Raw genomic sequence first — 144,179 nt, forward strand, 5'->3', positions numbered from 1 at the left:
TGATCTCGTATGAAACAACTATCAAGCTATGACGGTAAACACGACACCGATCAGCAGCTTAATTAATTATGCAAATCATATGCGAATGTTAAGTACTGGAATTACGAGTGTAATTAAGAAGTCGCTTACAATATTAGCGATTTAAATCGATAGTTCGAAATGGAGGATCAAGGATGTTCTGGTTGTCAGACCACCCTTTCGTCTGAAAAACTCTATATTACGTGCAAAGTCGGGCAAAATGAACAAAATGTAACCTGGAACCCACATGTTTCAAACTCTGTAGATCCATCAGCACCATAAAAACTGATTTATTCAACGGTGCATCTGGTCCGAGTTGCTCATTTACTTTTGTTACTTTGTATGTATGAGTTTAGTTACTTTATGTTCTTTGTTGTGTATGTCTGTTTTCCATGTCTGGTCTTTGTCCCTGGATTACATTCTTTTGATTACCGCTGTAACATTGGTTCCCTTGATTACTCTTCCAAATAACTTATACGAAGTAATGAAATAAGATAGTTCTCATTCCTCTTGCTTTATTTAATTATGCAATTGAAATACACGATTCAATTCACACGATTTATAAAAATGAAACAATGTAAGAGACTTGAGGAAAAATCGGACACAACACTATTTTTATTTAAAGTCTTTCAAAGTTATAGGTTCAAATTTACTATAACTAAAATCCAACAGAAGCAAGCTTGTTAATTCCTTAACGTAGGAATTATTCAGTTTATAGACAGGGTATATTATAATATTGCCATGTTGGACGGCATGTAATATGCATAAATAAATATGTATTAAATGTTGCACAGTTGATTTATAACGGTTAGCCATAGACAAACCTTGAATTTTAATTTTAATGAAATCTATATCATTCAAAAACGAAGAAGCTACGTGCTTCGGGGTAACATTTTAACAATACACGGACCCAAAAAGAGGGTTGGAGGCACCCCATCATACTCAAAGAGTTTACTTAATTAAATAGTAAAAATTAAAAATCAGTGTAGTACCCCCTCCCCTCTCCTTATCGGAATTTCTAGATCCGCCAATGACAACATTAAAGGAGTTAATCAAACAAAACTCGAGAGAAAAATTTTAATTTCTTTCCAATATTATATACTGTATTTAAAATGACAGAAGGAGCGTCCCCTCCGCCAACCCATCTGAATCTGCCATTGTACACCTAGTTTTAAAAGCATTTTTGATGCCATAAAATACATATACAAACTACAATTTTCTCTGTGTTGCTTTTTTAAAGAGGTGGTTCAGCGTGATTGCTTCGAGTGCAGTTTTCGTGAGTTCGGTCCTACACAGGATCGCACAAAACTTAAGTTGGTAGTAACTGATTCCAATTGTTAAGTGTCAGTCCTTGTAAGAATCAAGCAGTGGGTGAAACATAGTATGAAAAAAAAACATCATTTTGATAGTGCAATTTGACTACTTGCACGATCAGAATCTAAGGAAAAAACAAGCTTTTCCATATCATGTTGGTGCATTGGGATATAATTTCATTGAAATGCGCTGTAAATGAACATTTAAAGGGCAGATAACTCTGTCAAAACCTTATTTTTCTAATATTCTATTGAAAAATATACGAGCAAATCCAATGATGCAGAAATCAGATAATGGTCTTTTCAAATAGTGAAAGCATCCTTGCGTGAAATTATATTGTCTCATCGGTGGAGTTTTGACATGCATATTTCTGATTTTTCCCATTTAGTTGATTCTTACAAATACTTATACTTACACGTACAATTAATAGGTGTAATTGAGATACGTGTATTGTGTTTCTACTTTTGTACACTTACAAATATATATCATAAGTTTATTTTAAAAAGAAAAAAAAAGACGAAAAATAAAAGACAGAACCACACAACTCTCATACAAGAGCTTCTTATTATACATGCACATAGTCACAAGCATATCCAGACACCGCAATGTCACGCACGGTCTTATTACAGCGGCACAACGGGACATATGGAACGATACGAGAAAAATATATATATTACGACAGTGGAGGATATCGGAAAATATAGTTAATTTCGTGTAAAATATGGCAAATTGAACAAGTCATAGTCTGGAACTCTCTTTTACCTCGGACCTCCCTTAATCAAATTCTGTATATTGACTACTTTCAAGAAGAAGAACAAATATGTACTAATTAATGACATAAGATAAATATCGCTATTCATTCCACTTGCTATATTTAATTATGCAATTTAAAAATACACGATTAATTCACTCGTTGTGCTGTTTGCAATGCTACCAACGACTCATGTTTACGTTAAATGAATGCTGTCAATTTCCTTTTGTTTTGTTTTCTAAAATAAGAATTAGACCTGTTTGTTTTAAATTTCTTTTTAGATCCACCATTGTTCAAGAAGAATAACTATATAGAAAGTAATGAAGTAATACAGTTGTTATCATTCATTCCACCTGCAATATTTAATTGTGCAATTGAATTACACGATTAAATTCATTCGTTGTATGATTTTCAATGCTATCAATGACTCGCGTTTACTTTAAATGAATCTTTTAAAGTTCTTTTTAAAAATAGGGAAAAAATTGTTGTCCATACAGGCAGATAATGTCATTACTAACAGTTTTAGCCATAAATTTGATTTTAGGCTCATACGGTAAGTTATGTGTTGTATTTTTGGCACTACAACTGTTGCGTGGCACTTTTGGTAGCTGTACTGAGGAACAAGCTCAACGAGCCCTAATGTACAAGTGCATGACTATTGCACGGCAAAACACGCAGGCAAACCATTGGGCCAAAATGCTGACATAGTCATAAAATTCGTGGATCGTTATGGTGTACACATCTACACCACCAGAAGCGATTTCTCAACATGTCAGTTTTCCCTTCTATCGTACAAACTGACGTGACATTTTACAAGCAATATGGAGATTGTTTACTGATGCATCTGGTCCATAACCCCGATTTTGTTGGAGTCCGGGTTGCTCATATTCTTACGATTCTTTATTAGTACTATTTGGCTATATTTCATTTTATTTTGTGTGTGTACTGTTTTCATGTCTATCAGCTGATGTCTATAATCTTCATCCTCGTAGTATAATATTTTGATTATCGCTTGAATCTTAATTCCCTTGATTACTCTTAGCTAAAACAAGCTAGGATTGGATAGATAAATACGTGAGGTGTCAAGCCTTTCACTAATTTCAATTACTGTTCCGAAATGACTGCTAGTGAAATGTATGATTTATCTATCTAACTTGACATATGATGCTAATTTTACATGAAATAATTGATTGTTACAACAACCATTCGAAAGTAAAAAGTATGACTTATCTGTATAACTTGACATATGATGTTAATTTTATATGAAATAATTGATTGCTACAACAGTCATTCGAAAGTATTTTTATTAAGACCTATTTCTCTCCATTTAAAGAGTAATCAAGGGAACCAAGATTTTAAATCACATTAGGGGCCAAGTTGAAAATGTGCTACAATAGCGTTTAATAGTATGTACTTTCTTTCTGCTTTTTCTTGGGTGGAACGTTTTGCATACCAAAATCAACTACAAGAAGGCTGAAGAATGACGATGGAAGACGTTCATGTAAAAAGGAAAGATTTTTGTAAAAAAAAATTAAACATTACCCATCTCCTCACTTCGGCAGTTCCAAATATATTGTAATAGTTTTTTATTATTGTGTGTTAGGTCATGCAATCTTCATTAAATATATAACAGTGCACTTACACAGCCAAATGTGCCACACATTAGAATCATAAGGTTTGCCACATATTATAATTATTAGTTTCATTATCTATATGGTTATTGCATGATCATCATATGATAATGATTTGTTTTTCGCAAACACGTGATTATCATAAGTTTCCAAGCCAAAATTAATATAAGAGAACAATATGATGATCATAATGTATGACAATCATTATTTTAGTCCATGTACCATGGGCAGTGTCTGACAGGCGCGTAGCTGAGGCCAAATTGAAGTGTAGGCAAAATTACGGCAGGGGGTCCAGGGGGGCAAAGCCCCCCACCTCCGAAGCTCCGCGGAGATAGCATTTTAGAGCATCATGTATGCCTCTCCTGGATGTATTAAAAAAAAGGCAAAATTAAATGCAGGCAAAAGCCTTTTTGCCTAACGGCAGCTACGCGCCTGTCTGTATTTTATATGAACTGGATCTAATTTATTAAGTCTCGTTCTGACTTAAATCCATACAGAAGCTTATGATCCCGCCAGAATGTTTACTCTATAACCAGTCAATTGTTTTAACGCTATATTTCAGATCAAAAGAAATAAACACAGGAAACGTTGTTTTAAGGATGTATAAAATGTTTCTGAACAGTTTTATTGATTATTTCGAGATATTATGAATCACCACTGCCCGATTTTTAGACAGTCCCATACGTAATTGATATTAACCATCATTAAAAATGTTACTTTTTGAGAAATTTTAGGTTGCTAAGAATGTTTGACAATAATGTTCCCGTATCACCTTTGTAATTATAGGCAGAAAATATACGTAAATATTCGACAGTTTAAAAATATTTTCATTTGTAATACACGTACAGTAGGCCGTGTTCTAAAGAAACCGGACAGCCCTGACGCCACGAGTAAAGATTTCCTTTTAACAAATACACTTGACACTGATACAATGCCTTAACTCGACATGTTTGCATCTGATCAAAATATTGTGCAACACTGTACGGTAATTAATCGAACTCATTTGTTTTTGTTTCAGTTACACACTGTTGTACAGGTAATATAAATTTAATGTTGACTAACATTGGAAAGATGCAGGAGGCAGGTGTTACCTGCAGAAGAACTAAGTTTACTATATTTAAATTTTGACGCCTTTTACCGCAATACACTGACAAAGATATATGTTTCTTCACTAAAAGATATAAATCTAGTAAAGATCCTTACTCGGTATAGCAAATTAACTTCATGTCATCTCGAAATTGGCCTCTCAGTGCTTCTAAGGTTATAGATCAAATTCGTATTGATTACAGTTACATGTACATTAGGATGCTTTTATAAGAATTACTCTTGACATTACCGCTACACTGAAAAAATAGCCGTATAACGAGAAAGGCAGAGAAGTTCCGATTGCCTAAAATAATTCAGCTTACCAGTCAATTACACATACGACCATAGTATACTATCATGTTGCCGGGGTTTTCCAGAGCTAACTGAAGATGTGTTTGCACTTACGGAAAACCTTTTTGTAATCCCTGAAAGTTTTTCTACATAACATACGGACAGAAATCATGAGAACTGTCACTAGTACCATGACCTAAACTAGATATTTCGACAGCTTTTAATCTGAACATAGCGCATAAATTAAATTACGTTTGTGTATATTCTCGATATATTATACATGTACACGTTCTTTATCAAAGATATCAATTATGACTGCATACCGTAAATCGCAAGCACGTAAATGTTCTCTCCCCTAATGTATTGAATTTTGTATTTACTTTTTAGCGCACCTTGCCATAGGCCAGGTGAGCTACTGCCATCACTTGGCGTTCACCGTCGTTGTCGTAAACAATTGTTCAAAACTTTTCTCCTCTGAAACTGCATAATCAATCAGAACCAAACTTAGTATGAATGTTTCTTCTGGTATTCTGCAGAGAACTGATGTGGGGATTTATGATCCGTCGAAAACATATGCCCACCGTTACTACAAATAAAACATAGGATTCACACAGATGTTTTTCGCATATATCTCCAAAACTGTTAGGTTTGGCCAAATTCTGACATAGGGGTAAAAGTGTTCAGCATGATGATATCTGTCTCAGGTCAAATTTTCGTTTTAATCTGTTAAGCTATGTCGGAATTATTTCCCTTTATCGACGTTTTTTGTCTCTATTTTCAAATATTATTTCGTTGAAAAATCTTTTCCTCTGAACGTCTTGACTAATCAGAACAAAACTTGTTTAAATGTTCCTTAGGGTGTTGTACAAAGAAGAAATGTGGGGGGTTTTGATCTGTTGAATAACATGGTCGCTGTAACTAAAATAGAACATAGGCGTCACAAAGAAGTTTTTCACATATATCACCACAACTGTTAAGTTAAGCCAAATTCTCACAGGGTGTAAGTGGTCAACATGATGAGATCTATCTCAGGTCAAATTTTCGTTTTGATCTGTTAAGCTATGTTGGAGTTATTTACCTTAATCGAGGTTTTTTTTCTCTATTTTTAATATAATTTCTTTCAAATTTATTTTCCTCTGAAACTTCTTGACTAATCAGAACAAAATTTACTATGAATTATCCTTCAGGTGTTCTTCATAGAATTGACGTAAATATTTTTGATCCGTCGATAAACATGGTCACCGTTTCTAAAATAGAACATAGGGGTCAGACAGAAGTTTTTCGCATATATCTAAAAAAACCGTTAGGTTTAGATGAATTCTATCAATTGCCGAAATGATCCTCATTATAAGACGTACAGAAGTCTGCTCTGGGTCAAAGTTGCCTTACAACTCTTTGTTAGAGTTATCGCCCTTAAAAGGCGAAAAATGATGTTTTTAGCAGTTTTCAGCCAATATCATTAAATCTATGATAGATAAAAAGAAACTTTCAGTAGATGAAATTATCCTTTTCAGAGTTATTGCCCTTGAAAGGCAAAAAAAAAGAAATAAGCAGATGAGCGATTCAGGCTCCTGTGAGCCTCTTGTTTATTTCTAGTTTCAGTGATTGGGGGTTGGGGAACGTGGGAAGAATGGTACGCATGCGCAGTGACCTGCGGAACAGGAAGTCAGAATAGATATAGATACTGTAACGATCCACTAGTTTTCTGCGGTGGAAACGCCTGCCCAAATTGCATAGGTTCTTCATGTGCAAACAATCTTCAAAAGTCAACCGAAACAAGGTCCTGCAATCTGCAGGATTGTCACGGCAAGTGCTAATTAAGATCCTTCTTACCCGCTATTAAAAGTATACAACAAATAACGAACCTGCAAATATTACGGATTTTTTAATGTTCCATTTCCGTATTTCCAGTATTTTGTGAGATATATTAAGTTATTTAATCAAGGTCGGGACAAACTCGCAAAACATTCTTTTATTTCTAATTCAAAAACTGTTAAAGACACTTTTTTAGATACAAATTATATTGTGTATTAAATTGGCACTTTACAAGAGTTATTGCTCTTGATTATGTTGGTTTGTGTTGAAGATGAATTCGTTTTTTTTAAATATACAGGAAGAACTATCGTTACTAAAACTATAGCATATGTTTGTTCGGTTGCTTTTCTGCACCATGAATCATTCTCTTCCATAGACATTGTCACTTCATATAACGTCATTCTTTTATGATCATGAACAGGACACAATGTTCCAAAACTATCTCCAGAAACAAGCGAATTTCCGATGAAGAACGTATTGAAATCCAGAGACCATCTGAATTTTATTGTTTACTTCCGGAATCTCAAAATGCTAATATAACATTTATTGGATTTCTTAACATCTATATCATGTAGATTTCTACTAGAAATAGATATTTGTCATATTTTATCGGTATTTTACATAGAAAAGTGTTTTGCATTTGATAATGAACTAAACACTCTATAAATGACTAATTTCATGTGCATTTGAATAGTAGAATGGGAGCAATTCACGCGAAACCACGGAGTCACGTGACGAGACTTACATACACTACAACAATGACTATTTTTGTAACAATAACAGTTGTAAGAAATCCCTGACTATTGGCAGATCGCCTGACAATATACTTGGTTGCTCTGATCGCTTCACTTGCTTGAATAAACCCAATCAGGAAATCAAATACCGTCGGCGATGAATTATCTACGGATGTGAAAAACAGATTTTGAAAATTTATTACCTGTTGACATTATTACACATGCCACATCCTTGGAGAGCGTACAATTGAGTGTTGGTTTTTTTTTCAGTGTGTGGAAACAGGGTCATTGGGTACGACACACCATCGTCCTTAACTTCCACGATAGGTTCAAACTCAGGTTAAGTATTGATTATGACATTTTCTTGATGTTTTTCTTTAAAAAAAAATACCCCAGGTACTAGCAAAAACATGATATAGAATTACAGTACGTATGGCTTATTTGACCTATCAACCTTCTCATATCTTCAAAAAATTCCTCAAAAATTGAAAATTAAAAATTAGTGTTTTTTGGCAGGCTAACTTACATCTTCTTTCGGTGTACATGCCGTTCTAATACCTGAATACCAACAATACAAGGCAGCCGATATGCATTGTATGCCATTCTCTTTGAAAATAAAGAACTTGTTAAGTAAGTGTCTATTTCAAACACCAGAACATGTAGTGACATGTTTAGTATCATTGATATTGTCACAGAGCTCAAGTTGTCTCCCTTTTCTTTTTTTCCGTTTTCAATATTCGAATACAAAATGCCAGATTATCATAGGGACATCTCAAAGGTGCTTTCAAATATGAGATATTTTAAGTTCTAACAAATTCTGAATCATCTTTTGAGAAAACATTGTTAGCGGGTGTTCGAGAGCAGTGTTCACGAGGGACCAATGTCTCATTTTAAAAATTCATTTCCTTATTCGCCATCTTAAGTCGCACAGAGTTGGGAATGGTCGAAATCTACCCGGGAGGGATGTTGTCATCTACTTTAGTGTTAACAAAATGACCAGTCCTTCACATCTTTCACAAAATTTAGTTTAATAAGAGGTACAATATTCGATCAAAATTTGATAAAAACGTCGAGGCAAAAAAAGGTCAGTACTAAAGTTGACCTCGTTATGTAAGTCACATATATCAAAAGAGTTTTGCAAATGAAGTCCTCATAACGGTATTTAATGCGAAATAAAGTCATAGCTTGGAAGCACTGAGAGTCTGATCCAGTATGAGACGAAGTCACGTGTTTCAGAGCTTTCTATACAAAATTCTGTATTTTCGTATCTTCTTCACTAAAAAGCTGTTATTGTATGATCTTCAATAATTGTTACCATTCAGATACCCGTTTTTCGTCTCCTATATGCCATTTGGCTATAGCCAGAAACATTAAGTTATAATTAGCGACAAAAAGTGCCAAGAAGCATCAAGAAGTGAAAAACCACCTAGATGTCTAGATAAAGCGACAAGAAGGGAGAAATAATGACAAAAAGATTTTCACATTTATCTATATATATACAACTTCGCCCTCTTGCAGGTGACACTTCATATTATATGTTAAGAGTGAACAAAAATACATTCATGATAGCATAGCTTACACAACCAACGGTTGTGTTGAGTGGTGAGTACTTTTGTTATTCAAGGATCTGTGGTTTAAAGTTATTGTAAGAGGGTGTCCATGCAAGAGCCAGGCAACAGTCGGCACATAACACATTTAGTTAAAAAAATCCATCCATTTCATATCACAAATGCACACATTCTCCCAGTGGAATGTTGGTTTTTGATTGACTGCACAGATTAAAGACAAAAAAATTACATGGAAAGCATTGAAATTCATTTAAAAAGTGATATAAGTCTTTATTTTGTTCGAAAATTGGTTGCTTTGTTGTAGGGCTTTAAGATAATTTTCTAAGCCATCCATTGTCAATTTTAAAAAAATCTTCATACTATTTGACACACGTGCGATATAAAATTTATATCGGAACAAAATATTCAGTGGAGGAATGTGTTGTGCTACCCATGTTATAGGAATTTCCCGATTTTTACATGGACAGTCTCTTAAAAGTTGTATCATTTGTATCGTACATTTATTCAGGTTATGGCGCTTTAGCAGAAAGTGGATTTTACGAGGCTACATGTTGCGGTGTGATATCTTCATGGGAGTTTTATGCCTCGAGATCTGGAGAACTCCATCTGATGGTGTGGCGAAAGTCTGGAAATACTTATACATTGGTCGGAAAGAATATTTATAATGTGGCCAGTTGGTAGTTGATGATGCCTTTACTAATGTGTACACACAGTTTGTAATGCATGGCTACACTCCTTGAAACGTTCACGTTTCCCAATTCGTTATCGTGCGTTTACACATCGTTTTGCGTTCCTTTAAACGCACGATGAACTCACGATAGAAGCGTTCGTTTAAACGCACGATTACAAGCGTACGTTTAAACGCACGCTGGGAGCTTTCATTAAAATGCACGATAGGAACGTTCGTTTAAACTCACGATAGAAGCGTTCGTTTAAACGCACGATGGAAGCGTTCGTTTAACGCACGATAGAAGCGTTCGTTTAAACGCACGATAGAAGCGTTCGTTTATTTTTGTACTTTGATTATTTCCTTGATTCAACTGTTACTTTTATATTATTTGCTATTATTTATTTATATTTATTCATTAATTCAATTTTCTATTTTCTTTTTCATAATTATTTGTTAATATTATTATTTTTCATCTTTCGTCTATCGTGCAAAAAAAAAAAAAAAACAAAACAAACCCAACACCCCCCCCCCAAAAAAAAAAAAAAAAAAAAAAAAATAGTGGTAAAGTCAACCAACTCTGCTGTTCTCAATTGACAGTCCTATAAATTATGTGGATTCTCTCCATTATTTATTGGTATTTTCAACATGAATTTTATAAATTTATGTCATCGGCGTAATGATAGCCTTGTTATGACGTTTTGGCGGGAGAAATTCCGAGAGTAAAATTACTGAATTTATTATCGAATTTATTTTACGGGGAACATGAGATTAATCACTCCTATCTATGTAATAAGTGCATTTACGCTTTTAGGCAATCTGGTTAACCATGCTATAACATACTCAGTAGCAGAACAAGACAGACTTACAATCATGAATAAGACATGTTGGGATGGTAAGATTGATCATTTTTAAGTCGCGCCAAAATATCATCAAGATATCTAATAGTAGTATCAACATATCAAGTAGGAAGGACCATAAACTGAATCTTTGTCTTCCAAGACTGTGTACGAGTTTCCAATTTTATTTTAGGTTGTGCACGTGTTTTTTTTATGAATTGTGTATGCCTGTTTATTTTAAAGTTAATTATCGATGACTTCAATTTACGGTGCTTATATATGTTTGATATAAACCATATCATACTAATTGTTTTATTGACCAATTCGCACGATTTATATGATTAGGTCAGAAGTAAAAATTCTGATTTATTTGGTATTTTATTCATCATTTACTGAAAACAACAAAGAACAGTCTTAAATATCAGCTTTGGTGGCTCAATGACCTTAAATACACTGTTGTTCCATGAATCATCTTTGTTTTTTCAATGGTGTAATTTATGTATTCTCAGTAGTTTTTACCAATTAAGTTATTATTTGCTAATGTTAATCAAAGTCGTAAATGATAAAAAATAATGATAATAAATCGAAATCAGATCATTATCTGTATATTTTTTTTTCTAATTAAATGATCTGTATATGTACATGTATGTGATTTTGCTGCTATTAAAGTTAATTATGATTATAATCGTTGAATTTACCGCAGTCACCCATCTATTTTCTACTGAAATGGGTATATATATATATATATATATATATATATATATATATATATATATATATATATATATATATATATATAACGTCTCAGGATGTGACGACTCTATTTGCTACACTGCTCCATCGGATATATAAACGTATAGAAAAGTCTGAAAAATTCCCAACGATGTTAGAACTGTCAAATTTGCGATGCAAATGTTTGGTCGTTCCCTCCGCGGGACTCGAACTCGTACTGCTGTGACATCTATAGCAACACCGCCAGATATAGCCTAGTTACGAGGAGGAACCTCTGGTTAGTTAAGAGGGTAGGGACGTAGATCCAATGTTGGTAGAGATGGTAGATTAGATTTCAAGTTAGTACACGGGAATGACATGATCCATGATGGTAATTCTAGAATTAAATTTGTAAGTACCACACTACCGTTAGTGTCTAAAAACACTGATAAAGTCGATCAAATCAGACCGAAGCGTGTCAGGTTAAATTCAATTAACTTTTCACTACATTGTAAAACCCATTAAATGATATGTATATGTCATATATATTGTTTTTTTTTTCTGAAAGCTTTGTACAAAGTCAAATAACAATCGAGGGTCGGAACATTTTCAATGGATAAGCTTTATAAAAGTATTCGACATCTTCAGGAAAAATACGGTTGTGAATCAATGAATACCTTGAAAAAATAATAAGCGTACACAGCTATTGTAGTGGAAATGTACATTATGATATTATGATATTGTAATATGCAGCCTTTTGAGCAAATAATAGGTTGTAACAAATTAGCGGATTGATAAAACCTTAGGCAACAGTTCAAAGGAAAAGGAAATATCGATTAAACATGGTAATATCAAAGCAATAACCGGTAAGTTGGAAACAATCGTATTGATTCTCGTTCGATGCAACCATTCCTGATTGAAATGTTGGGTTTACTACGTTTAAAAGCGCCAAACCTGCGGTAACGTGTTTCCGGTATATTGCAATATGAATAAGCAACATAAAAATACCGGTAAAACGGTAAAAATTGGTAAAATCAGTAATCAAAATAATTCAGAAGATACGTATTCAATACATGTATATAGCCGGAAAATATTAAATTTATTTAAGAAGCTTTTAGAACAGTTAAATCGAATGTTTTGAAACGAGTACAAACACATAGATAAAATAAATTGATAATTTCGGCCATGTTAGTGTATTAATGTCATTTTACATCAATCTCAAGTAAGCACAAAAGTAACTTTCAAATGAAACCTTAAAAGGCTGTGAGGAAATTGAATATTATACAAACACATCGCTGATTTCAAGAGTTAAATGGACTGTAAAAAAGTGTCTGGTTTAGATAGGGTTTCGGTTTATTCAAGGTTCAGTTAAAACAGTTTTTACTGTATTTGATTTGTAAAAATTAAGAACAATAAACGAGAAATATCTTAAGTAAAAAATCTACAGAGCGTTAATTTAAGCTTAAAAGTGCGAATGACATTGCACATTTAAATGTCATGCCATATCTAACATCAATATATTGTGTACTCACACCACTATCATTTCTTTTGTTTGTTTTGTTTTTATTCATGTCATATTGTCATTTGGGCTAATGATTTCATTTGCTTTTTAAATGGGTTTTTGTTTAAGAAACCGTACTTTTAATGGAAGAGGTTTTGTGAACATTTGATGTCTTTGATATGAGGACCGAGTATCTTTAAGTTTACATACAAAAATGACATCATGGACGGTTAGATTGACGATTATAATTCTCAGTTTTACAGGCTAGTTTATTCGTTTGAAAATACGTTTGAATAATGTATCAATTGCGTCTTTAATTTGTTTTTTTTGTATACTCAAATATTATAAAGTGATAAATTGTTTGTCTCATTAATGTTTTCTTCCAAGGTTACTTTTGTATTTCATTGAATAAAAGATTTTCTTTTTTTGTATTTTCTACACGAACTTTCGTTCTTTGTTTGTGCTTTTTTAAATGATATTACACGGTAGTTGAAATATGGGTACAAAGTATTAATGTATATTAACATGTTTTTGTTATCATATATACATTGTAGAAGATAACAAAAAGGGGGGGTTCAGGTATTTGCCTGTAAGAAAACCTCTATTTTGCAACAACAAAAAACATGAACTCAATTTTCGTACAAAAATGATATTTTACAAACCATTTATAAATAAAACAATTAACAACGTTTCAGAAAAGTTCTCCGTGTAGATTTTTTAAAGCTTGAATTATCTTAGCGTTGAAAAAAATATTAGTCAAATTTTGAATAATGCTTTATTATGAAGTGCATTAACCCCGCCGCTTATTTAGCGACTGCCCCTAGTCAAGAATTTTTGGCCTCTGTTTTTATTGTTTCATTTCATTTTTCAGTTTACATTTATGTAGCTGGACTATATATGGACTACTATTTCGCTTTACCTGTCTAAACCAGACACGTTATTAAAATCTATTATATTAAACTATATGTATTTGTCTAAAATGAAGCAATTTTATAGCCCAAAACGGTCAAAGTTTTGGCTTTGTTTGCTAGTATTCTTTATGACAAGTAGGTAAGTTGTCAATTTTTTTTATTTCAGTGGTGGAGTCATTCATTGATTTTTTTGACTGTGACAACTGGAGCAGTTGGAGCACATGTCCGGTAACCTGCGGAGGCTCGACATATACACGAACGAGAAGATGTTGTATAATTGAAGCGTTTTCTATTTGTATTGGGCGCAGTGATTTCACAGATACCGGACATTGCAATACGCAATGTTGCCCAGGTAACCTTTTATCAGCCTCAATATAGACTGGTAAAAAACTTGCTTATTTACTATTTCGTATTAAGGTTATACGCTGGTGTATTTATTTTGTTCTAAATCTCCCATTATTTTTATTCAAAACCAATTTAAATATTACAGACATTATTTTGAACTCATCTCCGAGAAATCAACGTGCATCAACGTGCATTTTCGTCATCCATTTTATTAACATTAGTCTAAAACACAAGAATGGCATGTCTTTAAAACCTCGCATATGGCCTAAACCTTCCAAAATGGACACCGGTATATTTTGCTTTGTGTGACAGTCCTGTTCATTATATGCCATTACGAGACAAATCGAGTAATTCAAAAGAATATTATTTCAGTTTTCTAAAAATTAACATGTTGTCAAGTTACTCGTATATTTTTTTTATATTTTATTTGTTTTTGCAAGTCAGGACTTAACATAAGAACCATACAGCATCACCTAACCAGGAATTTATATAATTTAGTAAATTTGTGTAAGAATGGAAATCGAAACAAATTGATCTGTAAAATATAAACACGCGATGCAAAAGGAAGCGGTCGTCGATTTAATGGAGCGGATTAACGGATCAATGACTGACCGGAATCTGATCGGTGATCGATGAACGATCGCGATTATAATTGCAGAGATCGGTTCAGGTACTCTACTTGATAGATTAATCACTGATTCGTACATTTACCTGACACGGATTTTTTTTTTCAAATCAAATATCATGTACAGTAAATTTTAAATTATCGAAATAAAAAGTGCTGACGTACACTCCCATACTCCTACACCACATTTATTTCGTAATGTATGTGATATGGAAGATGTATTTTACTTCTTGTCACATACCATTTGGTTATGGGTCATGAAAAATAAAATCTAAATGGGGGTCCATCTAAATTCAAATTTTGAGACGTTGTCTTGTCTTTTAAAAATATATTCTTCTATTGATCGTAACTCGTAGCTCATTGACCCCTTTCCCATCTTATAGGTGTGCGTATAAGGCCAAGAACATACACTACACTAATACTACAACTATCTGCGCAGAGTGTGGACCATACATATCTATGCTTAAAATGGTTATGCATTTCTCTGTAAAGACCTATTCCTTTGAGACCTGGGTTGCTGAAAGTGACTTTCAGCCTTTTCTTAAGACAGGATTTTAGGTCAAAGGATGATAAAAATTTTAAACCAAACAACTCTTTTTTGAACACGAATAATCACAATGGTCACAAATTTTAAAGCATCTAGTTTGTACAGATCATTTGCATTACAATAGGTCGCCTAGACACAGTCATACTGTAAAATGAAATTTCTGAATTCTATCAATTAGTTCAAGTTCATTTGAATTTTTGCACAAATTTCTGCTTATCGGGCAGAATAGAACCATAGGAAAACCCTAAGCTTGGTAGATTTATTATTTTTGGTCTTGTCTTGTTGCCCTGTAACGTATATTTTCCATCCTTTTCATTTGTTGCATTATTGGTATTGTCCTTTGCAACATTATACCTGCTCATCATGTCTCAATAAACTGTGAAATGTTTTGTCGCAACAAGGAAATTGTGTGAGGTTCTTGAGTCACATATGAAAGATTTCAGTACTGTTCTTTCGAGTTACTAATAGTAGGCAACGTTATTTTTATTAAAGGTAAAAATTAAACGAAACAAAGAGTTGTAAATATTTCTGTTACAATTATTCTATTATCGTAAGCAAAATATACGAAACATTTAGGGAAGGATCAAAATACTCATGTGGAATAGGCGGCCTATTTTATGACGTGATCCACGTCGACCTCTAATTTCTGAGTATTTGAAACAAACCAAAAATGTTTGACATATCTGCAACAACAAGGAATGATGTTTTATTTTTTTAAATTTGTCTTAAATTCCATTTCAGTTATATGAAATTGACCTCAAATTCTATAAACAATTTATTGACTTTTACCATCATTTTGTCAGAGAAGTGACAACGAATTTCAATAGAGCTTAAAATAAGCGTATCATTTTTGCAAAAGGTTTAGTAGAAAAAATGACACGTTTAAAAGAAAATGTAAAATTTAAGATTCGGACTGGTAATTTTGATCAAATTTTGCATAAACTGCTTCATATCAATTGGTTCAGTAAATATACAATGTAATATTTTCTTTGGTTGATTATCTTGAGAGCGATTAATATCAAAGTAAGTAATTGTAAAATGTTTAGTTGGTTGCATTTGATTTCCTAATTTAACTGTTAGCAAACAAGCATTACAAACATCAAGCAACTGAACATTCGTAGACATTCGAAAAGAAAATTTAGTGAATGTTGAAAATACATGTATGCAATGCAAATACGATTCTTAATTTCAGTGCATGGCGGCTGGGGAGATTGGGAAGAGTGGTACGCATGCACAGTGACTTGCGGAACAGGAAGTCAATATAGATTTAGATATTGTAACAATCCATTGGTTTATTGCAATGGGAATGACTGCCCCAGTTGTTCTGGTTCATACTGTGGATATAACCCTAAAAAATCAACTGAAACTCGGTCATGTAACGAATTAGATTGTAATGGTAAGTATTATGTCCAGGCATAGGACAATTCTAAATTGCTCGTTGTTAAAAATGATGTTTCGAGAGGAGTGTTATTTCATGCTAAACACAAACGAAAATAATGTATTTGCTGATGTAGGTTTCTACACGAATTCAATGTACTCAGAAATGTCGAAAATGGACTGTCGATGATGCAGTACGTGTAAGCGAAAAAGGGAAAAAAAATGCATTCTTCAGTCTATATGATATAGAAATGGGAAATGGGGAAATTGAAATGGTATTAGGATTTTTCATGCGTGAGAATTGGGAAATCGATATAAATAAGAAATGGGTTATTTCAAAATGATATTCTGTTTATCAAACAAGTAGTAGTTTAATGTTTAAAATATAGAATTTAAGCATTTGAATATTTAAACGTACAATGGGGATTCTATCGGAACGTTATCTGGTAAAAGGGGATTTATTTCGTTTGGCATTTGGTATAAATAGGAAGTTCATAAAACCGTAAAGTATGTTGTGAGATATAATGTTCATGTCTTCATTTATTCAAATGAAATGTGACTTTAGTACACTACAGACAAAGAGCTCTGGCCAGTCGTATTTTTCCTGTTTCGTTACGCGGGTGTGTTAAGGAGGAATGTCATAAATTGTCGTATTTTCAACAACGAAAACAAGCTACTTTTAATCTCGTCTTAATACGTGAAATTTCTTCAATGTTTATATCTTAAATACACTAGTGTGTAAAATAAAACTTCCCAAACACAGAAAGATGAACAAAATGTCACAATGTTCAATACCAAGAGGCTCCCATGCGCCTGAATCGCTCACCTTCTTGAATTTTGCCTTTCAAAAAGGCAATATATTAAACAAAAAGTTGTCCAACAATTTTGACTAAAGAAGTCTTTGGTATAACTATCACAAGATCTTTTCAACAACTGAAAGTTTCTTTTAATCTATCATAGATTTCAAGATATTGACTATTAAAAAAATCATTTCCCCTTTCAAGGGCAATAACTCTTACAAGAAGTCTGAAGACTTTTGTAGTCCTAATAATATGGATCATTTCAGCTATTGAAAGAATTTGGATAAACCTAACGGTTTAGGAGATATATGTGAAAAACTACGTTCTATTTTTAATAATGGCGGCAATGTTTTTCGACGAATCAGAAATCCCCACATCAGTTCTATGCAGGATACCCCAAGGAACATTCATACCAAGTTTCGTTTAAATTGGTCAAGTAGTGTCAGAGGAGAAGATTTTGGAAAGAAATAACATTAAAAATAGCAAAAATCGTTGAAAAAGGGCAATATCTCCAACATGGCTTAACAGATTAAAACCAAAATTTGACCAAAGATAGATCTCATCATGCTGAACACTTCTACCGTATGTCAGAATTCAGCTAAACCTAACTGTTTAGGAGATATGAGCGTAAAGCTATTGTCTGGCCTCTATGTTCTACTTTTAGTAACGGCGGCCATGTTTTTTTTTTGACGAATCAAAAATTCTCACATCAGTTCTATGCAGGATACCCATGGAATATTCATACCAAGTTTGGTTCTAATTAGTCAAGTGGTTTTAGAGGAGAAGAGTTTTGTATAATTGTTAACGACGACGACGACGACGACGGACGTCAAGTGATGGCAATAGCTCATATGGCGTTTGAACAGGTGAGCTAAAAATGAGTCACGTGATCGGATTATCAAGCCGTAGTCCTAAATGTCAAAAGTGCGGTGTGAAGATGACAAAACTATACATTCACATTTTAATGGTAGGTCAAGGAATATGTATATTTTTCAAAAAGTGCTGCGGGAAGTCTGCAAAATCTACATGCAAGTTAAAAATTGCTCGTAACTTGCTTGAAATGAGATGTTTTTGCGTTTCCTTGTATTTCAACGAATACTTAAACAAAACGCTACCGATAGATAACTTCCCGCAGCAGTTTTCATATAAAATGAAAAAATGCTCTTTAAAATGAAGGATAAATCAACTTAATCGACATAGCGCATGCCACTGCACTTTTGCATTTTCTAAACTATAAAATTTTCCACATAGCGGCGACATTAAAACAAGCGCACTGGTGCCCTCAGATACGTTGACATGTGACGGATACGTGTGAAGAACCGATTTAGTTACGATAACAGACTACGAGTTTCTTTTTTATTTTTTTGAAAAATAAAAACATTTTTCATTGAATATTATAGTTATCTATAATATGATTTGCAGAAAAGTTAGTAACTTGTGTTAAAGATGTCATCTTTTTTTTTTGCTGAATAAAGCATGGTTAGCCCCCCTTTTTACAAGTACATATAGTATATGTTATCTTAGAAAATGTTTCATTAAAAATTTGTTATACGTGTCATTCTCCGAAATCTGCATAAATGAATACAGAAAGTTTTTTAAGATAACTTAGTATGTAACGGCTTTGTATTTGATGTAAATGTGATATGTTTAAGACATTGCATAAGTGTACATGTACAATTTGAACTCTCTGAAGCATTTGCTTTATAAGGATCATGAGTAATTCAAGTTAATGAACAATTTGCCAACAAAGAAGGGACAACATTGTATGGAGTTTTTGCTCCATATAAAAAAATGTTAATTCAAAATGCAATTTGATAGTGAATTTGACATGCATACTGCCCACCACACACACACAAATTCACTTCACCATAGTACCCAATGAAGTATCATCATTCAAGGAATACATGTAAATAACAGTTAATCTAAGGGGAAGGGGCATGATTAGCTTTATTATCTACATGAATATTTGTTTAAAGATGCTAGTGGTAAGAGTTTGTAAATGTACATGTATATTCATGCAATAATTCAATGATTTTCTCTTATATAATATGGCTATGAACATACTTCAAGGTCTGTTTTATAGTTCATAATTAACATAAATATGATTAACAGCAAGTATTATGCTTCTTCACATTTTTTGAGTTTGCAACTTTTGTTCAGATTAAGGATGCAAAAGGAAAGGTATGGTCTAATTTTATGATTGAACACATTTTGAACATGTACTGTAAACAAAATTCCCTGCGAAATATTTATGAAATGAATAATGTTTTTTAACATTTTATTTTCAAAATGATTATGTATACACAAAAATGTTAAGTATTAGCACAATTATAGAGAGTTATGTTAATCATATTGATCACAGTACCTGTCCCATAGGATATGATTCCATTAACACCTCCATCCAGTCATTGGAATGCAGTTAAAACACAATTTAGCACAATACTTTTTTTTCCAATGCACTTTCCATTGAACACATAACTACTTGTATTTCACTAATACATCCAATTTCAATGTACATGTATAATGTACACATGAATTTTAGCAAGTAAATGCTTCCTTCTGTTAACCTTGTAAACAGTTCTTGAATCAAAATTGAATCCAATTGCAGGGAATATTTGTTCACAAATAAAAAGTCAAGTTTCTTGTTACTCTCAGTTGAAAACTGTTGAAGTTCGGTAATATTCTATACTCGAGATTCCATACTGTCACCAAAGTGATAGAAACATCAACCATAAGTAAGGTTACGTTGCTGTCCATGGTTTTGAAGCTTGGAGTTGGGAAATATCTCTGTTAAGACAGTAAAGTTCAAATTGGCATATATTTCATGCAATCAAATTACTGGTCAGTCATTTAAAAGGTCACGTACGGCCACATGGGTTGAAATGGATAAAGATAAAATTACACATATTACAAGAATTTGACATGTTATTGAAAATTAGATCTATTGAAAGGAAAACATTTAAACAATGATTTGCATTCCTTGTTAGATAGTGTTTGTTTAAAATAAGTACTTTACAATTTTGATAAAAAAAAACTTTAAAAGAAGATTATATAAACAGACATTTACTAGTATCAATTTACATATTTGCGATCGGGTTGTAATATATTTATCATTTCAATACACATTTCGGCAGATGAAGATTTTTGAAACTCTGATGATAGTTGTTCGATGTATGTTACTAGGTCAGTGATGAATGAACCCCGGCCAAGCCGGTCCCACAGAAAGTTACAACCGTCTTATACACAAACAAAGAGAATTTAAGATACAACTTACCCAAACTTGGTGTTGTTTTACTAGTAACATAGTATGACTTCAGAATTCGTCGGTGATTGAAGTGTAAAGTCTCGGTATATGCCAACATGACGTCTTATTTGTTTACTACAACTGCTCTGACTTTTCAAGCTTCTCTGTGACGTCAAAATCGATACAAAAAATGCTCTCAGTTTTGTTATGTTGTGTTTCTTTATAAAGGTGAGAGTCTATAAAAGAACTAAGGACTACATTTAATACTAAAAATATTCTTATATGTTATTTGCAAAGATTTTGGTAACTTCCGCTATAAATTCTCCCAACTTAAAACGCCACGTATTGTGTGCGTGATCAGACGTCAACCAGACGTACAAGAAAACTCCTTAACATACCCGAGTACATACTTTTGATAACATTTCCCTAACTTTTACTTTCTTACTTCCTTTTCTTCAAATGCCAACTTAATTGTATTTTCAGTGTGCGGAAACCGAGTCATTGGGTATGGTACAACATCTTCTCTCATATCCTCAATCGGATCAAATTCAGGTACAAATATTTTACATTAAAGTTGTTAACTCCATACTCCATCTTTTGTTCTATTTTTTTCATTGTATTATATCAATGAAATATGTCGCTGCTTGGGTATCTCTGTTTCTTAATATTTTAAAATGTCATTATTACTTGTCGGAAGGCGGACTCCTTGTTTCCATGTGACTTTACGTTAACAGCAACCAGGGAAAATAAAATGATAGGTAAATCATACATATTAAATGGACCATATATATATATAGAGAGAGAGAGAGATAGAGAGAGAGAGAGAGAGAGGCCTGAAAAAATTCCAACGATGTTAAAACTGTCAAAATTACGATGCAAATTTTTGGTCGTTCCCTCCGCGGGACTCGAACTCGTACCGCTGTGACATCTATGGCAACACCGCCTGCACAAAGTCCAGCTCCCTAGACCACTCGGCCAGCTAGGCTATATATACATATAGCTTTTGCTGGCCGGGTCATTCCTCCTCGCAGGATTAATCTAGGGCTGTAACTTAGTACACGATGTAGGGTAGTTCGGAACAGTTCATTTAGATGTTATTATGTATGATAGAGGATCAAATTAATGATGCATGTCACAACAAATCAATATTATACAAACGTCTCAGAATGTGACGACTCTCTTCACTACACTGCTCCATCGGCTCAAATTGATACAGGGAAGATATGTAAACGTATAGAAAGACCTGAAAAATTTCCTCCGCGGGACTCGAACGCGTACCACTGTGACATCTGTGGCAACACCGCCTGCACTAAGTCCAGCGCCCTAGACTGTGGCGGCCTACATTTTCTATTAATTCATAGAGTAAGGGGAGATAATTGGCGGGAAATGTTCTATTGAAATGTTCAGGGAATTTAAGTTTTTTCATATTGCAACAAAATGAGTTCGGTGACCCCAAATTTTCGTATTGAAATATGGAAGAATGTCAGTAAAGAGTCCTTTAAATAAAGATATAAGAAATTCTATCTACAATCCATAAAAAATTTAGTAAAATATTGGATTTAATAAAGGTAAATTATCTCAAAATCAAGTTCTATTACCTATAATTTTTACATTAAAATTCTAAAGATTGTTCATTCAGGGTCATCATCGAGAAAAAACTAGGACAATTTATTTACTAGAAATAATAAGTATGGTCTACTTTAAGCAGTAAAGATATTTTAAAAAATATAGTCTTCCAACTAAAATAAGAAAAATCCAAACGCGATTTCTGATAAATTCTGTTATTTTTGGGTGTATTTTTTGTTGTTTGTTTTAGCTAGTTCTTAATCAAAACAAGATTTTGGAAAGTAGTATGCATTTTGTTAGGTACTTTCTTACTCACTTAATGAATTTATAATCATTATATTTTTCAGGTTATGGTATTCTAGCAGAGAGTGGATTTTATGAAGCGACATGTTGTGGTATCATATCGTCTTGGGAATTCTATGTTTCCAGGTCCGGAGAACTTCATCTGATGGTATGGAGAAAGTCCGGAACTACCTATACATTGGTTGGAAAAAATATTTATACTGTGGCTAGTGAGTATATTAGAGTTTACAAATAAACAGAAAAATCACCAATGAACAATTCTGACTTGCTGTACGATGCTTAATTAATTCTAAACTTTAGATGAACAAGCACTATGGATATGTATGATTCCTTTCAAAGCTCCCTTTTTTCATCGAAAAACTGTTGTTTCTGTGTATTCAACTCGGTTATGCCAGTTTTGAATTAAAAACATCACAATAAAGCACGTTACTCAAAATATGATAAACTCAAGTACTATAGTTCAACAGAAAAAGAGGAATAAAGTCACTGAAAAATACAGAAAAAAACAATGGTAATTGTATATGGACTTTGCTACCTATAGCATTATTTACGGAACAGTGGTCTTGGATATTTTGTAACCTTGTAGGCAATCTAGTTGGTCGTACAATAACATACTCAGTAGCAGAACGGGACAGACTTACAATCATGAATAACGACATGTTGGGATGGTAAGATAAATTATTTTTGTAGGTGGAAAGTACAATTTAAAAAAATGACGTAACACAAAACATATATAATGTAACACCAAGTATATAAGTAGTCGGTATTTTTTATGAACGTATTTTTTCGACTTAGTGCAACAAATGTACATTTCATTTTCGCTGAATCCCAATTTCTGCTGTCTTCAACGGTACTTGATATACTTGTTTTTAACCCGAAGCAATTAAAGGTAAAAACCATAGTTTACATTGTTTATTTTGCGTTCCTGAGATTATGCGAAAAAATGAAATAAGCAGAAAAATTCAGTCATACAGTACTTTAGACCCTTTATGTCTAAAGAAGCTCTATCGGGTTATTTTTGACTTGAATTGGACTTTTATATCTTATCTTTATAGATGGACTGTGAATCTTCGCTTGGGGTATTTTGCATGATTAAGTAGATTGAAACTGCTATAATTGGAAACAAAGTAAATGTCCAAAACAAACTTGCATATGAAAATAATTACTTATTCTTTTGTTAGCCGACAATTTAGATCATTATAGAATGCAGTGTTGTCATTGATACAAGAGTCACGGTATCATAGTCGACAGAACAGTTTGTTTTAAAAACTACTCATATATATATGTATATGTTACATTCAGGTATACGCCGTCATCGGAGATCATTCCTTATTCTGGATCGATTCCAGATAACTTTCGGAAGACGTCAATGGCCGTCACAGAAGAAGGCAACACATTTGATTGGTCAACTGTAACAAAAACCCATGACGTCGCATATGCAATAAGAGCTAACACTGGGGATAGTTAGTATGGTTATTGTTTGATACATTCTTGTTCGTCAGGCAACTCAAGATATGTACATCATTATGATTGAAAATATCTAAAGTATCAATTTGTAAGTAGTCAAAAAATATCAAAGTCTCAGATGGTTCAGGATAAATTCAATAACTTTCTAGATGTATTGAATATGTTTTAGGCAAAACAGACCAAATTGAGAAATATGATGTGCAACTCATTGTCTGATTTTTACCCTGAATATTAGTTAACTCTTTAAGAACCAATTATTTTGAAATTCAGGCACCACCATGGTGCAGATAAAAATCCAACCACTGAATAAATATTTTTTTATTTATTTCATGCTAACTATGTACGTAACTATAGTCCTATTTGTATATGAATCAATTATCATTTTAAAAACTTTCATAATTCATCAAATTATTTGCTTAATTGGATTTGTAATGCATATATAAAATTAGGTAGATTACAACGGAAGCCTTGACGTGCCATTTGATAAATGAAAAATAATAATTTGCATCTTGTTAGTTCGTATCTCGTGCGCACAAGATGCAATTATTTTTTTTATTCATTAAATGACATGTCAGGGCTTCTGTTTATGACATCTTTCAACCATACAGATAAATTTCTATTATAACGGTTTGGTTATGTATTTTCAAGACTAAAAATAGAAAAGATTTAATAACTAAAATATTATTTTAAAAAAGTGCCGAAGATCGCTTAGATTTAACGAGAGTGCGGAACGAGTTAAATCCACAAGCATTCTTGGCACGAGATATAATATTTTGTTATTCATGATAACCAATTGATTACCCTATTATCATACAGATTTCCACCATGAGTTATCGGTATTTTCAACATGAATTATGAATTCTGTAACTGGCGGATTGATATCAAAGTTGTGACGCTTTGGCAGGAGAAGTCTAAAAGTGAAATTACAAGATTTACTTTACTGTGTTAAATATTGATATTTATTACACTGGTAACATTCGATAAAACACTGCCATCTATATGATAAAGTTAGTTTCTTTCCTTGTATATGTGAATAATGAAATGTTATGAAATATTGTAGAAGTAATGAGATCTTTAGTAAAACTAATCTTTGAGCCATTTTCCTTATGATACTGGAATGAAACAGTACTTTTTTGCTTTTGTCTTTTTCTTTGTCAATAAGTATTTAAAGATTCAGCATTGCTGAATTGCATTTCACTGCTTCGAGTATCATCGGGTGTTTCTAGAAAAGCAGAGGACACTTACCCTACCGGTGCACCTGATCCATGCTCCCAGTTTTTAGTGGAGTCCGAGTTGCTCATTTACTTTTGCCACTTTGTATGTATGATTTTAGTTACTTTATGTTTTTGTTGTGTGTGTCTGTTGTCCGTGTCTGGTCTTTGTCCCTGAATTACATTCTTTTGATTACCGCTATAGCCTTGGTTCCCTTGATTACTCTTCCAATACACCAAATTATTTTTCTTTTTATGAGCCATAGATATGAAAGTCATTATATTACAGATGAAACGCCATTTTTCACCAACTTGAACAGAGAGGTTGTTATTTATGATGACCAACCTATTGGTTCTAACATCTATAGATTGGAATATTATAACGGCGATACCAGAGACACTATTACACTCACCTACACCTCAACCACGACTTCTCTATCATTCAATACTGTAACAAGTATGTTGATAAATCATTACAGTAGGATGAGGCTACAATTACGTATTTTTACGAAAAATCCTATTTCTTTTTTTTTATTTTTAAGTAAACATGGCAACATTTTGATAAGGTAATTCAGTTTTTTTCTCAATTTTATGCAACTTTTCTTTCCAAACATAGATTACTTAGATTAACATAAAATACATTTAATCGTAAGTAAATAAAAGTTACAGGAATACTATGTCTGCATTCTCCTCTATGTAACGTGTTTTGTAACGTACAGTAGATATAATTAAAATGGTCATTGTAGAATCTTGAACATAATTGATGTAGGATATTTCTCAAAGCTGCAGAAAATTTAATTGCATTTTCGTCTAAAATAACACAAATTCTGAATTTACGCTATTGAAATTCCAAAATTAAAAAGTCAAAACTTCTACATATAAACACCGAAATCATGCAGTCTCTTAGGGCATTTAGAGATTGATATTGCTGTCAATACTTAATCCACAGAACAAATATATCTTGCAAGCAGTCTAGCTATAGGAGTTTACAACATAATATTCTATATGGAGGATTCTTGTGGGAATATTGCGACATCAGCAAGTCTTACCGTCACAGTTATGAATACAGTAGGTCTAACAATAAAAGCCGTCATATTTTTTGTATCTGGCATTATATGGATTTTAATAATCGAATTGAAATAATTGTTTAATTGAATCCTGCTTAAACCAAACTGTGAAACATTCTAAAACCTGTATTAAACAGACGAAGTCCCTTTCTATCAGATAAAGTATAGTTTGAGCCTCGGGAAACCGAATAACTGTCTCAACCGAGACTATTTTTTAGGCGGCAGACTCAAGGTAAGGGACACAACTCAACAAATCTTTGGAACATTTGTATTCCATACCTTAAATCAATCTCATGTAAGCATCAAAATAACTTGAATTGATTTCATTCTGTTTCAAATGAAAGCTTTATATATTTTGGTGAAATTGAATGTGAGACAAACATATCACTGATTTTAAGAGTTATGTCCCTTATCCTAGGTTTACCTTCCTTTAAATGTAAAAGAAGTGTTGTTGTGAATAATGATATGTGTCTTCTTTTTTGTCTACATTAACAATCGAATGTGTTTTATTCGTGTTAAACAAACGGATAGTGCTGTGATGTGAATTGAAAAAATAAAGAAAGATCCAGCAAATAAATGAAACCAATATAAGATAAATAAAAAAAAATGTTCTACTTCTAACAAATAGGCTTCTGGAGCAGGGTTATGTTGCTACAAGATTGAAGTCATCACTACGAAAGTTTTATGGCAGTCATCATGAACTTGTGGATCGTTACGGTGTATCCATCTGCGCCATGAAAACTGATTTGTTCAACGTGTCATAGTTTCTCTTTCCTCTTTCGTCTACCCCAGACTTGACTTGTTATGAGCAATTCGGCGGGTGTTTCTATAAAAGCAGAGGACGCTTACCCGACCAGTGCACCTGGTCCATGCTCCCTGTTTTCAGTCCGAGTTGCTCATTTGCTTTTGTTACTTTGTATGTCTGATTTTATTTACTCTATGTTCTGTGTTGTGTATGTCTGTTTTCCATGTCTGGTCTTTGTCCTTGGATTACATGTACATTGTTTTGATTAACGCTGTAACCTTGGTTCCCTTGATTACTCTTACAAACAAATATGCCACGAGCTTTAATGATCTAATGATAAATTCTCATTTTATTTTTCAACAAGGTTTTATAACAATATTATAGTAACAGACTACTAAAATGTAAGAAAAAAGTAATATATTCTTTTCTTCCAACAGTTGAGTTTCATTTAGATCGCGGACATCGGGGAAGATGAATGACAAGCATTGCAAAAATAAATAAAACATTTTTGTTACATTTAAATAATTCTTACGAAAATACAGCGTATAAAAACGACTTTATAAACTTAATTTGCGCATGTCTCCTGTATATTTCTACTTTAGAAATTTGTCCTTGACATTTTGAAAGTTATACAGGTCGTAATATTATCATGATAGTCATAATGATCGTTGTTGTGGCAAGAAATTTAAATTTTATGCTTCTATTACAACACATTAGCCCCCTCGGATAACTAACCTTCCCAGTTCCATTACTCTCCATGAAGATGTTGTTGAAGGTAGTCTATTGTATGAGATTGATGTCATCGACAGGCAGACAGATACAATCACGTGCTCTTTGTCAGCAGAAACGCCATTTAGTGACAACTTCCGCGTGGAACTTGTTGATGGAACCACGGGTGAGATTTCCTTAACAGTCTTTCTAACAATGAAATGAATAGTAAAGTAATATATCGTTGTAATTCTATAGTTTACGATTGTGTTGACTTGTTGGCGTGATAACCTCTAAAATGGACAACATGAGTTTGTACACAGTATTTGGAAGCAATTGTACTAACTGTTGATATAAAAAAAAAACAAATTGTGATTAAACAAGAAAAGAGATTATATATTTAGAACTTACGGAGAAAAATGTTTGACAAATTTTGCATGAAAAGCCACTTTCATGCATCACTTTCTACCTCATTGTTCTTTTAAACCAATTTACATTTTAGATAAAATCAAATGAGTTCTATTTTTTTAAACATTTTTAGAATACGGAATTTATCTGAAATCCAGTCCAACATTTGATTTTACCAGTACCAAGAAGTACACTCTTACGATATCTTGTGAAGATGGTAAAAATTCTGCTGTCACTGGGGACTACTTTGTCCACATTCAAAAGAACCACCCACCACGATTTGTCAATCTTCCAGGTAATTGCCTATTTTGAAGGCTTCCACCTTCACGATGTTATCATGATATATTACTGGTCACTTATTTGTTTCCATTTTTAAGAATCACCTGTTACTTTCTAATATCAAACGTTTCGTCTACATATATATAACTTTTAAAGCGTTTGTAGTTTTATGATTTCATTGTTATATACAACATTAAATTTATTTTTAATTTTTTGTAGCTTCCATCGATCTTAATGCAAGCAGCACTTTAATTGGTGACCTTGTTTACAGCGCTGCTATGACAGACGACGAAAGCGACACCCTAACCTTTACCATGACAACAGACCCTAACAACGCACCATTTCAGTTACTGGACTGTACGATTTTAGCGCTTATCTTTGTTTTTGTTCTTGTTTTTTTTTTGTTCACACAGTAACTTGTCGCAATTAGTGACAATGTGGTTAACAGTATTCCAAGACATGCTTCACGTCATAGTGTTTTGTATGATAATGACAAATTAAATTTAATTCCAATTTGTATGTCTATTCTGTTTTGAATTAACCAGGTGATGTATTCAACACGAAAAACTTGCCTTTGCTTTATTTATCAGAGTATACTGTTCTTGGTTCAGTACGTATTGTTTTAAACAAAATCATGGTAGGTTTAAAAAAAACTTTAAATTCTATGTAACCGCTATAATAAAGTTAATTTTTAGTGATTAAGATTTGAAACAGTAGAGAGGGGGAGATACGTATTAAGTAGCTGTCTTTGTAAGAATCATGCAAAATCTGAAAAAAGTGATATACCCCAAAAAAGGCTACATATTTTTATTTTTATTATGAAGTTGTTCTATTGGTCTATACTATGAAATGTGTAATTATTCATTCAAATCTGCCTGCTCTTAGGAGATAATCCACATTGAAAATCCAGTAGATTCTATTGTATTTGAGCGCGATTTACAGAGTTATCTCCCTTAATTTTGAAATCTACAGTGCATTCTGTATAATGTTTATCTCCTAAGAGCACGGGTTATATGAAAAACCACATGTTAATTTCGGTTTACTATGACATTTCAAACAAAATATCAAAAATAAAAATATGTAGGCTTTTTACCCATGAATCACATTTTGCATGATCCATAGCTGGAGTGTTACTTAAAAATATTTGTCACAATTTTATTTAGATGGAGACGTTGTTACAACTGCAGATTTATCAACTATATTCACACCTGCGTATAACCTAGAAATTTCAGTAGATGATGGCCGAACAACTGTAGGGCCCCGAACGCTGTCTGTTCATATCATCAGTAAGTACAAATCTAAGTAAAATCAAAATCAAAATGGAACCAAAGATATGATTTCCATATCCAGGACGCTAACCCTACAGAGTTAGGCGTGATTTTAGTTACTTTATGTTCTTTGTTGTGTGTGTCTGTTTTCCATGTCTGGTTTTTGTCCCTGGATTACATTCTTTTGATTACCGCTATAACCTTGGTTCCCTTGATTACTCTTCCATCACACTAATGGTATTTTCATACTAAGTGGAGTTTTGATTGGGCATTTCCAAAAAATGGGGGTGTAGTTTGAGCTTCGAAATATCTGTGGAAAAAAAGCCATCGGGCAAAATGTTCATGTTAAATCACGAATTGTAGAATGCGAAATGTTGACTCATTTTTTTCGTCTTTAAGGTTGACTTAAATTCAAATTTTTACAAACCCTACAACTTGTATCAGATGAGGAAGCATATGTATTACCTGAAAAAGTCACTACCTTCAGAATGCAAAATAAAAGATGGTAACACAGCCAAAATGTGCCACATATGATAATCATATGATGCTCGATTCATATAATAGTCATATGGTTCTTATATGTTAGTGTTTATGTGGAACATATGACTCTCGTTTGTTCGTGGAAAACATCTGATTATCATGAGATAATCATATAATAGTTGAAACATATGATTGACATATAACGCATATTTCATATGTTTACCATATGTTGCAAACCATGTGATTTTCATGTGTAGCACATGTGGCTGTGAAGGCCGTTTAATGGTAGCATTTGCTGGTGACATCACGTGACAACCATGATGTTTAACCATGGCAACCTAACCGATGTTGCTTACTACCTCGTATTTCATTGGACAAATGTGATAGCAACCTTGAAATTTAATGCTCCTTTGGGTGAATCGGTGTCCGTTATATTTCAATCACGTTATATATTGAACTTTATATATACTGAATAATTGGAAATATTTTATGTTGAACCAATAGATAATTGAAATACGAAGCAAAGCACAGTGACCATATTTGGATATTAACAAAGCGAGAATATGCGTCGGCTATCTTTTTTTTTTAAATATAATACTTGTTTTTTTCCATCCACTCATATTCTTTTTTTTATTTTGTTTAGTTATTCCAGACAATGTCAACATTTTTATAAGTGAAAATGACCGAACCATAGTCAAAATGTTTTTTTTTTTTAATTGTTTAAAGTGATTCCGATCCGTTGTTTGTAAATTAACTGGGAAAGTCTGGAACTGTTGAATAAATGTTTGCTACAAAATTTTACAGCAACAAAATAAAACATGTGAAATGAACTTACATAGATGGTTTGAATATAGATAAAATTACAGGTGATTTTTATTAATGACTTTGAATGGACAAATGAGCAACCTAAACTCCACGAAAATGGGAGATTGGACCAGGTGCACCGGTCAGGTAAGCGTCCCCTGTTTGTAAAAAATACATTATAATCATATAATAATTATGTGATAACCATATGATAATTGAAACATATGTTAGACATATGATGCTAATTTCATATGATCATCGCATGCTGCAAACCATATGATTTTTATGTGTGGCACATTTGTCTGTGTAGGCCGCTACAGGTAGCATTTTCTGATGAACCATTCACAGTACTGATTCATTTTTTTTCTTTTTCCATCCACTCTCATATTTGTTCCGTTATTCCAGACAGTGTGAACATTTCCTATGAAGGGAAAATGATAGAACCATAATCATATTTGAATCCTATTGGGATGTTTACTGCTTACGAAATGAAACTTTTTTTATTTATAGATATGAATGATAGACCAATCATCGCTAACCTACCATTGACTCAACCATTCAGAATTGAAGAAAATGAGGAGGTTGGAAAGACCCTTTATCATGTGTTAGTTCGAGATTTGGATACAACGGACACTCATCTGATTCAAGGAATATATTCCCCCGAATCAGGGTCAACTTATTTCAGCTTAAGTGCAGGTAAATGGTTTCAGTTGAAACGAGTATTTATTACATTGGAATAGCCTATGGTAAACATCAATTTTGCTGAGTGAACTGACATCTATTGAATTCAAACAATTTGATTAGGCACCTTCATTTGTGCAGTTAAACAGCTTATGGTACAAGATAGGAGCTTCTTAATGACAGGGAAGACTTGATTGTTGTAAGCCTCACAGGAAAAAGGCTCCTCATAGTTCTGGGGATGGAAGTTGAATGACCCTGAATTTAATAACGAATAATTATAGATACATCATGTTTGTATACCTTTTGTTTTCTTCATACTGAAACTTTTATGGAACTATATTCAAGTACAACATGTAACTTTATATACTATATGGGTTCTACCTTTAAGTAACGCATACATGGTAAACGCATGGCCAACTCCCTTCGAACGTTTAGTTTTACCAAAAATATTTCTGCACTTTTTTTTTATCAAAATGCAACGTTCACAAAAGGTTTTGTGTTTGTGTTTGTTTTTTATTTGATAATTATAGATTTTATGGAAGTATCTTACAGTTCACATGTCTTCAATAGTAAAAAAGTATATTAATCTGAAAGAGTAATCAAGGGAACAAGGTTTTAGCGGTAATCAAAAGAATCCATGGACAAAGACCAGACATGGAAAACAGACACACACAAAAGGGAACATAAAGCAACCAAAATCATACACCCAAAGTAACAAAAGCAAACGAGTAAACTCGGGCTCCACTAAAAGCTGGGAGCATGGACCAAATACACCGGAAGGGTAAGTGTCCTCTGCTTTTCTAAAAACATCCACCGAGTTGCTCATAAAAACGCAATAATGTTGTAATTGACTATAAATTTGCAACAGGATGGTCACCCCTTGTAAATTTTCCCCTATGAAATTATTACATGTAACATAATACATGGATAAAAAGCATTTTGTTATTTGAACATTGATTTAACCAGTACATAATTTTTCTTTTTTCTTCATTCACACTCCAGTAGTTACGAAACGGTATTTTTTTCCATTTGAAGAACAAATTTTCATACAGCAGTTTAAATGCATCAGTAAAAGTATCTATTTTAACGATCACTTAATTTAAGCTTCATGTTACAAATTCGATAGATGAGTCCACTTAGCAAAACTGGTATTTACATTTCCAGTTTAGCAAAGGTCAGAGATTACGTTCAACTCGTTTTAAATTACTTTGATAAATAAAGAAAATTTAGCTTATTTCAAAATTTTGACTTGTTTTTCCTTTGTCATTTTTTTTCTTTTTTTGAGTCGCATTTGAGTCGAATGTTATGGTTTTGAAATTTTGTGAATTATAAATATTTATAAGACCACGGGTCTAGGTAAAATGCAAAAATTTAGGAATACACAAATCTTCATTTTCTTTAGATGGGTACCTTAACATTGCTTCAAGTCTTGATTTTGAGGCAATGCCAGCCACGACCTTTGAGGTGGTTATTGAGGCAACAGACAGTAAGGACACTGCTACCTCAACAGTTACACTCATTATTACAGATGAAAATGAACCTCCTGTGTTCCACCAGGCCGGTTATTCAGTCGAGGCCTTTGAGGGAAATGTACGTCTGAACGCAATAAAAAGTATACATGTGGTTAAGGCAATACATTTTGTGTTTGAAACATTCGTGTTTAAAAGAGTCGAAATATTTGTTTTAGAGGAAAAAACACGTAATGATGATGAGCATGGTACAAAGTTCAAAGTTTACGTCACAAGCATGACTTTCATGACATGCTACTTGCTCATTAATTGTATCACAGATAGTTCTATCAAAGTATATTTTTTTATTTATAGCAAAACGACCCATTCCCATCAGCAGATCTGGTCATAAATGACCCTGATTCTGGAGAATCATTCATCTATTGGTTAGATTGTGGTAATGACACGTGGCGTTTTACAATGGCGGCAAATACAGGGTCGATAACATATGCATACAACTATGACGTAGACAAATTGCTTACTACGCGCTATGACTGTGTAGTTAGAGCAAAAGATACGGGTTTTAATACATGCACAGCAAGCTTAGTGATAACTATTAAAGACGCTAATGACAACCATCCTTATTTCAACCAAACACAATACGCATTTTACGTTTCACCATATGAATCAATTGGAACAGAAATAGGAAACGTCACTGCGTATGACGTAGACATTTCTGCGTTTGGAACTTTGACCTATAACCTTGATATGTCAGCTTACACAGAATTGTATATCCAGATAAATGATGATGGAACTCTGTATGTGAATAAACTCCTCAGTAGCAGATTCCAAAGTGGTAACGTCATGGACCTCACACTCACGGCAATAGATTACGGTGGTCTTTCCACTTCAGTGCAGATTTTAATAATATTTCCAGAAGTAAGTACATGTCATATCTTGAATAAAAATATGACTGTTTCAAGACCACAAATAAAGTACTAAGTTATCTGGCGTCTAAGCTATTCATAGGGACTCAATAATAATCAGCTTTGTTTATTTATTTTTAGCTACGTCCATTTTAAAATTATTAAGGAGTGCATAGGTGCTAAATGCAAGTTACTAAGAATATATTATGAAATATTAAAATAACTTCAAGTTTGTTCCGTCTTTCAATCTCAAATTACCTTAGCCCTTAAATCATTTTAAAGTTGTGCTAGTAAGATAGATTTGGATAGACCACGATGATTTGAAAATCAGCTTCTAAAAATATTGGTGTATTATCACAAGACAGTGATGATGATCCAGCAGTTTGATTCTGATAAAATATAACAATTTGTCTATCATGCAATCGAATAATTTCGTATTGTGTACAACTTGTGCTGCTGAAAAAAAATCTTGTCTTAAGCCTGATAAGACGAAGGACTAGTTGTCTCGTTGAACACGTGACAATGTAAAAATGTTTTCGCATTGCAAGATTATTTAAATTTTGTGGCTTAAATTGTGTCAATTTCTTAACGACGGTCGTTTCTGGCAATCTGAATGAAATGGATTTTCACTATATATACTGCATTTTGTATCGAAATATTGCATATCTATCCAGTCTTAAACGGTATTTCTACACTATATTTTTTTAACTATCGAATGTGCCAGAATGTGTAGACGTATGAGGTTATGTTTCTTTGTTTTATATTTACGTAGACAGCTCATGTTTGGCATTTTTAGCTCGCCTGGCTAAAGGCCATGTGAGCTATTGCCATCACTTGGCGTCCGTCGTCGTCGTTAACAATTATATAAACTCTTCTCCTCTGAAACTACTTGACTAATTAGAACCAAACTTTGTATGAGTGTTTCTTAGGGTACCTTGCATAGACCTAACGTGGAGATTTTTGATTCGTCAAAAAAGATGGCCGCCATTACTAAAAATAGAACATAGTGGTCAGACAGTAGTTTTTCGCACATATCTCCTAAACCGTTAAGTTTAGCTGAATTCTGATCGAATAAAAGTGTTCAGCATGATGAGATCTATTCCTGGGTTTTAATCTGTTAAGCCATGTTGGAGTTATTGCCCTTTTTCAATAATGTGGGGATTTTTTATTCCTCGAAATACGTTGCCGCCGTCACAAAAAATAGAACATAGGGGTCAGACAGTTGTTTACCACTTATATCTCTAAAACCGTTAGGTTTATCCAAATTCATTCAGTAGCTGAAATGATCCATATTATTAGGACTACAAAAGTCTTCAGACTCCTTGTAAGAGTTATTGCCCTTGAAAGGGGAAAATGACTTTTCTTTTAATAGTATTCAGCCAATATCTTGAAAGCTATGATAAATTAAAAGAAATTTTCAATTGTGCAAAAGATCTTGTGATAAGCCCTACCAAAGACTTCTTGTCAAAATTGTTGGACAACTTCTTGTTTAATTTATTGCCTTTGAAAGGCAAAGTTCAAGTAGGTGAGCGATTCAAAAATATAAAAAAAGATATTAAAAAAAATACCCTGAAAGATATTGGTATTCTACACATATCCTTAGCCGGCAGCATTTCAGTATGAATTTTAAACATAATTTACTTATGACTGAGACAACATATGACCAACCTATCATTAATATTACGTTTTAGGAAAATACCACAACGTCATCAACAACACCAGCCCTTGTCTCCTTCACGTCTAGTTCTGAAAACACTCTCTGGTTTACGGCCCTTGCTATACTGCTTGCCATGACAGCAATCGGAACTTTGTATTTTAGCGCAAAGTATTGCATGACTATCAACTTCTTCCAGACGACAAGGTTAGTTGTTATTCAATATGTTGGGCGCTTACAGTGAGTTATATAATTGACTTCAGGGGAAAAAGTTGGTCATGAGACTTGAATTGATGCATCTTTATATGTATTTAACACATCTTTATATGTATTTAACACACAAGCACATGTAAAATTTGTGAAAAAAGTGTTAAATGACTTCTTTATTAAACAAGAAAACGTGAAAACAACATCTTAGAACAAATCTACTTACAGCTAACAAAAACCAGATTTTAAGTCATATATATTTCTTCTTTTCAATGTGTTATGCAGTGCAAACTAGCATGAGTTTTCTTGAAAAAAAAAAACTAACAAACTCCTTAAATTTAAATGAAATGGGATAGTTTATGCCACGGTCCAGCATGAAATATTAAATTTTCAATCAAATCCGACTACTTGTTTCAAATTGGTTGTAGCTTGCACTGCACAATATAATTAGGCTTTAGCATATTTGAATTCCTGAATAAAATTGTGTTCTGGTAAAGCTGTATATTTGTTTTAAAGTTTGTTGTTTACACTTGTTTTTTTGCAGAATATAGTTTTAGAAGCATGTTTTATTTAGGAAGGAAACATGTAAATATGTAAATTACTATATAAAGAAGCATTTACCAAAGTGTCAGGAATATAATAATTGCATTATTTTTATTATGACTAAAATCATCTTGACAAGTAATGTCTTTGATTTTCGGAACCTTAAAACCCCCAGTTACATGCCAGTTAACTTCCTAAGATTTGTAAATGTTTTAATCAAAGATAGACCAGCTCTATTCCCTAAAGTTGAATATGTTACTCCCTGGGATATGCTTTATGGTTGATACAAAACTCATTCATTTAAACATTTCTTGTAATAACCAAATACAATGTAATCTCATGGGTTAACATTTCATTGATAGACTCGTGTGAATTTTACATGTTTAAATCTATGCAGTTATTATATATTGATCAACATTTTTAACTTGTGTAAAAACACTTCTATTCCCATTCTTATTAATTATTTGCATAATGCAATATGATAAATATGAAAATTTATCAATTAATGTCACTTTTTACAGTGTGAACAAGAAACTAACCAATAGTAATAAATCTGATAGCACAGGTAATCTTATTGCTATACTAGAATTTACATAAAAAAGCAAAAAAAAACAAATAAACGCCCGAAGTACTAAATTAAAACGGGAAATACAAAAATTTAATTACACAGAGACGAGTAACTAAAGCCATACCACCCCCCCCCCCCCCAAAAAAAAAAACAAAAAAACAAAAAACAAAAAAATGTGAACCCACGGTGGGCTCAATCAACACTTGCTTCTTGCAAGACATCGGTAGCCTGATGGTCATGTCCTGTAAAGATGCAGCAAATATATGACTAATAAAGTTAATTGGTCATTCTAGGACCATTTTGTTATGAAGACAAAATAAACGTTCAGGAAGAACAAGAAAGAGATATCTCTGACATCCCTGGTTATCTGAGATTTCTGTCTTGCATTTTTATCATTTTAACCATTGGTGAGATAAAACACGTAACACTTGTCACGTCGCAATAAAATATTTGGCACATAACATGATTTACAATGCTGATTGCCATTGAAAAAAAAATGCATGAACTGACGCCATGGGGTAAGATTTCGATATGCCCTTACTCAATATAGACTAGATAATTTGATACTTGGTTGTCAGAGATTTCCCTGTCTTTAGTACGTACATGTTCAAGGTTGCATCCACTTTATATGTACTGGATGACATTTGAATTTTAGCGTACAAGTGTTGTATAAGTTTTCTTCAACTTATTTTCGGAACCCTTAATTTGAAGTTATAACTTTAGTACGATATAGGATAGATTCCCCTACGACGAGCGTCTTCTTTCTTTTAGCCATCCGGCATCCTTGTCCTTGGAACTCAATTGTATTTGTAGTTAAGTTGTACCCCAGCTAATAATCACGCAGTATGTGATTCGTGGTTGTCATATACCCCTGTTCATTAGCGATATAAATAATAAAGAATGTACTGTAGAATTCAAAATAAAGGGAGATATCTCTGTAAATGGTACTAAAATACATTAGAAACCATTGGATTTTTCAATGTAAACTATCTCCTAAGAGCAGACAGATTGGAATGAATGATTATAGATTTTATCGTATAGACCTATAAAGCAACTTAATAACAAAAATAAAAATGTGTAGCCTTTTTGGAGTATATCACATGATACAAAATATGCATGATTCTTAGCTGGAGTACTACTTAAATAAAGTTCTGTTTTAGAGCGCAGTTCATCTAAAAAACTTAAAAGTATAGATATGAATAAGCCAAACGACTATCACAATCCTACAAGACCACAACCCTACAGTAAAATAATAAATGTACCAAAACAAGAAAGGCCATCGGATGTTGTGTCAACTGTCACCAATAGTTCTGTTATGTCAAGTCATAGTAAACATCTGTACAAAGATAAAGACGAAAGGTCTTCAACCGGTCAAAGTTTATTGTAAGTATATCTTATCAAATTCAAATAGAAGCATTCGGACTTTTACATTTGTAAGCTCAATTTTAAATTTGAAGTAGGCAGTTGCGAAAAATGTCGAATTTATACTTGAAATAAGTGGTCCCGATAATGTACCATAAAATCGAAGACCTATTTAATGAATATGTTTTCCTGGCTTGCGCTACTTTTACTAGATGCACAGTACCTCAGGAAAATGTACAGATCTCGGGGACAATATAATTGACTTTTGTAAATGTAGCCATTTAATATGTATGTACTACCAATTATCATGATTACTTGCTGTGTTTTTAGACCTTGTGTGCACAAGTAAGCAAAGACAAGTTTTATAGAGGCGTATCGGAGAGACTCTATATTAGAATACTATCATTTTGGTGAAAAATATCAAAGAAATACATGATAAAACAAGATTACGTGTATAAAGAAAAATGATAAATAATTGTTCAGTTAATTAAACCGTATTTAGGCAACCCCAAATATCTTTCACCCAATAGTAATCTTTTGGTTGAGCTTACATTTTCTGGTTAAACTACTTGGATAACGAAATTAGCTGTAAGAAAGTAATCAAGGGAACCAAAATTATAGTGGAAATCAAACGAATGTCATCTAGGGACAAAACCAGACATGGAAACACACACAAATACAACAAAGTACATAAAGTAACTAAAATAATGCATACAAAGTAACAAAAGTAAATGAGCTACACGGACTCCACTAAAAACTGGGAGCGTGGACCAGGTGCACCGGTAAGGGTTAACATATACAATGACAAAATTGATTAAAAAGTATTATTTGATGTTATGTACTTACAAATGATAATTGATAAGAAACATTTATGAATATTATGTGTCAGTAATTAATTTCTTTTTTTCTTTTCTGTTTCAGGTCTAGTGTCGATTTTTGAAATGTTGCTTGTACGTCTCATAAGAGATTACCATGGTATTGTGTAGCTAGTAGACACATGTTTTAGACTTTCTAATCGTTGATTCCAGAACTTATGCGCATTGATGAAAAATGAACAATGTATTAATGAATTATGTGATGGTGGATATTGTCTTTACTCAAACTTATTAATGGAGTTCTTTAATAGTACTAATACAAGAAGCCGTAAAAAATAATAGCAGTAGTAAGACCTTTACTGCCACCGCACTCTCCAAAGTGATGGTGGAAAACAATAAATCTGTCCTATCCACTTTTGGTAGAAGAGTAATCAATGGAACCAAGGTTATAGCGGTAATCAAAAGAATGTAATCAAGGGACAAAGACCAGACATGGAAAACAGACACACACAACAAAGAACATAAAGTAACTAAAATCATACATACAAAGTAACAAAAGTAAATGAGAAACTCGGACTCCATTAAAAACTGGGAGCATGGACCAGGTGCACCAGTAGGATAAGCGTCCTCTCTTTCTAGAAACACCCGCCGAGTTGCTCATGGAAAACAATAAATCTGTGCTATTCTTTTTTTGGTATCTCAACCAAAAACTTCGGTTGTGATATATCGTCTATGTTCTGGACATAAACTCCATAAGAATCCATACAAACAACGCGACATAGCCAGATCTTCATATGTACCATCAAACTTCTTTCAGATATGTTTTACTTCTATACTCACAGCTGCAAAAGAGGGTCTCCAGTTCTACCATGACACTTGTTACTCCCATAGTGGTATTAATTCAATGTGGACCCTGAAAAATCTTCTGGAGACCCTCAATTCAAGATTATTTTAAGAATACAGTAGCATTAAAACTTATAATTTTTTAAACTCTTTATAATTCTATTCCCCAAACTCAGTTAAAATCCAGATAAAAAAAAACATTATACACCATTGTTACTCCAAATTAGACGGTACACTTAGATACAGATGTGTAGTACTTGGTAGAAATTCTTCATACTTTGTAAAAACGACTCCAAATCATTTTACAAATATACCGAAGACAATTGCTGGAATTGTTTATCGACAATATATTTGTCCAGTGTGGTGGACGCGTTTTCAACGAATGGTTGGCATTCCAATGGGAACAAAGTGTGCTCCATTTCTCGTTGACCTATTCCTCCACTCTTAGCTGATCTGCTAAAAAGGAAGCCAGATCCTTTGATCTCAGTTTCCGCTTTTTACATGACGAGTTATCGTTAAACAATACTAGTGTCGGGGATTTTATACATCACATTTACCTAAAAGAACTTGAAATAAAGGACTAAGTCAGCCTGGTATCTTGGTCTACACTTATAGATCAATAACGTCTTTCAATTAAGCTTCTGGAACAGGGTTATGTTGTTGCAAGATTGAAGTCATCATTAAAGAAGTTTTATGGTCGTCATTATGAAGTCTCTGATCGTTACGGTGTATTCATATGCACCATGAAAACCAATTTGTTCAACATATAGTAGTTTTCCTTTCCTCTTTCGTCTATCATGGACTTTACTATTTATGTGCAACTTGGCGGGTATTTCGAGAAAAGCAAAGGACGCTTACCCTACCGGTGCACCTGGTCCATGCTCTTAGTTTCTAGTGGAGTCAGAGTTGCTCATTTACTTTACTTACTTTGTACATATTATTTTACTTATTGTATGTTCTTCATTGTGAGTGTCTAGTCTTTGTCCCTGGAATACATTCTTTTGATTTCCGCTAGAATCTTGGTTCCCTTGATTACTCTCTCCACCAATTTCAGTTACCATCACAAAATAACATATATTTCGTTGGCTATGACCTTTTAGTTTAAACATATTTTATTCAGAAATAGTTTGATTACAATAAATTACAAAACATAATAGTAATAAGACAAGGATTCGGAAACAAGCATGGCATATACTTAGTCCGTCTCCTTATAAAAATGACAGTTTGGTTAGCACATATGTTCTATTGCACGCTTACATGTTGAAGAATATAAGATGTGGCGACGAGAAAATAAAGTATTTAGGGAAAAAAGGGATGAAATGCATTAATAGGTAATTGATTATAGTTAGGTGTTCACAAACCGTTTACTGTCTACTTTATACTTTTGCACATTTGTAAATATATACATAAATTTTGTTCTAAAGTTAGAGCATCTGAACCATGATGCAAATTTTTGGGAGTTAACGGGATTGGTAAATTTAACGACAATGTTTATGTCTGGCGAATGGCTGCATATTTGTTACAGTGAAGAAGATAATGGGCTGACGTTTCAGATTGACCGCATGTACAATATGGGTTACCGACAAGATTTCGCGAAAATAACTGAGCATTCAAAGAACCACTATCCATACATAATCGTGCATGGAGCACCTGGCCGATTCTACTGCCGATATAGAAGTATGTTGGGCATTTTACATTCTGAACTTTCAAATAGTTCTTGAATGTTTCTAACGACGACGCCTTACGAATGTCGGGTAATTGTGACATTAGGGGTGTCAGGGTCTTTGAGATTTTTACTACATTTAAGAATACGTCTTTTGGTTTCCGTGTTACGAAGACGCACAATGATTTGTCTAGGCATTGGCGGTCGACCAGTTGAGGGTTTGTCGATTATACCAACTCGATGGGATCGAACAATATTCCCTGCTTCAAAGGTTTCATCTATCGATTTAACAATTTCTGTTACCGTTGCAGTCGAGTTTTTACCGGGCGTTTCTGGTATCCCACTAAATCGTACCAATTCTCGACTATACTGCTCGAGTGCGTCTACTTCGGATTTGAGTTTAGAGTTTTCATACTTCAATTCGTCTATTTCTTGTTGGAATGACTGAGTTGTTTCTTTTACAGTTTTCAATTTCTTGTTTGAAGCTTAAACGTATCGTAGCAATGAATTCATCAGCAAGTGCCGTCCTTAATTTCAGGACAATGTTATCTAAATCAGATGTTTGTAAGGCAAAAGTTGCAGGGCGCTGAAATCATTGGTTTGCAAATGTTGGCGATGTCATAATGTTCTGTTTTTTTTTTTATATTCAGATCATCGCGGATGCGAAGGTTTACTGACTACGTAAACGTGAACTCATTTACATTAGAAAATAAACATAGACGTTTTTGGACTTGAATGAATTAAATTGCTTATAGTACTCACTTCTAAGTAATATGTAATTATTCCGCATTAAATTCATCTTCCAAATATTCCAATAATAGCACAAATGATTATAGGATGTTTATAGCATCACATAATGTCTCTCCATCACTGGTAAACGAGTCTAAATCATGTTTTTTTTACCAAAAATAGTCGGAGAGAAAATTTAGGCAGCCATTGCGTGAGCGTGCGCATAAAAAGATGACCTTTTAAGATATTGTCACATTTTATATTGTCTTGGAATGTTTTTATTCATTTTGTTCTTATTGCTGTACATTATTGGTCTGGGAATATTTGACAAGTTTTCTTGAATTTTCCATTTGATAATGACTAGTAATATACTTTGAATGTTTGCTGTATATTTAGTCAGTCCCTAGATTCTCCAAGAGACACCAGCTGTGGAAACTAGAGCCCGGGTCTAACCCATAGAGCAATTTCAATGAACTACATAATAAAGAGGTGAGGTTTCCAATCTAATGAAACACTACTATTACAGACATTACTGCACAAAATCTGGAAAGAAAAACTATAGAAAGTATAGTTTCGAAGTGTTACTGACAATATATATAGGTGTTCCCATATCCTTTCACCAGGGATGATTTTTTTAGGTCTAACAATGCGGAAATTTCCAAAATCATAAGTAAATATACAGTAAAAAAAAAGCATCATAATGATAAAATGCAGATTTGAAATAGAGGAATTCTGCTAAAAAGCGATAAAAAAAATCATCCCTGCTTCACAATTTGATTCAGGTGGGGATTATAAACCTACACATGTATCCAGACCTGTTATATTACTGTATGATGACGCCATATACATGCATTCCACCTTTTTTCTGAAAATGATTTATTAAATCTTGAATATTCTATTTTCAACATAACTACTACCTTATGGCTGATTATTTGGTGGGTGTAAAATTTGGCGATTTTGAAGTAAAAAGGTATGCAAAAAATTTGGCAGATGATAAGAGGTGCTTTAAGTACTTAAGCCTAGATTTCATATTTCATGGAATTTATTTAGGCATTTTTAGAAATTACCAACTATAGGTATGTAGAAATTCACAATCTGCAGAGGGCAGTTTGCAGATAAAATTTGTAGGAACTACAAAGAGTTGGTAAAAGTAACCAAATCTGATGCAAATACCATCATATTCCAAAAAAACTTCAGCAATTTTTTTCACCACTATAAACACAGATACTTCTTTTAATAGAAATATATTTTTACTTAATATTGTTTTACAAAACATAAATAGAGACAAATAAAATATTACAATAAAATTAGAAACACATGATGACAATGGATAAAGTTTCTAATGGAAACAAAAAAAGTCTCTAAATTCTTCTTTCTCACTGTTTCTCTCCCTTCCTGTAAAGAAAAAAAAAATTATTTTACACAAATATAAAAAAAAAATACGAAAGTAATCTGATTGGCAGGCATAATTATAAAATCCCTCAATGTATCAAAATAGGGGGAGGCACTTTTATTCTTTGTACATGGGAGGGTGTTCAGGTCTCTTGACAACATATAAAGTTAAATACAAAACATCAATAGAACTTCTATGGGTGGCTCCCCTGGTGAAAAAGTGCCTTCCCTGAGTACCTCATATCTTTTAATGGAATAGCCCTTAATATAAACCATACTAACTAGCATCTCACACGTGAGGTAAACTAGCTGTAAATCATACTAATTAGCATCTCACACGTGAGGTTAACTAGCTGTAAACCATACTAATTAGCATCTAACACGTGAGGTTAACTAGCTGTAAACCATACTAACTAGCATCTCACACGTGAGGTTAACTAGCTGTAAACCATACTAATTAGCATCTCACACGTGAGGTAAACTAGCTGTAAACCATACTAACTGGCATCTCACACGTGAGATTAACTAGCTGTAAACCACACTAACTGGCATCTCACACATGAGGTTAACTAGCTGTAAACCACACTAACTGGCATCTCACACGTGAGGTTAACTAGGTGAATTCTACAGTTTATATCATATTGTTTGCCACATAAAGTGTTATTGATATGAAGTTTCTAATACCACAAAAATATTGTATTAAGTTTTTGGATTTTGTAAAATTGAATCTTCTCTTTAACAAAAAAATGATAAATCAAAAAAAAATTAACTGCTACTTCAGTCCATAGAGTGAAAATGGAAAGCTTACATTCTCAAGTGTCTATAAGTGTATTTTTGCTAAGTGTTCTGTAGACAATATTTAGAAAATGTAATTTCATATTTATCAAAGAGTGTAAAATATCACAAGTGTCTGGATTACAGCAGAAATAACCACTTATACTAAAATAAGCATTAATAATGTTAATGTTTCCTGTAAGACTTCTGAACAAGTCAACTGATTTATTACATGAAGAATTACTGGAATTTAATTTCTGACACCATGGAAGGAAACCAATTCACAATATTAAATTGGCTCCATGGAAGTGTCAACTTAGGGAAACAGAATGTGTCATGGAATTTGATAGCCTTGGTTTGCAACAGTTTTTTAACATGTAATTTTTAACTCAATCTCAAACAGTCCCCTACTACTGTAAAGTGTTTGAAGCTATTTAGCATTTCTTACTGAATGATAAATGTAGCTCTCTGTCTAAGAATCTGGTAAAATCTATCTAAGGTGTGGAACATAAAGTATAAAAAAAAACGCTGAGATTTTATTGCATTATTCAAGTATTTATACCTCATTACCTCCAGAAATTGCCATCAAAGTATTTGCAAAGATTGCATTTTCTTTTTTTGATAGGTCAAATTTTGTTGAAATGCACTATGGAGATATGGCAGGAGAATTTTTCAACACTTTTCCTTATACATGTACGAGCTGTAAAAATATCTATGTCACAGATGCTTCAAGACAAATTTAGGCACTTTTTGGTTGTTTTTTTATATGTATTGAAGATACTGGAGGCAAAAAAAACATCTAATTTAGAAAAATGTTGTGCCACCTATTGCCTGATTCTTACACAGAATGGTACATAAATACCAAAAGTCACTGGCCTTATGGAAACTTTGGGACTATAGATGGGTAGAAAAAATATAAAATTTACTCACCGTCTCGCTGCTATTGAACTAAGTAATCTATTTCCAAACAAAAATGTAGGTATGGACAGAATTCCTAGATACCGTACTGTCTCAAACATATTCAGGTTCACGAAATATAAGTAGTACAGGCCAAAAATTGCTGAAATGAGAAATAAAATACAAGATTGAATAGCTAGAATTACTAAAGAAAAGTATCTGCAACAAATTCAAGTTAGGGCTATTCTAGTAAAGTTTCCCTGAAGGGAGTAGAACACCACTTAAATATTTGAACCTTGGTTGGTGGTTTTCTGGTATTTTCCACAATTTAATGCATTGCAAAAATGTAATTTATTCTCTTGGTGGTATCCCTTGTGAATTGTGGCATTCCACCCCCTTCACGGAAATTTTAGTGAAATAGCCCTTATTTGGAAGGAGAAAATTTGTAACAGATGGAGATAGGAGAAGTGTTCATAGAATGACAGACAACAGCAAAAATAATGCCCTCTCTATCTACAAGTATATAGGGCTGTTCCATTTAAATATACATGGGAAAGGGGGGACGCAACTTGCAAAAGACCACACCCCCCCACCAATTTAAAAAAAAATAATGCCAACCCCCATCCCCAAAATATTAAAGATTATTTAGATAAATCCCCACCCCCACACACCCCCCTCCACCAGAATACTAAAAAAATATAAAAAAAAGATCAACCTGTCAAAATATGCACATATAGTTCTTTATTTTGGGAAATCAGAGCATCAAAATCCTCCAACCCCCAAGTGTATTGAGTTTTAAAGATGACATAATTCAATTTATCAAACATACCCCTACCAACATATATAAAAAAAAATATATAATTTTTAACCCACACCAAGAGAAAAATAAAAAATCAGCATCCCCCCTTCCCATGTAGAATAAAATGGAACAGCACTTAGTCATAACATAAAAAATAAGGACTTGTTACATTGGTTCAGAATATGGGCCATATTCTTTTTTTTACATTTTATTAATATTTTATTTTGTAGTTCCTTTTTACCTTTTAAACGTGGCTATTGTTAACTTATTCATTATTCTCAAAATATATTCAGATATAAAGGGACTATAAAACGTGATCAGTTCAGACAGGTATTTGTATTACTCAGTACTAGGTTTTGACACTGTATTATAAAGAAGATGACAACCATTTTAAAGAAAGTCTGATGAATAAAATTCTCTTAATAACAATTTAATTTTCATCAGTACGTAGAGTATGAATATTATAAGCGATCCCTCTTTCTTTTTTCTTTTTTTTTTTTTAGGGAAACTTGAACAGTAATAACTCATAGAAAAGAAAATTATGTTCCAAAATAGATTTCACAGTCAGTACTGACCACACACAGTACAAACCCTGGCACTAATCTTGGTGTTTATTGTCTCCCATTAGTATAACTGTTGGTACAATTAATGTAAAACAGCAAAGTTATGGGATGTGGTCACAAGAAATACTACAAGTGAAATTCATCCATAAGTGGATTCAATGAAATTTGTGCTTAGTATATGTCCCCCCCACCTCTTATTTATGGGTTGTGTTCACAAGAAAATATACAAGTAAATTATATCCCAAAGTGAATTCAAGAAAGCATGGATTTGGTGTATGCCCCTCCTAAGATTTACTTGTATACACACTAAACTGATTTCATACAGATAAAACTTTTAGCAGTAACCTGGAGAGATTACATGTGGTATGTTTACTTGTGACAACTATTAATAAATGGAAATTATCAATATATATATTCCCTTGTAACATCATTTTATAACAGAATAAAACTAATTCCATGTTCACATCAAGATCCTGAGGGTGACAAATTCAATGTTCACATCAAGATCCTGAGAGTGACTACTTCAATGAGTCAAATATTTATGTTCAGGATTTAATTTGGAGGGAGTTGTTTGTTTTTGTATATTTTACTCACCTGCCAGACAAACATGGAATCCAATAGCACTGAGAGACATTGGGAAGTTTGACAAGTTAGCTCCAATCTTAAGCCACTGCAATGACACAAAAGATACAAAATGTTTACAGCTACATGTATTATCCAAGAAAATGTAATGCAAATGAGATACATTTCTAGCTAAAAGTAAGGGTTGTTCCATTTAAAGATATGATGTTCCTGGGGAAGACACTTTTTACCAGGGGAGTCACCCATAGAAGTTCTATTGATGTTTTGTATTAAACTTCATATTTTGTCAATAGACCTGAACACCCACCCATACACATTGAATATATGTGCCTTTTCCCCCATCCCTTGGTAAAATCGGTAATAAATAAACAGTAAAAAAAAGAATCACAACGTTAAAATCAAGATTTCAATTAGCAGAATTCTGCTAAAAAGCGGAAAACAATCATTCCTGATTAAATTTCTTTTTTGTATGATCCCATAATGGACTAGTTACCTGGAGAAAAAAGGTAACCAGAACCCTATGGTCAAGTTGTTGTACCAGTACCGTGAACAAAAACCATCACAATGGCCATGATTCTATACAGAAGTACTGGTTATTTACATGTATGTTGTAGTGCATGTTTTTCCTTGTTCCTTCTCATTAGCAGTCCCCCGACCTATTTAGCAGTGAAATGTGATGCTAATACAGTAAAACCTGTCTAGACCAGTGAGTGGGTGTATAATAACACAAAATTAAGTACAGTGCAATTTGAGAATTGTACTTTGAGCTCTCGATTGAGTATCAACTAGTACTGCAAAAGTATACTTACACAGATAAATAGAATAGCTAGCGGTAACAAAACAAGAGCAGTAAATACTGTAGATACAACTGCTGGTGGTCTCTTCTCTGGCTCACGGAACATGTGCTGAAGATAGAAAACAGATAATTGACAATCAGGTCTTAGTTGGCTATAGCAAACATTCCAAAGGATAAAAATATCAACAACTATTAAAGAGTTCAACCATTCTAGACCCTAAAATTTACCTTATTTTACTATATGACTGTATGTACTTGATAAAGGAAAACAAAAAAAATTATTGTCCGGGGTGTGACCTTTTTTCAAATGCAAACAACCTGCAAAAATATCTACAATGTACACATATTACAAATGTTTGATTGAAAAGGTTTCTGGTAGCAGTTCCATAGGTAAAATGAATTGCAACAAACATGCCCACGTCTAATCTGATTATACAATAAATATTTGATAGCGGTACTAGAGCAGGGATAACTAATTTAAAACTATTATAAGGATTAAGCAGCATTTATAAGGAATTAATAAGCATTTAAACTGTACCAAGACAAATGCAAATATATTGTGGATTTTTATCAGTTCATGAGTGAATTTCATCAACATTGTACGATATTAAATTTATTTAAAAAGGCAACAGCCCCCCAAAAATAGTATATCTGTTTCCTGCTACTCTACATACCCTTATTTTGTGCCTACTCTAAACATTTTATTGCTCAAACATTGTGTAAGTCTAGATTGTTCCTCAATTGATTCAATGCAAAATGTTTTTGAGAAATAAAATGATTTCCTTACCTACCTACCCTATTTCTTTCTTGTTGGTAGCAGAAAACAAGACTACTATTTTTATTTCCTTAACCCTACAATAAATCCCTTAATTTACAACAATAATTCTTCACCAGTTAGACACTAAGCATCCATAATTGTTTACAAACCTTAATTTCTGGTTTCTTGCTGTACTGATTCTCCTTAGCTTTCTGTGCAGGTGCGTCACCAAACTTAAGTTCAGCATCAGCCTGTAAAATACAGATAAGATTTAACAAGAGGGTCAATATGGCTAATAACACTCTCCTTGATTCATTTTTAATCCAGACTGATGACTGATATGTACTGTTCTTGTATTAATTTCTCCTGGTGCTAATTATCAAGTGAATTTATTAGCAAATTTCAATTTTTGTTTTTTTTTTCTTCAAAAAATTGTATTTAATAGCATGATATAGTGTGGTGAAAAATCAAATTCCACAGCTATTTTTTCCACAGAAAATTAGTACAGTATACCAAATGAATATGTTTACAGTATTCAAATGTACCCATGAGGACATCTATATGAAATGAATATATTGAAATTTTCTATTTTGTAATACTACCAAAATAGTTAAGCAATATATTTTTATCACCATATTTACATAGGTTTTTGGCACATCCCGTTTACCGGAAATTAAAATGGCAGATTGTAAACAATGCTACACAAGTCAATAAAATTGTGCATACCATGCCAAAATTCACTTGACATATTCAAGCAAACTTCTTAAAATGTACGGAACATATTTTTAATGTATGATGTTAATGGATGTTTTACAAAGTTTTCTCCATAAGACTGTAGTCATTATTCGATTAACAACTACCTAATATGCTTTTGAATATTAAATGGAAGTTATGGACACATTCTTGTGAATACATAAGGTCTCATGACAAGACTAAAAAGCCAAAGCCCTATTAATAAGATTTTACTATGGCAATTATTTCCTGCTTGTATTACCATTTCATCAAGGTGAGTTTTCGAGTTCATCACACAAGAGAGGTCAACAAAGGAACTTCCATTATCATTAGGCTAAAGTATATACTAAAGCTGTACTGGCAGCATTTAAATCTGATCTGTGAAACATAATCTTACCAAAGCCCATGAGAATGGGTTCTCAATAACAGCATCACCAACAATCAACTCCATGCTGTATTTACCAGACAACTGACCAAATTCCTTAGCATTGGCTCCAACATCCTATAAAAAAGACAATTATAGCATTATGAATAGAACCAAATCCCATTTCAATACATATCCAGTGGTTGGGAAGAAAATTTTGAGAAGGGGCAATAATCAGGATTTTGGAAAGATATTCTAAATTTTGAAGGGGCAATATGTTAACAAACCATATAAATTTATTTCATGTGAAGGGGCAAATTTCTGTTAGTTTCACAACCCCTGCATATCAACATGTTAGTTAGCTTCTGAAAAATACTCATATGTTTTTGATATCATATTCACTAAAAGATCGATACAAAAAATATGTAGACAGAACATTGCACGCTGTGGAACATTTGTAATTTCTGTTTCTATTGTGTATATCTTAAAATACAAAAATGTATTCCAAAATAGATTTCACAGTCAGTACTGACCACACACAGCACAAACCCTGGCACTAATCTTGGTGTTTATTGTCTCCCATTAGTATAACTGTTGATACAATAAATATACAACAGCAAAGTTATGGGATGTGTTTCAGTGGCAGATCTTAAATCCATTATGTGGATTCAATGCAACTCGTGTAAGGTGTATTCCCCCATGAAAAAAAAATTTGGGAAAACAAAAGTTTGCAAGCCATCTTGATTTGAAATCATTCTACTGTAAAACGAATTTCCTGTGTCACTTTACACAGCCATCAGTTCTATTTACACCACCCTTAACATTAAAATGATCCATGTCTATGCAGGTCTATCTGTGTTATTAGCATCTTTCAATGGAAGGTTTCCATGAAGTTAAAGATTGGAATTTTCATAAAATGTCATTCTTTGTTTGCAGAATAGCTATGATGAAATCAACCTTACCAAATCAAATCTATATCCACCAGAAGAGTCAGACAGTGCAACAAAGATAATCTCTTGGTTGGTCTTCTGGTTGGTCATTTTCATGAAGGTCTGAAAAAAAAGCAAATAAAACTCATTTTAACATTGATAATACTCATATATGCTATCAAAAAAAACATAGAAACAAGTGAATATTTTATTTCATCTGGAAATAGAAATCCAGCTGAATGTGGATGAATGTGAAGATTTTAATGATAAACTCAAAATAATTTCTTGGTCAGCTGTTAAATGTTCTTGAAAAGTTTTCGGGGAAGGGAGGCATTTCCTTTTACAATTTCACAACCGAAATCCTTATTAAATGCTTGAATTTGTTTAAAGCAAAAAAAAACAAAACAAAAAATAGGAAGTTGCACATGTTGTTGTAGGCATAACCCCCTCACAAAGGAAGATGATATTGGAGAGCAACCAAAATCTCTTACAACATGTCTATATGAAGCCACACACCAAATTCCATCCATTTGGAGCCAAGATAATTGTTACAAAATTCAGAGGGATGGACAGAACGAAGGGTGAACAAAATGATTCTGATATACCATCCATCTTGTTCAGTGGGGGTATAAAAAGAAACAAGAAAGGAGGCAATTTTTTTCTTCTTGAAATGGCAATGAAAATGAGTAATGAAGTAACCTCAAAAAAGAATAGGAAGAGCCTAAAAACTAAGAAATTGTTTTCCTTGCTCAGTTATCCCCCTTACTTGATGAGCAGTAACAGATTTTCCACCAGTCTTGTCCTTTAACTGGAACTTCATGATGATTTTCTGGTGGTTGTCAGCCTCAAACATGTTAGCTGCTTTGTTTGGATATTGCAGCCTAAAAAAAGATAAAGATTAAGAGTAACGACCTCTATTAATAACCATTTTATGCTCATCCCCTATCTCGGCATTAGAAGTCCCATAAATGGTTTCTTGTATCAGTCAAGCCACAATGCTAATTTTCAATGAACTTTCTCTTTCATTATTCTTACACAATCCATGAAATTAAAATTCAACAATTAACAAATAGTCACCAAAAAAACAAAAATAAACTATAATCAGTGTTCTCCCCACAGTCATTACTGGCATAGCACAACTCCTTTGGCCTTCTTCCAAAATTATAGCACAGTGCCCATAGTGCATTCTAACTAAACTCAATTACTGATAGCACAGTGCTAAGAAATCATAGCGCTGCAAAGTACAGCACTACAATGGCCTGGGGAGAACACTGAAAATAAAACAATACCTTCAGATAAAATTAAAATGAAACCAGACTAACCAAAGCACCTTTAGACCTTTAATTTTGTTCAGTTTAGACAGGTGTCTAGTTTTACAAGAGATTAAAGTGCATAAAAAATGATTAAGATTTTAGTTAGTGCCTTATTTAAACAGATTTTGCTCCTCTTTAAACACTATGGTGTATATCTATTAATAGATTATGTTCCAAAATAGATTTCACAGTCGGTTTAGACAGGTATTTGTATTACTCAGTACTAGGTTTTGACACTGTATTATAAAGAAGATGACAACCATTTTAAAGAAAGTCTGATGAATAAAATTCTCTTAATAACAATTTAATTTTCATCAGTACGTAGGGTATGAATATTATAAGCGATCCCTCTTTCTTTTTTCTTTTTTTTTTTAGGAAAACTTGAACAGTAATAACTCATAGAAAAAAAATTATGTTCCAAAATAGATTTCACAGTCAGTACTGACCACACACAGTACAAACCCTGGCACTAATCTTGGTGTTTATTGTCTCCCATTAGTATAACTGTTGGTACAATCAATGTAAAACAGCAAAGTTATGGGATGTGGTCACAAGAAATATTACAAGTAAAATTCATTCATAAGTGGATGTAAGGAAATCTCTGCTTGGTATATGCCCCCTCCTCCCCGTATTTGTGGGATGTGTTTTTAAGAGTTGTAAACACAAAACTGATTTTATACAATTTTTTAGTAACCTACGGAGATTTTGTGACATAACTGTTGATGCAAGAAAATTATGATTATACAAGTATGTAAACCCCCTGTAATGTCAATTTTATAACAGAATAAAACTGACCAATTTAAGGAGGTAGACCTAGGATAAAGGACACAACTCTTACAAAACATTGGAACATTTGTATACAGCATTTCATATCAATCTCATCTAAGCATCAGAGTAATTTGGACTGATTTCATTCTGTTTCAAATGAAAGCTTGACAGGCTTTGGTGAAATTGAATTTGATACTAACATATCACTGATTTCAAGAGATATATCCCTTACCCTAGGTCTACCTTGATGTCCTCATCAAGATCATCAGCAAAGTTATGGGATGTGTTTGTATCTTTACAACTCATTTGATTACACAGTTGCCCAATGTCTTACACGATTTACTATTCCTATTTTTGAAATAGGAAATCATAGACAATTTATTTGGATGTGTAAAAAAACAAGCAACATGTTTTTGTTGACTACTGTGAAAGTACTTTTAATTCGTGGATACCAATTTTCGTGGATCAGGGAAGAAAGACAAATTTGTGAATACTTGAATTCGTGGTTTTGAAGTTTTCTGCATACACAGCAATGGGAATCTACTGTTTGTTGGGAACTAAATTTTGTGGTTTGAGCTATCCATGACAACCATGAAAATTGGTACCCCAAAATGGATAGAATTGATAGATCAAGGTATGCCAGACCTCTTAATTATAATGGGCACATCCAAACAATGCACTTAAATTTAATATAGATGGAAGGTCCACTGATCATTTTCATAGAGAATATACAATACAATAAGTTTGTTACTTCCCCTACAATACTGGTACCTACTTGGTTGTCCTAGAAGCTGTAGACTGGTCCTTGTCAGCAACACCAATCTCAACACTCTCAATGGACACCTGTGTAGTCACTTTCACTTCAACCTGAAAGTGCGACATTTGAAAATAATAAAAAAATGGTTGAAATTGGAAGTAAACATCCGGCAGAAAAAGAACTGTAACAGTAAATTCCTGATTTGAAAAGCAGACTTCTGCTTTAAAGAGGAAGAAAATCATGTCTGATTTATGTACAAATGGAAGAATCAAAAATAAGGCACACAGATTTCTGAAATGAATAAAATAGTTTTACATCTAACAACAAATCAAGGCATACATGTACATGTAATAGTATCATGGTCTTAATACATGTACATATATTTTACAAAACATGAGAAAATCTCTCTTCAGATACAAGACATACTGAGAAATCTGTAAGGCCCAAAAAAGTAATAGTTCCGTTTCCTCCCACCAGCAAGAAAAAAATAGGGTAGGTAGGTAGGGAAATTATCTATTTTCCAAACATTTAACAATTTCATGAATAAATTATCTAGACTTTAGCAGTCCATACACGAAAATAGCCATTAAATGTTTAGTGTACACAAAAACAAAATATGGTAGGTAGGGAAATAGAAAACTGATGTGTTATTTTTTTTTTTGCCTAAGTAAAATATTCCAAAATAGATTTCACAGTCAGTACTGTCCACACACAGTACAAACCCTGGCACTAATCTTGGTGTTTATTGTCTCCCATTAGTATAACTGTTGGTACAATTAATGTAAAACAGCAAAGTTATGGGATAGTATTTCTTAATAATTAAAAAAATAATTTAATTCATAAAACATTCTTGTATGTGAACTTGTGTAAATGAGTTATCAAAAACAACTCAAGAGATTGAGCCACACATTTGGATCTAGTTGTGACTTGCGCTTTATGTTTCTCAATTTAAGAAACGGCCACCATTTCAAGATGGCCACTACATAAAATTTTGTCCCAACTGATTAAAAGTTTGTGTCTCAGTACGTTAAGGCATACAGATTGACAATACAAGCAAGTGAGGTGAATTTTCTACAACATAAACCAAATCCTATTGTGTCTAATATTAAATTTTATAAATCATTTTACTTAGGTGAAAAAAAAAAACGTACAGAAATCATCAGTAGGTAATGTTGAATACTTTAGGGCTGCTCCATTAAAAGATATGCAGTGCCCGATGAAGGCACTTTTTCACCAGGGAAGCCACAGATGGAAGTCCTATTGATGTTTTGAATAGAACTATATTTTATCAAGTGACCTGAATACCTACCTCTACACAAAGAATAAAAGTGCCTTCCATCCCACTACCCTTCATCCCTCATGTTTTACTGGAACATCCCCTATAAAAACAAGAGCCATGGCAGAAAAATCCTAAATAGGACTTCTTGTTAAGGGAAACAATACATGCCTAATATATGAATACGTGTATTGATATATGAAACTGTGTTAAACACTAATGAAACTCACATAAGCACCAGTTATTCCCAGCAATCTTTTATCAGCCTTCGTAGGTGTAGCACTGATCATCAGTCTATAGAATCCAGGGGCTGGCTTAGACTGCATCAAGTTGATCTCATACAATGAACTAAAATCATAAAAGAAAGATGTGTTCTTACTGACGATTAAACTTGAAGATGAATATCATTTCATTTTGGAATGTATTAAGTAAAGCAATTGCTGTAAAGAATACCTAAAACCAAACTATCAAAGAACTATGTCATCTTCCAAACTGGTTTAATAGTATGTAATATAAAAGAGCTTAAAAATTTTGTTAAGTATTTATTTCTTGCCGAAAAGATCTGCAATGGTTGACTTAGTTGATACATAGATTTATAATATACAGCGAGACCTATCTAAACCGAATCCTGAATAATTCGAAAACCTGTCCAAACCAGACACTTTTTTAAGTCCCTATATATCAATTTTAATGTACTGTTAACAAGGATAAACTGAACTCCTTTCTAAACATAACAAATTGAAAGTCTGAAAGAGATTCTGTTTCACTGTATCTACATGTATTATCATTACCCAAAATCAAAAGCTCTGTATATGCACTGAATAATGAATTTACATGTATTATACATGTATGGTAATTTACATGAGTTGTACATGTACATGTATATAATATAATGCAATGTATTAATCATGTCAGTCCTAAAGGCTATATCCGTTTTTATAGAATAAATGTATCATTACTTTTACTAAGGTCTTGAGGAGTAATCAACCATGCAGTTATTCAATTTGAAACAAGAGGTCTCTCTATTCTATATCTCGGACCATTTTCTGTTCACAATATTTCAAAACAGTTTGTGAATAAAAACAAATAAAACTTCTGTAAATCAATGCATGCATATGTTGGGCTGTGAAATAAATTCATCAGGAATTATTCCTGACTCATAGGTATTAAAATAACTAAACCTTTTTGCATATCAGCAAATTTAGAATGAAAGAGTTTATAGTTATGCAAACAATTTCATGTTTGACCATAGGGAGAACAAAGAACTCTTACTCCTCTTTAGCTGAAAATGGTTTCTTATTCAGAATGATGGCATCATCTCGGAGATGTTTAGCACTGTCAGCAACCACATTCAAAGATCCAAGAGCTCCTCCCATCAAATCTGAAACCCTGACCTACAATAAAGAAAATAATATTTTAAGAACAGATCACTTACCATACATGTATACAACAACCTATTATTATAAGCATATCAATTTTTAAGGTGTACTATTTTTTGCTCCAGACAGAAAATCATGAAAAAAAAGTACCCACGAAATGGATTTTTTAACACTATACAACGCTAACCATTTCCTCAAACATTTGATACCCATGAATATGTTCATTTGACAGATTACGCGAAAATTAGCCAGCACTCCACAGTTTAGTTTAGTTTCCCACTTTTGGCTAGGGATGAAAAATGACATAAATGGAAACCGGTGGTTGCTATAGTGATTAAAAATGAAGAATCTATTGTTGATCAAACATTTTCTGAAAAAAGGGGACTTTTGGAAGTATTTTGCAATGTTTTATATATTTTCAATGTTGAAGGGGCTTTTTTTCAATGACAATTTGACTTCATTGTGAAAGTGAAAGTAAGTCAATTTTTCACCATGCTAAATTTAATAAGTGGATTACAAGGTGAAATAGCTCAAAATCTAACCGGCAATGCCCATATGAGGAAGGGGTTTTCGAAGGAAAAAGTTTGAACAGTTTCAGGGGATGAAATAAAAATTGCAGATATTTTGCGGGAAATTTGATATTTTTAAACCTGATTTTATGAACTTTTTTGCAAATTTTCGCATATTTTTGCATGGTTTCTATGGTAACCCTATATGCTGTGGGTAATTTTTTTCCAGAACATTTTTACTGCATCCTGAAGGCCTTGGCTAGAGCTATTTCTAGATATATAGATTTACAGATGCTTGACATTTTTTTAAAGTGATAAATGTTACAAAGCATCAGATTACAAGACCAAAATTAGGCAGTTCTACAATACTGTGGAGTGCTGGCTTAGCAGCTGCAAAAATTAATAAGTTTACAGTATTTGCAACATATATTTGCTGACAAGGGAAGTATCTATGCAAAAAAAAACATCTATATTACATACAACTTTGGCTATCTTAAATTACCGTTACATAAAATATCAATGTGAAAGTTTTTTTTTTGTATGTTCTGAAATTATTTGTCAACTCAACAAATAACACTGAGATATGTAAATGTACAATAACCTTTCACAACAAGATAGGCTATAAGTTTTGAACAAATATGACCAGTACTTATTTGTTATAAGAATAATCCTGATATAAAAAGATAAGAAACAAAAAAATCTAGGAAGAAGTAACTGAGCTATCTAAATGCTACATAAATAGAAATACTTTTGCCTTACTGGCCTAAAAAATAATAATCTTGTTTCCTGCAAGAGAAAACAAATCAGGATGGGTAGGTAGAGAACTTATTGTAGTTTTCAAAAACATTTTACATTGAGTTAATAGGAAACAACCAGGACTTTAACTGTGCTTGAGCCAAAATGTTTGGGTTAGGCAAAAAAAAACTAGGGTAGGCAGGGAAGCAAGAAAAAGACATGTTTTTTTGGGGGGATTGCAGGCAAAACCATTTCACAAGATATTCATCTGAATTGAACAATTGAATTTTTGGGATGCAGTTTGGATGAAATTCAAAGCAATCAAGCTTATGTATGGATTTCATATGACAATCACATAAATTTCATGTTAAATTCATGTAAAGCCCAATACAAATGAGTTTTACATAATGTCCATGTATTTTTGCCTGTGTATAGGCAACAGTATGAAGAAAACAGGTCTATCCAACTGTGCAAGCAATGAATTTCAGAAAACAGGCTTACCTGAACTTTATAGACACTAACATTCAGGAAAGTTGCTTACCTGTACTGTGGGCATTGCCTGGCTAACGGCAACAGAACTGGCAAGTGTAACGGCAACTGGGATGTGGTACTGCAATAAAGTCATAGACACTGATGAAAATAATCATTTTACCACAGTAGCTCAGTAAAATGGTAGTATAACATATAGAATGAAATAAAGTACATGTATATATATATATTTTTTCAAATTTAAAATACACTGATAGTGTGTGCTATACTGGTTTTGTTGAACTGAATAAACAGGAGCACTAAGATAACCTAAATGAGTTCCTTCAAACAACTGAAATAGTTTTTACTTATGTATTCATACGATTGATTGATTGATTGATTGTTGGGGTTTAACGTCTGAGCAGCAACACTTCGGCTATATTCAGATGATGAACATGAAATGGATGATAAAATGAAGATGAAATGATGATGAAATGAAAAATGGGATGGGACACAAGGATACTAAGGTCGACAAATTTTGATTGCCACTAGAAAAAGGAGAGGGATGGGTAAGGTCGGCAATTTAGCCTCCTGTGGCGGAGCGCAAAGGTTCCTACTCCTGTCGAATGCGACAGCAGCGTGTGAGGAACGTGGCATTGTTCTCCACACAGTGCACCACTATGGTTTGCGGTCAGGTTTTCCGTATTATAGCCTGACAACCCCAGCATGGAACATGCCAGGGGTACCTCATTCCACCACCTGGGGCACACATACCAGTTGCTCTGTGGGCAGAGCGCCTAGCCCCTGGCTAGGTTTCTGAGCACTATTTAGTCGCCTTTTACGACAAGCTTAGCGCTGTTGCAGGCCTATTCTTTTGAAACCCGGACCTGCACAGGGCGAATTCATACATGAAATAGAGGTAGTTAAAAACAAAGAATCAAACTCAAAGGTACCTTGTTGCTTGTTAGAGTTTTGACAACAGATAGAAGATGGTAGGCTGATCTGGTCTGGTGTACGTGCTTCCTGCTCATAAAATAGTTGGCAAATTTCACTACTTTGTCCTGAAATAATAAAAAAAGAGACTGTTTAAATGGCAAGATTTGGATAAGATGGGGTCAAGTTAAAAATATCCAACTAAAGTAAGATTTTATTTACAACCAAAATGTAAATGAAAGATCTAAATGTAGGAGACAATGACTAAGCCTCAAAAGGCTTCATCCAAATCACTGAGCAGCATATTATTATTGTGAAACTGTAAAAATATATGTACAATTTAAAAACTTGTAACAAAGGGATCCACAAATTCTGACCTAGGACTTTTATTTCCCTGGGTCCTGAACCATAAACCCTTCTAAACCCCGTTATATGGACTTTTGGAGCAATAAAGCAACTTAATAGTAAAAATAAAAATGTCTAGCCTTTCTTAAGGGTGCATCACATATTATAGAATTTACATGATTCTTACAAAGACTGCTACATAAGAACTTAACATAAGCAATACTTACTTCAGCAATGGTTGGTGCTTTCTTGGCTACGTCTCCTAATTTGTAAGCTGCATCAATAACTAAAGCAGTTGCGAATAATCCACCTTCAAACTGAAATAAAATTTAGAAATAACTCTTACAATGATTTATTAGGACTAAATTGTGTCATTCATATAGCATTACAAAATTTCATTCATTATGCTATGATATTGAATAAAATTTTCATTAGTCCCTAATTATTACTCAAAAATAACTGTAAAAATCATGTTTTATGACGGTATAACCATATTTACCTGTAAATATTTTTCATCAACCTCATCCGCCTGTGCAATAATATCTTCAATACTGTCAAACATTTTCTTAACATCTCCACCAATCTCTGCTGACACTAAAAATGCGTAGCCATAGCTGAAAGAAAGAAACAATAATACATGTGAATGTATATAATAAAACATTGAAATAATAACTATGGCAAAGAAACAAAGAGAGCTCAGTGATTAGAGATGTAACAATCCACCAGTGCATCGCTACGTCACTATCCAGAAATCGACACTGTAGCCGTTTGTACAATTCTGACCTGATTCCTCATTTAGCTGAACTGGAAGTTGAAACAGAGTAATGACAGGTAAATATATTTCGTTACTCAATCACAACCTGTTTAATTGGCTGAGTTGAGCAATTTAACCTGTAAGAGAAAATCACTAGTCTTTACCAACTGACATGACTGTTTTCGTAACTCGTTGATTTGTAATTTAAAAGACACAAACAAAAACTGTCTGTAAAAATCGTGATCTTTAGCCAAGAATCGTGATATATATTTGATTGTGGCAAACAGCCACACTTCCTTTTCTTATCATAAAAAACTATATACACACAAGAGGCTGTCACTACTACACTGGGCATCTTAGAGACACTTTTAAACGTATCTTTGAGCAGTAGATCTAGGGATGCCCTTGCTATCCAAATGTTCAAAAAGAAAATGTTCCAAACTCCCTGAGTGGTCATCAACTTCAACTTACAGTTCATGGTCCAAAAATTTATAAATTTAGCTTAGGTTTGAAAAAGACTTGATTAAATTATCAATTGGAAACCCAAAATTGTGACAAAGTATGATGTTAGGAGCACCAAACATATATAACCACTTACTGTCAAGTTAGAAGGCTAACATCTACACAACAGTACAGAAAATGAAACAGAACATTTCAATGTAAAATATGGACTGATAACTTACTGTAAGCATACATTGCATAAGAGTAGCATTGCAGAATTCTACATTTTGTACATATGACTTCTCAACGTCAAGAAAAAGAACAAAACCAAAAGTGCTGTTCAAATGAATAACAAAACCAATAGAGTTCTTCAAGTGGATAACAAAACCACAAGTTCTTTGAGTAGATAACAAAACCAAAAAAGTCCCTCAAGTGGATAACAAAACCAAATAAGTTCACCAAGTGGATAAACACATAAATGAATTACTTTAAAATATTTCAATATAAAATACTACCATTATTACCTCAACGGTGAGTCGTCCTTCTTCAAAGCTTCAGTCAAAGTTTTCTGTACCTTGGCATTGTCAACTGAAAATTTTAATTAAGTTGAAGATTTATTTATTATATTAATTGCACATGTTGTCATGCTAGGTATACTCCCACCTGTTCCAGATAGTGAAATATGGGCAAGTCCCAAGAAACAGAAAGTTTATATTGGGCAGCACTCAAAATACTTGACAATATATGCCCTATCTATATAGAGCAACATTTACGTACCAAATTGAAATCAACCAGTCCAATGGCAGCTGAGACAACTGTGATGAAATTCTGACAATCAGACAACGTGATTCAAATGTAACATCCACTCTCATCTATTGTGGGTAAAAATATTTAAAAAAAAAAAAAAACCTTACTTTCAATCCAAATTTATGATATTACAGATTGATAGGAATGTACCATTGCAGATGTTGAGGCACATTTTAAACCTAACGGCATGTACAATCACTGTCTATTAGATTCTTACCTGGCAAGCCAAGATTTTTCTGTGCAAAGAAAGCAAAGAAAATATCAGCTACTGGTGCTGTATCTTTGATAGCATCAGCTAGAACTGTCTTAGCATTGGGAGCATTGACCTGGAAATCAGAGGGCAAAAAATACATAAAATACATATAGTACAAAGAAAGATATAACTTCCAAGATTATTTAGTGTGAACCACATGCTTGAGATTATTTCTTCATTGACAGAAAAAAAATAGTAGTCATTCCTTACATATAACTTGGCAAAATTTAAAAAAACAAGTCTTACAATTTAATTACTCATTGGTATTTAGTACATATTAAGAATTGAACGGAGTATAATTTAATAAATTTACAACATTTTTTCTCCTGTTCACAGATTTTCACTGCTGGTTATTTACAAATCATGTATAAATCACGAGGAAGTGTTACATGTAGCACAAGTGCACATACTGTTTTTAATATATTTTTAAAAAATCAATTCATATCAACCTTTCAACAGCTGCACAATTTCTATGCTAATATTAAAGGAGAAATGTGTGTATCATACTCACTCAACACAATTAAATCAAGTAACTTTACAAGAAAATATAACACAATGTGAGTCACCAAGTGGCACATCTGAGGATTTATAAGTGATTTCTTTTCTTATGCAAAGGATCATATCCTGGACGTACCAATCTTTGAGCCCACAACTTAACAAGAGACAAAAAATGTGGATAACAAACCAGCAATATAGTCCACTGCAGGCCATAAATGTCACTACAAACATTTTTCAAAAATTCATTTGTGACCTTTGCAGGGTCTTATACAAATTTTTCTTGTTAGGTAGCCCAAAGGACTTTCTGACTGATAAATTTGACAGTCCACACAATTATCTTGCAGCCCTGTTCTTAGGTACAGTAAAATTTAAAATTAATTTAGTTAGCCCAAAGGATAACCAATTAAAACGTTTAGGTGGTCGTCTTTCAAATTAGGTAGGCACAGGACTACCGGACTACTGTTAGTGTTGAATCCTACCTTTGGTAACGGTTTTGAACTGAAAAGTTAACTGTAACTCACTTTCAAATTAGGTAGGCACAGGACTACCGGACTACTGTTAGTGTTGAATCCTACCTTTGGTAACGGTTTTGAACTGAAAAGTTAACTGTAACTCCACGAACATACAAACTCACCTTACAATTTCCCAAAGCTTTAGCAGCTCCAGAGGCATAGTAAAGAGATGATGCACTATTAACATCTACTAATGATGTAACCTTCTTACAGGCATCCTATTAACAAAAGTATATGTACATTGTAATATTAATTTATCATACATGTACCAACAAAAATGAAAGCATTTTTTCAGCCAGTTTCATTTTAAAGATTTTTTTAAGAAAAAAAATCCACAGGAAATTTCCAAATGAAAATAAACTGTTTCACGAGGTCTGCTTTCTAAACTTAATGAAGCTCTATCTAAAATTAAAGTTTTAAAGTTGACAAAAAGGTAGATGGAGCATTATACATATTTACTAATCTGTAAAAGATAATATTCAGACATATTTCTTTAAATTAAGTAAAAAAAAAAAAGAAGCTGTAGTTGGCAAATTTACATTTAATATGCAGAAAAAAAATCCTAAATTTCGCATTAAACAGTGTTTGACTTTTTCACCAACCCTGTGCCAAAGCCCAGTACAATCTTTATTTGGGCTATTAGAAATTAAGTACAATTCTGTTCACCTTAGGCTTGTAGGCTTTGACAGGCTTAAATTAAAAGCAGAAAAATCAGGTTGGACTTGATAATATGTGTATCTATATTCAATAATGTATTTTCTATAATTTAGCAAAACAAGGATGTTAAAAAAGGCAGTACATGTAATAATCAGAGAAATTATTTATAATGGGTGGCACAATTTATTTTTCACTCTGATTTTTGTTTCAAAATGTAATTTTTATAATGTGTGTGTGTATCATGTTTTTTTAATCATCAATGGATGGCTGAAATAATGATTTTAAAGTCCCATAACAAAGCCACCAAATTATATATAAAATACACAGTCTCCCTTTTTTCAATGAGAAAGAATACATTGTGATATGAAATTGAAACTTTTTTAGAAAACGAAATTAATCATGTGCCCACCCCCAAATCTTCCTGGTTTTATCATGGACACCCTCTTCAGTATACCATTACATCATTACTTTCACTAGCATTTCATACATGTTCCTCTATACAGAAGTACAACATATATTTTTTTATATAAAAGTACAACCATTTAAGAAGAAGTCATCAAAATACTCACATCTGATTTAGGAATGGGAGAATTCAATAATTTCAGACCCAAGATGGAATAGTGGGCATTTACTACATCTGTGACAGGAAAAGCAGCTTCAAACACACTTTTGAGTCGTGCCCGGTCTACTGTTGTGAGGAATGTTGAAGGAGTTAAGGCCTGGCCTACCACAACAGCAGTAAACAACCACAAAACTGATGTAACTGCAAAACAGACAAAACAGTAAAAAATGCATTCAAATGACTAAATTCCTAATTGATTACTCCATTTCAAATAAATTGTTCAAACACTGGTCTACCCCTGTACTTATTGACAATTTCAAAACAACTGTGGCTAATTTGTTACCATTACTATTAGACCCTTTTATGCTAACATTGGGGTAGTCGATGAGCATGCTAAATATACACTTCGGTGAGGAAAATTATTTTGTTTTTCAAAAGCCCTACCTCGCGGAAGTGTATACTGAGCATGATCATCAACTTACCACAAAACGGTCTATTTTAACAATGGAAACTGTTGAACTGTGATACATAGTTTTGTTCTTACAAACTTAGCTTTCATGACATAGAGATATAACAAAGCAGAATGCTAGTATTGTAGAAAGCCCTGCTCAACACAAGAGTTCAACACTGAATTAGGAAGACTGACTACTGGAGAGTGGAGTACAGTACTGCCCACTACTGCCGGTATGTGATAATTTGACTGTGAGTTGAACAATGAAACATACAAAACAGCTAATGTGATAGTATCTTACTCATTTTACACAACATCGGAAACAGGTCTAGAAAATGTCAATTTCTAAAAACCGACCTACGTGTGTACTAAATTTTCGAATCGGACTCATACACGTGGCAAATCGGCCGACACCGGTTCGTAAAATCCAAATATTTATAGTGTTTCGTCGTCAAACTACAAATTTTCTATATCATCGTTGTGTATTATATAATAGAGATATGCAATATATTGCAAATGAAGGTTAAAGCGTGTACTTTGTGCAAGAAAAGCAAGAAAACCGGTTACTGACCCTTAGCCATCGTCAATGGCGTTATCTTTCGGAAGTAAGTGAACTGTTCGCGTCGATCAATGGCAAATCCCAAGAAGCATTGCTATAACAAGACGTTTCTTGAAAATGTCGTCCCTTTAAAGAAAAACGAAGCAGGCTCGTTGAATTAATTTGGTTGATACTTTATGTATGATGATAGATACGGTAAATTTATTGCTTTAATATTATTTACTGCAATCTCAAGTCATCTACGATTGTTTTTGGTAACTGATTTCAGTTTACTTGATAGATAGGCCCGATGCTGAATAAGGGACGATCGAATACTTCTAAACGTCACAATCAACTGAAAGATAGCGGGAAGGATGAACTAGCTGTCGAAGAAGAGAGAAATACCCTAGAAAACTAAAGTAGAACTAAGCGATAAAGTAAAGAAATTAATGAGAAATAACTAAATATTTTGTTATTGATTACTTACAAAAAAGGCAGAACAGAACTGAACCAAATAACATCATGTAAAAAAAAAGATTGTGGTTGGGAGAATTTCATTTTTTTAAATAGTGCACGTGAAATGAAAATAAGGAATTAATTGATGTCAAACATGGCTTTATTGCAGTTGAACAGATGTTTTTTTTTTATTGATTTTAACATTTTAATAGTTAATAAATACCAATACTCTAGATTGAAGATAATGGATTTTTAATAAGTGAATGCACCTTCTACATTTGTATTGTAATTTGTAGTCAACTTCATCAACATATTGATGTTCAGAAGTATACAGTAGGTAGACAAATAGAATTTAAAGTTCTTTTCTATACATGTAACTCAAATTATGTACAGGTAAGTTTGGTTTGAACAGGGACTTTATATTACAGAGACTAGTCACTCCTAACAAAGTCTATATGTGTAACGGTCTTTATACTGGTTTAACTTAAAGCCTGTAAGATTTATATTTGACATATGCATACTGGGGGAAGAGAAATTATTCATGATATTTTACTTTAGTTACAATACCTTTGTAGTTAACAAATTGATAATGACATAGTTATGATGAAAATACTGAGGAAGGGTGGGTCCTCAAAACACTAAAATATAATAAAAATTTCAAAATTTACCTGTAAAAATCAATAATTACTAGACTACTTACTTAATTTTGCCAACTTCTAACTTTTAAGTATTTCAAACTCATTATTATGAAATAAAAATTATGTCACTTTAAAAAAGTTTCTTTAATCTTTTATTTGATGGTAAATTCATATGGTTAAACAAATGGTAGAAATTCAAAATGATAAACAGCTTACTGAGATATAGTTTATGAAAATGTTGATATTTCTTTCTCAAGGTACATTCATTTAGTTACATGTATCATTTTATTGTTACTCAAAGCACACTTATTAAAAAAAGCCATTGCCATTCAGCAGATTTTTCTCTTTTATTTTATATTAATTTCATTTTAATAAATCCAATAGTTTTCACAAACATTAAATGACAAAGCATACTTTATGCTTGGTGGCTTTTATACTCTGCCATGTTTTAATTCATCATTAGGAAAAAAGTTGGGAAATGGGAGTCTTTGATATCTGTTGGTAGATACAGATTTATATGCATTCACTCCTATTTACCAAATGCTTTCAGGAAAACAACCCAACTGTGCCGTACAAAGGTTCTTACTTCTGTGTAAGACATATAGCCGACTGAAGTTGCTCTTTTTGAGGTTGAATTAGGTACAAAAATGTCTCGAAATATCTAGTGTTTTGGCATGCTGCATACAACATTTGATAGTTTTATGAGTCATTCCCTCACATTGGACAATCATCAAAATTAAAATCATCAAAAAGCAACCTCAGGTAAAAAATGTAGAAATTTTAAGAATGGGCATTTGTAATTAGCCTCTAATTCCTTGAAGCATTATAAGTTTTGCTAATTAATAGTGAAAAGTGAAAAAGATATATGGCTTTCATTTGCATTCATTATCCTCATTGTTGCCTTTCTTTTCTGTCTCTAATAAAGTACGCCCTTCAGGCTCCTAATGGACCCCTGTCGTCTTACACGACATGCTTTATTCTGCCTACTGAAGTTGCCAGTGGCCCTCAACCTTTTTTTTTCTTGCATTGGTTTAGCTTCCGATTAAGATATTCGTAGTTGTATGTTTGTCTAACTAAAAGCGGAACAATTTAAAGAAATTTAGTGAGCACGCTCACAATACTCAACACGCAAACATTTACACACTTTAGTATATTCAATCCTTTACATGTATGTAACCAAATAAAATATTGCCCATTGACCGATGTAAAAAAACGTCTAAGATATTATTGTTACTAATCATTCACTAAAGTTTGAAGTAAATTGGTAAAAAAACGGAGGCGTTACCTAGCCCACAAGACGTTATGACAGACACACGGACAGACGCACGGACACAGGTACGGATGTATGGACATACTTGAATGGTCCTAAACATCAAATATTCGCAACTTCTCGTTGGATATAATAAACAAGTGTCTTTGATTATAAGCTAATGCTTTAAAACCTTTTCGGTTTTTTTTTTCGCGTTTTAAAAACAGAATTTCAAGCAATAAAGGGGCGAATCAACCACGATCTTAGGTTTACAAAAATAGATAAATATGTTCTTGTGAAGACAACATAAGTTTTTTTATGTTTATAAAGCAAGAAAACAAATGCTGGTTGTTTAATATGGAAACCCCCAAAATTTTGTTTTTTACAAGATAATGCGTTTTTTTTTCTAAATTCTTAAGATTTTCTAGAAGGTAAATTTAAAAATGAATAGAGCTAAGATTTAAATTGATTAAAAAGCAATTTTGATATAATTTTAATATATGGTTTGTTTTTAAACGATGTTTTTACTTAAATGTTATATGATTTTGAAATACTCATTTTCGTGTTTTTTTGCAGTTTAAAGAAATCGTGAACACTTCCCATTTTTGCAACCAAGCAATTCTGAAAGTACAATGAAAGATCTTTCCAAAGAATATAGCTGTGTGTTAGATAGGTGCATTAAAAACCTCGACATTCCTTGTTCGGTACTTGCCTACTCTAATATACACTATAGATGCCAAAATAGTACGCTCAAAACAAATAGATGCTGTTGTTGACTGTACTAACCAGAAAGTCGTGGTTTATTTTGCTTTTTTTTTCTTCCTTTTTCTTGCAGATAATTGTAACATGGTATACATGCTTGTGGTCTGGCAGTTAATTAAGTTAACTTTGTGAAAATGGCCCATTTGGGTTAGAATAAATAGTCCCTATGTTGCTTTTGTAGTGTGTACATTTTACATGTAGATATCAGATTTGGTATACATTTTTTATTAAAAAAAATTGAACATAAAGATGTATAATTAAAAGGAGGTAATAATTAATTTAATAATTATGTACAACTTCATAATAAAATTAGTGAATTTGGATTATTGTTTATAAAAAACGTATATCATGTTTTCCTGTTTCAGATTAGAATGACTGCATCTCCAAGACACATGCATCTAGCAAGTGCACGCTTTAGTCAGAATACAAGTTCCACTGTCGCTACTGAAATTACCAAGTTGGTTCGACTTTATTATGACCCTGCAACAGGTTTGCATATAAAAACTGCCTCAAATTTATAGGGTTTAACTGCCCCCTTCTTGGAGGAACAGTGTCCTACATGTGGGTGTAGTGATACCTGTATTAAGGATTGTTTTACATGTAATTGTTTCATGCAGTACTCTCCGAAAAGAAAATACTTCATTTGGGGTCATCATCCCTTTTTTTTTTGTTATTAAAATTCCATGGTATTTCTATAGAAGAATATCTTGTCAAATTATTTCCCTCAGGAAAAATAAAGTGGCTTATAAAAATAAATGATAATTATTTTATCATGTATCCAATTTTATATCATAAAAGCTTTTCAAATAATTTGAGAAAAATGTTTTTTTACACCATACATAAACATGCATGTTAAACTCCATTTGCTCATTGAAAATGCAAATTTGTATATTGTTCTGCAAAGTGACAGAAAAAAAACTGCTCCACATAATAGGTACATGTATGGTCTACCATAATGCATGTACCTTTTTTATGTTCACTTTACATTCTTAATATTTCAGCACCACCTTACAAATATCAAAAAGTGTGTCAAAAGACTAGTAGAACTTTGCTTCATGAGAGGCCAGAAAATACATGGGAAGAAAACTACAAAAGACGGGCACACCACTTTGAGTGTGGTTATTACAGTATACCAAATGAATCCTATAAAAACCTAGGTGGCGAATTTTATCTTGATCCTTATGATCTTGTTATGTCAACATTGTCCAAAAATCTAAGTCCAAAGGTATGAGTATTTTATGGTTCAAATACATGTATCATATAAAGTTTGGTTTTTTTTTTTTTCGCTGTAATTTAATTTTTTGCTACACGTATATTTGCAGTAGTTGGCAGAGGCCGAAAATGAAAACGCATAAAATTTTTAACCCTTAAATTTATAATTATCATTTCAAATTTAACATATTGAGTAAATTTTGGGTTCACAAAAATAAAATCAGTCCATTTAATACCAAAAAGTCTAGTCCGGGAGTTTTCATCCTTCATAAAATAACCACTTGCAATCAAAGATAATTATGAACACTAATTCCAAACTATACATGAATCATATATAATTTTTTTTTTATCATAATCTGCATTTGACCTCCTGCTTCCGGGGTGCAGGGTTCCTGGACTTTTTCAAGTTAAAGCCAATTGCCCACTTGAGGAAGGCCAATTTATATCCATCCATAAAGAGTCATTTAATAGTGCTGAAACTCCAACATATATAGGTCCAAAAATGTATAACCAATTACCCCCTGTGCTACAACTGATTTCATCACAAATTGTCAGATTGAATTATTGGAATCACTAGTATAAGTGTCCTTGATATAAACGGTAGTGACAGTGATTGATTAGACCAGAATGCTATAGAAGCTTTTCAGTTATTAATATTTAATTTTTGACCTTTCTGAGGTCAGGTCATTAAATTAATATTGAATATGTGTATTTCATGGACCTTGAACCGTCACTAGTTTGAACTCCTGGGATCATAATTATTCAATACACATGTAAGGTGTTGTTGTATGTAGGCAGTTGAGATACAAGTATCCACATCCTTTGTGGAAGGTACGGAGGATAATTAACCGTGAATTTCCAATATTGGGTATCCTTAGCTATATGTAACATTTAAACTTGTGTTCTAGGTATGGGATGCTAGAAGTAAAGCAGGAACACCTGTAAAGTTGTTCAAACAGAAGAAGAGGAGACAGAGTTACCTTCCTCCACTACCACCAATCAAGAGCCAGGCTGCTGTGAGTTTTATATGTGTAGTCAGTGTTTTGTTGGAATTATGGCTCTCGTTTCTTAGAGTGTATTCAACACTTGATGTTGCTGATTTCTGTCTTTTTTTTCTGTCAGCTGAGTAAAACCACATCCAGGTATTTAAGTCATGTGAATCTGTAAGTCATGTTTATATACAACTGTCTAAGACGGGGCATATTATGGTATTCCGTTGTCCATCGTCAACACTTTGGACAATGACTCAAAAACAGTTTGGTGAATTGTTCATACCTACTGACATAAGCTCCCTTTCAATTTTTATAAATTTTAGATTTTTCGTTTCCGTGTAATGAATTTTATACTTAAAAAAGGGTGATTTTCAAGTATTCGGACAATAACTCAAGACACTTTCACTAACTTTTATGAAACTTTAGTGAATTGTTCATATATATTTAAGTAAGCTTCCTTCCAATTTGTATAAATGTCAAAAAAGGCAGAAACGGCCAAGGAAATTTATATGTTGAAAAATCTTTGAAAAACGGGCCATTTGTAATGATAGTGCCAAATTTTTTGTGCATATTTTGTTTACTTTTTTTGGGGAGGCTGGGGGGTATTTGACAGGGCTCACAGTATTTCTAGTTGATCATATAACTTCATTAAAAGCATAAGGACAAGTTAAAAGGGCAACAGGCGTATTATGCGCTCAAAGTGCAGCTCTTTATTATATATATTGACCCATTCATGTAAGTCATGTTTTTATATCTTTTAGACCCATACATGTAAGTCATGTTTTTAGATCTTATAGACCCATACATGAAAGTTATGTTTTTAGATCTTATAGACCCATACATGTAAGTCATGTTTTTACATCTTATAGACCCATACATGTAAGTCATGTTTTTATCTGTTATAGATCCATACAAGTAAGTCGTGTTGTTATCTCTTATAGATCCATACATGTAAGTCATATATTTATGTTATAGACCCATGGCTGAGGTTGTATCATGCTGTGCTCTACAAAGCTTTTTATTGTATTTTTGTTTAATGTTCTATTTCTTGATGTAGTGGTTGCACGTAAGTCTAATATAAAAGTGCTCATAATTTACCGGTAATGATCGAAAATGGCACACTTCTTGATATAGATAAAGTAGATAGAAAGTGCCAAGTGGAAAACATTTTTTATACACTAAACAATATCAATAAAAAAGTTAACTACTATAAAATAGAGAAAAACAACAATTCCTACTTTAAAAGAGTAATCAAGGGAACCACGGTTATAGCGGTAATCAAAAGAATGTAATCCAGGGACAAAGACCAGACATGGAAAACAGACACACACAACAAAGAACATAAAGTAACTAAAATCATACATACAAAGTAACAAAAGTAAATGAGCAACTCGGACTCCACTAAAAACTGGGAGCATGGACCAGGTGCACCGGTAGGGTAAGCGTCCTCTGTTTTTCTAGAAACACCCGCCGAGTTGCTCATAAAAAGTCAAGTCCGGGGTAGACAAACGACGAAAGGCAAACTATGACCCGTTGAATAAATCAGTTTTCATGGTGCTGATGGATACATCATAACGATCCACGAGTTCATGATGACGACCATAAAACTTCTGTAGTGATGACGTCAATCTTGTAGCAACATAACCCTGTTCCAGAAGTCTATTTGTTAGACTTCTAGCGTGATACAAAAAGTCTGCGTAGTTTTGGCAAGCTCTGGCATAGCGTACGAGATGTGATATGAACACTCCATACGCAGGAGCCGAAGGGATGTTGCCACAGATGAAAGGAAAGTTGACAATTCTGAATGAAAAGTCATCACGTTTGTCGTAAAGTTTGGTCAATAGTTTTCCTTTACCATCGATTTCTAAGTGTAGGTCAAGATATGAGGCTGACTTCACAGTATCTGTAGTATTCTTTATCTCAAGTTCTTTTGGGTAGATGTGATGTATCAAATCCTCGAAATTAGGATTGTTTAAAGATAATACGTCATCTATATAGCGGAAACTGAGATTGAAGGATCTGGCCAAACGATATTCTTTCTTTCTGATCAAATGAGCTATAAAGTCAAATTATGTTAAATAATAAGTCAGTACATTGCCTAAAACTGACTTCTTTATATACATGTATACATGTATTAGAATGTTTCAAAATAAGAAATAAATTGATTTGATTTTATGCAGTACATGTTCATCAGTATTTTAACATCTATAATATTTGTAACATGTTATACATGTACATGTATTATGTTATTTATATGCCATATTTGTTGTAACTGGGTCATAACCATATTTCCTTTATGAGTCTGTGCCAATAAAGTATTTGCATAACAATACAGGGATGTCTTGAAGAAGATGAATGGGAAGCAAAGGATTGTGATGGAGGAAGAACAGTGATCAGAGAACAAATAATGGATCTAGAGAGTACCAAACTTTGGGTCAAATGTGGGCAATCATTTGAAGAAAACATCCTTACTTTGCAGGTGTAGTGATTATAATACAGTAAACTGGAAAATTTGTATGCCATCTTTTTTTTTCGCAGGTTCTGCGATCAATCTACTTTTGCGCAGGTTTAATTTCCCAGGATTTAAATTTTTCATATTTATCAGCCTTAAGAAAACAAATGTAAATTGTACACTTTCCTGTTTCTTTCATACTAGTACCTGTATTGAATTTCATCTTACTAGGATGTCAAAATGTCATTCATAGGAAGCCAAATATCAATTCATTTTGAAAGTACTGGGAGCAAGGCATTACGTTAATGTCAAGGCCACCTTCCTTACCATACATGCAGGTATATTCAGAAGGAGGTCTGTATGGAATTTATCTTTGATGTTATCTTTTTATTATTTTAAACATTGAAATACACCATGAAAGCAATATACATTGTAGTTCATTTGATAATCAACAAATGTGTTTGTTTCCTCAGGAGAAATTTTGGGCCCTAGATTATAGTACCCTTTTGTAAACTTCACGACCATCCACACCTTTTTTTTCAGGAGTTAAAGTCTATCAGAGGAAAGCAAGTAAAAGCTAAAGATGAAATGGTACTGGTAACCATGGAAAGTCCTTATCTACAGGGTGACACACCAGAAAGTCAAGCAACACCATCACCACAGAAAGACATTGGTAGAAAATTACCTCCATCTGGGAGAGTGACAATTAATGATGAGATAAAAGTTATGTCCCCTGAAATATCACCAGTACCATCAGAGATGTCATTAAAGAGTGTATCTGATGATGTAAATAGACTAGATATTCCTGATAAGCGTAAAAAATCCATTTACTTGCGATCAGCCACATCACTTCTAGCTGTAATTGATATACATACCACTGTGTTGTAAGTGTCAAAAATAGGTTTATATACATGTCCTGCATGGGAACATTTGTTAAATAATTAATCTGCTCGGTAATCTTTCATCCATTGAATAACTGTCTAGGATGTGGAAACAGAGGGACGAAAGAGGAAGCAGACCTTCACATTTGTTTAGTTGTTTTCATTCACTATATATGTATTGTACTTGAAGGAAAGGGGAAGTAGTTTTCAATATTTATTTCATATGGTCATCCAGGGATAAAAATTAGCCGTGCCCAGTAGCCCATGGCTACTAGATTTGGAGCTGGGCTACCAAACTTTTTGGAAAATTTAGTTGAAGATATAGAAAATATTAAACAAAAATATGATCTGGGCTACTAGCTTGTATTTCTTTATTTAATCCCTGTGACATGGTTTTGGTGACACTGTTAATAAATAATTTATCAGGGCATTTTGAAATTATGAAGAGGGGCACAGCAGAGACCTTTGAAGCCTGAATGCGAGATCCCTCCATTTCTGTCTAGTGAATGCATTGACTTATACATGTATATAGACTGAACAGGACTAATCAGTTATTTACTGATGGCCAGCTTCAAAATAGGCCTTAAAACTAATTTGGAAAGTATGTAAGCTTTTATTTGCTTTACAAGAAGTAAAAAAAAGGACCAGTAGCTACTGAATTTCTTCCTGTCTATATGTCATGCTTAAAATAGTTACTCTTAACACCCAAGTGTGTGTGATATATAAGATGTTCTTAAACCCTTCCCCGTCCAAAAAAAGTCCTGAATTTCATATTCATGATGGTCATAAATTGCAGCCATATTTTTTTTTTTTTTTGAGTTACTTAAATTTCAAATTTGATCCATATGGAATCAGAACAAATAGTACAATTACTGTTTTTATACATTTTTAAGGGAAAGGAAGAAGAGAGCAAAGAGAATTCACATGGAATATTTAAGAGCTTTGAATATTGTAATTAATTCCTTGTACAATATGAAAACTAGAGATATTAAATCTAAGGTAGGTAGAAGACAAGATGAAATATTGCTGCTGTGGCGTTAAACCCCAACAATCAATCAATCCAAAGCTTACATAAGACTTCCCATTGGTTTGTTAAGGATTTATATGAACGGAAGTCTTGTGAGTGCTTTCTGAAATGATGCCCTGATTCATAACTTCAATCCATGCTAACAGTTGTATTTATATGGTTGTCCTTTCTATAGTGTTTATTTGTCCAGGACCACAAGCACATTGTAAGAAATTTTCTTGATGTGAGATTTTAACTTCCTGTATGAGTCTGGACTTTCCCATTTTCTTTATAGCTGATCTAATCCAAAGGAAGGAACATTGTTTAGCCAGAACCTTTGATCTCAGTTTCCGCTATATTGATGACATATTATCGCTAAACAGTCCTAGTTTCAGGTATTTTATATATCACATCTACACCAAAGAACTTGAAATATAAGATACTATTGATACTCTGAAGTCAGTCTCATATCTTGACGTACACAGAGAGATCGATGGTAAAGGAAAACTATTGACCAAACTATATGAGAAAGGCACTGACTTTTCATTCGGTATTGTCAACTTTCTTTAAATCTGAAGCAACATCCCTTCAGTACTTGCGAGTTTCTAGACTTCTAACAATTAGGCTTCTAGAACATGGTTGTTGCTACAAGATAAATAATCACTACAGTAGTTTTTTGGTCATCATCATGAACTTTTTGATCATTATGGTGTATCCATCTGCTTCATGAGAACTGATTTGCTCTACATGTCATAGTTTTCCTTTCCTCTCTCCTTTACACTGGACTTTTTATTAGCAGCTCGGCAGGTGTTTCTAGAAAAGCAGAGTACCCTGACCCTACTGATGCACCTGGTCCATGCTCCCAGTTTTTAGTGGAGTCAGAGTTATTCATTTACTTTCGTTGCTTTGCGCCTATTATTTGAGTTATTTTATGTTCTTTGTTGTTTGTGTCTGTTTTCAGTGTTTGGTTTTTGTCTCATGATTACATTCTTTTAATTTTCGCTAGAATCTTTGTTCCCTTAATTGCTCTTCCACTCTATTGAATGGTAGAGAAAATTTTCAGTGCAAAAAACTTGCTCCCATTGGACAGATTAATTTCTAATTTGTAGGGGTACTGTGATCATATTAATTTTCATAAGTACTATATTTTGCACTTTTCAGTCCACTGCAAAAATAGCGAAAATTAGTACACCGTGAAAATAATACATTTACAGTAGACAATGTGTGCAATTTCATGTTTCTTTTTGTGAACAGGTTATCTTGGGTAGTATTGAAAATTGGATAGTTATATGTACATATATTACATCAAGTTTATTGCAAGCTTGCATGGTTTTTCAAATTTTTCTTTACAGACACCATTATCAGCTGAATATCTGAAACAGTTACGGAAAGATACTGCCCCTGGTCCTGGTGATAATAGATAGTAAGTACATTACCATTATCAAATTTTTAAATTTATATATTAATTTGTATATGCCATCTTTGAAGAAGAACATTTTATTTAGTACTGCTCCCTGTTTGTCTGTAACATGTTTTCATAAAACATAAGATATTGATTTAATTTATAAATTATTGTGTGCATTTATGATAGCCGTTTTGTAATTTTAGCAGAAAATTCTATTTTGATTTTTGCAGTTTTGAGAAAAATTTCACGCATTGCATAATGCAACATTTTGCAAATTTATGTCAGACAAACTCTTTGAAAATTGAAAGCATCACAATAATTCTGAATGTACAGTATATGACATAAAGCAGGACATGGCTGACTACATAAAAAAAAAAGAGATCAAGGGGAGATAATCCAGAATTATCTTTCTTGTCATTCTTAAGCCATTTATTGTGTTTGTTAAGCACTGTATAAAATTAAAGGACTATCTCAGTTTGAGAGTTTTTTTTTTTTTTTTATAAAACCATACTTGGTAGAACAAGCCAGTTACATCCATATTGCCAGCCCATAAATCATAAATATGATAACTCAAAAGTGCATTGAAGGATTATGATGATTTTTTTTAACAATCTTCAATAACCAAGGGATAAAATGGTGCTTTCCTCCTTGGCTATTGAAAATGATATCTTTTTGCAAGGAATCTCCTTTTTGTTTTTCACATTTTCCTGATTATTTTGGTCATTAGTTAGGAGCTTACCATGTGTTTTAGGGCAGGTGATTACTAGTGATTTTTTATGCCAATAAATTTCTTATACTAATTTTTTATATTTTCTATTGTAGCCCTGGACGATTTAGACCTACGAAGAATCTCTCGGTCCTAACGGTACCATCTTCAACAGATGACAAGCAAGCCAGTATTGCCTCTATGTTCAACAAGAAAAAGCCTTCCAATATGTTTGAACAAGTAGCAACGCTTCCCACTAAATTGGGGACAAAATCAAAATTTGAGTAAGACATAATGACTTGCAGAGTAAACAATTATTAAATTTTAGCAGAAATTTTCACAATGTTTTTATTATTTTGGAAAAAGTAGTTGGATTAAAGTGCAATATTTATAACTCATTTTAAACTTTAAATCATCCCGATTCACATTGTTTTATAAATTTATATTGATATTTGAATAATAATAACATTGTGATAGTACTATTGTTTGTGGGGTACCAATTTTCATGGTTTTTGTGGATGAGCTAAACTAAGAAAGGAGAAGGTTCAGTTATGGCCAATTTTGGCCTCTGAATTTGAAATTGTTCAAAATAAAGATTTTTGTCATCTTTGTACACATAAGTGTTTACACCAGCTAGTTTGATAAGATTTAGGCCAAAACATAAACGCATTTCATTATTATAGCACCAACAAAATTGCCTAAATGATGAAAAATCCATAAAATCTCAATATTTCAGCGTATTTTTGACAATTTTGTAAAAAACAAATGTGGCCTCACATGTGTTCATTCTTGATCTTTATATATATTGTGTATCATTGTGAGATATAGCATATATATCAATATTTTGGATAAACACGGATGCGGCCACTTCCATTTTAGGCAAAAGCCATTGAAAAATATGTGCGAAAATGCAACAAAATTAAAGATTTCACTAATAATGTGTTAATTTTGACTGCTATTAGGTCAAAAACATTCATGATATTGCCAAAATCGGCCGAGATGTATTTACTGCAACCGTTATCCTTTCAAATAAAGTAACTAGTATAGACCAAAAAATATCTTTCACTCCTTTTGCTCCCAGTGAAAAGAAGATTTCCATTGATGTGTATATCTAAAACCTCAGAACCATGAATTCAAGAGTGGACAAACTTGTGTTTCTTTCCTAATCCAGGAAAATTGGTATTATAGTTACTATCAGAGGACTCCAAAAGGGAGATAATTGACCTATGCATTTTCTAACTCCATTTGAAGCAGGTGGTTTTCTGTTTGTGAGCTTGCTTATAGATTTTCTATTTTGAAAAGCATTTAGCTAAGAGGGTGATAGAGCAGTTTGTTACCTCAAGAAAATCATTGTCACCCTGAGGCGCAGCTGAGGATGACAGTGTATTTTCAAGGGGTAACAAACTATTACCTTCTTAACTACATGTATATGTTATACTACATGTTCCATTTTCACAAAAAAGTAATAGAAAAAAAACTATTGCTGACTGAGACATGTGATTTAGCAGAATATTACCCTCGCATTGTACCAAATTTGAAAAAGAGCAAAATTGACATGATGTTTAATAATATAATTTATAATTGTACCTTAAGGTTAAAAAAATTTTAATTATTTTTAGTAGTGTAAATATTTTAATTAAGGAACATCTTTTACACAGTAAACTTAGGATGCTGAAATCCAAAGGAGCAGATGATGTTCCAAATTTAGAAACCTGGGAAGATTTCCTTGCTGTTGATCCTACAGCCCACAAGCCTCAACGTTCGAAAAGGAAGTCATTTGCTACTGGTGTACAGATTCTTGTCAAAGCTGTACAGTGGCAAAAGTAGGTCGTATGTCCTCTTTGTAATAATGGTAACATAATGTTATGCAGTGTACTAACTTGTTTTGCTTTTTTTGCCACCAGCAAAGTGTATAAAGTCTATATTTTTCGAAATCCTTGAACTTTTGCAAGGATATTCAAGAAACTTTATATTGTTAAAATATTGTCAAAAAAAGATCAATGTAAAGATGGAAATATACTGAAAAAAATACTCCTAAGTGTTCAGCACAAAGAAGGCGTGCTTTCCAGAATAAAATATCTTCATTGATATGCAGGGTTTGGGCTGATTACTTTCGATTGTAATTGATTGAATCAGAAATACATAGAGTAAAAATGAAATAGATTACATCATGATAAATCATAATTTCAAATGTAATTGATTACATATGATTACTTTTGTCAAAGTAATCTTGATTACTTCATGATTACTACAGATATTTCTGTACGTTAATAAAAGAAGATAAATTTATCAATGATAAGTACTGCAAATGAACATTTCAAGGGCAAATAGTTCAGCGCTGTTTCAGTAAAAATTATGAGGAACCCAGGGATAACAGTATCAAAAAGTGGTCATTTAAAGTAGAAAAGACTTCTTTGCATGGAGTTATATTGACAGACTTGTGCATTTTTGAAGTGTGTGATCCGATTTTCTTTATTTTGCATGCTTTTTTCAAAGACTTGTACTAACAGGTTGTTGGAAGAATCAAGAAATGAAAGAAAGAATTTGACTAAATAGAGTCTGTATAGAGAATTTGAAATGTCATCTATGCCTATTGAAACTTTTAGAGTGTCACTGAATTTTTTTTTCTTTCAATTTCAGACGCCTGAGTATTTCTCCACAAGTACCTAGTATTGCCCCCTCCTCTGCCACAACCCCAAGCCCTGGGGCCAAATCCACAGGAAAGACAACACCAGTAGCAGAGAACCAAGATGGGAGCAGTAAGTTAGAAAATATAGCCAGGCAGCTACAAACTGAACAGAAAAAAGCCCAGAAGAAAACTCCAATTTGGCAAAGAGTTGCTGCAGAAAAAGCTGAGGTGTATGAGGTACCAGTTGCTAAAAGGTAACCATGGTAACAGGCTGTCCTTTTTTTTTGAAAATTATTATCAACTTTTGTAATAAAAATAGGATGGGGATTCCACTTTCTTTTCTGTCACTTTATTTTATCTTGACATCTGTGTGTGAACAATGTAGAATCATCATCTTTCTATTACAGTAAATTCAGATATTTTGATGATGTTTTTATGTATTTGGCAATTACAATGGATCGACGATTCCATTATTAAAAATTCACATTTGACTTGAATTGCAAAATAATTGCACTGAAATATTTCTTTAATTTACAGCAATTGTTTACATTCATAAAAAAAAAATGCTTACCACATTGGTTTTCAAGATTATAGGTCAAAGGTAAAGGTCATAGTGTGGCTTTTTAAATTTTCAAGTGAGTAGATGTTTTGTGTCCAGTTTTCATTATTTTGAAAATTATTCTAAATAATAATATATAAATAATTCATGAAATGTTGAAGTTTAAAACTAAGGTTTGATATACTCTCAGCTAAAGATGATCTCGCTTAAGGAGGTAGATCTAAGGGACACAACTCTTACAAATCATTAGAACGTTTGTATTCAGCATTTTATATCAATCTCATAACAAAGTAACTAGGATTTTTTTCATTCTGTTTCAAATGAAAGCTTGAAATGCTTTGATAAAATTGAATATGATACAAACATTTCACTGATTTCAAGAGTTATATCCCTTATCCTAGGTCTACCTCCTTAATTTGGGCTGAAGTTGCAGTTTTTGTCCTTCTATCAAAGCACTCCAACATCATTTGCTTTTGCAACTATTTTGATTTGAGTACTACTTACACAGGAAAAATTGCAACATAGTTTCAAAACATATGGAAACATATGTTTAGGACAGGCATGGAGTTATATCTATTTTTGCCCATTAAAACTCTTGAACTGCATATTTTGCCCCAATTCAATTGAATACATGACCTTAATGACTGGAATCATCTGGGAGGCATTTGTTTACCTGTTCATATTTAAATGAGAAAGTATATTTTAATTGAAAATGTATGTTTTTCATGGTAGTCCTAAGCATATGAAAACACATCCAAAACATGTTGCAATTTTTTCTGTGTATAAGTCTTGAGTTGATGAGATGCTTATATTGTATGGTTATAAGAACAGTAGTGATTACCTTATACTACACATGATTTTAGGACAAAAGAGGAGCAGGTTGACCCAGAAGATTTAGTGGAATCTATGCAAAAAAAGTTCTTCAAACTGAAAAACAAACAAAAATTGGAAATGGATGCAGAGGTTCACAAACTTGAGAGGTAAATATATGTAGAATATTATGCAATCGAATTGCAAGTAGTTAATTTTGATTTTAAGGACATGGGCAAGGTCACATTGTTTTCATGGAAATGGGATGCTATGCTTCAGGTTTTCTTTTGTTTAGACTCTAACCTTTTTCCTTGTGTACATGTTTTGCATTTTTAGCTCACCTGGCCAAAGGCCATATGAGCTATTGCCATCACTTGGCGTCTGTTGTCGTTATTAACAATTTTTCAAAACTCTTCTCCTCTGACACCACTTGACTAATTGGAACCAAACTTGGTATGAATGTTCCTTAGGGTATTGTGCATAGAACTGGTATGGGCATTTTTGATCCGTCGAAAAACATGGCCGCCATTACTAAAAATAGGACATAGGGGTCAGACAGTAGTTTTTGGCATATATCTCCAAAATCGTTAGATGTAGCCAAATTCTGATTGGGGTAAAAGTGTTCAGGATGATGAGATCTATCTGTGGTCAAATTTTCATTTTGATATGTTAAGCCAAGTCGGACTTGTTGTCCTTTTTTGATGTTTTTTTGCTATATTGAATGTTATTTCTTTCAAAAATCTCCTCTGACACCACCTGACCACTTGGAACCAAACTCGGTATGAATGTTCTTTGGGGTATTGTGCATAAAACTTTAATGAGGATTTTTGATCCGTCGAAAAACATGGCTGCTGTTACTAAAAATAGAACAAAGGGGTCAGACAATTGTTTTGAACAAGTATCTCCAAAACCGTTAGTTTTAGCAAAATTATTTCTATAGCTGAAATGACCCTTATTATAAGGCCATCAATAGTTGTCAGAGATCAAAGTTGTCAGGTGACTCCTGTAAGAGTTATTGCCCTTGAAAGATGAAAAATGATTTTTTTTTTACAGTTTTCAGCCAATATCTTTGAAACTAAAAGAAAGAAACTTTCTATCACTGAAATGATCCTAATGATAGTCCAACCAAATTCTTCTTGAATCAAAATTGTTGGACAACTCCTTGTCAAATTTATTGCCCTTGAAAGACAAACTTTAATCAGGTGAGTGATTCAGGAGGGGAATTGATCAGGATGGTGAGACCAATGTATGCTGAAATTTTCATAAAGATATGTTGGTCAGTGTTGGAGTTATTGCCCTTGAAGAGAAAAAAAGGGCAAACCAGGCGGATAACTAAGATACTCTCTATTAATTAAATGATTCTTGTGACAATGGTATGGTAAGGTCTAGAGTCCAGCTTTAGAAAGCTATGAAGACTATTTTTTGACCAGGTGAGTGATTCAGGCTAGCTCCATTTTGCACCAAAATTCTTGGAAGAGATATTGTTCTTTGTCTCTAGTGATATCTAAATTAATTTTTTAGAACCACCTGGTTGTTAAAACTACTTTGATTTGCATATGACTAAATTTTTCAATAAGAAATTCTCTTATCTGCATCCAAGGTTATTTTTAGTGAAGCGGAAATAGCCAAGATTGTTTCTGACCTTGAACCATTGAAATTTCATTTACCTAGGTCCAAAACCTTTAACCCTTTTCATCTTTATTGAGGCCATATCGTTTTACTCAAGTGGACCATTGAAAAAAGCCAGGACTTTCCACTCTTGAAAGTAAATTTGAATCCCTGCTTTGAACCCCTAGTTTCTTCTTCAAATAATTCTTAAATGGGCTGCAACTTCAAGAATGATAAATACATGTGTTTTATATTTTACATTTATAGTGAGAGATTACGCCTGTTCAGATATAAATTTGGTTTATTTGAGGGCATGAGTCCTGTGTTTGATCAACATGTCACAAGACTTCAAGCTGCCAGGAGTAATATTCATGAAAATGTACACATCAGTGAAGTTAAACCATCTCTATGGTAGGTTTTACAATATTTTATCTTGATGACCCCATAAGGACCCCTAAAGTTAAACCTTCTGTATGGAAGGTTTCACAATATTTTATCTTATTGACCCCATAAGAACACCTGAACTTGGGATTCACAATACTATCTCAGTGATCCCATAAGGACCCATTCTCTGTGGTAGGTATCAGAATATTTGATATAACCGAGACAACTGGTGTGGTACCTCATGTCTGGCTATCAGAATGAGTTGTGTGGGAAATCTAACTCAGTGGTAGGGAAGATCACTATTTTTCTTCATTATCAGCTTGGCACATACAGGCAAAGTTCTCAGTATATTATTTATTTGATTCCCTAAATCTTGCATGTAGTTATTCAAAAAGATTCAGTTTATATAGTAAATTTGCATCCAACAATATGTGTTCAATATATATAACTTCATTGTGTCCAAACATAAAAACTAAATTATGAACTGTCCAAAAGTGATCTAAAGCATATCTGTCCTAACTAAGACTGTTCTTTCAACCCACTTTTAAGTAAGTACTTTTTAACCCTGTATTATCCTAAAGTATTATTACATAATATTCTCATATATATTTTTGGCATTCTTGTTAAAACAAAGTGTCTGTTTACACCATAAGTAATTCTTAATCTTTTACTAATTAACATGTTCATTTTTGACCTAATCTTTAATACAATTGGAAACACTTTTATAATTTTCCAAATCTCCAATTTAAAACATAAATCACTGGTTATATCACCACAAAGTAGGTGGTATATAATGATCATTCTGTAGGTTCATTTGTTTCTTCATCTATCCCAATTCCTAGTCTGCAACTCCACTGAAATCACTGAATAACTTTCACAAATATTTGATCACATGATGCCATTGTTAAATCCTTGAAAAAAAATCTTGCTTTGATGTTTTCCCACTTTTTATGAACCCCTTAGGTATGTATTAAGTAACCAAAGTAATCATTTTTAAATACTGTTTTGTTAAATACTTAAATCAGTAAGGTTTTCCTCATAAACTAGCAAAAAAATGTTTTCTTAAAAGAAGTGACCAAGAAATACCTCAATTTAAAGAGCAAGACTTCCATTTGGTTGTTTTATCAAGTTGGTAAATCTTGTACATGTACATGTTTAGTATTGCATGTATATCTGCAGGTAATAAACCATGAAGGTTCAAAAGTCAATAAAAACAAGCTTTCAGTCAAGAATGAAAAGACTTGAAGATATATTTGTTAGTGAATGATCCATAAATTTGTATTATCCATAGGTACGAGGAATTAAAAGAAAAGGCCCACAGGATATGTGGACATGGTAGAGATATCACTGAACTGCTGAAGAACATTGGGCAGCATTCTACCATGGATAGCAAGTCCCTTTATCAAGGCAAGGTAAGGCAATGAAGATTGAGCAACATTCCACCAAGGATAGCAAGCCCCTTTTTCAAGGCAAGGTAAGGAAATGAAGAGTTGGAAAGATTCTACCATGGACAGCAAATCCCTTTATCAAGACAAGGTAAGGCAATGAAGAAGATTGGGCAACATTCTACAATGCATATCAAGTCCCTTTTTCAAGGCAAGGTAAGGCAATGAAGAGTTGGCAACATTCTACCATGCATAACATGTTCCTTTATCAAGGTACAGTAAGGAAATGAAGAAGATTAGGCAGCATTCTGCGATGGATAGCAAGTTCCTTTATCAAGGCAAGGTAAGGCAGTGAAGATTGAGCAACATTCTACCAAGGATAGCAAGCCCCTTTTTCAAGGCAAGGTAAGGCAATGAAGAGTTGGCAACATTCTACCATGCATAACATGTTCCTTTATCAAGGTACAGTAAGGAAATGAAGAAGATTAGGCAGCATTCTGCGATGGATAGCAAGTTCCTTTATCAAGGCAAGGTAAGGCAGTGAAGATTGAGCAACATTCTACCAAGAATAGCAAGCCCCTTTTTCAAGGCAAGGTAAGGCAATGAAGAGTTGGCAACATTCTACCATGCATAACATGTTCCTTTATCAAGGTACAGTAAGGAAATGAAGAAGATTAGGCAGCATTCTGCGATGGATAGCAAGTTCCTTTATCAAGGCAAGGTAAGGCAGTGAAGATTGAGCAACATTCTACCAAGAATAGCAAGCCCCTTTTTCAAGGCAAGGTAAGGCAATGAAGAGTTGGCAACATTCTACCATGCATAACATGTTCCTTTATCAAGGTACAGTAAGGAAATGAAGAAGATTAGGCAGCATTCTGCGATGGATAGCAAGTTCCTTTATCAAGGCAAGGTAAGGCAGTGAAGATTGAGCAACATTCTACCAAGGATAGCAAGCCCCTTTTTCAAGGCAAGGTAAGGCAATGAAGAGTTGGCAACATTCTACCATGCATAACATGTTCCTTTATCAAGGTACAGTAAGGAAATGAAGAAGATTGGGCAACATTTCACCATGGATAGCAAGTCCCTTTATCAAGGCAGAGTAGGGCAATTTGGCTTTAAATCACCTTTGTAGTAAAGTGATTATTTATGGCAGTCAGACAATAGATTTTGATCTGCTCCTTGATGCACACGTTGTTGTTTAGGCAGTAATTTGAGTCAACAATGATTTTGATATGAATGATTTTGCTTTTGGTTTGTATTTATAAATTTCTTGAATGAGTATTAAATGCTGCATTCTTGTCAAAGAATAAAAAAAAAATGTTTTGTATACTACAATTAATTGTTGTTTTTCTGTTTCAGGCTAAACTATGTCTTCTTGTGATGTCCCTCCCTTCTAATGAGATTTGTACAGTTGGCTTCCAGACTGCTATCAAAGTAAGTCCGATGAGTCTTTTCTTTGATGTTGTATCACAAGTGACTGATTACACTTTCAAAAGAGTATTCAAATCAACGTTTAAGGAGATAGACCTGGGGTAAGGGAAGTAACTCTTGAAATCACTGATATGTTTACATCATATTCAATTTCATCAAAGCATGTCAAGCATTCCTTTGAAATAGAATGAAATAATTCCAAGTTACTTTGATACTTAGATGAAATTGATGTAAAATGCTTTACACAAATGTTCTAATGATTTGTGAGAGTTATGTCCCTTACCCTAGGTCTACCTCTTTAACTTGTGTTAGTTTCTGTTATTCTGCTTTGACTGACATTTTAACATCCACCCATATAAAATTCACACTGCTAATGGTAGAGGAGATACAGAGAAATACACAGAACAAACGATGTTTTATTTTTTTGTTGATCTATGTAGGCCAGATTTTCATGTCTTGCAAAGTGCCAATTTCATGTACAGTCTACAGAGTTTTTGTCTCAAAAGTGCAATGGCTGATTGACAATCTAAAACTGTGTATGTGGTCTGTAAAAGTTAATATGATGGATTTTTCAGATGCATATATTACCTCATAAAGACATTAATTATCCTCAAATTTTTCTTTCAGTACTTACTGGAGACTGTTATGTTGCATGATCTGAAGAATTTCTTGGACTGGATAGACCTAAGAAAAGTGCCTTACAATGTGTATGAAAAGAAAGAAATTGAAAACAGGGATCTGGAAAAATAAAGTACCCTAGCATTACTTTTTGTGTCTATACAAAACAATCCATAAAAAAGTATTATTATGAAAAATGGTGCTATTCATATTTTTAAACTGGTATTATATTAGAAAACCTTCATCTGTGACATTTCTTTAAATTCAGAAATAATTCAGTTTGTTTATACCATTATCTTATATTTAGATAAATATGTATTTTTTGTATATGCATTATACATATTAGTAATTGTTTAAACTCTATCACATGGCCTAATTCCTAACCCTAGGTTTAAGTTGCCCCCTTTACTCAGAACACACTTAAAGTATAATTTTGTTAACATACCAAAAGTCTGTTTCACATGCCAACTTATTGACCTTGGACCACTATCAGCCAGAGGGGTTGGTTTTGGTTGAGGGTTGATATGGTGTGTGATACAGATTTGTTCATGTCATGTTATTGCAGTATCCATTGTCATTTGTTAATTCAGTAGAAATTATTATCGTCAGGTATAAAAATTAGTGATATTTACATTATAATCTTCCCTGTCATTTTTGTTGAAATTACTGTTGAATGAATCATCTGCTATATATTATATACCTACATGTATTAGTTTGGTTTTAAGGTACATGTATTGTGAATACTCAAGATTTAGTTACACATTGTGCAATACATGTATTTTTACAAGAGTTATCTTTATACTGTTGTTATATTTATACAATTAAGTTATTTTTACAGTTGTTATCTTTTATGCAGTGTTTGATGTTTACAATTGTTTTGTGTTGTATTTTTTACGCCCCCCCCTTCCCACTTTTAAGAAGGCAATAAATGTTGGTGAGGCAAAAGATTTTCAGTAGGTTGGATTATCTTGATGTTGATATTTTTATTGTTTTTGCATTTAAGTAGCTGTCTTTGTAAGAATCATGCAAAATTTGAAAAATGTGATACTCCCCAAAAAGGCCACATATTTATATTTTTGTAATTAGGTTGTTTTATGGGTCTTTATTGTGAGATGTGTAATTATTCATTCATATCTGCCTGCTCTTAGGAGATAGTAAACATTGAAAATCCAATAAAATCTATTGTATTTGAGTGTCATTTACAGAGTTATCTCCCTTAATTTTGAAATCTACAGTGCATTCTGTATAATTTGTATCTCCTAAGAACACAGTTATATGAAAAACCACATGTTACTTTCTGTTAACTATGTTATTTTAAACAAAATATCAAAAATAAAAATATGTAGGCTTTACGACCATGACACACATTTTGCATGATTCTTATGTGGAGTGCTACTTAAAACTTGATAAATTTGTTTAAATTTTTTATTGACAGTCAAAAGATACTTTTAAGAATTTCTTTAATACTTCAACAATTTTTATTTGCCCATTGTTTATGCACTTTAAATATTTGGAATGCAGGTTTTATGTGATTGGCTTTTTCTGGCTTAATTAATTGTCTTCATCATAAATTTGTGTTGCTAATATAGTTTGTATATAGAATACACTTATGTCTTTCAACAGTCTCTCATAAATCTTTGTAGATTATTGCTTATAATGCTAATGTCTTTCTTGTTTTATGTAGATTTTAAATATGCATGTTTGTATGTGAAATACTGAATGTGAATCTGAATCAGCCAGTGTTGATCATAATTTGTTACTGTGTATTTTGACAATGTTAAGTTTAAATAAATAAAAAAAATGAAAATGGTCCATTGTTTTTCTTTGCCTACACCCCTAATGAATAGAGGAACATTGTACTGGTATATTTTCTCCCATTTTGGATGTATCCTCTCTGTAACCACTTGACAAAAGTAATGACTGATCTGGGGCGGATCCAGGATTTTATGAAGGGGAGGCGTAATTACAAGTATCAGTGTGAAAGGAAACCAGATTATGACATGTTTAATGAAAGAAAATGATAAATTGCCATATTCAATACAATATTAAGCAGATTACAGTAGCTATTTGTTTTTTTTTCCTTTGAAAAGGGGGAGGGGGGCATTTGACACAAGCAGGGACAATATACATGTATATAGCTGTTTCACACAAGCTTGTTATAGACTTGTTATAGGGATCAGTTTGACAAAATAAATAAAGCATTAATTTTATTGTCCTTGAAAATGCAATACATTGTTCCAATTAATCACAGTGACTTCAGGTTTTCAAAAGCACTGACGCCAACTCTTCCAAAAGTTTAGCTAACAAAGTGAAGCCTGTCTTAACCCTTCAAAAACTGAAAACCTTTCTACACCAGACAAATTTTTTCATCATTTTATTTCAGTTTTAATTACCGCAACCAACAGGGATGAATTTTTTTCTGCTTTTTAGCGGAATTCCGCTTATTGAAATCAGGATTTTACCATTACAATTCTTTTTTTTTTACTGTTTATATATTTCTGATTTTACCAATATCCGCTTTGTTTGATGACCTCATAAAATCATCCCTGAACCAAGCATCTGTCTAAACAGAACAAATACAGTCTGGAGACAGGTTTTACTGTGTTAAAAGTGCCTAAATCCATCTTGGCTGCAGCCTTGAAAACAGAATGAAAAATTTCCATTTCTTTATCGAGCCCACAAAAGTCCACCATCTTGCTATAAATGTCCCTGTGTATTCTCTAGTGACTGAAATTATCCACCAATTCAAAGACTTAGTGTCTGATCCATACACATATCACAAGTGAAGATGTAAATCACCTGTTCAAGAAATCCCTGTCCACTGTACAGAGGTATAAACAACCTGTCCTTGATCATCGACTGAACACAGCACTACTGTTTTTCTAACATTTGAACCCATTCTCCCAAGAGATATAAAGTCTGACATAGAGAGTTCTGTCTTGTGAGGACGACAAACAGCTATGTAAAATGAATGGAACCTTGCTGGATCTCCTACAAAATAAAACAATAGTCACTACACATGTATATGAAATGGTAGGTTTAGTGGTATAAAACCTTGTTTAACCCACGATTTTAATAAGAAATGCCTGTACTAAGTCAAAACCATTGTGGTGGTTCCCAATTTCATATTGCCATTTGATATATGGACTTTCTATTTTTACTACTCCTTATAACTTGCCTAGAGTTAATCTGTTAGATAATTTTATTATTACACTTTATTTATGAAATTTGAAGAAACAAGCCATTCCAAGATTCCAAATTTTGAATGGGTAAAACATTTCTTAGATCTGAAAAAAAAATAAGGGAACTGTGACTATCTATATGGCACTGGATAGCAGGTACCAAATTTTGTGACAGGCTCTATGAATAGAGGTATAAAATTCTTGCTATTACTATTTTTCCCAATCTTCAGAAATCATCTACCAGAGAAAACTTTGAAATATCTGGACTTAAATTTGACAGGCTTTTATTTTGTGATTCTCCAAAACTATAGAATGTAGCAAAAATCAAAACCTTAGGAATATTTTTCTCTATACAGTAAATCATTGTACATGTATTTCATATTGCACTAAGAATGCAAACTATCTCACACACATTTTTGTATATATCTGATGCAAATATATACAAAATTTTCAAAAGATTTACAAGTTACTATTAAAGGTTTCAGATTTTCACTCTTTTTTGAAATGATGGCAAACTTCTTTTTTCAGTTAAGAAGCCAAATTTGTTGCATTTTAATGTATATCAAGGAATTACTGACTGAATTTCCTGAAATTCATGTAATTTCCTAAAAATTCATGTAAAAGGGTTTTCAGTGATGTTCTGTGATTTGTCAAGATTTTCAACATTTCTATAACCCCACTCAACGAGTAGGTGATATATTTGAATCACCTAGTCAGTCCATTATTCTGTCCTTCCGACTGTAAAAATTATCTCAGCTCCCAATGGATGGATTGATCTCAAGTTTGGAGAGAGGATTTATATAGATATGATGTAAGTGCTTTGGTTGCTGGTAAATACCAACTCCCTGTATAAGTGGGGAATAGCTAGCACAAAGATGGGTGCAACTTCATGTTTAAATATTATTTAATAAAATAATTATTTTGATTGGAAGTACCATGTGTAAGACAGGTGAATATTTTTAAATGAAAACAACAATTTACTAAGAGTTCAGTTGCTTATGCATAAAACAGGAAAAGTGCTGTATTATTTCGCAAAGACTGAATTTGTGACAATCTAATACTAAAAATATATTAATATGCAGATTCATTTCACTTTAAGTACCAGTCCATATAAAATTCAGACATGTCAATGTTAAAGTGATTCATGGTGAAGAATAACCCATTGCATAAACAATGCTTTTCAATCTAAATATATGTATATTTTTATGTAACAGTTGTCCTTTCCATATTCAGATCTGTACTTTTGATAAAGTCATACATGTATCTCCCACTAAAAGCAGCCACATTAAACAAAATCAAGAACAATAACTCTTGCAAAGTGCTAATTTCATGTACAATCTATATAACTGTTATCACAAAAGCACAACTCTCGAATGAAAAACTGTAACTGTTATGTGATCTTTAACAGTTTCTGAACAAGAAATAAAACTGAATCACCCTCTGTCTGATTTTTAGAAAGACTAATACTTAAATACTATAAAATGCAATGAAACCTGTCTGAACCAGACTCTTATCAGTTTGAATGTATTCTGAACCTGGGTAATCCACACAACTGTCTAAAACAATCAAACTCTACTGTCAAAAATGCAGTTCAGTTTCGACAGGTTTTACTGTAGGAGACTCCACAGCTTACCAGGATATACTAAAAAATCTCCACCAAATTTACTCCCAGAGGTCAAGAAGTACCCTTGTTCCCATAAGTCTTTGAATACTTTGTATCGAATAACTTCCCTTTCCGCAACTGGGTACTTCCATTCTTTGCTGCAGTCAATTAATGTTTCACTGTAAGGGCATTCTAAAAATAAAATATTTATTTATGTCAGTTTATCATTGGCTTTATAAAACAACGATGAATCATACATAAAAAAAATAAAAACACACTTTTACATTATGTAAGTGTTTTTTTTTTTTTTCATGTATGTATTCAGGAACATATTTTACATTCCAAAAGTCATTTTTACAGAATAAGAGGTTGTTTCGCTCACCTTGAAAATTTGAAATTATGTGATTATGTCATCTGATCGAGCAGAACAAAAAGTAAATCATTCTGAAAAGGTCCCTACAGTATAGGGCCAACTTTTGAAAATCCCCAGGGGGGGTGGGGGGGGGGGGGTTACGTGGTACAACATGTGAACCAACATGTTTGCAAACTGCCAGGAGTTGAAAATTGTTTTGAGAAGACCTGAGCCCTGGACTTTTTCATCTTTTGTATACTAAGCCTGACAATGTTTTGTCAAGTCCCAATCATAAGATATATATATATATATATATATAAATGCAATTTTGTTATCTGATATTCTAATGTTTATATCTATGTTTGCAGGAAAGAAGACTGTGTCAATTGTTTCCGTCTCCTTGTCTGATGCCTTGTCATCAGCTTTCCATTTCTGCGTTTTTTTTTAACCGTGAAATTGTAATTGAGCAACAATTTTTTCCCCTAAATTTATCAACAAATTTTGATCTTTATCATTTCAGTGCTTGATAAAAAAAATTTGTAGTATGTCAAGAAATGCGTCTGATCAAGCGCAGGTGTGATTCAGACTTGAGAATGACTAATCCAAACAATAGATCGATTTAGTGAATACCCATTCTAAAAAAAGTTATAACTATTTACTGGTCAGGGAATAGATTGAGAAACATGGTCTAAATAATGATAACAAAATCTTTCAAAAAAGATTTTTTTATTTTTTTTAGAATTGCCATGCCCGAAAGACTTATTTCACTGAAAAATGGCAGGTCCGAGGTTCAATTTGTTTAGTCCCAGGCGTCAGGCTTTAGGAATTTTCAACCCCTGACTGCATGTGTTTTTACTGTAGTAATGTATGAATGAGACAACCACTATAGCATTAAAGGGCCTATTTTCAGTTGAACAACATGTTCATGCACTATAATAGACTGAAGTTTGTTAGCATCTTTATTTCTTGTGGTGGGTTCCCCCAAATCTAATTGAAATGCTGAACATTTAATTTAAAAAAATAAATGAGAAAACTTTTATTTACATTTAAATGTATTTCTACAATTTTAGAATACATGAAGCACATATTACCTTCTTTCCATTAGTTTCCTTTGCATGAGTTTTCATATTTGAACTTAAAGAATTCATGCCACTGAGCCACCTGCACATCCTCTACAGTGAATTGTTTGTACACCAACCCTATCAGTTTCAAAACATTGGTTTCAGAGGAATTGATCTTCAAAAGCTTAGATAGCCTCTGACAATAAAGTGAAGAAGTCTTCCAAGTTTGGTTATTATTGGTCATTCAAGTATTAGCAGTTTTAAATGCCAATTTTTAGAGTTAGCAGCCACACACTGAGCCAACTGGGCCACTCAAAAAAGTGAATGATTTGTAGAGGGCATTGAAGTCAACAACGCTATCAACTTTCAAAACATTGGCATCTGTGGTTTCCAAGAAGTTAATGATCATGAACTGATGTTTTTTTATGATACTTTCAACCTTTGAACCTGTACATGGGATAAACCACTACATGTATAACTACACCACTAAGTAAATAAAAGAATAGTTTGAAGACCATAGGAACAACTTTATTACCTGTATATAACTGAACCATAGAGTTCTTGACAGGTACAGGGGGAATTTCTATACTGTTAACATCAATGTCCACTTCAACATCTTCAATTGTCTTCCCAGTCTCTCTCTTCCTTTCAACCTCCTGTAGAAGCTTTTTCTTCTTCCCTTCAGTAATAAGATGTAGGTTCTGTGTCATTTCTTTCCTCCTTTCATCCTTGAATAATTCTATCTATAAATGGAAATTTGTTGTATTAAGTTCTGTAATCTGTTAGAATCAGGCAAAATTAAGCTGATAATGAATCATGCTCATAATAAACTAAGAAATTTGATAATGTTGGCCCCATTTTATGGTTTATTGAAGACAAATTGACTGTTTGTAAAATTTGCTTGTCGAATTATATATCATATATGTACAGTCCAGAAATAACCCAAAAAAACTTAAATTTAGTGTGTGTTAATTATCAGTACTTGCTAAATTTAGCTGGTGGAAAAAATTCTGAAATTCAATCCCTGCTATTGCAACAGAATTGCTATTTCTGCATTTCCGATAACTCTTTGAATAAGATTGCATGGAAAGAATTGTGTGGTTTTTTTCAACATGATTCACCCAATGCCTGATTCTTACAGAGAATAGCACTTAACATGGAACCATTCAAATCCTTTAATATAGGAGGCACAACATACTTTTTTCCCACTGAATTTTTTGTACCGATGAAATGTTTGTTACATACAAAAGATATGTATGTCAAAGATTCATTTAATGGCAAAAATTACCTTAACAAAGCAACAAAATTTTGCACAAAATAAAAAGTTATCTCCCTTCTTCAATGAATTTCAATGCTTTCTACATTATCCAATTCTCTTAAATCTTTGCGGTTAATTAAAAACAAGCACTCAACTTTCAGAAATGTTTTTGAAAACAAAATTTTTCATTTGCCATCATTGCCTGGTATTTGCATGAACACCCTCTTTAAAATTTCGATACATGTATATTGTATTTCTTTTCCCATACCAGATGCTTAACTTGTTGTCAGGTAGTTGTTTTCCCAAATTCATTTGGTTTCTTTTTAATGTATGTTTTCTAAATTTGCCCATGATGGGCAATAGATAATAAATGACATGCATAATCACCTTCAGCTCTTAAAGAATGTTTGTCGGGGTTTAACGTCCGAGCAGCAATATTTCAGCTATATTCAGACCATGAACATGAAATGAAAACAAAAGGATGGGACACAAGGATAATAGGGTCGACAAATTTTGATTGCCACTGGAAAAAGGGGGGATGGGTAAGGTCGGGCAATTTAGCCTCCTGTGGCGGAGCGCAAAGGTTCCTACTCCTATCGAATACCACAGCAGGGTCTTAGAATGAAGGTAGTGATAGATCCAAGGGGAACCCCCTTTCTATCACAAACTTTAGACACAAATGAGTTACTAATAGCTTGAACACACTCCCCCTTTTCTTCTTGAAACCAGTCAGTACTTGTTCCTCTATTAATTTACAGAAAAGGATAAAATACCTGGTCTTTATACAACTGTTCTCTCAGTTTTTTATGTCCCTCTCTCTGTTGTGAAGTAGGTTCCGATAACTCATCTTCTGGTTTGACCAATACACAAACATCTAAAATCAGACCATGCAAACAATACACTAGGGTATTCAGAATCAGTGAGGAAGCAATAATATAACAAGAACCTGTGGGTCCCTCTGGCAATCAAGCAATATATACCTTGAAGTCAAAGTTCAAGGCCATAATCCATCATCCATGGTATGTGACACATCATATTTAAGTGATCTACCCATTTTCCAAAAACAAAAACCCACATAGAAAGACAAAATATTTACAACCCCTCCCACAAGAGTTTATCACTAAAGAACAGGAATTTGACCTTGAGGTCAAATTTCTAGGTCACAGGCTACTATTTAAGGTATGCGACACATTGTCTTTAGGTGAACTACCCACATGCAAACATGCAAAATATCAGGGTAGGGACCTAATAAACAACAACATTTAAACACATGTCCACACCCCCCTTTTGATGTAAAAATTTCATTTTATAAACTTTGATAGAAAAAAAATGAAAAAAAAGGAACTTCATTATGTATAAAAATTGTAACCTTTTTCAAGCAACAAAGTTGTTTCTTCTGGTAGAAGTTGTAGAGGTAGACCTAAATGATTATTCTGCCTTGGCAGCCGAGGTAAACAACCAACCAATACACCAACAATCCTCCAATTATCTCTCAAAGTTATTGAATCTGAAATTAAATTAAAAAAAAAAGGTTGAATTTCATTTTACCATATATAAAACACAATTCTATGAGTAACAATGGGTGCAAACGTATTTCGTAACATTATTTAAAATTTGCGGTTATTTTTAATTACAGAATTTAGCACTTTGATCAATTTTTTTCCATTAGCTATAGTTTTTAATAGTATATATTATTGCAAACTATCAACAGTTTTACCTTTGTTAAAAGAATATTTTGACCGCAAACAGTAAAATATCTACTTCATCATTATCAAAATTTTAACTTTTGAATTTTATTATTTTGAAAAAATGTCATATGGTTTACTATTTTCACGAAGTTTCTAAATCTAGTTTGATCTTTGATGAAAGATATGAAAACTGGTTTTAAGTTGTAAATGATTCTCTAGTTAATGCTTAAATGTCTAATTTCCCAACATTTTCTTTATCAGATCCGTAAAGATATTGTATCAAATTTTCTTGCTACATGTATTTCAGCCATTTGAACAAAGTTATCTCCCCTTTACAATGGTAGTTATGTAGAAAATATTAAATGCTTATTTTGAAAATTTCTGAACGTTAGATTTGTTAAACTTTGTGTTTATTTAGGTCATAATGCTATAGATTAGAACTTCAACACTTCTGTTACAATTTCTTTACATTAAAACATGTAAAAAAAATGCCTGATTGAGTTGACCAAACTGACTCATTCGTATAAATATTCTAATGTTGTCATCTGAATAAATCAAATGATGATTAGATAATCCTTCACTCAATTATTGAAAATATGATGTCATGTTTTTTTTTTCATTTACAGTGAAAGTACAATTATTCTTGGGGTACCAATTTCGTGGTTTTCATGGGTAGGTCAAACCATGAAATTTGGTTCTCTATGAATAGTAGATTCCCATTGATGTATATATTGAAAACTTCAAAACCATAAATTCAAGAATCCACGAACTTGTGTTTCTTCCTTGATCCATGAAAATTGGTATCCATAAATTAAAGTACTTTCACAGTATTTGGAAAATCAAATAATTCATTGTTTTAATGTACTGTAAAAAAAAATGTTTTTAACTTGAAACAAAATAATTTGTTTCCATAACTGAAATCCAATATCTGAATTTGATAATTTTTCTAAAATATTTTAATACAAAGGTAAATCAGGGGTCACACCATGCTTCATAATTTACAGACTAATGACAGAAATATACCTCTACTACTGGTATCATTGACCGATGATAGATAGTAAGAATTATAGCAAGAATTAATTTTTTTTTCTGATACTGTATAACATACGTGAACAACTGAAAAATGAACCGAGAGTCAGAAAGATGAAAACAGTGATTTCAAACTCTTTCAAAACTACATCATCCATTTTTTATTGGGAAAATATACTCCAATTTTTTTTAAATTGGGAAATTTGTAATAACCATACATAACCTTGAATTAATAGTTGAACTGATTATTTTAAAAGATGATGTCAAGAAAAAAAATCAGTGTATCTTTTAACAGAAATACCATATCCTAGCCTTCAACTACATGTACCAATTGGGAACAGCTCATCTGATTTGAAAGTATTTTACCATAATACGACACTTTCATTAAGGGAAACAACATTATTTTGGAGGTTATTTAAGGCAATCAATATTACTGTAAGTTAAAGATTTTTTGGAGGTTACCAAAATGAGCTTTAACAAGTTATCTCAATCTCGAACTGAATGTATAACTTTAAAATGAATCTAAATAAATACAGTTGAAGTCCAAATGACCATGTCATCTTAAAACTTGGGAGGCTATTTTTTTCTATCATAGTTGGTCACACTTATGGCACTGTACTTGTCAAATACAGTTATTATGTCAAGGCATAATTAGAATACAATTTTTGTATAGTCTTCTAATCTTGCTTGTGCTTAATCCCCAATGGTTAAACCCTTTTGACATTCTGTGCTGACATCTACAAGTCATTTTGCCCCCTACTGAATTAATAATCAAAATATGCTACCAAGGGAGTACAACAATAAAACAACATCAAGAGAAGAAAAAAATATATATTGAATCAATCATTACCATTAGGGTGTGACCATTGATGTTGTATTAAGTACCACTCCGCATAAAATTCAGACACTACCAATGGTAAAGTGATTCATGGTCAAGAAAACCCACGGAACAAACAATGCTTTTTTAGTCTACATATGCTATACTTTCACACAAAAACAACCTTTTCAGCATTCAGATTTGCACTTCTTAGAAAATCATACATTTATCTGCCACTAAAAGCAACCAAATCAAGCCAAATCAAGAAAGATAACTCTTGCAAAGTACAAATGTCATGTACAGTCTATATAATTATTTTTTTCAAGAGTGCAACAACCAAATGAAAAACTAAGAGTGGTTTCATGATCAGTTACTGTGTCTGAACAAGAAATAAAACTAAATTTGGTGGGTTTTTGACTCGCATGAATCACCTTCGGTCTGATTTTTAGAAAGACTGTTACTTAAAACATTACAATCCGATATGAAGGTAAAGATAGTGTTGATTTATTGAACACACATGCATACAGTACAAGCCAACAATTAACAACAGCTCTGAAGATCTTTTAGACTGACGGCAAGATTAAGAACCATTTCGTTAATATGAATTACTCATTTACTGCTTGAATGATTGCCAGGTTTGTTAGGGATCAAAGCCCTTTTCAAGGTTGTTGGACTTGAGCCCATTGTGTTGTCAAGTCAAGTACCCTAACCTTTCAAAAGACCATTCTGCCACCTGCCCCCATTCTGGTGACATAAACTCTTTAATACTTTATTTTTATTTTTATTTTAAGATTGATATTTGCAACATAAATATACGAAAATGACTCATGACCATGAATGCTGAAGTGATTTGTCCTGGCATTTGCATTTCATCATGGACTTTGTGTATAGCATTTGTAAATTAATTGTATTTATATTTTAATCCCTTGATGATCTCATGAAAAGGGGTTTCCACCGCTTTAGATAAAAAATGTCCAGATTTTATGGAGTATATATATATTAGTTTTAGTTTTCTAATTTAAATTATTGTAATACCTGTAGCATTCCATAACAAAACATCATTATTTTGCAAAAACAACTTAATTCGTGAAGTTGTCATTCCTCCCAACTTCTACTTTCATTTTGTGGTATGACCCGAGAAGTTCCGAAAAGGAACCACGCGGAACAATTTTAATAAAAGAAGAACCCATGTGACACAAACGGCGGGAAATAATCAAGATCAACACAAAGAAGTGAAATTATCAAAAAGCTCGTAGAAATACATCAGCAATGGCAGCAGAAATCGACCAGCGAATCATTGAGATTCAGCGAGAATATCTCGATTTCCTTGACGATGGGGTAAGTCGCAATATAAGAACAGGCCACGTAAACAACCTGCAAAAAAGCCACCCCCAAAACAACTCGCTCGATGTCGTTTTTGCTTGGTGCATTAAATGGTAGCTGTCATTGCCAATACCTGACCCTGTCACTAAATTTTGAAGAGCTGAAGTTCACGATTTTCAGAGAATGTACCCATTTTTGGTTCATGGACTGTATATTCATGACATGGTTTTTGTCTGTGGTAATCTATAGAAATTTGCAACTATATCAGGCATTTATGTTTTTTTAGCATAGTTGCAGACATTTGTAGTAAACTGCATGTATTCATTGACATATTTCCATTTTAGGAAGACCAAGGAATTTATCAACAGAAAGTTCGAGATATGATCACCAATAATGATATCAGACTGAAAGTGAACATTAATGATTTAAGAAGAAAGAATCCGAAAAGAGCTTTAACGTAAGTAAGGCTTTCAGAGTTACAAAAGCTGACAGAAGGAAGTGGTTTGTTGCATGCCCTTTCCTTATAACTTCTATCAAACTTGATTCATGTATAGAGAACACAGTGCAATGTAATACTAACTGATTTGACACTGGTCATTAAAAGTGCCTTATTTCCTCACGTTTTACTGATTTAAACGTGAAATACCAAATTTTTTGGATTTACATAATAAATTTGATGTTCAGAGTTAAATTCGAACTTGTGCTGTCAAAATTAGAGTAAAATGATAAAATAGGGTATCGATTTAAAATTTGGATATTCCCAATAAGATTTGGTGTGTACGATAAATATAAGATTCACAGCGTATTTAAATTGGAGGTTCCCATTTAAATTCAAGCTTGTTCCTAATTAAATTTGACGTTGTTCTTGGTTTAATTTGGTGATGTTCCAGTTCAACTTTCACTAATTTGTTTAAAATGTTAGTGCGCAGAGTAAATGCTGAAAAGACGCAGTATTTTGTAAAATTTGAACGTGAACAGGCTAACATGAGTAAGAAATTAGCGTACAATTGATTATTTAAAATAAATAAAAAGTAATAAGTAAAGAATACATTATAAAGGGTATTCAGGGGCTGCTCTGGCTCCCAAAATTCTGCAAAAAATGGCAGCAATAATACAGCGGTCGATCAAAACCTAGCTCTTAGTACTAAAGCTATATGATTTAAATAATAAATGATGTTACTTTAGATAGTCTCCGACTTCTGGGGGGACATATAGCCTTGGATTAAAATTAGCATGGTTCTTACTGCTGGACCATTGAAATTTCATTTAGTCATGTCTTGGACCTGCCCTATTTCATATTTTCTTTTTGGGATCATTCTTAAGAAGGATTTCTTTGGATAAAAAAGTCTAGGAGCTTTCTCTCTTGTTGATAGTAAAGTTGAACCATTGGTATCTGCATACATTCTGTATTTCAAGTGAATTGATCACTGTTACAGCTAATGGTGTGTGCTGAATAGAAAAAAAAATTAAGATTAAATGTATTTTTAAAGGTATGTTCACATATAGATCATGTAATTCCTGTAATATTAGAATCTAAACCCAGTGTGTGCACTGCTGATTTAAAAAAATTAAGATTAAATGTAGTTTTAAAGGTATGTTCACATATAGATCATGTAATTCCTGTAATATTAGAATCTAAACCCAAATCTGACGGCTCTGGCCAGTAAAACTTGTTTTGGGCTTGTGAGATTTCTTCCAATTGTAGAGTTGCAAGCCAATTAATTTTTAAGAAGAATGTCATAAGAATGTCATTAATTTTTTGTTTTGTGCTTGTGTTCTAAAATGGTATCTGTGAAGATTGAAACACGAGTTTGAAACGAAGTAGACTGTGTTCAGATAATCTGAACGAGCACTTCATAAACACACCTGCCTGCTCAAAATATGATATTCTGCAATACTTTTATTTACCATCATGATTTTAGTCCTTTGAAAAATTTAAAAAGATAGAAAAAAATTGATTTCAATTTTTATAGGTTGCTAAATGAGTCGTTTGAAGAGTGTGTTGCCTTTCAAAGAGCACTGAAAGAATTTGTAGCATCAGCTGATCCCACGTACAGTAAACAGCATGAGGAATTCTTTGTTGGTTTTGAAGGAAGGTAATGTTAAAGCATCACATTTTATAGTAAAATCAGTTTTCACTCGTGTACAGTGATTGGGATTAGAGGGGGCCATGTGCCATTTATCTCATTCCAACTGAAAATGTCCCTAAAAATCATAATTTGTTACAAAGGTTGTTAAAGAAATGACCCATTGAAGTTCTAAAGATCATATAAATGGCCCTTTCGCAAAATTTCTTCCAAAATACTGCTTAGGCAATCCTTAAATAATGTTAGTTTGCTGTTAAATGACTTAAAATTTTAGATGTGGGTAGGTAATTTTTTAAGGTCGGCTTTATGGCAGTAAAACAAACAGCATGCAAGAAAAATTCTACAAAGTATCACCATACAATAAGTTGGTGTTTTTTCTTTTTCAAATCTGAAAAAAATCACTTTACGCATGCTAACTTCAAATTTCAAAAGTCCAGCAATGTGTGATATAACTCTTCTTTTACAGTTTTGGAGCTAAGCATGTTACACCTAGATCACTAACCTCTCGTTTCCTTGGTAACATGGTTTGTGTTGAAGGTATTGTGACCAAATGTATGTATAATGTTGGTGGTATATTAGACTGTTGTAAACAAAACAAATTAAGGAGGTAGACCTAGGGTAAGGGACACAATTCTCACAAATCATTGGAAAGTTTGTCTTCAGCATTTTACATCAAACTCATGTAAGCATCAAAGTAATTGGACTGATTTCATTCTGTTTCAAATGAAAGCTTGATGTGCTTTGTTGAAATTCAATATGATAAAAACATATTACTGATTTCAAGAGTTGTGTCCCTTACCGTAGGTCTACCTCCTTATAAGGTAATCAGATCGAAGATATCACCCTGATTCTTGTTTTAATGATACTCCACTTCGATAGAATATTATTGTAATGGATTGTTCAGTTGTCAATTTCACAAGAAGTATTACATGACATGCATTTTCGATTGATTACACGTTTGATAGTACACTGGGAAACACTTTGTAATGTATTAACTTACCATCAATCATTCTTTGCTCTAGTACATGGTATAAAAAGGTAAATACAAATTTAGATTAATATGACCGAATTTAGACTAATTATGAACCATTTTTCAGACTCCATGTTTTGACACCTTATTAGTTAAAAAAAAAATCATCATCAAATTTTAAGAACAAATCACCCAAGTTGCCCTCCCTGATGTTTTTGGCCGAAGACAATTTCTAAGGTCATCTTTCGCTCTTACAGTTTGGCTAACTTTCCAAGGATTTTTCCGACACAGTATATTTTACACTTTGACCTTAGACAGTCAACGCAAGTCACCCAATCACAATTCTGTTTCCCAATTGATCAAATAAATGTACTGATAACATAGTGGCGTTCCAAAAAACTATATCTAAATTGCATGCCATGTGTTATTTCCTGAATGAAATGCCGAAAATAAAAAGTTTAAAGAACAAAATTTTACCGCATCGGTTAAAGATAGCACTTGTTTTTGTATATGGATGTTTTTTTGGTTCTGTTCTATCTTTTATAGCTCAGTAACTGTTGTTTGTCATTCCTGGTATGAAAACCATTTGAAAAAGGACTGTGTCCAAACATGTGTATGTGTTTGAACTACAGCGGAAATTTGTGACAAAATATTAACTTGTAACTATTTTTTAATTCATATAATTGTTTTATGATGTGTTCCTTACAATTTATTAGAAAGGGGTTGGCAAGTCTAAATGGATGATGTGCAGTCCATTCCTTCAAAATTCTCAATGACTAGCCCGTATAATAGAGGACTGTATAGGATTCAACTAACCCGAAACTAGAAAAGTACACATCATTTCACTATCCCGAACCAATTTTTACTAGCCCAAGGCTAGTGGCAAAAGGCGAGCAATGGATATGTCCTCTAATTATTGATAATTATAGTGTTTATGTCTTAATTAACTATCAAAATTTGTTGAAATGTAGACCTAACTAGTTCAATCAACTCCACCCTAAAGCAAATGCCAACTTTTTGTAATTTTAGGTTCCTTGATAAGACCAAAGGTAGTCCGTAGTGTTCATTACTGTCCTGCTACAAAGAAGTCATTGGAGAGAAGATACACAGACATGACGTCATTAGAAGCTGTTCCTTCATCCAGTGTTTACCCTACCAAAGTGAGTTTTAGGACATGATCATTTTCCTTTAGCTATGCGCATAGTTCTTTACCCCCACTTTTCATGTGGGTTGTATATTGGAATTACCATGTCAGTTTTCCGAATCATTGGTTTTTAGATGTGTGGGACTTAGAAATAAGAAACAGACAAGATTTTTTTCTGCTTTTTAGCAGAATTCATCAATTTCAAATCCAGATTTTACTGTTAGGCCAAAAAAAATGTCTGTTTAGGGTTACATTCCTCCCAAAAATAGGGTATATAGGTCGGCATTTTCATTTTATTTTTTCTCGACTGAAGTTGAGCCTATATTTGTAAAATAGCATCCTGTTTAAGTCATGAAAGTGTATGGTTTTAATTAGAAAGTTTAATTTTTAACATACACACCTACTAATCATGTCTTTTATTACATTACAATACACTTATTTTTTTGTAGAAATTTTGAACAAGATTTAAGAACACTGTATTTTAAAATGTTACCTGCAAATATATTTTAAAAAGTTACAAATTTCTCTGTTCATTGAAGTATTTTTTGAAAGACAAAGTGAAAAATGCATATTGATATGAATAGTGTTATCAAAATGTTTCATTCATTTGTTTTATTAAACCTTGAGTATGAAGTATGTCTAACCTGTATGTTATATAGGTACAAATGTATGTCTGGTACCGTAAAATAAGTGGCAACAAGCTGAAACCGCTGCCCTGCCTAGAGCAGCCGAGTTCACTCTAGAATTAACACAAGTTCATGTTGCTGATTGTAATATGTGTTTCTTTATAGTGTTGTTCTATGTGTCTTCTATGTCTAATTATTCTGTCTGGTTTTGTGTTTTGGACTTAAAAATTCAAACCTCCTTAAGGCTTTTAATGTTTAATTGTTAAAAACTATCAATCTAAAACTATCAGTCTGACACTGGACAAAGACTGGGGGATAAAAGGCTCTTGAATATGATCTGTTTAAGTTGTAATTGAACCTGCACAAGAAAAATCTAATTATTCAATCAGTCTATTTGGAAGTGGTGACACGAGAGATTTGCTTTCTTGGTGACAGCATTTACTATATTTTAGTGCCACGATACTCGTGCTTTCCATTGTGCTCATCATAGTAATACGCTTGGATTTACGTGATATAAATCAGTCACCTATTCAAATGCTATTGTGACCTGGTTTTTAACGTACTTTCAGTTTTACCGAAAATGATCCGTATTATACCGGAAATTGATTTTGTTAATTTGGGAGAAAAAATGTATTGGGGTCGGGAGAAAAATTTAGGGTCGGTCGGGAAACCCAAAACAGATATATATATTATTTTTTTTTGGCCCTAAGATTCATATTTTAACTGTATATTTACTTCTGATTTTGCCAATTTCCGCTTTGTTTGTAGACCTCGTAAAATCATGATCTAAGAAAAAAAAGGCTTGATACTTAAAAGTAAATTTGTTTTGTCCCTATTCAGGATGAAGATGGAAACTTGTTGGAGACTGAATTTGGATTGTCAGTTTATAAAGATCACCAGACATTCAGTATACAGGTTGGTGATAAATAATCATTTCTGTATTGCATAAACCTAGTGAAAAAAAATTTCAGAGGTGCCTTAAAGCTGAATGAAAGCATTTTCCAATGCCAAAACAGCAAACTCTGGTCAATATATGTGTATGTCCTAGGATAAAGTTTACCTTCACAGATTGGGTACCATGAACTTAAGTCTCCATACTCATTTCATGAACGTGAGAAGTTCAAAAATGTCAACAAACTGGCTAATTTCAGTATGTAGGTTTAAATATGTGTGCACTGATCGAATTTAAGGGAAAATAGTTGCTAAATGCAAGTTGAAATTCAATTTAGCTAATAGAAATTATTTGCATTTGCTAAAATTTGCTAGTGGATTTCAATATGTCATATAGGTCAGGTCCAGAAATAACCCCAAAAACTTTAATTTAGTGAGTGTAAATTTTCAGTACTTAATTATTTAGCTAGTAATTTTACTAATTCTGAAATTCAATCCCCGATGTGTGTATCTTCTAGAATAAAGTTTACCTCCACAGATTTGGAACCACTAACTCTAGTCTGTACCCATTCCTTGAACTTGAGTTGTTCAGAACGATCAACAAACTTGCTAATTTCAGTATGTATGTTTCAGGAAATGCCAGAGAAAGCCCCTGCTGGACAGTTACCCAGATCTGTAGATATCATCTGTGACAATGACCTGGTGGACAACTGCAAAGTAAGGTTTTAACACTGGTTTAACAGTAAACTTGTCTTCATAGGGAAAAATACTACAGTAGATCTTTCTAAATGACATACCTATTAATTGAATGAACACTCAAAAAAAAAATCTCTTCATATCTAAGCAAAAGTAAGAAATGAGTTGTTTGCCATTATCTGACGGACTTGTCCAAAATTTGTTGGACAATTTATTAAAGTTTTTTTTCTGGAAAGTGTATTATTAACCTAGCAGATGGACTATCTCAACCTGCCCTGTTTATATTTAACACAAATAGGTGTATTTTAAGTATCTACTAGTTAGGATGTAGTGGAAATATCATTGCCCAATCATGTTCCTGGTTCCTAGTGCCCAATCATGTTCCTGATTCCTAGTGCTGTTGTTAATAGGCTTTACTCCCTATAAATAAACACCTATACTTTATTAATGAATATGGTTTTTTTTAGCTGCTTCATTGTGGTTGTTGAACTTGCATACATGTACATGTATATTAAATTTTCTAGCCAGGAGACAGAATTCAAGTTATTGGTATGTACAGATGTCTACCAGGAAAAAGGAATGGATTTACTACTGGAACTTTCAGGTATTTTCTTGTAAATTTCAGTGGCTGCAGGTGGAATTCCACTATTCCAAATCTGGATTTTCTCTTTCTTTTACTGCATATTAAGTTCTATTTTGCCAATTTCCGGTTTGTTTGTTGACGTGGTAAACCATTCCTGTACAGTACATCTGAGATTTAATGATTGATTGATTGTTGGGGTTTAACGCCCGAGCAGCAATATTTCAGCTATATTCAGGCGACATCTGAGATTTAAAGAGGTAGACCTAGGGTAAGGGATACAACTCTTAAAAATGATTTAAATGTTTGTATGCAGCATTTTCCATCAATCCTATGTAAGCATCTAATTAACTTAGATTCATTTTATTCTGCATCAAATAAAAGCTTGAGAGGCTTTGGTGAAATTGAACATAATACATACATATCACTGATTTCATGAGTTATGTCCCTTACCCTAGGTCAACGTCCTTAAATGATACCTTGAGTTTGATCAAGACATTTGATTAGGTACCTGTACAAACACGGAAAAATCATAAACAGTAAGATCCACCCATGTGCTTAATCTCTTATTTCAAAACCCCATTGATATATATATAGTTTTTGCAACATTGTTGTATGATAGATAGATGCATGTATTTATTATAAATTTATGACGAAGATAGTAGTGACATTTCAAATTTCTATAATATTATGTGGAAAAAAACTTATTTTGTTTTCATTTTCAGACTAATTCACTAAAATATAATGTTTTGTAATGTGATGCACGTCATTTGATTTCATTTGACAGTTTAAAAAAAATTCATCTGCTTTTCTGTCTGTCTGTCTGTCACAAAACTATGTTTGCTTTGTAATTTTGATGCCTTTTGGAGTTCAGCAATATAACTAGGTTTGAGTCTTCACCTCTAGAAAAAAATCAAAAGAAATTGCAGAGTATTGTCAACCATAAACCAAAATAGTAAATTGATTTAGCATTTGAATAACCACCAGCGAGGCCCTCTGCATTATCTTTTATTATTCAAATCTCTGTTCCATAGCACATTTGATTTTACATATACTTGTAGGCCCTAATTGCATACATGTATTTCCTCCCACTGGATGGATTGATTCCAAATTTGGTGTGTGTTGTATACTCTTGGTTACGTTCTCTTTCAAATTAGAGATGGTATTCTAGTATAATTTTCTTAATCTTTACCCAGGACCATACTTATTGCTAACAATGTACAGCTTCTAAGTAAAGAAATGGCTCCAATGTTTTCTGCCGAGGACGTAGCCAAAATAAAGAAATTCAGCAGACAAAAGAACACGGTAATATTTAATAATAGATTTTACAGCCAGTTAAATTAGTAAGTTCATTAGATAAAAATGGTTTTCTTTTGATTGGATGAGTATTACCTGATGAATGTTCTTAATAGTTAGTGATAAAATTGACAATGATTTGAACTTCCTGTAGTATGTAATTTATTAATGTATTTATATCGCCATCTGAAGGTATACATGTAAATATTGAACATGTTTCAATCTCTTACAGTTTTCTAAGTAACTACTCATTACAGCTGTTTGATATTTAACACATTCTTCCTGTAGTTATTTTACGGTGGGATCCATTTTCGACAAAAAATTACAACTTCCTGTTTACCGAGGACTTTGTTAATTTTCTTCACACCACAGATTTCTTGTTAAATCTGTGTTTGATAGAAAGTTTAAATCTTCTCTGTTGTCCAATTAACTACTTCAGGCAGCTTGTTGGTTAATTGTAATTTCATCAAGGTAAGACTATAAATATCTCCTGAAGTTCACTGTTTTACTGGCTGTAATTATTCCCTTAAATCAGAGGAATGGTGGAGCATTAGTGTCCGACTCATGTTCTAATACTGTAAAACTGTGTTGTACAGAAAATCACCGAAAAAAATGATAACAGCAAATTTGACTGTAATGCCATATAACACAAATCATTTCTTTTAAATGCTGTCTTGGTAAGAATAATGCAAAATCTGAAAAATGTAATATACATCCAAAAAGGTTACATATTTTTATTTTTGAAATTAATTTGTTTTATGGGTCTATATATTATGAGGTGTAATTATTCTGTCTGCTCTTTGGAGGTAATCAACATTAAAATTGTAACAGATTCTATTGTATTTTAGTGTCATTTACAGAGTAATCTCCCTCAATTTTGAAATCTACAGTGCATTCTATACGATTTTTATCTCCTAAGAACACGGGTTATATGAAGAATGGAATGTTAATTTCTGTTTACTACAGCAATTTTAAACAAAATATTAAAAATAAAAATATGTAGGCTTTTTACCCACAAATCTTATTTTGCATGATTCTTAGCTGGAGTGCTACTTGAATGCTGTTAAAACTGATGTCCTCAAAGATGTTGACTTGACATAATCCACAAAAACAGAAACATGTGTTTACAATAGTTTAGTTTTGTGGTTTTCTTCAATGCTTCCTGATATATTTGATTGATTTCTGCATATCGACTTTTGGTAACAAAAATATGGTTGGGGGAGGGGGGCAGTTTGTAATGCTTTAAGAGGACACTTGTTTGTGACAACTTAATATCATTTTTGATCATTGTCAGCTTACTTCATGTACATTTTCAGTCACTGATACAAATGAGATTTTGAATGCACATTTAGTGATATTTGATTTTCTGCCAATGAACTCTCCTATAAGGGCTTTATTTTCAGGATGTGTTTGAGGTGCTTGGTAGGTCAATGGCGCCATCTATCCATGGACATGAGTATATCAAGAAGGCAGTTTTGTGCATGTTATTGGGAGGTACAGAGAAGGTGCTCGCCAATGGGACAAGAATTAGAGGGTATTTGTTTATTAGTTGTACTATGTGGCCATGGAAGACAAAGGCAGTGGGTGGTCTATTCCAATCACCTTGGCCATTGCTCAGTTCGTCCAAATTTTCATCAGAAACATCTTGTTGATTAGAAACCTTAAATAAAATGCCAAGAAATTAAAATTCCTTGAACTTTGCCTTGCTGCAAAGTCAAGATATGCATCAACAAATTAATGGATATTTTCTATTATGTTTTAGAGACATCAATGTGTTGTTGATAGGAGATCCTTCTGTTGCCAAGTCACAGATGTTGAGGTAAGGTGATATGTGAAATTATAGCACATACATGTACACAGTGGTGATATTCAGGGGCAAGGGAGGAGTTTTCCTTTAAACAGTTACTATATAAACTGCCTTAACTGGGTGATTAAAACTATTTACGATATGTATGCCATGGGTATTCAGGGATTGAATTTTTTCCACTAGCTAAATTTAACAAGCACTGAAAATTTACACTCACTAAATTTGAAGTTTTTTGGGTTATTTCTGGAATTACCATATATGACATTTAGAATTCCACTAGCAAATTTTAGCAAGTGGAAATAATTTCTACTAGCAAAATTGAATTTCAGCTTGCATTTAGCAAGTATTTCCCCTTAAATTTGATCACTGGGTATTCTATGTCAGAAAATTTAAATCCTCTTGGTCAGATGTCCAATTAACTAACCTAAGGAAGTTCGTCAGATGATTGTCAAAACAGATCTATCACCTGAATGTAATCATTGCTATTGCTGTAAATATCATGAAAAATCATAGAAAGATCAAGAATACAATCAGCTCGTGATTAGTTTTCCTTAGGTCATGTTGGTGTTGAGGAAATTATCAGTTAGAATTAGACTGAAACTTTTATTATAGTTATGCCTAGAATATACATGTACATGAACGAAAGACAATATAAATAATTGAAGAGGAAAAACATTTCCATAAATCAAAATTTGTATATACATGTAAGTGAAGATGTTATACTCAATGACTAAACTACATATTGGTCGCAAAACTATTACATGTACATGTATTAGTGGTATGTGGTGGAAATGAAGAGTGGTAACTTAGTGCTTCTAAATATTTATGAACAATTTTGTTAGGAGAGATTTGTTGATTTTCCTTTATTTTTTAGATACGTTTTGCACACAGCACCTAGGGCTGTACCAACAACAGGTCGAGGGTCTTCAGGTGTAGGTCTGACTGCAGCTGTTACATCTGATCAGGAGACAGGTGAGTCCGTTACTGTTGATTAATGATACAATATTATGGTAAGTTTCCAAAAATAATATTCTATTCTGTTGTTGTATTCAGAAAATTATATTCCCATGAGTAGGTGGTATATTGGAATCACCTTCTATGGCTATTGGTTTGAATTTCATCACAATTATTTTGGCTCCAAGTAGATGGCTTTATTTTAAGTTTGGTATATGGGTTGCCTAAATATTATTCCTGAAGGAAGCAATTTTGGTGCATACAAGTGGGAGAATACCTAACTCATTTCATCTTCATGTTTATACTTTGCACTTCATGAAGCATAACTGCCCCAGATATGGTTATATTGCAGAATATGGTCAAAAATTTAAGCAGAAAAAAACAATCCTTGAGTAAAACACATCATAGTGCCTTGATTTTAAAACTGTCAGAAGAAATTTGCATTCCTGCATTTGTACTACCCAACTTTTGTTTTAAAAAATGTTTAAAAAAAAAAAAATTGGCTTTATTCCCTCATAGGTAAACTGTTTAATGCTTCTGTATACATCTTGTACAGCACTTAATAACAGTTGTATGATTTTCTACAAAAAAAAAATTTTAAAGGTGAGAGACGCTTAGAGGCAGGTGCTATGGTTTTAGCTGACCGAGGCGTGGTATGCATTGATGAATTCGACAAAATGTCTGACATCGATAGAACAGCCATACATGAAGTAATGGAACAGGGTCGTGTCACCATTGCCAAGGCTGGCATCCATGCCAAATTAAATGCTAGATGTAGTGTGTTAGCAGCTGCTAATCCTGTCTATGGAAGGGTAGGTCGTCATAGCAGAGATGATTCTCCTATTTTGCCTGCAGATTTTACTATATTGCCATTCTCTCCCTAGTAAATATGTTAAAATCACTGTCATAAAATACAGCAAAACATATAGATTGTCATTGTAAGCGGGTCTGCCCATAGTATGACCTATATAAGTGATAACGCCTTTGGGCTGCAGGTCCGTACAGTTTACAGACATGATTTTTTTTCGCTTTTTTGGGGGGAAATTAACTATTTCACATCCAGATTTTACCATTACAATTCTTTTTGTACTGTATATTTACTTTCGATTTTGCCAATTTCTGCTTTGTTTGTAGACCTTGTAAAATCATGGATGAGTTTAAGACCAATGTAAAGTTTACACATGTTTAAAAATGTATTTAAATTACTGTTAATTCCTAAATTACTTCGATGAGGTTGGGTTAGCAAAAACACCGATCATTATTTTAGGCCTGATTTCTAATGTGATAATATATTCTCACAACTGATGTTTTTTGTTTCAGTATGACCAGTACAAAAGTCCCATGGAAAATATAGGACTACAGGACTCCCTGTTGTCTCGTTTTGATCTGCTCTTCATTGTTCTAGATAAGGTGGGTATATTGAAAATCCAACAGTTTCTATTGTATTTTAGTGTCATTTGCAGAGTTATCTACCTTAATTTTGAATTCTGCAGTGCATTCTACATAATTTTTATCTTCCATGAACAAGGGTTGTATGAAAAGCCACATGTTACTTTTGGTTTACTATAACATTTTAAACAAAATATCAAATATTAAAACATGGGCTTTCCAACCATGCATCATATTTTGCATGATTCTCATGTGGAGTGCTACTTAAAACTTGGAAGTGATAGACTAAATACTGTTGAAGGTTATAGTCCCCATTTCGGCAACAAAAATTCTTTCTCTTTATGGTAGTTAAAAAGATTGTGTTCATGAATGATTTCTTAAAAATAATAATTTGATTTGAATATTTCTATCATTTTTGATGGCTAAATGCTTAATCTGTTAATTGATAGTCAATTTGTGAGTTAATTGCTATTTACAATTGACTTGTCCTCAAGTTGACTTGACCAAACTTTGCTCCGATGTAAAATTTAAAATTTTGTGTTAAGTAAAGTCTACTTTCTCTGTTCTTTTAGCTTGGGTTACTAACATTGAGAGCAGGTTTTCTCTGCTATTTTAGTTTGGGTCATGATCAGTGTTTTGAAATAATTATTGTAAATTGAAGAATATTTCTTTCCAAGATATCAAAATTGCTCTTGAGAAACTACGACATTTAACAATTTGCTGACTCAACAGTAGAATATGACTTTTATTCTACTGATAGATGAACTAATTGACAACTTTTTTATTGCTTGCTTCAGTTGGGAAATTAATGATAAATTTTTGGAAAAAAAGACACTTTTTATCATTGGGAATAGGGCCCATAACCAGTGGTAAATCAAGGGTAGAAAAAGCCCCAAGTTTGAATAATAATGGTTCAATGATGACACAAATTATTGTATGGTGGGTGTAATATTAGAAAATTTTGGGGATTCAAATTATGGCAGATGTTAAGTGGTTAACTAGGAGCCTGATCCCATATATATTTTGTGAAATTATTTCCATGTTTTCAGATGGACCACAAAAATATGCTATATTAAGCACTCTAACTCAGTGAAAATGACTCCCTTTATTGTATGTATAATGGACAGACAGATGAAGAGAAGTAGCTCCTTAACCTACTTTCTTCCTTTTAAACCTTAATTTTCCATTGGTTGTAAAATGAAAGGTATCCAAAGTAAAAACGGCGTTGTTATGTCTCATTATAATAAATGATTTTATTTGTTAGTTTTTTTGGTTTTTTTTTTTAATTGATAATAAATTCCCAATCTCAGGGGCAGGGGTTTTATTTGAAAAAGGTAGAAAAAGCTCTGAAACTTCGCACTATAGTCTTCCTTTTAAACCTTTATTTTCCATTGGTTGTAAAATGAAAGGTATCCAAAGTAAAAACGGCGTTGTTATGTCTCATTATAATAACTGATTTTATAAGTTAGTTTTTTTTTTCAAATTGATGATAAATTCCCAATCTCAGGGGCAGGGGTTTTATTTGAAAAAGGTAGAAAAAGCTCTGAAACTTCGCACTATAGTCTTCCTTTTAAACCTTTATTTTCCATTGGTTGTAAAATGAAAGGTATCCAAAGTAAAAACGGCGTTGTTATGTCTCATTATAATAACTGATTTTATAAGTTAGTTTTTTTTTCAAATTGATGATAAATTCCCAATCTCAGGGGCAGGGGTTTTATTTGAAAAAGGTAGAAAAAGCTCTGAAACTTCGCACTATAGTCATGTGAAAATTATAGATTTGTACCACCTGTCATGGGAAAATTTTACAAAAATTTGACAGTTATCCAAAGCATTTATTTTCCTCTGCTATGAAAGTGCACAAGTAACTATTACTATCACTGTACCATATCTTTTATATAGATGGACCCAGAAAATGACAGAATGATATCTGACCATGTACTGAGGATGCATCGTTATAGAAACCCAGGAGAACAAGATGGCGATGGTAAGAGTTCAGGCCTGTTTACCTCTGTAGGTCAAAGGTGGGATGGACAGAAAAAACATAAATGATGTATTGTAAAATTTGGATGTTATTTTATGAGTTTAAATGACTATCTGTCACTTTATTTGAGTAGCTGATGAGGAAAAAAATATTTGCAGATAAAGCAGATGTTGGGATAAATATGGTTAAGTTTACAAGTATGTAAAACTGATTGCTATTAAAGAAAAGATATGTTTTGACAACTATCCTGGAAAAAACGTATATAACTGTGCAAGAAAAACAGACAGACTTATGTATATGTTCGCATGTAATTGTGTTCTGTTATGTACATGTGTATGAAAGTACCATTACAGGTAAAGTTCAGGCACTGCCTATGGTAGAGGTGATACATGGTGTAGAAACCCCACCAAACAAATGATGCAGTGTTAGTTTACATATGCTACATTTGGGCATAACGTTAGTACTTTTTATATTTAGATCTGAATTTATGAGAAAACCATACATTTATCTCCCACTTCATGCAACCAAATCAAGAAGGATAACTTTCACCAATTGTCAATTTCATACACAAATTAATGTATTTTTTTATCAAGAAAGTGCAACTATCAAATGAAAAACTGTGACTTCATGTGGTCTGTAACTGTTTCTAAATAGGAAATAAAAGTAAATTCTGTGGGCTTTTGACATCCATGAATCACCTGCTGTCTGATTTTTATTAAAACTGCAACTTAATTGCATATATCTTGTGTGTGAATATACATTTATATAATTGTATTTTACTTGTAGTTCTTCCCCTTGGTAGTGATGTTGACATTTTGGCAACCTCTGACCCTAATGTAGATAAAGAAGATGAAGGAGAGACACCCATTTATGATAAATATGACAAGAAACTTCATGGTGAAAACAGGGGAAAGGGGTAGGTTCATTTCTTTTTGTGAGTTCTTGTTGAGTAGCACTCCAGCTAAGAATTATGCAAAAAGTGACACATGCATGTCTTTATTTTCCGATGCCCAAGTGAACAGAAGATAACATGTAAATTTTCATAGACCTTTTGTTCTTCAAAGATATAAATTATATACGATGTTCTATAGAATTAAAAATTAAGGGAGATAACCCTATAAATGACACTAAAGTAGTATAGAAACTTGAATTTTTAAAGAGAATTGTATCCTGAGAGCTTGGAATGAATAATAATGCATTTCATCATATAGACATATAAAGCAACTAAATACCAAAAATAAAAATGTGTAGCTTTTTTTTTTCTGACTGCTACTTTAGACCATAATAATTTGTACTTGTAGGGATGGAGTTTTGGTTCATGGTGAAAGTTTATTTTATTCTAATTATGACTTAAAAGAACTTTAGGAAAATGCTACTTCTTACATGTATCATGAAAGAAAAGAATTGTCCAGTAAATAAGCAACATATTATCTTTTAGAGATTGAAATAAATCTCTCCAGTGTCCCGATTTCTTTCCCCTGTGAGAAGGATCCCATTTCTTGTTATTATGACAATTGATATTAAGGTGATGGAAAGTTATTAATTATGTATCACTTTACTGTAAGGAAATTGAAAACTTCAATTGCTGTAAGGATTTATTAAGTTTTGAATGCAAAAGCTGATTGTAGGAAAGTAATTTTTTAACTGGAACTTTTCTTGTAGAATTCTGAATTGTTTTCTTTAACCCTTGAACACTTATTTCAAATGAATTATACCCCCTGTCAACCAGTTAGTAGTGCATGGAATCACATTTTCTGTCCCATTGTTTAAATTTTGTCAGGATTATCTCGACTCCCAACGGATGGATTGATTTCAAGTTCCGTTGTAAGCAATTCTGATTGAAATTCAAAGTCAATTTCCTGTACAAATAGGGTGTATACCCAGCTCGAAAAATGTGTGCAGCATCATGTCTAGTATTTCTGTTACAGAAGTAGAATAGTGAGCATGCAGTTCATGAGAAAGTATATTCATGTGGCTAAAGCTCTCAAACCACAACTGACAAGAGAGGCAGCTGAATATATTGCGGATGAGTACACTAAATTGAGGAGCCAGGATAACTTGCAAGGTGGTGATAATGTGGCCAGGGTAAGATTGTATATATTTGCCTAGTCAGGGACTCAAATTAGCAGTGTCCTGAGGTGCAGGACTTTGCTATATTTGTAGACACTTGATTAGGGACTTTTGATTTTCCTCAGATTGATCGTGGATTTAAAACTTGAAGTCTTCGGACATTCCTATCTTGAAAGTTAATTTGGATGTTGATAGACTATATGAATTGAAAATTGTTGGTAAGAAGAAGATAATGCAAGGAAAGCAACAGCTAAAAAGTGACATCAGACTTATTCTTTCTGAATTTATTATACCCCCCAATTGAAGGTAAATTGGAATGACTTTGTCCACATATCTCATAATTCCACACTCCTCTTTTTGGGAAAGGATATGTTTGAAAAATTACAATATTCAATGGTGATAATGATCCACCAGTGTATTGATGCATTACAATCTTTTTGGTTACAATTCTGATCCAATACCTCATTTTGCTACAAGGAAGTCAAAAACACAACTACAACCATAACAAATTTTGTATCTCAATCACTAAGCTATCTGCTGCTTTGAACATTTTAGATTTACTTACAGTGTAATGGATAAAGGCTTATAAATACCTTTGGACTGTGTGTCATATTTTTCATGATTTGTTGAAATGTAAATAAAATAACACCAACAAGTATTACATTTGAATCGGATTTTTAGCCAAGAATTGATACATATCGGATTGTGCGGAATGGAATTGTTACACCCCTAGTGCTTAGGGAGTTAGTCAAACTTGAGGTTTATAGTTCGCTTGTTGTTATTATTATTGACATTAAAATGCTCAGTTAAGGCATGAATTTCATTCATTTCAAATAAATTTTCTTTCACTTTCAGTTTTACTATTATTCTTTTGTAGTTCAAACACTTTGATATACTTGACACTTACATGTGCTTATATTTTCTATCCTGCCATTGAGTGCAAGTTCATCGTAGTCCTAACACTTTGATGTAATTATAGTGTGTTTATATTTTAGACCCAACCTGTGACTGCCCGTTCGTTGGAGACTATGATCCGTTTGGCTACAGCTCATGCGAAGGCCAGACTCAGTAAGAATGTTGACTTAGAAGATGCCCAGGCAGCATTGGAACTTGTACAGTTTGCATACTTCAAAAAGGTAAATTAAAGAGCCCTTTCATCTGTCCATAACTTTTTTCGTTCAAGTTTTCACTGCAACTACACATCAAGACCACTTGATATAAAACTGTAGAACATTAACGTCCTATTGGTAATCTTAGTGTATAATGTGACAATGCTGGGAGATGTGAGCATACTGTAATGAGCTTTACTCACTAGTTTTTATAGTTTCATGTTACAGCCAGAACTACATATATATCCACAGATTCCCCATACCACAATTGATATTTCAGTTGTGGTTTTTCTTTATACAACATGCTATTTATATATTTAACACACCCCTGTGCGGGTCCGGATGTCAAAGGAATGAGCCCACAGCAGCACTAAGCTTATCATAAAAGGCAACTAAATAGTGATCAGACTCTAGCCAGGGGCTAGGGGCTCTGTCCACAGAGCAACTGGGCTGTGTGCCCCAGGTGGTGGAATGGGGTACTTCTGGCGTGTTACATACTAAGGTTGTCAGGCTATAATACGGAAAACCTGACCGCAAACCATATTGGTGCACCGTGTTGGAAAAGATGCCATGTTCCTCGCATGTTAAAAAACCCTGCAGTGGTGTTCATCGCCTGAATATAGCTGAAATATTGCTGCTTGTGCTTTAAACCCCAACAATCAATCATGTATTTAACATCTGTACTTGGGCATGTTTAGGAAAGAAGACTCGATATGTGTTTAGTACCCGCTACTGAGATACCTATATTCTTAGTCTAATAGTTTTCAAAAGTGGCAGTAAATCTCAAAGTAGGCATTAGGTGGGTTAATGTGAAATTTCTTTAAAGTAGGTGGCAAAAATTTCTTGATATTTCAAGTGAAAATTGTGACCCTCTGCTTACTTCTGATATTCTCTATAATCTATAATTATTTTCAGGTATTGAAAAAAGAAAAAAAGAGACAGAGACAGGACAGTGAAGGAGAAAGCAGTGCAGATGAACGACATGATGAGGTTGATGGTGAGGTTTCCTTCAAGAAAAGGTCAGTAATAGCTCACAGAACTTGCAGAGTCAGACCTGTCTTAACTAACACCTGTATTCAAAGATTTCCTGCCTCATCCAACCTCTCCTAACCCTCCCATTTGATACTGCTATATGTATTTAAGAAACGCCTGTTTTAATGTGACTAGCAATTTTTTATTTAGTAGCTCACAGAAATTTAATGAAAAGAGGGGAAAGCTTGAGAATTAGGCGTCCACCAGGTTATTAAAGTGTGCTAAGGGTATACTGTTTTACCTTTGTCCGTGTGTTTGTCCATATCTATTTTGCATGTCACACTTTTGTCAACGACTACTCATCACAGTAGCTTGAAATTTTAGCACATTCTTCCTGTAGGTATTCCATATGGTGAGATCAATTTTCAGAAAAATTTGACAACAGCTTCCTGTTTACCGAGGACTTAGTTTATTTTCCATATATTGTTATGGAAAGCGGGGGTATCACTAGTGAGCCATCGCTCACATATTTCTTGTTTGTCAAGCTTAAAAATATTTACATTTTTATTTTTCATAGTAAAAAACCCAGGGCCAAAAAACCCCCAAGGAAAGAAGGAGAAGATGGTTACGACCCGTATGACTTTGAACAAGATGATACAGCTAGTGAGGATGAACTGGTTGAGTCACAAAAGAAGAAGAAATTAAGGAAGAGGGGAAGACAAGAAGAGGAGGAAGAAGACATGGAAACAGAGACTTCTAAAAAGACAGGAGAAATTGACGAACAGAGGTTAGTCAATTGTTCTTGGACGTAATGATAATACACTTTGAATTTTCTAAGATCAATTAAATCAGTTTTTATAAAAGAATTGTATTTATTGGTTAATGTTTTGATTTTTAATATTTTGTTCATACATTTTCCTGAATTTTGCCTTTGTAGAAGTATTGTTAAGGCTGTCTGTTGCTGCTTTGAACAAAATTGCAACCAGAGGCCTTCACCACTTTTATTCTCTTTTTTTTTTTAGATTAAAAAGCTTCAGAGCATCACTCTTTAACTTGTTCAAGTCTGAGCATGCTCAGTCAGTGTCGCTTGAAAAGGTTCGTGGTCAGATGGAAAAGGAACATCCAGGAGAATTCAGTGAAGATGACATTTTTGCCTCAATTGAAAAAATGATGGAGTCAAATCAAGTGATGTTAGCTGATGATGTTGTTTTCTTAATTTAGAAATTTAGATCTGCAATTATGGTGCATCCGACGACATTTCAAAGAAGACATTTAAAAAAAGACATGCTATAAGAGTGTCAACATATTGCTAATTATTATTGACTGAAATTCCTCTAGTCTAAACTAGAAAATTTAAGCTTTTTGAGATGACAACATGTTGACTTTTATTTAATTTTTTTTTTCGCAGTTTTTCTTTTGATGTTAAGATGGACAGAAAGCAGCATTATTATACGGGGATTTATATGGCTGCTTGAAAAGCATGTGATATTATTGATTGATACATATACATGTATACATATAAATTTTTTCGAGATATCAGATTTTTAGTAATGTATTACTTAATTAAAAAATTACATTTGTTAAGATGCTACCTCAGGTCTGGTATTGATACTGCAATGATAGTGGTTTCAGTGTTTTATAAGATTTTCACCGAATGTGTTCAGATGCTTAATTTTTTCAGCAAATCTTTCCACTGTGTGTGAAATATCTGAATTGAAATATCAATAAATAGTGATATATATATATATATATATATGTTCACTCAAAACATTTTTTTTCCAGTTACGTTTGGCTGAAAACTACTTTTGTGTCCTCGTGGCCATTTATTCAAGAATGTGGTCTTAAAATTATGATAGCATATTTTTAACATATTTATTTTCGCTTTACTGTGTTCAGATCGTGTGTGTTCTATAATACAATACCTTCATGTTTCCACCCTCCTGTGTTCAGTTACATCATTAGCTTTCTACTGTTAAGGATTTTTTTTATGTTAATATAAAGCATTTTTCTAGGACTGATTGCAATTAAATTTTTAATGTATATATAAAATTATAATATAGTGCTTAAGAAATTGTGAAATGGTATGGCAAGCATAAACCTTGCTATATAATGAAATTACCCTACTGGTAAATAAAAGTTGAAACTTGAGAATGTGTACTTAATCATTCATTAAATGTGTACTTACTAGTTCATTAAACCCTTCTCCCTTACAATTCTGTTTGGGTAAAATTTATGATTATCACTATTTTGTTTAAAATCCCTTTGATCTTGCTATACATAATTTTCAATTTCACTGCAGTCGAGTGAGAATGAAAATTATAGTATAGCTGCACAACATATGTGACGACACGTTGCACTCTGCCGAAAAATAGTCCAAAGAAGGAAACTTAGCAGCGCTTATTAAGCTTTCGTATTTAGGTTAGGAAAACTGAAAATAAAAGAAAACTAATACCTTACCTTCAGCAAATCAGCAGAAAACAGATTATATATTATAATGCTGTTGCGGTAGAATTGATTATTCTCCCACATTTTGACAATTATCTCAAATTTCCAATAGGTGGATCGATTTCAAATGTGGGTTTATTTATGAAAGGTATAGGTTGTTAGTGATGATGGTTATTGTCTGATATCAACGTCTTTTTTGTGTGATTTAAATATTTTTGGTTGGTTTTGAAAGCTGAATATAGAATGGTGAATGTTGTTTTGGCAGGAAAAGATTGTCTTACAATTTTTAGATAAGATATTTTTAGATATTTGGTATGCAACTTCATTATGGGTTCTCATATTGTGGGAAGCAATTTCAGGTCTCTTGCAATTTTACTTCCTGTTTACCGATGGTTTATTTTTCTTCCACTTATTTTTCACTGAATAAAACAAGTGGGGATGTACTAGTACCTTGTAAGGCAATATGTATAACAATCATTCTTAGATCTCTCTTAGTTGAAACAACACAAGGACGGATTCAGGATTTTAGATTGGAAGTGGGGGGGGGGGGCGCAGTTAAAATTTTGCCTAGCAGAGCGAGGTGAAAAAATGTTTAAGTCTAAATTTTTTAAATATTCTCCTAAGTCGTCCTAAATCTACCCCTGACAACACGTGCTTTGCAAATTTATGGGGGGGGGGGCACATGCTCGCCCCTACAGTAGTATGCAGATCATATTTGAAAACTGCAATTTTATCTTAGTTTATTCAGTACATTTCCCTCTGTGTATTCTGACATAATAAAATGTATTGTTATACCAAGTCAATATGCATTATCTTCATTCTTGTGTTGCTCTTGTGAGAGAGGGATATTTCTAATAGATAACATTGTCATCTACAGTTGCGATCACTTCTCTTAGATCCTGTCAGGATTCGCTGTCAGAGAACTGTCAGAAACTGTTCTGACCCGCGTCACCTTGTCAGGGTCTGTCAGGACTTCGGACAAGCTTTGTCATGATTTGTCATAGGTCCTAACACCCTCCTGTCAGGAACTGTTCTAAGTAGATCAGATATGTAGGTTAGATAAGGTCTGACAGTCATTAGCTCGAGAATACTTCTGACTGAATTACATACAGTACATGTATGTAATTCCGAAAAAAAGGCATAGCACCCGAATCCCGATTCATACGACGAGAAGGAACCTTGCTATGTTTAAACTTGATTTTTTTTTTCAATTTTTTACCCGACTTTTATGTATGACATGCAGTACCAATAAAAATTATTGGCTGTCATACCTGCTACACTCCTGACTTTAAAGATTTGGGACTGAATTCTTTAGGTTGCAGATCTAGACACCGGTATGATACAGAGTACCTATATAGAAAATTTTAAACAGTTTATGCAGAAATGTTTTACCTTTATGGAACTTCAGTGTTCACATTCATACACATTGAAAGAATACGACATCTTTGAAGAATTTTGACTGAAATATATAGGTCGCAGTCACCCACATGGTAGTTACATTACAAAAAAATAGCATTTTAGTAAATAATTTTAGAATCTCGTGGAAATTAAAAATATGCGCACTCGTACATTTTGCAAGAATATGACATTTTTAAGGAATTTTGACTCAAATCAATATGTCGCAGCCCCTATATAACAGTTATATTGAAATAATTAGCATTTCAGTCAGTAATTTTAGACCATCATAGAAATAAAAAGTGTAGGCACTCATTCATATGCTGGAATATGGCATTGTGGAAGAATTTTGACAGAAATATATGTCGCAGAAACGCATATGATAACTACTGAAAAAAAATAAGCATTTTAGTCCAGTTTTAGACCATTATGAAAAATAAAACTGCTCGCACTCATACATTTTGCATAATTTTTACTTAAATAAAGGTGTCACAGTCATTAATGTGAAACTGACATTATGATATCTACATTTTCCACATATAAAACCATGTAGGTAAACTGGAAGTGTTCACACTCATATTCGTTGCTGAAAGTGGCATTGTGGAAAATTTAGACCGAAATATTTAAGTATCAGTCACCCATTTACTGCTAAAATTGTCGATTTTAACATTTTTTAGAATGATTTGTGACCTTTATTTCATTAAAAGTAGCTTCCACTCAAAAAGTACTTTGTCAATCTCGAACTTCGGAAGAATTACCAAACGTCTGAAAGTTACCGGTTACCACATTTACAATTAAAACGGAAACAAAGATGATTAAATAATATAATTTAATTAATATCACATGTGTATGACAAAATGTAAAAAAAAATATACATGTAAACAATGAGTGACTTGACCGTGAACGACGATAATTGGAACATGAATTAACGTACAAGGGTCTCACTAATTGCCGACAAGAAGCGACAAGAAACTTAGAATTAGCGATAGGAAGCTTGAATTAGCGACAAGAAACTAAAAAAAATACCGACAAGAGGAGATAGACTATATTTATTTGCTGCTTGAATAATAAAAAGATGAAAAAAAAACTATCTTTTTTAATAGGAGAACTGAAACTGGAGAAGATTGTAAGAAGTTATATTAAAAAAAAAAACTTTTGGACATGCATAGTTGATATGAATTGGTCATGTAAGATTTAAAATATAAAAGTTAGCGACAAAAGAAGGAAGAGGAAATGATTCTTTGAGCCATCCGAGTTCGAGCGAGTGAAGTTCAATTGTAGGTCCATTTTATTTGCATTGGGACGGCTCATATCACAAGTACCAGCGTTTCTTTACGCACATTGCTTCTATGCTGGAGTGTACAATAACAGAAACTCTACTGAGTGTCAATGACATAGTCATCGGGTCAGGCGAGGAAAAGGCAAGCTTTCCTGGCTCCGAGTTAACACTCTGTACACGACACTTGAGCGAAAACGTGTCAAGGCATTGAAGAAACAAGGTCGGTGTGAATGAGAAAGTTAAATGTTCTGTCAACACCAATGATAGAAGACCTGCAGGCACTGACAAAATGCTTCATTTGAAAATCAGTTTAGCAAATAACATTTGGAGGCTTGCCTGAGGTCTGAACTATCTCTTTTATAAAAGGATGTTTGGTAGAATTCATGCTAATAACGCTTTACATATCACCAGCGACATTCTGTTTGTTCGAAGGATTATCGTTTTTATGCATTGATTTATTCCATTTCGTCCATGGGTGGACATAGGGCGACTACAGTTTCTCTCCATTCGCTTCGGTTTTGGGCGATGGTGTTACAATTCTTCCATGTTTATGCATTAGATACTTTTTATTCTGAATATACAAACGCACAGAGTCGTACTTTTGCAAGAACCAGAGTGACTGCTTTGGGTCCGGTATTTATGTTAAAGATGAGTAAGAAGTGTGTCTTCTTATTGAATGCATGTAAAAGATGAGTTAAGTTTTGGCGTCAGTCAGCTTGGTAGAAAAACAAGTTCTGTACTAGTAACCCTTTGAACGCAAATGACTAACAAAACAACCACGCTTAGAATCATCAACAGTGTTTTTACTTTACTTAGTTTTCTGGTCTATGGCTTCATAAATTATGATGCTAAAAAAACTTATTACGGCCAATATTATTTTTAATTTTTACATCAAAAGAATCACTGTGTTTGATTCTGAAGGTTACAACAACAATTCTATCTACCAAAACTCTTGATTGGGAGATCAAAGGGTGAGTGACTTCTTTTAGATAATTAATATAACTTCATCAATTAGCAATTTAACGACCCACGTGCCGGGAAAGCCCACGTTCCATAATAAGTCAGTGATTAAGTAGTACTCCAGCTAAGAATCATGCAAAATGTGATTCATGGGTAAAAAGCCTACATATTTTTATGTTTGATATTTTGTTTGAATAGCCATAGTAAACAGAAATTTACATTCAATTCTTCATATAACCCGTGTTCTTTGAAGATAAAAATTATATAGAATGCACTGTAGATTTCAAAATTAAGGGAGGTAACTCTGTAAATGACACTCAAATACAATAAAATCTAATGAAATTTCAATGTTGATTATCTTCTAAGAGCAGGCAGATTTGAATGAATAAGTTCATAGTATAAACCCATAAAACAACTTAATTACAAAAATAAAAATATGTAGCCCTTTTTGGGTGTATCACATTTTTTTCAGACTTTGCATGATTCTTACAAAGACTGTTACTTAACACCTTGCTGACTGGCGCTTGGATGAATGTCATAACTTAATTAATCCGATTGGCTGATATGCGTAAATATACAAATCTATCGGAATTTAGAATGATATAGAATCCTGACATATCTGCATTCTTTAAAAATGATTTCAAACATTTTTTGAAAAAAAAATAGCATATAACATCAAAGAAATAGATTATATATATCTTAATCTTTTGATAAAAACATAGCGTTTTTTTTTTCCATTTTTTTCTGTATAATTCAAACAGCAAATAACAAAATTATACTGTGAGGCTGGTAAAATCAGTAGAAACTTAGATATCTATGATGTCGGAAATATCACTGTCATATTGATATGTTCATCACTAATTTAACTCGGATGCTTCGTAAATTCGTTTGAAGTTTGAAGTGTGTCATATCAGAACGTTTTTACTGGATTTTAAGGATGCAATATATTGATACACTATCACAATCTATTCTGTCAGAAAAGGGATGGATGAGTGATGTTTTTACACCCAATGCCTGCTTTTTTACAGATAGGATAGCAATTCAAACCGTAATAACACTGAAAATTCTGTGGGGTGGGGTTGATATAGGCTAAAAACCACTAATTCCACTTCCCATAGGCTTCTATGCTAATTTCACAATATTCAATGGCTTCTCTGGACTTTACCTTAACTTTAACCTGCAGATGACTATATATCAGCATGATTCTACATATGTCAGCTCACAACCCTCAGAATGGCATGTGGGGTTAGCAGACTTGCAGTGCAGTACTGGTCACCGGAAGTGAAGGGTCTATAAATAGCATGGGAAATCCCAGTGTTTTCACAAGATAGGGGTATATTTAAAAATCATTATGGAGATTAGGCTTCACATCACAAGAAGCAAAATGCACCTATAAAATGTACAGAAATGTTTTTCCTTTCAGAAACTCTTTAAATTTTTAAAATAAGATGAGAACTTTTTTCACAGCACTATGAGGAACAGGGGTAATTTCTGCGTAGGACTATTTTTGCGTACGTTCCAAATGCTCATTGGTTGAATTGGTGGTCTGTAACCTATATACCCAGTATAAAGGCTTTCTCGTTTTGGGGTTTATAATCTTTCAGGATCAAAATACCTTATGTCACCGGTTCATGCCAGGAACTTCTCTACTGTTTCTGAACAATATACAGAGTACAATCCATATATAATTCGATTCATGCAGTTGTTGTCCCCGTCGACGCTTTGCGAGGAACATGGAAATGCTATCCGTCCGTCCGTCCGCGTTTTCTGCACTCTTTTTACGTTTTTACCCAATAAGTTTATTTTGGGTATGTGGCCTTACGAGGAGTTAAAGATGAATTCGACTTAGGTTACGGTTAAATGATTTTTACGGAAATTATGGCCCTTGGACTTAGAAAATTTCAGTGAATTTCCAGTCTTCCGCACTTTTTTGTAATGCTCTTACCAATTGATTTTATATTTTGTATGTAGTCATACTATGAGAGGTTACAGATAAAGCACGACTTTGGTTACGGTTGAATGATTTTTACGGAAGTTATGGCCCTTGGACTTAGAAAATTTCAGTGAATTTAAAGTTTTCCGCACTTTTTTTGCCGGGGACAATAGATCGCTGTTCCTTTATTCAGCTATATTATATCATTTCTACAAATGAAATTAAGATTTAGTCAAATCAAATGAAGATTTAAGGAGGTAGACCGAGAGTAAGGGATATAACTCTTGAAATCAGTGATATGTTTGTATCATATTCAATTTCACCAAAGCCAATCAAGCTTTCATTTGAAACAGACTGAAATCAGTACAATTTACTTTGATGCTTACAAACGTTCCATTGATCTGCAAGAGTTGTATCCCTGGCTCAGGGCCTACCTCCTTAAGGGACTTCTTTTTGGCCTTGAGAGATGTTTAGTAATAAATTTGATTTAAGAAGCTGTCTTTGTAAGGATCTTGCAAAATCTGAAAAAGGTGATGCACCCCCACAAAAGGATACATATTTTTATTTTTGTAATTAAGTTGTTTTGTGGGTCTATACTTTTAAATGTGCAATTATTCATTTATATCTGCCTGCTCTCAGGAGATAATCAACATCGAAAATCCAATACTCTATTGTATTTGAGTGCCATTTACAGAGTTATCTCCCTTAACTTTGAAATCTGCATTGCATTCTATATAATGTTTATCTTCTAAGAACATGGGACATATGAAAATCAGAATTTTAATTTCTGTTTCCTATGGCAATCTAAAAAAATATCAAAAAAGAAATATGATGGCTTTTTACCCATGAATCACATTTTGCAAAATTCTTAGCTGGAGTGGTACTTTAAAAGGAAATTAAGTTTTTGTAAAATGTGTCAAGAAGTCATTGAAGCTACATTGTATTTTCACAATCAATCAATCAATCAATCAATCAAAAACCTCCAGTTCTTACAATACTTTGATTATGTTTATCGTTGCTATAGAAACAACATGGGGGATACTTGTGAAAACTGAAATTCGATTACCCTGTTTATTCTGTCATAGTAAAATGTATTGTTATGCCAGTTATTTTAATATGCATTATATTTCAGTTTTATTTTAGTCCTATGAGGGAAGATCTCGTCGTAGTAAGGAAGCTAAGAAACGCTTACTACTATGACAAAATATTAACAGGCAAAATTCCATGAATAACACAAATTATTCAAAAACTGAGGGACAACTGCGAACCGCACTCAGTAAAGTGCTATGGTATATACCAGCGTCCGTCACACTTCGCACAATAACTAAAAAAATCTGCCATCTTTATTAGTGAAACTTGGGCAAATTCTTTCCTTCTGTTGATGAACTACCTTTCAATCATTATAATTTCATATTTCCGTTTTCGAGTTATGGGACTTAATTCGTACAAAAATATGGGATGATTTTATACTTTCGGATTAGAACTCAAGAACGCTTGCAGCAACGCCAATGACACTTTGGTGAATTGTTTATCATTATTATTTTTTTTTTTGTGTGTGTAAGGTCCCTTTCATTTTTCTTAATTTTCAGTTTGTACGATTTAGAGTTGTATGTGTTTTCGATCATAAAAAGGGGGAAATTCAGTTTTCGAACTACAACTCAGCAGTGGTTGCACTCATTTTTACGAAACTTCGGAAAATAGCTTATTGTGTAATTTCTGGTTTTCTGTTTTCAAATTTTTAATCGAAAAAAATGGGAATTTCTCATAATTGCACTTTCACGAAACCCTTTTGAATTATTTGCTTGCTTTGTTTTTTTTTTGTTTTTTTGTTTTGTTTTTTGTTTTTGTTTTTTGTGTTTGTTGTTATTATTAATGTTATTAATATTAGCTTTTCTTTTTAAATTGTGTAAATTTTTTGCCAAATATTTAATCACAATCAAATTCAACGCTTATGTGTCAATACTTATCCCAATGATTCAGGGTTGGGCATTTGCGGGCGCATCTAGCTGTGTTCTGCGATGCATTATTCTTCAGTTTTTAATTAATAATAATAATTATGTTTCTTATAGTGCTTTGTCTATTTTCTTTGTCTTGTTCTGTCCCAATGATTATGGTGAACCTCGGTCTTACCACAGTCTCTGCTCTTACGTTCATGAGTTTTGACTCGAACACTTGTATAGTATAGGGAGCCGATCTAATTTATAATTGTCATATTCACTGATTGGCATCTCATTACAAGTGTAAAATCGATTGGAAAACGAAAATAAAGAATTAAACAATATCAGGACAGTAATCCCAGTTTTCAAAACTATAATTTCGTAATTTTACATACAATTTTAACGTTTTATTTTATTTATTTGACGTCTTGGCCAAATATCAACCAACGTCTTTTTGACCTTCTTATGCATATACTGGGTTGGTTCGGTAAAATGTTCGTTTTAGTTAAAATAATCCTTTGTTGTTGAACACAGAAAGTTACACTGTCCATTATTTTTGTTCCATCGCGTTTCATGACTCATAAACACAAAATCTTGTTTGGATCTGATTTCTGTCACTCATTTGTAGAACAGACCCGGAACCGGTACGGATCACGACAGACATGCTCCAAAAGGACACCAGACATCACAATTGATGCGTTTAAAGAACACAAAAAAATGACCGATTCATGGCATGACTATCAGCTCATGTTTACGACTGTATGTTCATTGTTGTTATCCTCGGCTTTCCCCTTGTGCTCTATTTTTATCCCTTCCCATGATGTGCCATCTCCTTTCTGTTTGAAGAAAAGTGTTACAGGAAATATAAAGTTCATGAGCCAGTATTTACCGAATACACTTTCAAAGTTATCGTGGATCGTATTGTTGTTTTTAATTGGAACATCTGCAGAAACTTCGTGCGCAGTTTTTCCTAATATGCACATAGTCATCTGAGCGTTAACGACGATGAACCCAAATCCTCCATAAAATATTTGTGGATAAATTTGACCTATCAGCGCCATGACATGTGGTTCTATGTCCTCGTAGCCTAGTACAAATCGGAATAATCCTACTGGAAAAAATAAACTAGTCCATGAATATGCAGTTGGCCAATAAAAAGTGTATAAATACCATGCATTAAGCGCAGCAGCTAAAAGTCCGTCTATCACGGCATAAAAACCCAATACGAAGAAATATTTTTGGTTGTTGAAACCTATACAATTTCCTACCATGAAACAATGGTGGTCGCGCTTTAAGATGCACTTTTTACAAACTTTGCAGTGATGAGATCGAGGCGGAGTGTGCATATTGCACTTGTCACAATAGCGCCAAGGGAGTTCCCCGTCGTCACGTGGTACAGTAAGCCCATTTGATACATGTCCGTTAGCATAATCGTTCCCTGGTCGCATTTTTGCCGAATGTTCCGAAGTAACATGTGATGTTGTAAATAAGCATAATAAATAATTAGTTAGTCCCTCGAAACAACAAAAACATACAAAAAGTTGCAAACATAACTCGGTAGTCTGGGAATAGTCTTCACACAACCGAGGCACTATGTAAAATAAGAACAAATATAATTGAGTCGGGCACTGCACTGCCATCAAAATCTTTGGCATCATGTCTGCCTTTTTTCTGTGGCTTTCTTTTATTTCTCGATTCTTCCATTGTCTTTTGAGATTTTCTTTAAACGTTTCAAACGAGTATTCCTCTCTCACGACTTTTCTGTGTGCTATATTCAATCTTGTAGTTGCCATGGTTGTCCCGTTCTATTAAAAAAAAAGAACAATGAAATATGTAAAATTGACATGCAACTTCAGGACCAAACCAGATTACAAAAGATGGCTAACCGGGAGTTCCACCTTTTTCCTCATGATTCTTTATTGAACTGCATTGATTTCTGAATGTAAATTTCAATGTTTTAATGTGAAAAGATATAACTCCCAAAACTTTTCAATTCCACATGGGGGACCGTCCTAGCCCCTCCACCTTTCGGGATCCACCTGTGAATGAATATGACTGTACTAAGTTATTGCTATCATCTAATCGAAGCACATTTTAATTTACATGTAAGAATAATAAATAAGTGAACAATAGCCAAATTTAAAAGGTAAAAGGGAAGTAAATACGAATAAAACGCATAAAAATGAAGAAAAAAAGTATAGAAAGTGAAATTTTCATTCAGCGCCGTACAATTAGTAAATATTCCCGGCCGGTCATTAAGGCTAAAAACCACTAATTCCACTTTCCATAGGCTTCTATGCTAATTTCACAATATTCAATGGCTTCTCTGGACTTTACCTTAACTTTAACCTGCAGAGGACTATATATCAGCATGATTCTACATATGTCAGCTCACAATCCTCAGAATGGCATGTGGGGTTAGCAGACTTGCAGTGCAGTACTGGTCACCGGAAGTGAAGGGTCTATAAATAGCATGGGAAATCCCAGTGTTTTCACAAGATAGGGGTATATTTAAAAATCATTATGGAGATTAGGCTTCACATCACAAGAAGCAAAATGCACCTATAAAATGTACAGAAATGTTTTTCCTTTCAGAAACTGTTTAAATTTTTTAAATAAGATGAGAACTTTTTTCACAGCACTATGAGGAACAGGGGTAATTTCTGCGTAGGACTATTTTTGCGTACGTTCCAAATGCTCATTGGTTGAATTGGTGGTCTGTAACCTTAACGTCGAGAAAACTGCAGTCATGCATACTGTCAGTTGAATTTTGTTCCGTTGTTATTCTATTTAAAAAGGATGGTCATTAAAATATATATTTAAATGAGCTTCAATCAGATGCAACATAAACAAATGCAGTTGTTTTGATCAGATCTGATATGGGGAAAGATCGATCTAGAAATTAACGTTACAATTATATCTTGTGTCTATAACAGTATTATAATTTTCCAACAACCATGGATTTGAATTGTTTAAATTCTCCAAAGGAGGCTATTATGTTACGTTTCAGTATCCGTCCATAAAAAGTAACATATCTTGAAATTTTATTGAAACCTTCCCCAAACAATACTCAATACGGGACCATACAGTGAGAAAAAAAACTGAACGGATACAGTGAAACGCAACAAATCTTAAGTCCAAAAAAAGTAAATACTTTCAGAGATAACCCAAAGGGCTTCAATAAGTGTTAATAGGTACGGATCTAGAAATTTTAGAAAGGAGGGTTCCAAGCTAGTTTTTTCTCATTTTGCCCCAAATTCACATGGAATTAACTTTTTTCCACAAAAGGGAGGGGGTCTAACCCCATACCCCATAGATCCGCAACTGGTCTCAACACTTGTTTTTTTTTTTTATTCTCCATAATGATTTTTTTGTAGTGCTGCATTTGCCAAGTTCTTAAACAAGCTAGGAGAGGGTTCGAGATATCCTAATCCTATACGACGTATTTGGACACCAACTTAAGTTGGAAAACTTCCAAAATCTGGGTAAACATGGGCAAATAACAACCTGAAACTCAACTATCCAAACATTTCTAGTTCCATTACAGTTGATTCTTTGTCCCCCCCTTTTTTTATGAATATAATGAATGTATTGGAACATCTGTTAATTAGTCAACTAATAAATCTATGGTTTAAGGTCTTAATTTCTATATATATTTTGATTATAATGCTGATGATAAGAGACACATGTGTAGTGACAGTACAGCATATCCAAACAAGCAATTTATATACGACTGGTGTTTTGTATTCAAAACTCTATAAATAAATATGTTTATTTAAACCTGGATCAATGTTTTAATACTATATATGACCTTAACAGAACTTTAACAACAATGTTAACAAGACTTAATACTGAATCTCTTTTCTATTCAGGGGTTTAAATTACAGAACTGTACCTGTCACTTGGTTTTTGTATTAAAATTGTACAAATGCACCATAGGGAACGTTCTTTGCATTATATATTTCGATGTTTTTATCATAAGCATGAAGATAATAAAGTTAATTTAAAAACGTTATTTTCTTTTTATACATAAGTTCCATAAAGTAAAAAAACAGGAATAATTCTGAAATAATTCTATATCCACAACATCTATACCGGACAAATATACATAGTTTAGTAGGTATGACTTACATGTACCTTAGTCCTTACGGTTGGAGGATTCCGGTGGTTTTGAAACCTTTTTTTCTGTTGAAATTATGTTGCGCAAATTATGGTGAAAATAGCAAATGATAGTCTAATACCCTTTTTGGTAAACCCGTTAGGGAAATAATACACAGCGCAAGTCTACGTTTCGGCTCCGTGATTCAGTCCAAAGATGAAACTACATAAATTTTATACGAATGTTTGTTTACGATGAAAATAATCAATTTAACATGCATAACTTTTAATGCCAAATTCTTCTTATCTGCATTCATCACAAATTGGTTTGATGGATTAGTTTAAAAAAGTTGCGCTTACCGACTACCACATGTCCTTAAGATTAACCCTGAATCCGTGTTAATGAACTTCTCTCGTCTTTAAATTTAAACCACGAATGTTAAAACATTGAAGTGATTTACATTGGTTGTCATTGGAAACGTCATAAATATTTGAAGTACATTTAATGAAATTAAGCGTTGTGTTGAAACTTGATTGTGTCATATGGTTTAAATGGGAATAATGATTATTTTGTTCAAAGGTCATAATGCTATTATATAGGACCATTATTTTTTAGACATATTAATAAATAAGTAGTATAACGTTTTCACAGCATGTTACTTTAAATTAAAACCTTTAAGTAAAAAAAAAATCGCGTGTTAATGTAACAACAACAAAAATATTTTTCCTTGGATCTTGATCTACAAATGCAGTCTGTGTCTGGATATGACACCAAAGAAAACTAATGGGACTTATGTAAGTTATATACATGTATATTTGATAGTGGGAGCGAGCCCTTGTGATCTGGTCGACGGCAACTTAATCATTTTTTTAGGAAGACAAACCATTTGGTCACATTTCAAATGTATCCCGGTCGAGATTATATGCAATTGCCTTAAAATTAACTCACATGATGACATTTAGAAGAACTCATTTCTTAAGAACAATGGTTGCTATATTGTAATTAATTAGTCCGATTACTAATTCAAGACAAATCAATGGCTAAATAAATACAATGCAGTCAAATACACACCTTAGTCTATGTGACAAAAGACTTCATAAGCATTATCTAGTGTGACCAAATATAATATACAATCTGCAGTTTGTACTCCTCGATACTCAGTAAAAATCCCGACTCAAAAACATTATACATCGTTGTTACTCCAAAAAGACGGTACACCTAGATACATGTACAAATATGTATTTCTTAGTAGGGATTCCTCATACATAGTAAAAAACAATTCTAAGTCATCTTCCAAATATACGGAAGAGGATGTTTTCAAAATGCTGAAATTTTTAATCGACAGCATATTTGTCCAAAGTTTTTCAACAAATAGTCAGCATTCCAATGGGTAAAATGTGCTTCTCTACTTGCTGGCCTATTCCTTAATTCTTATGAAGCTGACTTTATATTTGATCTTATCCAAACGATAACATCGTTATAAGCTAGATCCTTTAATCTCAGTTTCCGCTTTATAGATACTTTTAACAAGTATCGTTGAACAATCCTAGTTTCGGGGATTTTATACACCACATCTAACCCAAAGAACTTGAGATAAAGGATACTACAGACACCGTGAAGTCAGTTTCATATCTTGATCTACACTTAGAGATCGATGGTAAAAGAAAACTATTGACCAAACTATATGACAAACGCGATTATTTTTCATTCCATATTGTAAACTTTCCTTTCATGCATCTGTGAAGACAACCCTTCAGCACCTGCGTATGGAGTTTTCATATGACAATTCATACGTTATACGAGAGCTTGTCGTAACTATGCAGACATTTTTTCGTATCGCGCTAGACTTTTACATTGTAGCTTCCGGAACAGGATTATGTTGCTACAAAATTGAAGTCGTCACTGCAGAAGTTTTTTGGTCATCATCATAAATTAGTGGATCGTTACGGTGTATCTATCTGCACCATAGAAACGGATTTGTTCAGCGTGTCATAGTTTTTCTTCCCGCTTCGTCTATCTTGGACTATACATTATTAGCAACTCAGCGGGTGTTTCTAGAAAAGCAGAGGATGCTTACCCTACCGATGCACCTGGTTCATGTTCCCAGTTTTTAATGGAGTCCGAGTTGCTCTTTTAATTTTGTTACGTTGTATGTATTATTTCGGTTATTTTATGTATGTTCTTTGTTGTGTGTGTCTGTTTTCCATGTCTGGACTTTGTCCCTGGATTGCATTCTTTTGATTTCCGCTAGAATCTTAGTTTCCTTGATTATTCTTTTGTTCCAAATATATGTCGGTAAAGGAAAAAAATAATACCAAAGTCTATGCAAATTATTTTTAAGAAAGGACCCATACAACTGCATATATATCTGATAGATTTCCTTGACGCATTTCCTCGATTCAGAATTTATAAAGACGTTCGTTTCTCATCTTTGCCTAGAAACTGTCCAACAAATCTGTCCAACGAAAGTGGGTCCCAACCATGCACCGGAACCATTTCCTTGGACCCACCACTAAAGAAAACTAGACCCGTCTGATTTTATACGGTTCTATCAGAACAATGAACCATGATTTGAAGGTAATCAAGAGAACATAGTCTAGATATAACAACCTTAAATTACACACGCACAGCTAAGAACTTGCAATAACAAAAGCAAAAAACAAAAACAAAAAAACAAGACAAAAACAAATAAAAAGAACCAAAAAAAAAAACAGACAAAAACAAAACAAAACAAATCAAAAACTCTCCCACACACACACAAAGAAAAATAGAAGCAATTCAGCAATTCGGATTTCACTAAGAACTTGGAGGATGAACCAGTGCATTACATTGGGATAGTGAGCCAAGAGAAAAAAGGTATTAAGGGATATATATTCCATTACATTTAAAGGGGCTATAAATAGACAGCACAAAGGCTATACATAGAAAACGCAAGGGCTATAAATAGTAAACTAAATGCCTGTATTATATGTCCCTTACTAAAATATTTTAAGGTTCCAAAGAATCGTTAACCGACTTTTTTTTGGTAACGGGAAACAGGACTCGGGAATATGCCATATGTAATTTATGCTTCTAGCTTTTCAGTCTGATACTTGTGTTGAGCAAACATTAATATATACAATTGTCTTAGACAAAACAGAGAACCGATCCCAGTTTATAATTTTCCTTATCAAACATTGTCTCAGACAAAACAGAGATAACATAATAGAGAAACTCGGTTAAGGAACATGGACAACAAATACCTTGTTGGATTATTCACTATTTTACTTTCTGGTAAGAAAATCGTGTGTATACATGTATATAATGGAAGTTGAAAATGTTAAGTCGGTGGCTTTTAGAATATGGCCATGTATATTGGTTCAGTACAAAAGGTTTGTTCAAGGCAATCGTAACAATTCGGCAGATTTCCTGATTCAGTTTCTCGCCATTCAAAAAAGATGGAGTGAAGTGGAAGTATCCGAGGTTAGCCAATTGTTTTTAAAGTTAAGTTTAGATAGTTTTATTTGGTTTAATGAGCATTACAAAGTAACATTTAGTTGCACCGTTTGGAACACAAAACTGACTTGGCTAAAACAATGATATAATTTAGTAGAGATTCAGGAACGCATTCAGAAAATGTTCAGAAGTTTTATAGAAAGGGAGCTTTTAGACTATTATTTGCTTATTTGCTTAACCAACAAAATTTGGAAAGGGGGAGGGGAGGTCCAACTCCGGACCACACTTTTGCATTCAGAGGAGGTTGATAGCAAGTCTGGGGCAAATCCAGAAATTCCAAAGAGGGGCACAATGATAGGCTAAGAAAGGGGTGGTCAAGTGATTTTCTGTTTTCTTTACATATTAACTGGAACTTTTCGAGTACAGGAAGAAAGCCTATGTATGTTACTTACAGTAATGGGTTAAACTATCTTGGTAGTTTCATTCCAAATCTATTTCAGAACAAGCTGAATGATTTCGACAATATGAAGAAAATTAGGAAATGTACTATTAAGTAATTTATGAGTCGAAACTTGAAATCCGTTGAAAAATGCCGAACTAACATTTGACCCCACGAAAGTAAAGGGCTATAAGAGATTTGTAATTCAATTCAGGGACAAATATTGGTTCGCTATCAAAGTTATTCTGCAAATTAAGGACCTTTTTCAGTGTCTTTTTTACTGTATCTTTAAGGGAACCGATTTTGGATATTAAATAAACTGTCGCGCTAAAAATAAAAGTTCCTTTACTTTGCAAAGAAAAACCTTAAAAATAAGCGAGTTTAAACTGCGGTTTATGGAGTTAAAGAGTCCACCATTAACCAATAAAATACGTAATTGCGTTTTCGAGTTACTCGTCCAAGGCGTAGACGGACCATATTGCGTCCGTCATAAATAAAAAGTAAATTGTTGACTTCAATGACCATCGTCAACGTACAGGACTTAAATCACCATTTCAGCATATGTAACTGATTTATATAAACTTTATTCTCTAAAACCAAATAGGTACAGAGAAACAAAAACAGTTAATATAATAATACAATATTACACGAATGCACTGAATTTGTCATATAAAGCAATGGTGTTCAAAAAACATATTATGATAATTATAACAATATCAGGTTACCCTGGAGATTCTATCTTACTGTTAATCTCTCGTATAAATTTGCAAAGATTATTAAGATCTGATAAATTTCTGCTGTTCATTAACTCATTAAATTTCAAAATGTTCGGGCTAAAATAAAAATTTGATTTCAAATAAAGTTATCTCTCCTCATTAAGAGATGTACATGTAAAAATATAGTGATATTCATCACCAATTTCTTGAGAGTTGCATATATTGCAAATTCTGTTTTCTCTAGAAATGTGGCACCATCTGCCAGATTCTATAAGCAGCTTAATATGGTTTATAGTTCGGAATCTAAAGGGAGTGATACAATTTCTGTCACTTAAAATCTTTAAATAATTCTCAAACTCAAAACTATAAAGTCTATGATTTAGAGCTCTCGGCGACTCTTGAATGTCAGAGTGCCAATTTTGTTTAAATTGATCTATAAGTGTGAGTTTCAATGAGTTAGCTAACCAGGATATACTAGCAAATATTGGTTATTCCATACATTTGATTTACCACAATTATCTACGATTTCAAATAATTAAGCCACATATAATTATTATTGAAATTCGTATGACAAAGTCTATATAAAATGAATGGTAGTTTATGATTCTTCCCTGTAATAAGTTGTTTTGCGCAATATTTGACAACTCTTAGTTTAATGCAAATATCAAGCGGGTATCTCCCTAGCTCCCCATAAATCATGAAATCTGGCGTAGATTTCTTTGCATTTAGCAGACGTTTACAAAATTTAAGGTGAACACTCTCTATCACGGCATTATTCCCTGCCCCCACACCTCACACCCATAGAGTATTATGGGTTTAATAACTTTATCGAACATATCTAGCTGACATTCAATAGATATGTTATGTAATCTCCCTTTACAAACATTGCACCGGTGGCCTTTTCTGCATTACATTTTTTTTTGCTTTGAAAAAGCTACCAGATTTAGAGAGAAAAAAAACGCCTAAGTATGTGAAGTCCTTAACTATTTCTATTTCTTGATCTTCATAATAAAATTTCATATCGTTACGCCACCTGCCCTTTGAAAATAAAATAATTTTGCTTTTGTCTACATTAACTTTCAGTTTCCAAATATTACAATATTCATGTAATACATTAAGTTGATTTAAGTCTTTTTTTCCGATTCCGACAAAATAGCAGTGTCATCTGCATACAAGAAAAGTTTCACATAATTGACAAGTTCTCTTTCTATTTCATCTGATATACATTTCAGACCAATAATAATTTTACTATACATAAAATCTTCCAAGTCATTTACATATAATAAAAATAGTGCAGGGGACAAGTTTTCTCCTTGTCTAACACCTATATTACAGGGGAAATAATGTAAATGTTCTCTACCATTAAAAATACGAGATTGTTCATTTCTATACATATTAACAATAATATCAAACATCTTTCCATTAATTGATGACTTTAGCAGTTTTGTCCATGAAGGTAGACCGAGACCAATTATAGCTCGAATCCTATGTATGAATGATCTAGAAACTGTCTTGTCAAATGCATATAGACTGAAAGGTACTCCCTTTGGTATTAACCGCCAATTTCCGGAAGAAGTCTATACCCGATACTTAAAGAGAAGCGAAATCAAGGATGCCGAGTAAAACTTGTGCGTGACGTGTTATACGTAGATGGAGTAGTGTATGAGGATCAACCATCGGATGACTCAGTGTATTCTATACCAAAAACATACCGGAATGGGACAATATCTACGCCAGATACCCGCAACTCTAAGCGCCGACGCATATCATCAACGCCAAATCGGTATTAGGACACCCGAGGAGATTCAAATAATAACTGTGGAACCTCTTTGACTGATAAACATGCAAATATTAATAAAAATATGAACTATAAATTCTGGAGGTGTATTGAAAAAAGCTAATTATCCCGAATTTATAGATTTAGTAAACTGTTATGATTTTATCAGCATTTTGGAATCTAAGACTGGTGATTTAGATAATATAAACATACCAGGGTATAATTTTGTTCTTAAAAACAGAAAACCGTTTAATAGAGTTATATCCGGAGGTATTACCTTTGGATATAAAACTGAATATGATAATTTTATTCAAGCTTTAGAATCTAAAAGTAAGCTTGTCTCATGGTTTAAAGTTTCAAAAGCTTTGTTTAATATAAACGATTATGTTATTATCGGAAATATTTATATACCTCCTGAAAATTCTTTGTACAGGGCAGAAAATCTCTTTAATGAATTACAAGAAGAAGTTTTGAAATTTTCTCAGTTTCAGCTATGTTCTCCTAAATGGATATTTCAATGGCAGAAATGGTACAGATCGTGATTTTATGGAAATTGTGAATGATAACCATAGTCCTTTTTATAATGTATTAAACTATGCTAACATGTTACCTCAGTGTGATATGTTGTACAATATCACACGAAATAATATGGACTCTGTAAAAACAAATTATGGATATCAATTGTTGGAGTTTTGCAAAAATAATAACTTATTTATTCTAAATGGTAGAGTTAATGGTGACAAAAAAGGAAGTTTTACTTGTAGACAATCAAGTGTTGTAAATTATTGTATTTGTTCTGTTGATTTTCTACCTAATGTTGATACTTTACATGTACCAGATTTCTCATCATTGTACTCTGATGTCCATTGTCCCATTTCTTTATCTGTAAATTTTATACCTGTTTATACACTTAACAAAGAGGGTACTATAAGTGTAAATTTTGTTTTTGTCTACATTATCTTTCAGTTTCCATATATTACAATTTTCATGTAATACATTAGGTTGATTTTGTAAGTCTTTTTTCTGATTCCGACAAAATATTAGTGTCATCTGCATACAATATCAAGAAAAAGTTTTACATAATTGACAAGTTCTCTTTCTATTTCATCTGATATACTTTTCAGACCAATAATGTTTTTACTATACATAAAATCTTCCAAGTCATTTACATATAATGAAAATAGTGCCGGGGACAAGTTTTCTCCTTGTCTAAAAAAAAATAAATAAAATGGTGTTTTATTTTCGAAACCTTTTGTAGTAATAAAGACATATCATGTTTTTAATTGGTCTTAAGGTACTTATGTGAATGCTGGCTGTCCATACACATTCAAGGAACATGATGGATTTTGCTACAGAATTTTTAGTAAAGTGAAGGCGTCTTGGTTTGAGGCAAAGGTATGTATTGAATACCAGTGCCCGGTTTCATAAACAAGTCTCAGGTTGAAAATTTCCTGTGTTTTTCTCAAATCTTCAACTGTAAGTGATCTGATTGGTCGAAATTTGAGTTGAAGAAGTATTTGAGGAAAATCTCAATGTAAAATGTTTTATGAAACCGGACCCAGATTCAATCAACTGCGCAGAGGATACATTTAATATTTCAAAGCTTACATTTGGTGTTAATTCCCACCCCTTTATGTAATTAGTACAGTATACCAATAACACCTCCGTGGATTTATGAGTAAGTGTTCATGCCCTGTGATTTTTTTTTCACATCCTGCATGGCAGAGCTTATAAGCTAGCGGAGTGATACGTAGTAAATCAGGAAGTGGTTATTATGCCGAGGAGAATGTGTCAGAGTGCATTTAAGTACCAGTCCATATAAAACTCAGACACTACCTTTGGTAAGGTGATTCATGGTATAGAAAAACCCAACGAACAAACGATGCTGTTTTGGTCTACATATGCTATATTTTAAATGACAACAGTCTTTTTTGTGTTTAGGTCTGTAATTTGAAGAAAACTACACTTTAACCTCACACTAAAATCAAATCAAATCAAGAACGATAATTCTTGCAAAGTGCTAATTTAATGTACAATATATATACATTTTATCTCAAAAGCGCAACACCCAAATGAAAAAATAAGACTATTTATGTGGTCTACAGCTGTTTCTGAAAAAGAAAAAAAAATGGTGGGTTTTTGACATGCATGACTCACCTCTTACTGATTGTTATAACGACTGCTACTTAAATTGACTATATCTAATTCACCCTGAAAATAAGGCCGTGAATAGTGTAAGACTCTACCGTTTGCTCTATTCAAAGATCATTCTCCTCGTTCCAAGATAATCATAATCACCCGTTTCTTTCCTTTTGCCTGTAATATGTACTCAAAACTGTAAGAATTTTTACAAAGATTTATGGCACCTATTTACTCTATCAAATGTATTCACTACTACCGTACAAGATACATGTATGATTTTATGACAGAACAATTTACCTCTTATATAGGACTCTTGACTTCATTTGTATATCGAGTTATCGACCCTCCGTTCGAGGACATGACTTCTTTAATGTTCAAAAATATTTTACACGTTTTTTCTCAATCTCTTTTCAATGATTTATCATTATGAACTATACATTTTTTTCTATCATGGATTGCTCAAAGTGCACTTTCTCTTAACTCATTTCAATCAGATCTGTACCGCCTTGCAGTATGTCTAATCTTAAATAGCATGATTATAGATGAGTATAGTTAGACACAGGGACATAACTCTTGCAAATCACTGGAACGTTTGTATTCAACATTTTACATCAATCTCATGTAAACATCAAAGCAACTTGGACTGATTTCATTCTGTTTCAAATGAAAGCTTGGGAGGCTTTGGTGAAATTGAATACGAAACAAACATTTCACTGATTTCAAGAGATATTTCCCTTACCCTAGGTCTATCTCCTTAAAACATTATAATTTTAAAATCTATACATTGTAAAATAACGTAATGGGGGTATTGAATCATTATTTCTTCCCCTCTCCGTGGCAAAGTAAGATTTTTGGGGCTAAAGTTGGGAATAGTGAAAAAATAATTATGATAATAAAATAAATCCCAACCCTATTCTAGCTAATAAAATGGCAGGTGCCTCAGTTGCTGATATTTGTTTTTTTTTTTTCGGAACGAAAAGCTTGCGATTTGATGCCAACAATTTTTATTTTATTTTTGCCGAATCAAATTTTTTGCAAAATTCCCAAGTATCAAAATAATATTTTAATACAAATTTAGCGATTCTCTTAATAGCCTTGAAACAGTGCAAAGATAGAATGCCGGAAAAATTCCGATTAGATTAAGTTAGTTTTAATTGCTTTCATATGATTTAGACGTACTGTAGTGTTGTTGGCGCTGATTTGGCTACCATTGAAAGCAAGGCAGAGGAGATATACATTGAATCAGAATTACGAGAAGTTCACGGAAATGGTAAATTCTATAGTTACAATTTTAACTATGGTAGAGCACGAAAAAGTTCAAGAATATGGTTAGGTCTAATCACGGTAACAGTAAATTCTTAATTTATAATTCTTATAATGGTTACACACGACGGTTGTCTTGATTATGCAGTTCGCGTACATTTGTAACACATTGGTTCTGGTAATTTTGAATCAAACCGGAAATAAGAACAATTCAATCGAATGATCTTTTTAGATTATTGAACAAAGGATATTTCACAGAAACCTTTGATTTTATACTAGTTCAGGATAACAGTGGCATGTACATATGTATATGTATGTATGGTCGATAATTAAAAAATAAAGCAATTTCAATTCAATGGAGAGGTAAACTAAAGTTCACGGCAACAATAAGACCTATAGGTTAAAACTGCAAGAAAAGAAGATTGTTCATTAAAGTTTAATTCTTTATTTTTTTTTAACTCGGAATAATTTCGTGTTATCGGAGGGATAGTCAATACACTTCAGCGAGATAAATGCTTTTGTTCTAACCAAGCGTGACCTGGAGGAACTAAACGTCATGCATGTTCACAACCGGAACGAACTCCTCAGTCGTTCTCGTTACACAGAAGAAAAGCGTTCCTTATTTTTTCAGTGTGACGTAAATGACAGTAGTTCTGATTGGCACGCTCTTCGACTTGACACGAAAAAAAATTGATCATTGGTAGGCCTTACTGTCTAGCAATGAGAAAGTAACGTCCAATTTTACGACGCCAATGATACCAGGTCATAATAAACTCTCGCTCCTTAACATTCATTTCTACTGGTCCTTGCATTAACAACGGTATGAAATTAACCAAGGAACGAATCTAAATAAAAAGACTGGGTTTTTGAAACTGCAATATGATCACTGAGAGACTAGATAGACTTAAAAATGCCAGGTCAAACATTTAAAATCTTCATAACATCTCTGAAACGTTTAAACGTTTTTGTTACCTTTTGATATTATTTTTCCTTCTAACGAACTTGCCTTTTCATGAAATTAAAACGATGTTTTTTTTTTTGTGTATTACTAGTATCTGCTGGTGCCCCAGAAAACTATTGGTTAGACGGTTCTGATATATTGGCTGAAGGCGAATTTCGATGGATGGGCGAGGAGGGCACGAGTAGGCCAATTACTGGGTTCACGTAAGCAAACTGTAAAAATGTGCACTACGCAAAATAAATAAATAAATTTATAAAATAAATTAATAAATAAATAAAAATAAAAAAAAAGTAATGATTAAAACTTCTTTTAATGTTTTAATGTTGTGCCACCAAAATATCCTTAACGTAAGTATTGTTTACTTACAAATTATCCTTTAAATTATGTTAAGTAAGGGTAAAAACAAAATTACCGAACACTAATCCGATTCATAATCAAGTCCAGTCCACAATAAATTTGGCAAAATAGATATTACACCACTGAAGCAGCTGGTACCGCAATGGTCTTAACTTGGTACAGGCACTTCAAGCGAAATGGTCGGTTAAATCTAGGTTTTACAGCGCGCTAAATCCTCCCTCTTCCATTGCGGTGTGACTGTACCAGTGGTGTACAGTTTTTTTGGATGTGTTTTCAACAGAAGGTCGGCATTCCAATGGGAACGAATTATGCTCCGCTAATCGCTGACTTGTCTTCACTCCAACGAGCTTAATTTATAGCTGATCTTATTAAATAACAATGTCTATCTTCTAGCCTGATCCTTTGATATCAGTTTCCTCATTATACTTTTTTAGTAGATGAGGTGTTGCCTTTAAACAATCGTAGTTTTGGAGATTTTATGCATCAAATCTACCCCAAAAAACTCGAGATAAAGGACATTGCATACACTCTTAAGTCAGCCTCTTATCTTTACTCACCCAATCAGTGTGATATGGAATGGAAAAAACACATACCAAACTATTCGACAAACGCAAGGATTTCCCATTCCGTGTTTCAAAATTTCCTTTAGTCTGTGACAGCATACATTGTCCGAGAGCCTGCCTAAACTACGCAGCTTTTTTGTACTTTGCTAGACTACTTATAAGTAATCTTCTGGAACGTAATTGTGTTGCTTCAAGATTGAAGTTATCACATCAAAAGTTTTATGGTCGTTATTATGAACTCGTGTTTCGTTATGGTGTATCCATCTGCATCATGAGAATCGATTTGTTAACCCCGCATAGTTTTTTTGTCCCTTTTCGTCACTTTTGGACGTGACATTTTATGAGCAACTCAGCGGGTGTTTCTAGAAAAAGCCAAGGACGATCCCATACAATAAAAATGTGAAGTTTAGGAGAAAGATCAAACTCAGGGCAACCGTTTGTTTTTAAGGGCGTGATTAATCAAAAGTCCGAACGGAAATTCAGATGAGCTAATATTTCTACTACTGAAATTTAAAAGTGGTAAATAAAGTGTCAGGACAGATATTATCTGCATATATAAGACAAAAACCTAGTAAAATTGTCCGAGGCCCAGATAATTATAAAGTGTCAATTGCCTTACACCTCCCTCTTGTCTTCTGTTACCAGGTCTTGGGCACCAGGACAGCCTGACAATAATGGCGCACATGAGCACTGTCTAGAAATAAGGTTTACCTTCAATGTGCAGTGGAATGACTACCAGTGTGAAGTTCAACAGAACTTCATCTGCAAATCTACGTAAGTGGAGTTATCACCCCTTATATATGGCTTGAAAAATAAGTAAATAAAAAAAAGATTCACACGGTAGTGTCATCTTTAAAGACATTTTGGACAAGAAAACCGATTTTCCGATTTTTCTACTGTATTTCGATACCGTCACTATCATATCTTTTCTTCATTACACTTCTTAAATCATCTTTTTTTCAGGAATGATTTCGATATTGGAAATAAAATTATTGGATAAGAAGTTTCAAAATACAGAAGATGTTTGGGTTTTTGTGACTTGATTTATCTAGGTGTTGTATTAAATATGTACTGATGTTTTAATTTATTGAAAGAAAGTTTATTTCGTTTTCTTGTTTAGTGTAAGGTCAAAATTGAACTGAAACAAGAAACGAACACACCATTCATTCTGTTAAACGCTCAATTATCTTAATACCTCAACATATAGACAAAATGATATATCCAATATAAGAAACCCACAGATCCTGAAAGCTTAAATAATTTACAATACCATCAAAATTTCCAGCATTAGAAATAATAAGTCGCTGAAATTCCAGAGGGCTGGATTTGGAGTAGTAATGTCAAGTATT

General features: G+C 33.1%; 7 protein-coding genes across 11 annotated transcripts in view; 4 read left to right on the forward strand and 3 right to left on the reverse strand.

Moving 5' to 3' along the window:
- The first annotated feature begins 13,029 nt into the window (after positions 1-13,029).
- On the forward strand, positions 13,030-39,624 carry LOC148598177 (protocadherin-15-like). The gene is made up of 20 exons (XM_088559920.1): positions 13,030-13,189; positions 14,004-14,189; positions 16,547-16,750; positions 21,259-21,327; positions 22,689-22,853; positions 23,231-23,312; positions 23,947-24,107; positions 25,612-25,779; positions 26,272-26,390; positions 27,852-28,029; positions 28,384-28,545; positions 28,749-28,886; positions 29,693-29,815; positions 31,592-31,777; positions 33,165-33,352; positions 33,586-34,149; positions 35,828-35,997; positions 37,062-37,105; positions 38,269-38,491; positions 39,392-39,624. The coding sequence occupies exons 1-20, from the start codon at positions 13,141-13,143 to the stop codon at positions 39,408-39,410; spliced, it is 3,198 nt and encodes a 1,065-aa protein (XP_088416046.1). The 5' UTR covers positions 13,030-13,140; the 3' UTR covers positions 39,411-39,624.
- A 4,124-nt stretch (positions 39,625-43,748) lies between these two features.
- Positions 43,749-65,178, reverse strand: LOC148598178 (dolichyl-diphosphooligosaccharide--protein glycosyltransferase subunit 2-like). 2 transcript variants are annotated; one of them, XM_088559923.1, is made up of 20 exons: positions 65,095-65,178; positions 64,080-64,273; positions 62,976-63,071; positions 61,808-61,916; positions 61,308-61,371; positions 60,088-60,202; positions 59,816-59,905; positions 59,264-59,371; positions 58,384-58,452; positions 56,492-56,613; positions 55,450-55,567; positions 53,962-54,053; positions 51,872-51,986; positions 51,139-51,228; positions 50,210-50,314; positions 49,251-49,331; positions 48,337-48,432; positions 47,540-47,615; positions 45,617-45,746; positions 43,749-43,915 (listed from the first exon to the last, which is right to left on the reverse strand). In XM_088559923.1, exons 1-20 carry the CDS (start codon positions 65,102-65,104, stop codon positions 43,897-43,899), a joined length of 1,899 nt encoding a protein of 632 aa, XP_088416049.1. In that variant the 5' UTR covers positions 65,105-65,178; the 3' UTR covers positions 43,749-43,896. The 2 variants fall into 2 exon arrangements, with proteins under 2 accessions (XP_088416049.1, XP_088416048.1); XM_088559922.1 differs by lacking the exon at positions 65,095-65,178 and adding an exon at positions 64,825-64,947.
- Positions 64,562-88,053, forward strand: LOC148598179 (uncharacterized). Its single transcript, XM_088559921.1, has 17 exons — positions 64,562-64,756; positions 65,363-65,498; positions 68,532-68,655; positions 69,168-69,391; positions 70,287-70,394; positions 72,706-72,849; positions 73,366-73,706; positions 74,597-74,702; positions 76,062-76,132; positions 76,937-77,104; positions 78,479-78,643; positions 79,461-79,703; positions 80,872-80,988; positions 82,694-82,837; positions 84,102-84,222; positions 85,555-85,629; positions 86,254-88,053. Exons 3-17 carry the CDS (start codon positions 68,538-68,540, stop codon positions 86,374-86,376), a joined length of 2,268 nt encoding a protein of 755 aa, XP_088416047.1. The 5' UTR covers positions 64,562-64,756; positions 65,363-65,498; positions 68,532-68,537; the 3' UTR covers positions 86,377-88,053.
- Positions 88,054-88,232: 179 nt separating this feature from the next.
- Positions 88,233-98,373, reverse strand: LOC148598180 (tRNA-splicing endonuclease subunit Sen34-like). Its single transcript, XM_088560834.1, has 6 exons — positions 98,270-98,373; positions 95,070-95,207; positions 94,474-94,574; positions 92,978-93,185; positions 91,060-91,221; positions 88,233-89,235 (listed from the first exon to the last, which is right to left on the reverse strand). The coding sequence occupies exons 1-6, from the start codon at positions 98,331-98,333 to the stop codon at positions 89,048-89,050; spliced, it is 861 nt and encodes a 286-aa protein (XP_088416960.1). The 5' UTR covers positions 98,334-98,373; the 3' UTR covers positions 88,233-89,047.
- Positions 98,374-98,407: 34 nt separating this feature from the next.
- LOC148598181 (zygotic DNA replication licensing factor mcm3-like) lies at positions 98,408-118,495 on the forward strand. Its single transcript, XM_088560833.1, has 21 exons — positions 98,408-98,572; positions 98,902-99,014; positions 100,531-100,653; positions 101,111-101,196; positions 102,644-102,774; positions 104,225-104,299; positions 104,909-104,992; positions 105,496-105,575; positions 106,748-106,856; positions 108,251-108,381; positions 108,610-108,666; positions 109,529-109,626; positions 110,212-110,420; positions 110,929-111,018; positions 112,897-112,981; positions 113,765-113,894; positions 114,907-115,063; positions 116,044-116,184; positions 117,073-117,176; positions 117,707-117,916; positions 118,152-118,495. The coding sequence occupies exons 1-21, from the start codon at positions 98,504-98,506 to the stop codon at positions 118,348-118,350; spliced, it is 2,481 nt and encodes an 826-aa protein (XP_088416959.1). The 5' UTR covers positions 98,408-98,503; the 3' UTR covers positions 118,351-118,495.
- Positions 118,496-127,434: 8,939 nt separating this feature from the next.
- Positions 127,435-131,626, reverse strand: LOC148598182 (uncharacterized). Of its 3 annotated transcripts, none has more exons than XM_088560015.1 (2): positions 131,537-131,626; positions 127,435-128,883 (listed from the first exon to the last, which is right to left on the reverse strand). In XM_088560015.1, the coding sequence occupies exon 2, from the start codon at positions 128,869-128,871 to the stop codon at positions 127,819-127,821; it is 1,053 nt and encodes a 350-aa protein (XP_088416141.1). In that variant the 5' UTR covers positions 128,872-128,883; positions 131,537-131,626; the 3' UTR covers positions 127,435-127,818. The 3 variants fall into 3 exon arrangements, with proteins under 3 accessions (XP_088416141.1, XP_088416144.1, XP_088416143.1); XM_088560018.1 differs by lacking the exon at positions 131,537-131,626 and adding an exon at positions 131,216-131,496; XM_088560017.1 differs by lacking the exon at positions 131,537-131,626 and adding an exon at positions 131,210-131,496.
- A 2,671-nt stretch (positions 131,627-134,297) lies between these two features.
- LOC148598183 (uncharacterized) overlaps positions 134,298-144,179 on the forward strand; it is a 19,645-nt gene continuing 9,763 nt past the window's right edge. For both annotated transcript variants that reach the window (XR_015918307.1, XM_088560019.1), the window contains exons 1-5: positions 134,298-134,450; positions 138,839-138,939; positions 140,860-140,956; positions 142,002-142,113; positions 143,476-143,604. Coding sequence is in view for 1 of the 2 variants with exons in the window: in XM_088560019.1 (XP_088416145.1) it covers positions 134,405-134,450; positions 138,839-138,939; positions 140,860-140,956; positions 142,002-142,113; positions 143,476-143,604 (485 nt within the window). In the remaining variant the exon portion in view is untranslated. The remainder of the gene's footprint in view (positions 134,451-138,838; positions 138,940-140,859; positions 140,957-142,001; positions 142,114-143,475; positions 143,605-144,179) is intronic.

This window comes from Perna viridis, chromosome 14 (genome assembly GCF_037379345.1).
Source record: "Perna viridis isolate PV_CMFRI_1.1 ecotype Kerala chromosome 14, ASM3737934v1, whole genome shotgun sequence".
In the NCBI taxonomy this organism is placed as follows: domain Eukaryota; kingdom Metazoa; phylum Mollusca; class Bivalvia; order Mytilida; family Mytilidae; genus Perna; species Perna viridis.

Excerpts from the sequence above, each read along its gene's own strand:
- LOC148598182 (XM_088560015.1), bottom strand. The coding sequence starts at position 128,871 with ATGGCAACTACAAGATTGAATATAGCACACAGAAAAGTCGTGAGAGAG.
- LOC148598179 (XM_088559921.1), top strand. The coding sequence starts at position 68,538 with ATGACTGCATCTCCAAGACACATGCATCTAGCAAGTGCACGCTTTAGT. Across the intron at positions 70,395-72,705 it reads CAATCAAGAGCCAGGCTGCT|GGATGTCTTGAAGAAGATGA; the intron begins GTGAGTTTTATA and ends ATAACAATACAG. Across the intron at positions 79,704-80,871 it reads GAGGTACCAGTTGCTAAAAG|GACAAAAGAGGAGCAGGTTG; the intron begins GTAACCATGGTA and ends ACATGATTTTAG.
- LOC148598180 (XM_088560834.1), bottom strand. The coding sequence starts at position 98,333 with ATGACAACTTCACGAATTAAGTTGTTTTTGCAAAATAATGATGTTTTG. Across the intron at positions 95,208-98,269 it reads TTTGTTATGGAATGCTACAG|ATTCAATAACTTTGAGAGAT; the intron begins GTATTACAATAA and ends ATTTAATTTCAG. Across the intron at positions 91,222-92,977 it reads TATGGTTCAGTTATATACAG|AATGCCCTTACAGTGAAACA; the intron begins GTAATAAAGTTG and ends TTTTATTTTTAG.
- LOC148598181 (XM_088560833.1), top strand. The coding sequence starts at position 98,504 with ATGGCAGCAGAAATCGACCAGCGAATCATTGAGATTCAGCGAGAATAT. Across the intron at positions 104,993-105,495 it reads ACCTGGTGGACAACTGCAAA|CCAGGAGACAGAATTCAAGT; the intron begins GTAAGGTTTTAA and ends TAAATTTTCTAG. Across the intron at positions 116,185-117,072 it reads AGTTTGCATACTTCAAAAAG|GTATTGAAAAAAGAAAAAAA; the intron begins GTAAATTAAAGA and ends AATTATTTTCAG.
- LOC148598178 (XM_088559922.1), bottom strand. Across the intron at positions 63,072-64,079 it reads CTCCCATTCCTAAATCAGAT|GATGCCTGTAAGAAGGTTAC; the intron begins GTGAGTATTTTG and ends TTTTGTTAATAG. Across the intron at positions 45,747-47,539 it reads ATTCCATGTTTGTCTGGCAG|CAATTTTTGGCCTGTACTAC; the intron begins GTGAGTAAAATA and ends TTCTCATTTCAG.
- LOC148598177 (XM_088559920.1), top strand. The coding sequence starts at position 13,141 with ATGACATCATGGACGGTTAGATTGACGATTATAATTCTCAGTTTTACA. Across the intron at positions 21,328-22,688 it reads CTCAATCGGATCAAATTCAG|GTTATGGTATTCTAGCAGAG; the intron begins GTACAAATATTT and ends TATATTTTTCAG. Across the intron at positions 31,778-33,164 it reads TTATTTCAGCTTAAGTGCAG|ATGGGTACCTTAACATTGCT; the intron begins GTAAATGGTTTC and ends CATTTTCTTTAG.